The sequence below is a fragment of the Dysidea avara genome, chromosome 3 (assembly GCF_963678975.1).
Source record: "Dysidea avara chromosome 3, odDysAvar1.4, whole genome shotgun sequence".
NCBI classification, from domain to species: domain Eukaryota; kingdom Metazoa; phylum Porifera; class Demospongiae; order Dictyoceratida; family Dysideidae; genus Dysidea; species Dysidea avara.
In genome coordinates this window covers 37,918,067-38,062,245 of record NC_089274.1, presented here as the reverse complement: position 1 = coordinate 38,062,245, position 144,179 = coordinate 37,918,067, and the positions used below count along the sequence as shown (strand labels likewise).

At 37.8% G+C, this 144,179-nt stretch overlaps 7 protein-coding genes and 1 long non-coding RNA gene across 12 annotated transcripts in view; 6 read left to right on the top strand and 2 right to left on the bottom strand.

Moving 5' to 3' along the window:
- Positions 1-2,596: 2,596 nt before the first annotated feature.
- Positions 2,597-6,370, top strand: LOC136248496 (uncharacterized). The gene has a single exon (XM_066040272.1). The coding sequence runs from the start codon at positions 2,597-2,599 to the stop codon at positions 6,368-6,370; it is 3,774 nt and encodes a 1,257-aa protein (XP_065896344.1).
- A 12,179-nt stretch (positions 6,371-18,549) lies between these two features.
- LOC136248263 (uncharacterized) lies at positions 18,550-19,413 on the bottom strand. The gene has a single exon (XM_066040062.1). The coding sequence runs from the start codon at positions 19,411-19,413 to the stop codon at positions 18,571-18,573; it is 843 nt and encodes a 280-aa protein (XP_065896134.1). The 3' UTR covers positions 18,550-18,570.
- A 6,753-nt stretch (positions 19,414-26,166) lies between these two features.
- On the top strand, positions 26,167-43,559 carry LOC136248262 (uncharacterized). Of its 2 annotated transcripts, XM_066040061.1 has the most exons (3): positions 26,167-26,254; positions 42,502-43,130; positions 43,190-43,559. In XM_066040061.1, exons 2-3 carry the CDS (start codon positions 42,784-42,786, stop codon positions 43,257-43,259), a joined length of 417 nt encoding a protein of 138 aa, XP_065896133.1. In that variant the 5' UTR covers positions 26,167-26,254; positions 42,502-42,783; the 3' UTR covers positions 43,260-43,559. The 2 variants fall into 2 exon arrangements, with proteins under 2 accessions (XP_065896133.1, XP_065896132.1); XM_066040060.1 differs by lacking the exon at positions 26,167-26,254 and having other exon boundaries at positions 42,186-43,130.
- A 4,328-nt stretch (positions 43,560-47,887) lies between these two features.
- LOC136250890 (immunoglobulin superfamily DCC subclass member 3-like) lies at positions 47,888-60,887 on the top strand. Its single transcript, XM_066043226.1, has 11 exons — positions 47,888-48,045; positions 50,326-50,751; positions 51,166-51,486; positions 52,306-52,620; positions 53,341-53,625; positions 54,218-54,490; positions 54,639-54,754; positions 58,794-58,980; positions 59,813-60,151; positions 60,371-60,488; positions 60,582-60,887. Exons 1-11 carry the CDS (start codon positions 47,988-47,990, stop codon positions 60,718-60,720), a joined length of 2,577 nt encoding a protein of 858 aa, XP_065899298.1. The 5' UTR covers positions 47,888-47,987; the 3' UTR covers positions 60,721-60,887.
- A 755-nt stretch (positions 60,888-61,642) lies between these two features.
- On the top strand, positions 61,643-112,549 carry LOC136250885 (uncharacterized). 2 transcript variants are annotated; one of them, XM_066043215.1, is made up of 15 exons: positions 61,643-61,785; positions 69,220-69,334; positions 76,769-76,957; positions 79,459-79,851; positions 81,428-81,796; positions 94,919-95,107; positions 97,223-97,364; positions 97,953-98,017; positions 99,838-99,933; positions 100,026-100,103; positions 100,159-100,379; positions 106,223-106,332; positions 110,490-110,649; positions 112,122-112,258; positions 112,306-112,549. In XM_066043215.1, the coding sequence occupies exons 2-15, from the start codon at positions 69,265-69,267 to the stop codon at positions 112,403-112,405; spliced, it is 2,319 nt and encodes a 772-aa protein (XP_065899287.1). In that variant the 5' UTR covers positions 61,643-61,785; positions 69,220-69,264; the 3' UTR covers positions 112,406-112,549. The 2 variants fall into 2 exon arrangements, with proteins under 2 accessions (XP_065899287.1, XP_065899288.1); XM_066043216.1 differs by lacking the exon at positions 112,306-112,549 and having other exon boundaries at positions 112,122-112,262.
- Positions 112,550-136,097: 23,548 nt separating this feature from the next.
- Positions 136,098-144,179, top strand: part of LOC136250888 (tyrosine-protein kinase receptor UFO-like) — an 18,244-nt gene continuing 10,162 nt past the window's right edge. The window contains exons 1-2 of one of the 2 annotated variants that reach the window (XM_066043223.1): positions 136,098-136,173; positions 143,512-143,703. In XM_066043223.1, coding sequence (XP_065899295.1) covers positions 136,104-136,173; positions 143,512-143,703 — 262 coding nt within the window. In that variant the 5' untranslated portion in view covers positions 136,098-136,103. Of the gene's footprint in view, positions 136,174-143,511; positions 143,704-144,179 lie in introns of those variants that run through there. The other variant, XM_066043224.1, reaches the window with a different exon arrangement.
- LOC136250887 (uncharacterized) lies at positions 139,428-142,664 on the top strand. Its single transcript, XM_066043222.1, has 9 exons — positions 139,428-140,100; positions 140,162-140,420; positions 140,475-140,688; positions 140,752-141,292; positions 141,342-141,528; positions 141,582-141,812; positions 141,874-142,045; positions 142,097-142,245; positions 142,299-142,664. Exons 2-9 carry the CDS (start codon positions 140,228-140,230, stop codon positions 142,445-142,447), a joined length of 1,836 nt encoding a protein of 611 aa, XP_065899294.1. The 5' UTR covers positions 139,428-140,100; positions 140,162-140,227; the 3' UTR covers positions 142,448-142,664.
- LOC136250889 (uncharacterized) lies at positions 139,701-143,215 on the bottom strand. Of its 2 annotated transcripts, none has more exons than XR_010698806.1 (6): positions 142,732-143,215; positions 141,907-142,041; positions 141,101-141,779; positions 140,810-141,046; positions 140,456-140,694; positions 139,701-140,395 (listed from the first exon to the last, which is right to left on the bottom strand). It is a non-coding gene; the product is annotated as an uncharacterized lncRNA (long non-coding RNA). The 2 variants fall into 2 exon arrangements; XR_010698805.1 differs by having other exon boundaries at positions 141,907-142,024.

The following is a 144,179-nucleotide window of genomic DNA, read 5'->3' as shown; positions in this document are numbered from 1 at the left end:
TGTTATATGTTCCTCAATAATAGAACTTGTTTTATCTTCAGAAATACCTTCATTCGATTTGGAGGAGCATTCTTGTGTTTTACATTTCTTCTGGCGGTGTGCTCTGGCTACTCCCAGCTGTAAACTTCTTTTTGACTTAGGTGGCATCAATAACAATCATCAAATAAACAACAATCACCTGTAGAGCGAACTTAGACACGTTTCTATCATTCAACAATAATAGCGTGAGGTGTGCATTAAATAGAATAACGTGGCAACGGGTGGTTTTTTTTAAAACTACACCAATCGATAGCCCATCAAAAATTATGCAAAAAATGTATGGGTTGCTAAGGCAGTGTTATAGGAAAATTTGGAGTTATTTAGCTGGAAAGTTTTGGAAGTTTATGGTAAGGAGAACTGTAGCTGAACTCTCTACAGGGTGACTTGTTTCTAGCTGAACTTTCTACAGGTGATTTGTTTGCAGCTGAACTCTCTACATGGTGGTTTCTTTGTAGCTGAACTCTCTACAAAGTAACTTCTTCTAGCCGATCTTTCTACAAGGTGATTGAGTTTTTTGCAGCTGAACTCTTTACATGGTGGTTGCTTTGTAGCTGAACTCTCTAAAAGGCGACTTCTTCTAGCTGAACTCTCTACAGGATGATTTGTTTGCAGCTGAACTCTCTACGTGGTAGTTTCTTTGTAGCTGAACTCTCTACAATGTGACTTCTTCTAGCTGAACTCTCTACAGGTGATTTGTTTGCAGCTGAACTCTCTACATGTTGGTTTCTTTGTAGCTGAACTCTCTACAAGGTAACTTCTTCTAGCTGATCTTTCTACAGGGTGATTTGTTTGTAGCTGAATTCTCTACAGGGTGATTTATTTGCACCTTAACTCTCTACAAGGTGACTTCTTCTAGCTGAACTCTCAACAGAGTGATTGATTTTTGTTGCAGCTGAACTCTCTACATGGTGGTTTCTTTGTAACTGAACTCTCTACAGGGTGATTTGTTTGTAGCTGAACTCTCTACAGGGTGATCTGTTCATAGCTGAACTCCCTATAAGGTATCTTCTTCTAGCTAATCTTTCTACAGGGCGATTTGTTTGTAGCTGAGTTCTCTACAGGGTGATTTGTTTGCAGCTGAACTCTACATGGTAGTTTCTTTGTAGCTCTACAGTGTGACTTCTTCTAGCTGAACTCTCTACAAGGTGACTTGTTTCTAGCTGATCTCTCTACAGGGTGACTTGTTTCTAGCTGAACTCTCTACAGGTGATTTGTTTGCAGCTGAACTCTCTACATGGTTTATTTCTTTGTAACTGAACTCCCTGCAAGGTGACTTCTTCTAGCTGATCTCTCTACAGGGAGATTTGTTTGTAGCTTAACTGTCTACAGGTGATTTGTTTGCAGCTGAACTCTCTACATGATGGTTTCTTTGTAGCTGAACTCTCTACAAGGTAATTTCTTCTAGCTGATCTCTCTACAGGCCGATTTGTTTGTAGCTGAACTCTCTACATGATAGTTTCTTTGTAGCTGAACTCTCTACAAGGTGATTTCTTCTATAGCTGATCTTTCTACAGGGTGATTTGTTTGTAGTTGAACTCTCTACATGATAGTTTCTTTGTAGCTGAACTCTCTACAAGGTGATTTCTTCTATAGCTGATCTTTCTACAGGGTGATTTGTTTGTACCTGAACTATCTACATGATGGTTTCTTTGTAGCTGATCTCTCTACAGGACAATTTGTTTGTACCTGAACTCTCACATGATTGTTTCTTTGAAGCTGAACTCTCTACAAGGCGATTTCTTCTAGCTGATCTTTCTACAGGGTGATTTGTTTGTAGCAGAACTCTCTACAAGGAAACTTCTTCTAGCTGATCTCTCTACAGGGAGATTTGTTTGTAGCTGAACTCTACACATGATTTGTTTGCGGTTGAATTCTCTACATGATGGTTTCTTTGTAGCTGAACTATCTACAAGGTAACTTCTTCTAGCTGATCTCTTTACAGGGTGAATTGTTTGTAGCTGAACGATCTACAAGGTAACTTCTTCTAACTGATCTCTCTACAGGGTGATCTGTCTGTAGCTGAACTCTCTACAAGGAAACCTCTTTTAACTGAGCTCTGTACAGGGTGAATTGTTTGTAGCTGAACTATCTACAAGGTAACTTCTTCTAGTTGATCTCTCTACAGTATGATTTGTTTGTAGCTGAACTATTGTTATATTAGAATTAATATATGTCTGTACAATGCGCATGCGTGGAGAGTCCAAATAATAAGAGTTATTAAGTCGTTTGGTCGTCATCGTGCTCTGTCTAATCCGTCCTGTAACAGATTTGGGGGCTTGTCCGGGAGCGGAAAAGGAGAGATACTTGTTAATCGACTGTTCCTGTGGTCTTCGAGTGTTTGGTGCTGTATCTCTTCCTGCGGTTCGAAAACCGCTAAGCCTTAATCCTTGGTACCGGGTTAATGGTACCTGATAAGGTGACGATCATTTGTTAATAAGCGACCTTGTTGTTTCCTTGTTGTTTTCGTGGCAGGACTCGTCGAGGAAAGGTGCTGCATTTATTTGGTAGTGAGCACTAATTGGGACCAATTTTCTACAAACATTGTGATTGTACTGGGATGTCTCTGGACATTGAATCATTCGTTAAGGAGCCATCACTTACTGTGTTGTCGAAGTTGAAACGAGCAGAGCTGACGCAATTGGCGGGACACTACAAACTTACTGTTGCGAATGGCGCGAAGAAGGGTGAGATTCGGCAGATTATTGTAAAGTATTTACACGAAGAAGAACTTATTTCGGATGACGAGATAGAAGAGCCGTCCGCCATAGCAATTCGTCGGTTGGAATTAGAAGCGAGAGCTAAGGAAAGAGAAGCGGAGCTGAAAGTAAAAGAGTTACAACTGAGGGAGAAAGAGTTGGAAGTCCAATTGAGACTGAAGGAGCTAGAAGTGTCGAAATCGGCGGCAGTGTCACCCCCAACTAGTTCACGGGAAACAGGCAGCAGAGATATTTTTGATGTAAGCAGACATATGAAATTTGTCCCTAGCTTTTCTGAAACGGAGGTAGATAAGTTTTTTCTACATTTTGAGAAGGTGGCACAGAGTTTAAAGTGGCCGAAAGATTCATGGACGCTGCTCCTACAAAGTGGCCTCGTGGGAAAGGCCCGAGCTGTTTATTCAGCTTTGTCAATAGAGGAGAGCTCTGAATATGAAACTGTGAAGACAAGTATTTTGAAAGCCTACGAGCTGGTCCCGGAAGCCTATCGGCAACGATTTAGAGACTCTAAGAAAACAGATAAACAAACCTACGTAGAGTTTGGAAGGGAAAAAGAAATGTTGTTCGACCAATGGTGTCTATCTAAGAATGTTGATAAGAACTATGTTCAGTTACGCCAGGTGGTACTGGTTGAGGAATTCAAGAATTGCCTGCCTACAGAACTGAAAACTTATATAGATGAACAGAAAGGTGAAAACCTTCACCAAGCCGCGGTACTGGCTGATGATTATACCTTGACCCATAAGCCTGTGTTCAGACACCAGTCTCGAGACTTACCACCTCATGCTGGTAACAGAGGATACTCTAGTAACCCTCTGTCTGGTGGTGGTGGTTCTCAAGCTTCTGGCCGTGCGAGTGATCCTCCAGTGCAACGTAGTCAACGGTTCACAACGGGCCCAACCTGCTACTACTGTAAGAAAAAGGGTCATGTGATGTCGGAATGTAGAGCCTTGGAGAGGAAGAATCACAGAGTAGAATCTGATTCACTAATTATACCGAAGATGGTGGACGTAACTGATTCAGTTAATGAAACCAGGAATCAAGGAACATCAGAGTCTGTAGGAGGTACAGCAGATGAGGTATTGTTACCGTTTGTGTCGAGAGGGTTTGTGTGTTTGGAGGGAGGTACCAAGAAAGTTCCAATTAATGTGTTAAGGGACACTGGAGCCACACAGTCACTATTGTTGGACAGTGTGTTACCATTTTCTGACCAGACCTCAGCTGGAATTAGTGTGCTATTGCAAGGAGTAGAGATGGGAGTTATCAGTGTACCCTTACATGTGGTTAGCCTACAGTCTGACATAGTTTCAGGTGTTGTTGCTGTAGGTTTACGCCCCTCCCTACCTGTTAAAGGAGTGTCAATGATACTGGGCAATGATTTGGCGGGGGACAAGGTCACAGGTGAACCACGAGTGTCGGAGGTTCCTTGTTCAATTACAGAAGAAGAGCAATTCAGTTGCTTCTTTCCTTCATGTGCTGTAACCCGAGCAATGGCAAAAGCGGCTGAGAAGGCTGCGGATGAGAACAACAGACCAGAGGAATTTTCCAATGGCTGTAGAGAAGAGTCAGTGGTTATTAATTCTGGAACCCCTTCCTCACACGGTGTGCCAGAAATGAACAGTCAACCAGGTTGTAATCACCCACTAGGGTTGTCTCCCTCGAGGTTAGTTGCAGAGCAAGAGAGAGACTTTGAGATTATGAACATTAAGAAGGGGGCATTAAGTGAGAGAGAAGCGGAGAAAGTTCCAGTGTGTTATTTTTTGAATAGTGGTAATGTTGTGATGAAGAAGTGGCGACCGCCGAATGTTCCGGCATCTAACGAATGGAGTGTGGTTTACCAGGTTGTGGTCCCACCACCCTATAGGAAAGACATTTTAGTTTTGGCTCACGATACACCTTTAGCAGGTCACCTTGGTATTGCGAAAACGTATCGTAAAGTGTTAGATCACTTCTATTGGCCTGGGTTGCATGGTGACGTTAAGAAGTTTTGTAAAACATGTCATGTCTGTCAGCTCACAGGGAAACCCAATCAGCACCCACCAGTGTCTCCCCTTATTCCTATACCCGCTATGGAGGAACCCTTTAGTCGTATTATTGTGGATTGTGTGGGGCTGTTGCCCAAGACTCGTGCAGGAAATCAATACCTCCTTACCATTATGTGTGCTTCAACTCGGTTCCCGGAAGCCATTCCGTTGCGTAATATTAAAGCAGATAAGATTGTAAAGGCTTTAATAAAATTCTTTACGTTTGTAGGGCTTCCGAAAGTGGTGCAGTCAGACCAAGGGTCTAACTTTATGTCTGGGTTGTTCCAGAGTGTTATGGTCCAACTGGGTATTCACCAAGTCAAATCCACAGCATATCACCCACAAAGCCAGGGGGCACTGGAAAGGTTTCACCAAACCTTGAAGTCAATGATGAGAGCCTATTGTATGACACAGAAGCATGACTGGGATGAGGGTATCCCTTTGCTGTTGTTTGCAGCCAGAGAGTCAGCACAGGAATCCTTAGGGTTTTCCCCATTTGAATTAGTTTTTGGTCATTTCCTTAGAGGTCCGCTTAAACTGCTTAAGGAATCTTGGCTAAACAGTGACAATGATTCGTCACACAGTGTTATCACGCACATTACTGATGTGCGCGAGAGACTTAAGGTGGCTAATAAGTTAGCACAGAAAAACTTGAGATCCTCACAGAGTCGAATGAAACAGTGGTATGACAAAAAAGCCAGATCCCGCACCTTTCAACCAGGAGATCAAGTACTAGTCCTCCTACCTATACATCGTCAGCCATTACAGGCACGTTATTGTGGTCCGTACACCGTAGAACAGAAGGTGAACGATGTTGACTATTTGATTCAGACTCCTGGCTGGCGGAAGGAGAAGAGACTATGTCATGTGAACATGCTCAAGCCATACCATGGTAGAGAAGGTAACAACGATCCAGTGTCTGTTGTTTCGAATTGTGTTAGTGTTGGTAGGAAGGAGCTGAATGGTAGGACACTGGAGGATGAGGAGATAGGAAGGAGCCTAAGGTTGAAAAATTCGGATGTGCTGTTGAATTTAGAGCAGAAGCTGAGCCACCTGCCACTACAGGAAAAGGAGGTGTTAACGAAGCTGTTATGTGAGTTTACTGATTTGTTTCCTGATGTACCAGGGAAGACCACAGTTACAGTACATGATGTTGATGTGGGAGAAACATCCCCTATTAAGCAGCACCCTTACAGGGTTAACCCAGTGAAGTTAAAATTAATGAGGAATGAAATAGAGTATATGCTACGAAATGGAATTATTGAGCCTAGCCACCAAAGTCAGTGGAGCTCTCCTTGCGTTCTCGTGCCAAAGTCGGATGGCACATATAGATTTTGCACTGACTTTCGTAAGTTGAATGGAGTTTCTAAGACGGATTCCTACCCAATTCCCAGGGTGGATGACTGTATTGACAGAATTGGTCATGCTAAATATGTTAGCACATTTGATTTACTGAAGGGGTACTGGCAAGTGCCATTAACCAGGCGAGCTCAAGAGTTGTCAGCGTTTGCAACCCCGGACGGTTTATTCCAATACTGTGTCATGCCCTTTGGCATGAAAAATGCACCAGCCACCTTCCAGCGAATGGTGTAATTCATGGGCTGGAGGGCTGTGATGCTTATATAGATGACCTGGTGATATATAGTGACAGCTGGGAAGATCATATACAGTTATTGCAGAAGTTCTTTAGCAGGTTGCGGGGTGCTCACCTTACAGTCAATCTGTCCAAGAGTGAGTTCTGTAGAGCACGAGTTAAGTTTTTGGGGCACATCGTTGGCCAGGGAGAAGTTGCTCCGGTAGTATCGAAAGTAGAGGCCATTTTGAAATTCCCTACCCCAGTAGACAAGCGTGAAATAATGCGGTTCTTAGGAATGGCAGGATACTACCGCAAGTTCTGCTATAACTTCTCCACCATTGCTGAACCACTTACCACTTTACTGCAGAAACAGAAGAAGTTTGTATGGAGTACAGAATGTCAGCATGCTTTTGAGAAGATTAAATCTTTGTTGTTGTCTGCACCTGTGTTAAAGGCCCCTGATTTTAAGAAGCCTTTTAAACTTCAAGTTGACGCCAGTGACATTGGCATTGGTGCAGTTTTATTACAAGAAGGACGTTGTAGCATTGATCACCCAGTATGTTACTTTTCGTACAAGTTTAACAAACACCAAGTTAATTATTCGACCACAGAGAAAGAGACATTGGCTCTTTTATTAGCGTTACAACATTTCGATGTGTATTTGGGCACCACCATAGCTCCAGTTGAAGTTTATACTGACCACAATCCTCTTGTGTTCATTGAGAAAATGAAAAACAAGAACCAGAGACTACTCCGGTGGAGTCTTGCGTTTCAAGAATACAATTTAAAGATCCGCCATATAAAAGGGCGTGATAATGTAATCGCTGATGCTCTGTCAAGAGCCACTGTTTAGTTGAACTGGACTCCTGTGCATTCACTCCCATGTTGTATTTATTAGGTTTTATTGGTCATTTCACTTTTGTTCTTGTAAGTCACAGGCATCATCCTTTTTGTAGGGGGGGAGTGTTATATTAGAATTAATATATGTCTGTACAATGCGCATGCGTGGAGAGTCCAAATAATTAGAGTTATTAAGTCGTTTGGTCGTCATCGTGCTCTGTCTAATCCGTCCTGTAACACTATCTACAAGGTAACTTCTTCTAGCTGATCTCTCTACAGGGTGATTTGTTTGTAGCTGAATTCTGTATAGGTGATTTGTTTGCAGCTGAGCTCTTTACAGAATGGTTTCTTTGTAGCTGAACTCTCTACAAGGTAACTTCTTCTAGCTGATGTATCTACAGGGTCACTAGTTTGTAGCTGAATTCTCTACATGGTGGTTTCTTTGTAACTGAACTATCTACAAGGTGACATCTTCTAGCTGATCTTTCAACAGGGTGATTTGTTTGTAACTGAACTCTCTACAAGAAAACTTCTTCTAACTGATGTCTGAACAGGGTGAATTGTTTGTAGCTGAACTCTCTACAGGGTGATTTGTTTGTAGCTGATCTCTATACAGGTTACTTATTTCTAACTGATCTCTTGAATTCTGTTCAGGGTGACTGCTCTATTAGGATGACTGCTCTATTAGAGTATCTCGATCTCGCACTTGCTACACCAAGTTGGATTTCGTGTTATAACTCCGTGGCTTTAAGTCTGATTCTTCTACACCATTGAAGAGCCTTTCTAAGATGATAACTCCATCTGTACAGCGATTTTCAAAGCATTACCCCAAGTGGTTTATCTGGTAGGCGTGGCAAGCATAATAATAATAATAAAAATTAGCTAATCTCGATTGCGTAATTGTTACACACTGTTGATTTTTTCGCTGTATCTTCCTGGTTTTTAGCTCGATTTCTTTCAAACCACAAAAGGTTTGAGGTTCAATAGTTAACCTATTCACCCACCGATTTTCAGCTTCTTCCCATACGCGGTTTACCCTGTAGGCGTGACAACATATTGGTGTTATTTTTCGTGCATAATTGCTCATAACTCTTTGCCTGTTTATGGTATTCCAGCCAAAGTTGGTACATAGATGCGCCTTTATACCCCCCTTCTGTGTGCCAAATTTCAAGGCAATCGGATAACGCGTTCGCGTTTTATAGCAGTTTTTGTAAGTGTGCGAAAAGAGGAAGAAAAATAAGAAGAAAAAAAAAACCAAGAAACTAAGCCAATTTTTGAAGTCGCATATCTCAGGACTGCCTGAAGCGATTTCGCTCAAATTTGGAATGTGGAGTACTGAAGTTGGAGGGAATGTACACAGCAAAATTTGTCTTGTTTCATCAAGGCAGCACAGAGCTACGGAGGTGCGAAAATTGCCTTTTCTTTCTTCCTGTCAATATACTCACGGGGTTGCGCGCCGGCTTCTTGGGCCGCACGACACACTACCGTGTGTCTTGATTAGGACTGCATTGAATGGTAATAGTATATATGAGGAATATATAGAACAAGACACACAATGAACAGAATGATGAACTTTATATAGTCCAAACAGTTGAATTTCTGTATCAACTGACCACAACAGTGTAGTGTTTTTACTGGGAAGACTAGTTATTGTTGAATAAGAGAACAAGACACTGGATACAGTACGTATTATCTTAGTATAGGACAATAGGTATAATGTAGCAAGAACTGGTAGTGCTCTGTGTACAGTGAGCCTCTGTATTCTAGTACAGTATCAACTTGTAACTTATGATAAGCAATGTAGCAATAAAGATGAGGTATATAAAAGGGAAATATCAACTGTAGCCGCATCTTTGCATAGTCATCCATATCATTGTAAAAACACACTTCATTGCCTAAATCAAGGAAATAATCACATAATTTATGTGTAATTCATTGGATTGTAAATTGGAAAAACAAATAGCACCATTACTACTCACAATATTAGCATAGAAAATTATATTTAAATCAGCCAAAGTGAAGCTAGAGATAAAAAGAAAGATCACAAACACAAATCCTTACATCTTGCACACAACATACCAGTCCTATTAAACTGACATTGAGAGTCAGGATCAGAGAGGTCAAGGTGCGAGTAGTGAGGTAGACAGTAATCAAACGGACAATGTGTGGACACATCATAAGTGCGACTGTAAACTTTACTTGTTGTTCCTGTTATCCAGCTATTAGTTGAACATAGAATTGTTTGAGAATCTATGTTGCAACTGTCTGTGGAAGCTACAATTGGCTTTAAAATTGAATCATACTGACAGATTTTTAAATAACATTTCGTTTAGCGCAATCCCTATAAGGCATGGAGAACGTTTAACCTTACATATATGTTGCATAAATATAACTCCGGGAGAGTATTGCAGGTAAAACTTTAAAATCAATGTGTGATTCCATCAGTGATATATGTGACCGGATTTGCGAAAAGGTACCTTTTCCACACATTTGACATACCAGCAAACAAAATGTCATAACTGTTGACTCCTTGCACTGATTGACTTTCTTTTTGTATCACAATGTAGCCACATAATGTAGGCATACTCATGGAAAATTACAGATACGTGCTTGCAGTGATACAAAAGTTATAAAGTTTGAAATTTGAAAAAATGGGTCAAATTTTATGTGTGAAAAAGGTACCTTTTCACAAATCCGGTCACATATTATGTTACAGCTTCCTCCTTTCTTATGTAATATATTGTAATTAAAGTAGATACAAGTGTTAAAAATCAGCTACGTTTAATCAATTATACTGTGACTTTTACATGCTCTATTTCCTGAACTACGTATCAATTTTAACCAATGCTGAGGATGTAAAATATATAACAAGTTTAAGCTATATATTTGTCCAGGGTAAACTGGTCCCAGCTCGTCAGGTGAGCAATTGTTACAGTAATGTTGACTATCTTTACAGTAGCAAATACCTGAAGATTTAGTCCATTGAAATATCTATGAGTTGTTGACATATTGCACAATATAATTTATTTATTTCAAAAATATCTGATTCAATGAATACTGAATCACTTATCCAGTCATAATAAGAAAGTGGAAATCTTCTGTTAGACAAATGCATACCGCGGTTGTCTATTTATAAGACTGAGTAGTTGTAGTGTTGCATTTTAAGTGCTGGCTGATTACCTTGGTGTACAATGCTCATTTTCTTTGCGATGTACTGATTAAATAAACACAGTGTATCTGTTTCAATGTCAAGTTTCATAAACATAATTATGTTGTGTACTAAACGCCACTTCAAAGCTATTTTCACTAACAATAAGTGCAGTATCTCCATTATATTAATGTAATCAAGTGTGACAATGCAAGCTAATGTATGATTAAGTGAAAATTTTATTGTACTCATATAAGTTATAGAATTTTTCTTCACACATTTTATTACTGATATTTGACTTTATTTTTGTAAATATGACAGGTCCTTCTAATACTAATATTGTGCTCCTCCTAACCATATTGTATGTTTAGTTTCAGTGACTGCACAAAATGAGGGAGTTGCTGATTTGTATAACTAGTGGAGGGATGGTGAAACAACTTCTGTGTCCAGACGTGCTATGAATATCATAACTGAACTCAGGTTTGGAAAACTACAACTTATGAGATGATAAGATGAGTAAAATACAACTTTGATAAGAATTGCCTTTTAAAATTTGAAACAATGCTACACCACTGCTTTGAAATGTACTTTTTATGTACTCAAAGTGACATTTGTGAAAATGGATGACAGTATCAAGTCGATTTTAGGTAAAACAAAAATCATTAAAGACACATTATGTTGATAGTAATAATATCCTCTTTGCTTACTGCTCCATTTAGTTTTTTTATGTATGTAAATGTAATGAAATTTCTACCTTTGGAATTTATACAAGTAACTTCTATGGCTTTATTTCCATTCAGTTCAATGTTTAACAAATTGATTATGTTGATTGTGGAATGTTTATCCAAGCTAATTTGTGTGGTTAAATGTGAGATGTCTTATGTGATGATAATAGTACATTTTCATATAACTATCACTTCTAGTCCAGTTTTGCATTATGTAATAAATGGCTTGATGTAATGTTTAGCAAAATAACTTTCTTAAAAGAATTATCTAATTCAAAACAGCCAAGCTGTAAAAAAAGAGTGCGGCCCTGAGAAAGGCTATGGTGAAAAAAGATGTGAAATCCAAGGTGGCGGCCAAGAAATGGCTGTGATGGTAGGTTAATGGTAAAAATTTTAATAACGACAATTCGGGTGAATTTTGTGCCGGTCACCATAGCCTTTCTCAGGGCCACACTCTTTTTTTACAGCTTGGCTGTTTGGATTAGATTTCACTTCTTTTTGTATTTGTATACCTCAAAGCCGGCCTATGGCTGGCTTTAGGGCTTTTTAACCTGTCATTTTTTCTTTACTACAGGAAGAAGAAAAGATGAAGCAGGATGATTTCTTTGTAGCTGACCTCTCTGCAAGGTGATCCTTCTAGCTGATCTCTCTACCGGATGACTTGCTTGTAGCTGAACTCTTTACAGGGTGATTTGTTTGTAGCTGAACTCTCTACAAGGTAACTTCTTCTAGATGATCTTTCTACAGGGTGATTTGTTTGTCTCTACAGGGCAATTTGTTTGCAGCTGAACTCTCTACATGGTAGTTTCTTTGCAGCTGAACTCTCTACAATGTAACTTCTTCTAGCTGAACTCTCAACAGGGTAACTTGTTTCTAGCTGAACTCTCTACAGGGTGATTTGTTTGTAGCTGAACTCTCTACAAGGTAACTTCTTCTAGCTGATCTTTCTATAGGGTGATTTGTTTGTCTCTACAGGGCAATTTGTTTGTAGCTGAACTCTCTATATGGTAGTTTCTTTGTAGCTGAACTCTCTACAATGTAACTTCTTCTAGCTGAACTCTCTACAGGGTGACTTGTTTCTAGCCGATCTCTCTACAGTGTAACTTGTTTCTAGCTAAACTCTCTACAGGGTGATTTGTTTGTCTCTACAGGGCAATTTGTTTGCAGCTGAACTCTCTACATGGTAGTTTCTTTGTAGCTGAACTCTCTACAATGTGACTTCTTCTAGCTGAACTCTCTACAGGGTGACTTGTTTCTAGCTGATCTCTCTACAGTGTAACTTGTTTCTAGCTGAACTATCTACAGGTTGATTTGTTTGTAGCTGAATTCTCTACAAGGTAACTTCTTCTAGCTGATCTTTCTACAGGGTAATTTGTTTGTAGCTGAATTCTCTACAGGGCAATTTGTTTGCAGCTGAACTCTCTACATGGTAGTTTCTTTGTAGCTGAACTCTCTACAATGTACCTTCTTCTAGCTGAACTCTCTACAGGGTGACTTGTTTGTAGTTGAACCCTCTACAGGGTGATTTGTTTGTAGCTGAACTCTCTACAAGGTAACTTCTTCTAGCTGATCTTTCTACAGGGTGATTTGTTTGTCTGTACAGGGCAATTTGTTTGCAGCTGAACTCTCTACATGGTAGTTTCTTTGTAGCTGAACTCTCTACAATGTAACTTCTTCCAGCTGAACTCTCTACAGGGTAACTTGTTTGTAGCTGAACTCTCTACAGGGTCATTTGTTTGTAGCTGAACTCTCTACAAGGTAACTTCTTCTAGATGATCTTTCTACAGGGTGATTTGTTTGTAGCTGAATTCTCTACAGGGCAATTTGTTAGCAGCTAAACTCTCTACATGGTAGTTTCTTTGTAGCTGAGCTCTCTACAATGTAACTTCTTCTAGCTGAACTCTCTACAGGGTAATTTGTTTCTAGCTGAACTCTCTACGGGTGATTTGTTTGTAGCTGAACTCTCTACAAGGTAACTTCTTCTAGATGATCTTTCTACAGGGTGCTTTGTTTGTAGCTGAATTCTCTACAGGGCAATTTGTTTTCAGCTGAACTCTCTACATGGTAGTTTCTTTGTAGCTGAACTCTCTACAATGTAACTTCTTCTAGCTGAACTCTCTACAGGGTAACTTGTTTCTAGCTGAACTCTCTACAGGGTGATTTGTTTGTAGCTGATCATGAACTCTCTACAAGGTAACTTCTTCTAGATGATCTTTCTACAGGGTGATTTGTTTGTAGCTGAATTCTCTACCGGGCAATTTGTTTGTAGCTGAACTCTCTACAATGTAACTTCTTCTAGCTGAACTCTCTACAGGGTAACTTGTTTCTAGCTGAACTCTCTACGGGTGATTTGTTTGTAGCTGAACTCTCTACAAGGTAACTTCTTCTAGATGATCTTTCTACAGGGTGCTTTGTTTGTAGCTGAATTCTCTACAGGGCAATTTGTTTTCAGCTGAACTCTCTACATGGTAGTTTCTTTGTAGCTGAACTCTCTACAATGTAACTTCTTCTAGCTGAACTCTCTACAGTGTAACTTGTTTCTAGCTGAACTCTCTACAGGGTGATTTGTTTGTAGCTAATCATGAACTCTCTACAAGGTAACTTCTTCTAGATGATCTTTCTACAGGGTGATTTGTTTGTAGCTGAATTCTCTACAGGGCAGTTAGTTTGCAGCTGAACTCTCTACATGGTAGTTTCTTTGTAGCTGAACTCTCTACAATGTAACTTCTTCTAGCTGAACTCTCTACATTGTGACTTGTTTGTAGCTGAATCCTCTACAGGGTGATTTGTTTGTAGCTGAATTCTCTACAAGGTAACTTCTTCTAGCTGATCTTTCTACATGGTGATTTGTTTGTAGCTGAATTCTCTACAGGGCAATTTGTTTGCAGTTGAACTCTATACATGGTAGTTTCTTTGTAGCTGAACTCTCTACAATGTAACTTCTTCTAGCTGAACTCTCTACAGGGTGACTTGTTTCTAGCTGATCTCTCTACAGGGTGACTTGTTTCTAGCTGAACTCTCTACAGGGTGATTTATTTGCAGCTAAACTCTTTGCATGATTGTTTCTTTGTAACTGAACTCTCTACAATGTGACTTCTTCTAGCTGATCTCTCTACAGGATGACTTGTTTCTAACTGAACTCTCTATAGTGGATCTGTTCATAGCGGAACTTTCTACTGGGTGATTTGTTTGCAGCTAAACTCTTTGCATGATTGTTTCTTTGTAACTGAACTCTCTACAAGGTAACTTCTTCTAGCTGATCTCTCTACAGGGCAATTTGTTTGTAGCTGAATTCTCTACAGGGTGATTTATTTGAGCTGAACTCTCTACATGATGGCTTCTTTGTAGATGAACTCTCTATTAGGTACCTTCTTCTAGCTGATCTGACTACAGGGTGACTTGTTTGTAGCTGAATTCCCTACAGAATAATTTGCAATGTAATATAACTGAGTAAATTATACATGCAACTGAATGCTTTATTAGGATGACTGTTCTATTAGAGTATCTCGATGTCGCATTTGCTGCACGTAGTTGCCTTTCGAATCATAACTCAGTAATTTGTAATCCGATTCTTCTGTACTACTGCAAGAACTTTCTATGATGATTATTCCAGCTACATACAGATTTTCAGCTCGTTGCTCTAAGCGGTTTGTCTGGTAGACACGAAAACTAATAATTTTTTTATTCATAAAAATCGATCGCGTAATTTTGACACAGGTTGGGTTTTGTGTCATATCTCCATGGTCTTTATCTCGATTCCTTTTAAACCACATAAAGGCACTCCTACGATGGTTGCTCCATCTACATATCAATTTTCAACTGATTCCTCCAAGGGGTTTACCCTGTAGGCGTGACAGACCTTCGACCTTATTTTACGCAAATAATCGGTCATAACTCCGTGAATGTTCATCGGATTCTTACCAAAGTTGGTACGGAGATCCGTCTTAATGAGCCCTTTAAGTGTGCCAAATTTCAGCCCAATCCGAGCACGCATTCGTGTTTTATGGCGAACTTTGCGAAGTGTGCGAAATGAAGATGAAGAAGAAGAAGAAGAAGAAAACGAAGAAATTAAAACGAAATTTTGTTCGCTCGTATCTCGGAAATGTCTGGAGCGATTTTCTTCAAATTTGGTATGTAGACTCCCCTAACTGGGCGGCACGTCTCTAGCAAATTTGGTTCCAATCGGATAAGGGATCACAGAGCTACATAGGTGTGAAAATTGCGTTTTCTTTCTTCCTGTTAATATACTCACGGTGTGGCGCGCCGGCTTCTTGGGCCGCACGACACACTATCGTGTGTCTTGATACAGTGCAATGCCAGGGACTGACAAGAAACTAAACAATTTAATACCATAGCATCTGAAAATGTACAGTTTACAATGTTCAAAGCAATGTGCAAGTTAGAATGTCCACATTCTTAAGTGGTTAGAAACTTCATTTTTACAATGTCAGAATTGAAAGTACTTACATGAGCTCTATTACCTGCAATAAATTGTTGTTGACATACATTTCCAGTGGGCTGGTTCTTGTAGTGTTAAATAAATACTTCTTGGACTAGTAAGTCTTTATGGAGATGATGTTTTCCTGGAAGGAATATGAATTGAGTATGAGAAGTGAAATACAAGTTGGTGAGTAGTGTTGCAGAGTGTTGATGTGGTTACCAGTAGCCTTACAGTTTGTAGGATATGCCAAACAAGCTACCATGAGTAGCATCACGTATTACACCTGTCTGAAGTAAATAATATCCATTCTTTCATTTGGACAAAATTTTACAACAGTATTGACTGAAATGTTGTACAACAAAATCAAAGCCCTTAATTGCACCTAGCTATGTTAGTGCTAATGTCCTTCAACAAATGAATCATGTAGCATTGAAGATCAAGATCCCAGCCACTGTCATTCTAAAAGAGAATTAATAAAACACAAACAAACTATACTGCGTATAAGGATTGCATATTGAAATGAAACAAGAGAATGTATCTATTTGAATTATGAACAACATTTTACTGTACTTTGAACGTTGTTGTTCTTACTATAATCATAACAAGTTGATCAACCTTCACTTTCAAATTTAGATATCTTTTTATCACCATTCCATTATTATACCACAAACACCTGCTCTATTTTACCTTCAACAAAAATCAATTCACATTTTTAAGTACATGTAGATTTCCCTCAAAACAAAATATAAGTAGATAACCAACCTATTAGAATAATAATTATACAAATTTAATAAAAAGGCATTGCTACAAATAATAACTGTTAAACCCCTAGCAACCTGAATTTTAAATTACTATCAGGTTTCAACGTCTAAAGTTAACTTGTACAATTTTTAAAGCATTGCATATGTACATAGTTCACAAGATCTGATATTTTCAAATGATAGCTTTTATCTGCATTGTCTATGTAGGGGGGGGGGGGGGGGACACTGGGCAATCACATATTTATACATCAGCAAGATATTTCAATTTTGTGTTAGTTTGTAGGTGTGAATTTCACAAATAATCTCTCCAATTTTAGGATCATAAGACATGGCATTTTGAACCTGCAGTGCTGCTACACTGTATATATAACATAGTTTGAATTTGCATAAATTATTTATGAGATTTCCCTCTTCTAACATTGAAATGTAATGGAAAACTAAAAAGCATCAAAATGACTGGATTCAGTACAAGACTTCACATAATGCTGTCTATAATTTATATCTCTAAGGCAAGCACATGAAAATTATTGTCAACACTTAATTTGATAAGAGATTTTGGTCACTATAGTACAGAGATCTCATAGAACTTTCCAGTCAGTGGCACCACTTGAAGTTAAAAACAGCTTGAAAACTACACAGGCATCTAAAGTGGAAGCACTTAGGGAACAGTTTTTCTCAGTGTTCACCAGAGAAGATAAACAACATTTCTTCCAGCCAGCTCCACGCCCAACATAACATTTAACACCATTGACATTGATACTCTACTAGCTAAAGAACCTCAAATTTAGTAAGGCTGCTGGCCCAGATGATATTCACATGGACTCTCAAAACCTTTGCAGAACAAGTAACTCCAGTGTTACAAGTGATATTCACTCAATCACTTAATTCAGACACTTTACCATCTGACTGGCTTACCTCCAACATTATTTCAGTATTCAAGGAAGGGATCAAAAGTACTCCTTCCAATTATTGACCAATATCGCCAACTGTTGTCTGCTATAAAGTTATGGAGCACATCATATTTCATTCTATCATGGACCATTTAAACACCCACAATATCATTAATGTTAGTCAACATGGATTCAGACCAGGCTTTTTATGTAACACCCAAATATTTGAGTTGTCAAATGTGACATTAAGACTGATTTTCCAAAATGGGTCACAGATGTGTAATGGAATGATTACCATATTAGTACATGAGATTCATCACTCATGTACACATTACAGGAATGTGTAGGCTGATTGGTATATGATATATTCAAAGATGTGAGGTAGTAACCACATTACAATGCAGCATTTATAACACACTATACAGTATAATTACCTACAAGTAGGGACCCGCCGATTATGCTCATAATTTTACCTATTATGCTATGCTGCACTGCTCAAATATTTACCTATTATGCTTAAATTTATGCTCAATACTTACCTATTATGCTCAAATTATGCCCAATTATTTATGCCTCAGTTCTCATGCTCTGCTAATAATTTCCAGTTTATGGATAAATAACAAGTGGCTGAAGCACAAACTTACTTGTCAAAATGCATATCACAGAAAAGATCGATATACTCTAATAGAACAGTCAGCTATGTGATTGTTCTATTAGAGTTACTGACTGTTCTATTAGAGTATATCGATCTTTCCGTGATAGCTATTTTGATAAGCAAGAATTCATACTATTATACAAATATTCTACCCATTATGCTAGCATTATGCTCAATGCTTTCAGGCACCTATTATGCTCATAATTATGCCAGCATAATCGGCGGGTCCCTACCTACAAGGATAGGTAACATTGTAGATAAAACACCATATTTGGTAACTTTACATTAGTTATAGATAACCTTTTGTTCCATTAGAAAATGTATAATCAATCCACTACACACATATACTTTTTTTTACAAAAGAAAAAAAGAAGAACCAGCCCTAGTTGGCACTCCCATCCTCCACACTCTACTCTAGATGTTCTATAAAATATGTTTAACCTATCCCTACACCTACAGAACTATTTACCAGCACCCCTTTTGTGAATGGGCTATAAACTGACCCTATGGCACAGGGTGTCCAGTTAAATACTTGTCCCTGAACATACATAATATGAAAACTGAATTTGACAATACAAATGGTAGATGTGAAAATGAAGGAAACAGCAAACAAGCACCGCTATAAAACATGCATGAATATATGCTAATATGTGATATAACTATATGATGCATCTACATAAAATGTATCCAGAAACACAAATCAGCTGGGATATGTATGTACTCTGTTCAAGTTTGTTCTGTAGTGTTACGAGTGTTATTACACATAAAATTTCAGTTGATCAACCAGTACAGCTTCATCAGCATAATCTCTATCAGTACAGATCCTAACTTCAATGTCATCATCTTGAGCAATAGGAAACTCTCTAATGAACCATGGTAATCCAACGTTAGTACAGCAATTGTTGTTGGGATGAACACAGCCGGCACCATCCCATAGTGGGTCACTTGTGTAGATAGTGTCCTCATATGGTCCAGTGTTACCAGACTCACAATAATAGTGTCCACCTACAAATGAAGGAGGAGCTGGACCCGCAGAGACAGCAGCACATGGGCAATTGTTTCCATTTACATCATCACTGATTCCTACAGCATAAGTCCACACATGCCTACGAGGGTTACCAATAGTGATAGATACCCCATCTACATATGCAGTATTGATGCTTTTACCACTTATAAAACCATCTGGAGATCTCCTTTGATATCCTCTCAGTTTACCACGTATCTTACGATAACTTGTTCCATTTACAGGGAAAGTTGTAGAATAACAACCAGCTGCATCACTTGAGGATCGACACATACGAATATTATTCACTGTGATATCAGTCCATCTAGTGGGACACTTATCTCCTCTGCTAGCATCAAAATCAGCTACTTTCATCCAACCATTATCTTCCTTATCACAATGAGCAAGGAACAAGTGATCAGTTTTGATGAGATAGTAGCCATACTGGTCCTGAATGCTGGGGTTCTTTTCATATATGTCACTACAAGAAGCTCCAGGATGACCAATGTCTAATCCATATCTCATACAGGTATCATCTATAGCAGCTGTAGTCAGTGTAGCTAGTAGAACTATACTTGTTACAGCACAGAGGGTCATCATCATTCTTGATCTTGAGCGATAACTGTTATGACAATAAATCATCCTTTATATATGCTGCTCTGGGTATGGAGCCTTGACCATATTTGGTGAAGTAGGTACATTTAGTGGTAGTGCCCTGACAGCTGCAATGTTGAGCTTGAAGTGTTTTGCTCTATTGGGATGTGGGATATTAGTAAGACTAACTGACTAAGAGATCTAGAATATCAATGAATAATTACTAAACTGTTATTATAGCCATATTTGGTGTATAGGTGAAGCTATAAAGAACTGACAATTAATTGAGCATGACAACATTCACTTTCCATTACAATCCAAATTCATTGCATGAACTGATGTGCTCACCATTACCAATTATGTCCATCAAGAAGGAATATTATGCATACATTCCTCCTCCTTTGTATTGTAGCTTCGGCCTGTGTCTCATGTTACTGTTTAGGTACTATGTATTTAGTAACTATGCATGTGCTGATTGTTGAATTAACAATTACTTTGTTAACATGGTTCTGGTGATAGGTATTAAATGGTACTAACTAGACTTCCATATGTCATCAAATCACATTCTTTCAGTTGCAATTGTTAGATCAGCTGGCATAGGTAAAAATCTTCATTTAAACTGGGTTTGGAGAATAATATGTAGCTGTATAGTACCATAGCATATGTATGTACCATATGTACTGGAACTGTGCCTTGTCCAAACAGTTGATATTTTACTGTTGTCATATGTAGTCAAGGGAAGATATAGGGGGGAGGGGTGCTGAAGTACTATATTAAATTATGTGTTAGCTAGGAACATGCTGTGTGCTTCACACACTGTACAGTTGTATCAATTAGTGACCATTGTTATTTTTAGCCACCACTGTAAACAGTTTTTTTCCCCTTATTTTGGCCCCTTTTCTGTTACACCTTTTCAGCTATAAGTCACTAAGTCTAAGTCCTTGCAATTAGGTAGGTAATCCTAAGGCTGCAGCACATGTTGCTGTCAAACCTTCAGTGCTAGTCACTGTAAAGTGCTAATAACAATAACAATGTTTGTTGAAACACCTGTTAGCATACCTTTTCCTTTTACCTAGCTTGCAAAGGAACAGATTGTTAAAGTGGCTTGTCCCAGCAAAATGATAAAAAGAAATTCTACCATAATGTATCATTAAAATGTCCATTCCTGTATAGTGTATATAATGGTGATCCAGGCCCAAATCAGTCCACTCAGAACTACAAGGCCTGTCACCAAGGACTGTTCTTCTTTTCCAGGGCCTTAAAAATCTGCCTTGTCAATCTAAGACACATTCAATGATTTTCTTTATAAACCTCTGTATATATACATGCTACACTACATAGACACCTTAGAAAACAATAAGTTAGCAAGCTATGAAAATCTAATTCAATTGCAGGGCCAGAGCCCATGGTCTGGCATTGGCTGGGCCACTTTTCAGCTACTTGAATTTTGAAATACTCTAATAGAGCAGTCATTGCAGTAAACTCTAATAGAACAATCATTGTGACACTCTTAGACTAAGAGAGTATTCAGTAGAATATATTCACTGCAATAATTACACTGCTTGGCCTAAAACCATTATAGCTATGTTAATTGTCTCTCAAAAGTTCCAGTAAATTATATGCATAACACTAATTGATCATGCATCATGCATGTCTTGCATTAGTAATTTGCTTCCAAATTTCAAAGAACTAAACTTTCACTTTCAGAATTTATTGTGTATTGGTTAAATTGGCTAATAGTTACTAGCTGAATCAATTGGTACAGCATAGCACAACATTACCAGGATATATTCTTGATTATATAAAGAGAGATTCTGTATGTAATAAAAAAGCGACTAGATGCCGTTTCAGATCATCTATTTTCCAACCTATTTTCAAACCATTTCCTGGGGAGCATGCTTCCACACCACTTAGATTTGCATGCTTACAAATGCAGCATGCATGTGCTTCACACATGAAATATCACATCAGATCAATAAATAAAAGTGTGCAACTGTGCATGACCCCCATTGTATATTTCATGAAAGGCCCTACCACACAAAATCTCTGGGCTTTGGTCCTAAATTGACACAATCCCACTCTACAATGTAAGATACCAAAAAAGAGCATTATTTTCATACAAAGAGCATTACATGCAAATGTACGTACCTCTATGTGTATGTGTTTATACACTATCAAAAATATATTATACCGTTAGCTATGCAGAAATCTTTTATATATGGAAGTTTACAGACATTATTTTGACAATCAGTGTGTGCTAGCGTTATGGTATATACCGTTTGACATTGATAGCTTCATCGCTATATGGACTATCAGTATGGATTCTAACTTCAACATCATCATCATCTTGAGCAATAAGAAACTCTCTGATGAACCATGGTATCCAAAGTTAGTACAGCAATGATGAACACATCCAGCACCATCCCATAATAGATCATCAGTGTAGTAAACATTCTCATATCCTCCAGTGTTACCAGACTCATAATATTAGTGTTCACCTACAAATGAAGGAGGAGTTGGACCAGGGATAGCAGCACATGGGGAAACACTCTATTGCTCTAGATCATCACTTATTCCCACAGCATAAGTCCACACGTGCCTATGAGGGTTCCAAATAGTGATGGATACTCCATCAACATATGCAGCATTGATGACCAATGTTGAAACCATCAGTAGAATACTTTTGATAGCCTCTCAGTTTACCATGAATCTTACGATAACTTGTTCCATTTACAGAGAAAGTTTTAGAATAACAGCCAGCTGTATCACTTGAGGATCGACACATACGAATATTATTCACAATGATATCAGTCCATCCAGTGGGACACTTATCTCCTCTGATAGCATCAAAATCAGCAGCTTTCATCCAACCATTATCTTCTTTATCACAATGAGCAAGGAACATGCAATCAGATTTGATGAGGTAGTAGCCAGACTGGTCCTGAATGCTGAGGTTCTTTTCATATATGTCACTACAAGAAGCTCCAGGTTGATCAATATCTAATCCATATCTCATACAGGTATCATCTACAGCAGCTGTAGTCAGTGTAGCCAGTAGAAGGAACTATACTTGTTATAGCACAGACAATAGGTCACCAGCGCCCACACAAACTTCTAAATTGTGTACGAGAGTCCCAATATTTAAGTATTTCAAAACATATTTCTATATTATTTCAATAAATATTTCATGTATTTATATGTATTTATAATTGGATTTCTCAGATATTGTACGAGAGTCCCAAGACATTAGCTACCCCTCGAGCACAGAGGATCATCATCATTCTTGACCTTAAGTCAAGATAATAACTGTTATGACAATAATTTATCCTTTATTTATCCTGCTTTGTATAGAGCATGACCATATTTGGTGAGGTAGCACACTTAGTGGGTATAGATAGTGACCTGGCAGTCCAACATCTGCTGGTGACATCCAGATACCTGGTACGTATCACCACAATCCAAATTCACTGCTGTTTTGTACAGAATCATACAATATTATAATGTATTATCAGCAGCCATATATATGATTTGAACTTTATGTACACACTTATTGAGTTCCGTCACAGTCTTAGGCAGCTCATAAGTTTAATCTGGCATGACCAGCTATAACTAAACTTTCTGGCTGTCATGCAGGTTCCAGTTTACTGGTTGTACCAACTTACACATAGTTTCACATGAATTGTCAATTTCAAATTTCTCAGTAACAGTACCAAATACACAAAAGTATAATCTTCATTGTCGATCTTGAAAGCTTTACTTTGGCTCCTGGACTAAGTAGGTTTGCATTTCAGTTTAGTGACAGCTACTAGATATATCTCAGCATATGAGCAACTTTGGGCTCAGTGTGACCAGCTACATGAGCTACATTGTTACTGTAACAGTACGTTGTCTTGCTATTATATTATTATGGTACAAATTGCAGCTAAATATAGCTGTTTTCCGCTGAGTGAATATTTCTACATGTACCACCTTCATACCTCTGATCAAAGGAAAGCAAGTGTATGTATATCACATATTAAACTGACTCAAAATGTTAACGAGATATATACACTGGTACCAGTGTGTATATCTCATTAAGGCAGCGAGTATATCTTGTTAATTTGAGCCATTCACATTGCACACCTAATAGGAGTGCACACTATATCCAGAAATCATTAGATTTCTTTGATGTTATATTGTTATCTCTCTTCTCTTGTATACCCCTATAGGGAATCAAGCAAGCTGTGATTATGGGATTCAATTTTAATACATCAACTGTAGTTTGTTTCTTACTTTTGTAAATGTAGTAATTAAAGAAACATAATTAACACTAGTCTTTTAAAATTACAATATTAGCAAAAGTAAAATCAAACTACTGTTTGATGTATTAAAATTGAATCCCACAATCACAGTTTGTTGGGCAAAATTCAATCCCACAATCACAGCTTACTTGGTTCCCTATATAAAAGAAGGGTATAACAAGTAATGATTTTGCCAATTAGGTAAGTCTGCATGCTAAAGTAGAACATATTAGTTATACAACAGGTACTTGTGCTTTGCCTGTATACGAACTTGCCCTCGGGTGCATGCGTATATATCAGGCAAAGCACTTGTGCCTGTGGTATAACTATTACATAATATCTGCATATAAAATATAAGCTACCTTCCAAAATAAAGGTCTGGTTGAAAGGAGCATCTTGGATTTTAATTTCAGTCTTATCAATAAGTCAATTCTATCCAGATGTGATCTTTTATAGCTATTAGCCATGAGATTTACCTATCCATGAGTAATTTACACAGCAAAAATAGTGTTCCAATACTACATATTCTAACCCCGTCTTTATTCAGTATTGGAACAACTATTTTTAAAAACTCCTTATAACGAGACAAAATTAACCTCAAATCTATAAATGACTCTAATGTTATTCACTATTGGGGGCTATGGTCTGTTTTTGTTTGAGCCAAGGTAGAATATTTGGACTATTAGTTCCAACACCTAAACATAGACGGAACAAATGCAGTCAGTATTTATGTATGAATTATGCTGTGTTACACCTCAAGGGCAGTAAATTTGTGTGGCTAACAAGCCTTATCCAAAATCACATCACAGACACAAAAATGGCGTGGGTGACTTTCATAAAATTTGTATGGGCGACTAGGAGAAAAAAATTTGGATGATTATATTTCAGCCAAGAAAGAAGATATTGGGCTCTAGCAGCTAGCATGGTTTTACAGTAAGTTCCAGTAACCGAAATTTTAACAAAAATTCCACAACATTTTTATGTCTGTGATGTAATTTCAGATAAGGCTCATAAAAGTAATCATAACCTTTTTTTAAATGCCTCAGGGATTTAAATACAAAAGTTAATAATTTGCTGTGCAAAATGACCATAAGGCCACCAAAGGTCAAATCTATGATGGAAAATTGCCATGAGGAGTAGCTACTATATATTTTATGTGATGTTTCACGGTAGTTTGTTTGTTTTTATCTACTTTACTAGTTAGGCACTGGAGGGTGAACATTGGAGGCGAAGCCTCTTACCATAAGCCAAGGAACCTAACTTATGGTATCGAGTCACACAATCTCACTAATTTGGAGGTACATCACTATGAACCATTTTTCTACACAGTCACAAGCACAACAAAATGGTCCTATAAGTTTCAAAAAGTCAATAAGCCATAATCCATGCATGATCAGTCATTTATTGGTGGTCGTAGAATCTAGTTAATTTACTTTTGTAAATATATAGGACCTTTAATTGCACTTGTGGTTTATAAAAGCAAAAAAAAAAGCAGCTCACCCTATTGTGACACAAATTGTATAAAGAAAGATAAGAAAATTGGCAGACTTTTTAATGCACATTATTTAGCTAGCTACCTGCATGCATGTGGCTTTTTAGAAAAAAAAAAAGTACTATCATAGCTTGTGATTACATGTGGCACAAATAACAGTATAAATGCAGAGTTTCCATTGAGTGTATCAGTACTATGAAGCCCCACCCACAGAGACACCATTGAGTTAAAACACACCGGCAATTACAAATAGCATAGATTTTAATGCAAAGAACTACCTCATGCAGTTACTGATGTGACTACTCAGTGATATGTGCAAAATACAACCATGGCAAGGGAATTGCAAAAATAAATAACACACGACATACAAAAACTAACACATCATAAACACAACTAAACTATAGACTACATGTTCCATTTAGGACAATCACAACTTAGCCTCAGTGCCAGATATTTAGTTATGCATAGCTAATTAACATTTTCTACTATAATATAAGTTCAGTAGTCAGGGCCGCCTAGAGAAATTAAGGGGCCCGGGCCAAAGAATTAAAGTGGGGCCCCAGGGGCAAGGAGGCTTCCATTCTGAATCACAACTCTGACCCAAGCTGTAAGTTGAGACAAAAAAAAGGTTATTACATGCTGACAATGACAATAGCTACCCCTCACTAACCATATCTCTATAAGCTTGCTACACTGCTCCTCTGAAGAATACTGTGACTGCTCTATTAGAGTATCTAGATCTGACTGCTCTATTAGAGTATATTGATCTTTTAAACAGGTATTCAAGGGGCCCCTTTCAGGCTGGGGCCCGGGGAAAAATTCCCCAGTTGCCCCCCCCCCCCCCCCCCCCCCCCCCTTTCCTGTGGGCGGCCCTGTCAGTAGTTACCTTAAGCATCCATCTTAAGAGAATTGGTCCTTTTATGCACTCCCACAATCATAATTTTACATGTGATGTGTAATCACGTGCTGAGCATACACCACCTGCACCAGCTTCCGTTCGCGTGTGTAGTTCTGTAGTTGTTCTTCACATGATGGGACCGTCATCCTCGCCGTCATCTTTAGTCCAAAACGGGTAAGTTTGTATATATACACCTAGTAGCTGGTTACACTAGCAACGTAGTAATGTGATTGTTCTTCTGTACGTGTACTGCTTAGGCTTATATTATAGTGTCTACGATAGCCAGTTTAGTTAGAACGGTAGTACTCTCCGGCCTTGATCTCATAAAAAAAATTTAAAAAACAAAATTCGTCGTATAGTCAAGGCCGGAGGAGACGGTCCGGTTGGTCAGGCCTGAGCCGGACCAATAATCTGGAGTTGAACCAACTAGCTGACCAGCTCGAACTACATTACTCTCATGCAATCTTTGGACGATCACATCTACATGTAGCTACGTACATTTTACAGATGTTATTGAAAATGCATGACACGAGTAGTTACCTAGTTTCTCAGCCTAACTAAAGCACAGAACTACACGTATAGTACCTCCAATTACCTTACATAGCATTCGTATCGTTCGTACAGAAATGATTGTGGGTTCTACGTACAGTATCACGTGTGCTGACAGTTGGCATTTATCACGTGTAAGGCAGGTGCCTTCTTTGATTCTAAACCAGCACACTTATATCACAATTCAATCTTCATAAAATAATCATTAGCATTCCTTGGCTTGTCTCTCTTGGCTTCTTTTACTGGGCGAAGGGCTGGCAGTGACAAACCCGGCAGATGACTCATTCCGCGGCAAGAAGCAGTACACCCATACATTACATGGTGGCCATCTGGATGAGATGTTGAGTAGAAATCACTCCTCTTCAACTACCCACTCGTCCTGTCGAGGTACTGAGCAAACTCTCAGTCTCACCCACATCGCGCCATTTTCGAATACTGATTGGTCTCGTGACTGTCCACCAGTATATTTACGTGATGATCCGTTCACTTCATACAAACCAGTATAGTAGTATACTGTATTTTTGTAGCTGTGTAGCTTATTGTAGCTGTGTAGCTTATTGTAGCTGTGTGAATTCACTGTATAGTAATTATATCCTAGCTAAAGAGCCATGCTGCATGGGTTCCCTGTGAAATTTGGGGGAAAGTTGCAAGTTGCTAGCTAGTTTTACTTTAAAATTTAGCATCAATTTTAAATTTTAAGGCATTTTCAAGCCTTTAAATTGCAAAAATTCTGCAGCTCCTGGGGGTTGCACCCCGAGACCCCCCTTGAACTTCTAATTGTTAGCTATAGCTAAATGAACCATACAGCAAGTTTCATGCTGTGTCCCCTGTATGTCAGGTCTACAATTATACATAGTATAGAAAGTCTGAAGAACAACAGATAAGCTTGAGCATATTTATATAGCTAGCTAGCAGTGAAATATCACTAAAATTGCATATCTGAGTGTCTAATTTTCAAAAATTTCCTGTGGGGGCATGCCCCCAGACCCCCCTAGAATGGTCATGCTTCGCACTTCGCAGAGTGTGCTTCGCACACTGTGCAACAGTTCCTCTTTCATTGGCATGTATATAGTAGCAATTTCAACATTATAGTCAATGGCCTGTCCAACTCAATTTTCCCTCTTCCGGCCCTGATAGTGTAGTTATAACGAGAGTTATAAGCAATTTTATTCTTTAAAACTTTCTCAGTTTTAAATTTCATTGAAAAAGTCTCAAAAAATGGCATACTAGTATAACCGTAGTCATAGATAATGCACTTGTCAATTTCATACCCCACCCCCGGGCGTCCCCACACCCCAAGTAGTGATTTTACATTGGCTCTTGTCCCCACCCCTGGGGCAATTGACAGTTGTCCAATTCACTGACCGATTGCATTTAAATTGCACTTGCTATAATTTTACTAGTTACAGGTGTATACCTGGTTAATTACTAGTTGCATGTATGAAATATGCGCTTAGTCATCCTTGAGGTGTTGTCAAATCCCCTGCTAGGGGGTGGGGACATAGTGGGGATTTGACTGCCGATTTTTACACCACGATTTGTCAAATCCCCTGTATCCCCCCGGGGGTGGGGCATGAATTTGACAAGTGCATAATAGCCATATAGCTTATTTATAATTCAGCTTTGCAAACGAGGGGTCCTTCACTTGTAGTTGATGGAAATTTAACTTGAAATTTTTGATGGTTCATTGGTATATAAGCTGAGCCAGTGAATCACAGGTAAACTAGCTTGGTACATAATTATACTCTGGTGAATCCTTTCTAAAGCGAATTAGTTCAGTTTGTGTGCTAGCAGGTTTGTTACAGCCTCAATTACAGCACAGCACATTTCAATACCACATGCCAGTGACAACCCACCGAGCACACCGAGTATAATTAGTGGAGATATCAAAACTGTATGAGGCATTTCTACTGGCAAATCATTTAACTCAAGTTATCTAACCAACAAATGGCACATGCCTAGACTGCATGTTGCTGGGGATCAAGTTACCACTGGGTCTGGGATTTTTTTCTGCGTTCTTCAACGTTTCAGTTACATGTTTATGACTCCCTGTATTCACAGGCTTTAGCCTTCTCACAGATCCCTAATGGGATAGCATTCACAGAACAAAACCACTTTGTTCACTGCTTTGACAGGTCTGGAGTTGTAACTGACTCGAAAGGTCAGAAATGTATAGGAAAAAAATTCGTAAGGTGGAAATTAGCGTACACTGAGTTTAAATTTCAAAATTTCATTGATGAGAGAGATTTAGAGTGAAGGACCCCTCGTTTGCAAAAACATTTTCAACTCTGTACATGAACCACAGTGCAACCTTTCTTTTCTATATCGATCACCCCATATTAAAGAAGACTACTAGTTTATATTTAACATCTTACAGATGGCAAAACAACATGCACATGATCTGAGTGCAAACACTCTGTACTAGTCATCTTCATCCCAAAATACCTCCACCTTCAGCACCCCACATACCAAATTTGAGCAAGATTGAATTTAAGCCTTCAAAATTCAGCTTGATTTTCTTTCTTTTTTCTGTTGTTCTTCGTTTAGGGGACTCGGGGTATTCTTTTTGCACACTTTACAAAAACCATTATAAAATGCAAATGCGTAGCTTGATTTTCTTGAGCTATGGTACATTTTAACAATGTATTGTGGCACAATTACGTATCAGGTTTGGTACATGCAAATCTGATAATATTCATAGAGCTATGGACGATTATTTTCATTAAAAAAGCCAACTTGTTGTCACGCCTACAGGGTAAACTGCTTACAGGAATAACTTAAAAACTGGTGTGCATACGTATAGCTTTAACCATCATAGCTCAAACCTTTTGTGGTTTAAAGAAATCACATTGACAGCTATAGAATTACAAGGCAAAAACCAAACAATTGTAAATTGTGGGGTCGAAATACTCTAACAGAACAGTCACCGTAGGGTAAAAAGGTGCATGAAAAATGTCAAAAAGTAAACTACTAGCATTTGAACTAGGGATCTCCATACTGAACACCCAAATCCTTAACCAATGAGCTGCTGCTATCACTACTGTTCACCTCACTTAATTTCTACTTTATAAAATTCTAGCTAAAATCTACTCAATAGTAAAGTTCATAAATATGGTCATACCATTTAAGTAGGGATCCTGGTGAAAATTTCACGTGCTGTCCAAAATTCCACCTTTAAAATCATCCTAAAGACATTTTACGTGACAAAAATCACCTTTATGGAATAGTACTAGTCATATAAAACAGCATTAATATAACAAAACACTTACAGGTGGCCGGATATAGAGTTTTTAAAAGTCACCAAAACTCGAATTTTAGTCTCACTGCCTGCCTCACTGACCACAGTCACAAGGCTAGAGGCTAAATGAAACAGCGCACAGCCACCATTTTACGCCACAATAACAAACTCACCAGTGGGATGTGCCTTTTGGGGTTCTGACGAGTGTAGGCCCTCTGCATCTTGTTTTTTTCTTTTATCTTTAATCAGGCTGCTTGTCTTCTTCATTCAACGAAACCATACGGAGGCATTAATTTTCCGTATCAACACTTTCTTTCAGCAACATATTTAGATGCCACAGAATTATTTCAGAGCTGGATTTCAGTCCTGGCGCTACCATAAGAGATATACTAGCTAGATATCTGCAAGTTGGCGATTGGGATCCTGTTCGCGATAGGTTCACAACCACGCCCATCAATTAAAGATCTACATGGACTAATAGCGAAAGAGTACGGAGACCACGCCTCTTAACAATCTAGCTATTTTCTTATTACAGTAAACAAGATTACCTCACTCCTTATTGGTCTAGCTAGCTGCTCACCCCTTGGCTGACTCGAGATATACTCTAATACAACAGTCACTCTAATACAACAGTCATGTATGATAGAACAGTTACAATACAAAACATTATTGCTCTAAAGGAGACAGATGCCCCTCAGCAACAGCAAGGTCAACAGCTGGAGGCACACAGGGTCTAGAATGCAATCCCCTGATACACATTATTGAAGAGCGCAGCAAGGAGAACCCCAAACTACAGTGAAGCCTGCCCATAACCACAGAATATAGGGAACTCCACTTCTCACTGAGCAAATGAAAATTACAAGTGGACTAACACAAGTTACATTGTAGCTAGCTGTACCACAACAAAAAACTAAACAAACTAGTATTTTTAAAAACTGTTAATTTTAAAATGAAGTAGGGATCTATGCCACAAAAAGTAGTGAAACAAGAAATGAATGATGGTGTTACAGCAAAGCTCAGTGGGAAAGTCCCTACTTTGGCATATTAGTTCAATGCCAAAGTAGGGACTTTCCCACTGAGCTATGCTGTAACACCATCATTCATCTGTTGTTTCACTACTTTTTGCTGCATAGATCCCTACTTCATTTTTAAATTAACTGTTTTTTAAAATACTAGTTTCATAGATCTACCAATGGAAAATCTAGAACATTCTATGTGTGTTCTATTAGAAATCCTCAAAAAAAATGTGCACTCTATTAGAGCATTATCAAATAAACTCTGTAATACAATACTATTGCAACTTCTATAGTATTCCATTGAATCAAAGCCGATATTATAGCCATTTTGGTACAGATTGGCAGGTACTATTAAGACTTACTCGCGCCAATTGTCGTCATCATAATCATCATAATATGTTCTGTGTGAATAAACTGGTGACAACAGGCTGGAAATCATACCTTAGCATAAAAGTGCAGGATTTTCTCTGTTAAAAATTGAGCAACTACAACTTATCACATTTTGCATGGAAAATTGAGATACTTTTATAGAGCAGTCACTGCAAAATCCTAATAGACAAATAGTACATCATATTTTACTTTGATATTTAAAATAAATACAGGCACTGGAATACAACTTTATATGATCAAGCAAGCACAAAATTATATCAGTATAAATTGGCTTTGCATGGTATCAGATTGGTAAGTATTTTTCTGTATTGGTGTAGCACTAGTTTGTCTTGTGTCTGTAGAAGATAAGAAGAACAATGATTTGTGTAAATTAACAATCATGTACACTTCCTAATTTGGAAGGAATTTGATTTGTTATAAAGCACTATTGCAAATAAATACAGGCACTATAATATAACTTTATATAGCCATGAACAAGTAAGCACAAAATCATATCAGTATAATTGACTTTGGTATTGAATTGGTAGGTATTTGTCTGTATTGCTTTGTCTTATATCATCTTCACTACTGTAGATAAGAAGAACAATGATTTGTGTAAAAGAAACCTCAAAACCAGTTTATGGTTGGCTTTGGGGTATATATTTTAACTAGACAGATGCTTTTAGCATTGATGGGTTGAGCCTGAGCTATAGGAACTGGCCCGTAAACTACATGAATGAGCTTCATCACATTATGACATCTATTATTTATAAGTGCATAGCTGGGGTTAGTATACGTATCTACAAGATAAGTGCATACAGGTACAGAATAGTTAGGTTTTTAAAATTGGCCGTTTCACAAATTCTAGCTATCACTGGTTAAACTTACTACTCAGTAAAGTGATTTATATCATAGTTACTGTCTAAGTTCTTTTCTTCTTCTGAGTGTTTGCATTCGCTCATTTTGCTGGCATCTTCCTCTTTGAATTTGCTAGAATCCTCTTCTTCGAGCTGGGATAACATAAAAACATGTAAGGAGCCACTTCTCAGCACAAAGAAAGTAATCTGCATCCATCGTTTTAAAGGATTCGGTGGCATCCTCTTCTTTAGGACAGGATAACACAAATAAGATAACTAAACAAGAAAAACTCAGCAAATATTTATTTCTTGTAATGTAGAGAACTTGACAAACGAGTATAAGCATACATACTGTATGTGTGTGTTGTGTGAGCATGTTGTTTATTAGATTATTAAAATTCTGTAATGTTGTACTTCAGTCAATTCGCTATGGCATGCCTATAAGTATTTGCTCGGTATGATGAATGTTAGCTACCTGCTTTGTTTCTGCAAATCAGCCAACCACGCAACACCTCACAGTCATGTGCACAATGAATCAAGACACACGGTAGTGTGTCGTGCGGCCCAAGAAGCCGGCGCGTAACAACCGTGAGTATATTGACAGGAAGAAAGAAAACGCAATTTTCGCACCTCCGTAGCTCTGTGCTGCCTTGATGAAACAAGATGATTTTTGCTGTGGACACTCCCTCCACCTTCAGCACTCCGCATTCCAAATTTGAGCAAAATCGCTTCAAGCGTTCCCGAGATATGCGACTTCAAAAATTGGCTTAGTTTCTTCGGGGTTTTTTTCTTCTTATTTTTCTTCCTCTTTTCGCACACTTACAAAAACTACTATAAAACGCGAACGCCATATCCGATCGCCTTGAAATTTGGCACACAGAAGGGGGGTATAAAGGCGCATCTCTGTACCAACTTTGGTTAGAATACGATAAACAGGCAAAGAGTTATGAGCGATTATTCACGAAAAATAATACCAATATGTTGTCACGCCTACAGGGTAAACCACGTATGGGAAGAAGCTGAAAATCGGTAGGTGAATAGGTTAACTATTGAACCTCAAACCTTTTGTGGTTTGAAAGAAATCGAGCTAAAAACCAGGAAGATACAACGAAAAAACCAACAGTGTGTAACAATTACGCAATCGAGATTAGCTAATAAAAAACGACTGCTTGCCACGCCTACCAGGTAAACCGCTTGGGATAATGCTTTGAAAATCGCTGTACAGATGGAGTTATCATCTTAGAAAGGCTTTTCAATGGTGTAGAAGAATCAGACTTAAAGCCACGGAGTTATAACACGAAATCCAACTTGGTGTAGCAAGTGCAAGATCGAGATACTCCAATAGAGCAGTCATCCTAATAGAGCAGTCATAATAATAGAGCAGTCACCCGAAGAGAATTCAAGAGATCAGTTAGAAACAAGTAACCTGTATAGAGATCAGCTACAAACAAGTCACCCTGTAGAGAGATCAACCACAAACAATTCACCCTGTAGAGAGATCAGCTAGAAGAAGTTACCTTGTAGGGAATTCATGCAACTATAGAAAGAGATAATTCAGCTAGAAGAAATCACCTTGTAGAGTTCAGCTACAAAGAAACCACAATGTAGAGAGTTCAGCTACAAACAAATCGCCCTGTAGAGAGATCAGCTAGAAGAAGTTACCTTGTAGAGAGTTCAGCTACAAAGAAACCATCATGTAGAGAGTTCAGCTGCAAACAAATCACCTGTAGAGAGTTCAGCTACAAACAAATCTCCCTGTAGAGAAATCAGCTAGGAGAAGTTTCCTTGTAGAGAGTTCAGTTACAAAGAAACCACCATGTAGAGAATTCATTTACAAACTAGTGACCCTGTAGAGGCATCAGCTAGAAGAAGTTACCTTGTAAAGAGTTCAGCTACATAGAAATCATTCCGTAAAGAGCTCAGCTGCAAACAAATCACCTGTACAGAATTCAGCTACAAACAAATCACCCTGTAGAAAGATCAGCTAGAAGAAGTCACCTTGTAGAGAGTTCAGCTACAAAGAAACCACCATGTAGGTTCAGCTAGAAGAAGTTACCTTGTGGAGAGTTCAGCTACAAAGAAACCATCATAAAGAGAGTTCAGCTGCAAACAAATCTCCCTGTAGAGAGTTCAGTTAAAAGAAGTTACCTTATAGAGAGTTCAGCTACAAATTTAAAGAAACCATCATGTGTAGAGTTTAGCTAGAAGAAGTTACCTTGTAGAGAGTTCAGCTACAAACAAATCACCCTGTAGAGAGATCAGCTAGAAGAAGTTACCTTGTAGAGAGTTCAGCTACAAATTTAAAGAAACCATCATGTGGAGAGTTCAGCTGCAAACAAATCACCTGTAGAGAGTTCAGCTACAAAGAAACCACCATGTAGGGAGTTCAGCTAGAAGAAGTTACCTTGTAGAGAGTTCAGCTACAAAGAAACTACCATGTAGAGAGTTCAGCTGCAAACAAATCACCCTGTAGAAAGGTCAGCTAGAAGAAATCACCTTGTAGAGAGTTCAGCTACAAAGAAACCACCATGTAGGGAGTTCAGCTAGAAGAAGTTACCTTGTAGAGAGTTCAGCTACAAATAAACCATCATGAAGAGAGTTCAGCTACAAACAAATCTCCCTGTAGAGAGTTCAGTTAGAAGAAGTTACCTTGTAGAGAGTTCAGCTACAAAGAAACCATTCTGTAAAGAGCTCAGCTGCAAACAAATCACTTGTACAGACTTCAGCTACAAACAAATCACCCTGTAGAGAGATCAGCTAGAAGAAATTACCTTGTAGAGAGTTCAGCTACAGTAAAAAGAAACCACCATGTAGAGAGTTCAGCTGCAAAGAAATCACCCTGTAGAAAATTCTGCCACAAACAAATTGCCCTGTAGAAAGATCAGTTAGAAGAAGTTACCTTGTAGAGAGTTCAGCTACAAAGAAACCATTCTGTAAAGAGATCAGCTGCAAACAAATCACCTGTACAGAATTCAGCTACAAACAAATCACCTTGTAGAGAGATCAGCTAGAAGAAGTTACCTTGTAGAGAGTTCAGCTACAAATTTAAAGAAACCATCATGTGGAGAGTTCAGCTGCAAACAAATCTTCCTGTAGAGAATTCAGTTAGAAGAAGTTACCTTGTAGAGAGTTCAGCTACAAAGAAACCATCATGAAGAAAGTTCAGCTGCAAACAAATCACCCTGTAGAGAGATCAGCTAGAAGAAGTCACCTTGTAGAGAGTTCAGCTACAAAGGAACCACCATATAGAGAGTTCAGCTGCAAACAAATTACCCTGTAGAAAAATCAGCTACAAACAAATCACCCTGTAGAAAGATCAGCTAGAAGAAGTCACCTTGCAGAGAGTTCAGCTACAAAGAAACCACCATGTAGGGAGTTCAGCTGCAAACAAATCTCCCTGTAGAGAGTTCGGTTAGAAGAAGTTACCTTGTAGAGAGTTCAGCTACAAACAAATCACCCTGTAGAGAGATCAGCTACAAACAAATCACCCTGTAGAAAGATCAGCTAGAAGAAGTCACCTTGTAGAGAGTTCAGCTACAAAGAAACCACCATGTAGGGAGTTCAGCTGCAAACAAGTCTCCCTGTAGAGAGTTCAGTTAGAAGAAGTTACCTTGTAGAGAGTTCAGCTACAAAGAAACCATTCTGTAAAGAGCTCAGCTGCAAACAAATCACCTGTATAGAATTCAGCTACAAACAAATCACCCTGTAGAGAGATCAGCTAGAAGAAATTACCTTGTAGAGAGTTCTGCTACAAAGAAACCACCATATAGAGAGTTCAGCTGCAAACAAATCACCCTGTAGAAAAATCAGCTACAAACAAATCACCCTGTAGAAAGATCAGCTAGAAGAAGTCACCTTGTAGAGAGTTCAGCTACAAAGAAACCACCATGTAGGGAGTTCAGCTGCAAACAAGTCTCCCTGTAGAGAGTTCAGTTAGAAGAAGTTACCTTGTAGAGAGTTCAGCTACAAAGAAACCATTCTGTAAAGAGCTCAGCTGCAAACAAATCACCTGTATAGAATTCAGCTACAAACAAATCACCCTGTAGAGAGATCAGCTAGAAGAAATTACCTTGTAGAGAGTTCAGCTACAGTAAAAAGAAACCACCATGTAGAGAGTTCAGCTGCAAACAAATCTCCCTGTAGAGAATTCAGTTAGAAGAAGTTACCTTGTAGAGAGTTCAGCTACAAAGAAACCATCATGAAGAGAGTTCAGCTGCAAACAAGTCACCCTGTAGAGAGATCAGCTACAAACAAATCACCCCGTAGAAAGATCAGCTAGAAAAGGTCACCTTGTAGAGAGTTCGGCTACAAAGAAACCACCATGTAGGGAGTTCGGCTAGAAGAAGTTACCTTGTAGAGAGTTCAGCTACAAAGAAACCATCATGAAGAGAGTTCAGCTGCAAACAAATCTCCCTGTAGAGAGTTCAGTTGGAAGAAGTTACCTTGTAGAGAGTTCAGCTACAAAGAAACCATTCTGTAAAGAGCTCAGCTGCAAACAAATCACCTGTATAGAATTCAGCTACAAACAAATCACCCTGTAGAGAGATCAGCTAGAAGAAATTACCTTGTAGAGAGTTCAGCTACAGTAAAAAGAAACCACCATGTAGAGAGTTCAGCTGCAAAGAAATCACCCTGTAGAACATTCTGCCACAAACAAATTGCCCTGTAGAAAGATCAGTTAGAAGAAGTTATCTTGTAGAGAGTTCAGCTACAAAGAAACCACCATGTAGAGAGTTCAGCTAGAAGAAATTACCTTGTAGAGAGTTCAGCTACAAAGAAACCATCATCTAGATAGTTCAGCTGCAAACAAATCACCTGTAGAGAGTTCAGCTACAAACAAATCTCCCTGTAGAGAGATCAGTTAGAAGAAGTTACCTTGTAGAGAATTCAGCTACAAAGAAACCATTCTGTAAAGAGCTCAGCAGCAAAAAAATCACCCGTACAGAATCCAGCTACAAATAAATCATCCTGTAGAGAGAACAGCTAGAAGAAGTTACCTTGATAGTTCAGCTACAAACAAATCACCCTGTAGAGAGATCAGCTAGAAGAAGTTACCTTGAAGAGTGTTCAGTTACACAGAAACCACCATGGACAGTTCTGTAATAAATATATGTATTATATATATAATTTGTACATTTACAGATAAAATCAGAAATATTTAAGGTACATCTGCTTCATCTTTAAAAAGATAGATTTAAAAAGTCCCAAAGCAGGCCATAGGCCGGCTTTGGGGTATACAAATACAAAAAGAAGTGAAATCTAATCCAAAACAGCCAAGCTGTAAAAAAAGTGTGCGGCCCTCAAAAAGGCTATGGTGAAAAAAGATGTGAAATCCAAGGTGGCGGCCAAGAAATGGCTGTGATGGTAGGTTAATGGTAAAAATTTTAATAACAACAATTCAGGTGAATTTTGTACCAATTGACCAAGCGGCACCAAAATTCACCTGAATTGTTGTTATTAAAATTTTTACCATTAACTTACCATCACAGCCATTTCTTGGCCGCCACTTTGGATTTCACATCTTTTTTCACCATAGCCTTTTTGAGGGCCGCACACTTTTTATTGTATTGTATTGTATTGTTTTACAGCTTGGCTGTTTTGGATTAGATACTCATTTACAGTCACAACAATTTAATGATCAAGCAAGTGATTGTGACTGACTGGCTGTAGGTGTGTGTCCTATTCCTAAACAATAAATAGCAAACAGTTTCTCATGAATGAGGAAAAGATAGACTATTCATCAATATATTTTCCCCAATATACAGTAATTTAAAGTTAAAGCTCATCTTAGCTATATGTATGGAAAATGAAGTGTCTCTGTGCTTCACCTCATTGTAATATAACATCTTGACTGCGTATTATAGGCCTTGTGCGTGCCAAGGCGTGGACTTGCAAAAACCGGGAAAAGGTTGCTACGGCTTCAAGTTTCACGATAGTTTATGAGAAAAGTGAGAGCAAAAGTATCGAGCGTTCTATTACAAAAACCTTCCCTAGGCGGAATAACTCGCCATGCGGCAAATACTTCTACCCAGTAACTTACTTTATACCAATGATACTCTATCTTTTAGCACGATACCTTTGTATTAGCATTAAAAAAAATTCGTAGCGATACCTTTGTATTAGCATTAAAAAAAATTCGTAGGCATAGAATGTTGCCCTCGAAAAATGGTGGATGTGTTATTTTGATGATGTAATAAAGTGCCACACCTTGGCGTGCACATGGTCTATTAGTAGAGCAGCATAGTTGTGCAATTTTTAATACAATTATGAAACTTTCCATATAAGTTGTACTCCTTGTGCCATAATTTTTTGGATATAGAACCATAGCATATTTGACCTTTGGTGGCCTTTACAGCCATTTTAGCATTGAAAATTGTCTTTATCTCCCTGAGGCATCATTTTGCATAGTTTCAAATTAAAGGTGCTGCTAAAACAAACTACTTGGCTTTTACTTGAAGTCAATAGGTGATTGCCTAAAAAATGATCATAACTTTGTAGTGGAATGAGATACGAACTTCAAACAAAAGTCGATATAGTTCTTAGATCAACACCTTTAATTTGATACTATGTTGTAAAATAATGCCTCAGGGAGATAAAGACAAAAAAGTTTAATTTTCAGTGAAAACATGGCTCTAAAGGTCACCAAAGATCAAATCTGTGATGGCTCTATATAAAAAAGCATATGTCACAAGGAGCACAGTTTGTGTGGAAAGTTTCATAATTGTATCGCAAAGTACATGAAATGCCCATTTTTTTGTGCTATGCCACTCTACTATATACTAAATTTTCCATGCAGTACTTTTGTCAATGCTTTTACATATACTGTACATAGAATCAAACAGTATGGTCATACTGTTTAGTAGGATTGCCCCCTAAAATGATGCACACCTCTAAAAAAAACCGCATCTAAAGAACATGGAAATATCATACACAGCAAAAATCACCTATACGCAATAGTCTTACTATCAACTACAGCATTAACACTTACAGACATCCGGATATTTGTTGAATTTTAAAGTAGCGTCCAGATATTTTTAAAAGTTACCAAAATTTTGCCTGCCTGCCTGCATGCCTGCCTGACCACAGTTGCAAGGCTAGAGGCTATATGAAACGGCACATGGCCACCATTTTTCACCATAGCAACAAACTCACTGGTAGGGTGTGCCTTTTGTAGTTCCAACGAATGTCTGCCTTCTGCGGTTTGCCATTCCTTTTATCTTCAATTAAATAGTTGTCTTCTTTATGGAATCCATACCAAGGTATTAATTTTCCATATCGACACTTGAGAGTATTTAGATACCATGAAATTATTTGAGGCGCTCAATGACTGTAGTATATCTGGTAGCAGGTAAGCTGCACTTTTAAAACAATTGCCACACCCCTTAAACAATACCACAACAATCCATAGGAAAACAAGGTGTTGTGTGATAGCTGAGTGGTGAGATCAAGATACTTTAATACAACCACACATGCTAGTTCATAGCTAGCTCTAGCCAATAAGTTAACTAGTACAATAAAAAAATATTATAAAGTAGTGTTCCAGTGATAAAAAGTAGTGAAACAAGAGATGATGGAAGCTTTGAGAGAAAATCCCTAGCTACTTGGCATTATAGCAAAGTGGTCCAACTTTGGCTCCTACAATGCTGAGTAGGGATTATCCCACATTGCTACAATGCCAAGTAGCTAGAGATTTTCCCTCATAGCTATCATCATTTCTTGTTTCACTACTCTTTCCTTCTGGAACCCTACTTCATTTTTAAATTAATAATTTTCTATTGCACTAGTACTATGTAATTATGCCCATGTATTTCCAGGATGATGGGTACAATCTCGGTACTAATATATTTGACATTACTCATCAGCCAACATGTTGATGGTAACGTGATCACCATCAACACAACTGGTGGTAGTGATAAAATGTTGTATAGAAGGAGACTGTCCATGTTCTTCACTGTACACTGCTTTACATAGTATAACTAGTAATACTGTAATCAACATCATATCAGAATCTGTTACACTACACAGGTAAGTCACAATGGGATCAGGTCATCTCACAAACATCACAATGACTGGTAATGATGCTACTGTTATGTGTGGCAATAGTGGTGGTGTGTACTGTGACTGGTGTCATAATGTGATCATTAAAAGAATCACATAGGACAAGTGTGGTCATCGTAATCTACTACGTTATCGACCTGCAGGAGTAGAATTTCACCATGCTGCTAATTTTTCTATAGTCAATTGCACATTTCAAAATTCTTAAGTCATAGCTATTGCCATATCCGATGCATATGATAACATGATTGTTAAATCTTATAAATTTTCATCTAACAGAAAAGAAGATGATTCATAAGTTAATAATATTGGCGGATTGTACATCAGTAGTCGATGGAAGTACATGGTAAATCTAATGATTGATGACTGTGTATTTGACAATAATGGACATTTTGGATATAATGCTAGCGTTGGTATGGGATATGGTTTGAGAATAAACTCTGGTTTATTTAATCCTTTAGATTGGAATATTACAATTTCACGCACTAAATTCTCTCACAACTCTCAGGCGGGTAATATCAATGCTTATACAAATCACAATATAACGTTACTGTTAACTGAAGTTTTTGTGTGCAATAACACAAACAGGTTTGGAGCAAGTGGGTTTGACGTAAACTTGACTTCAATTTCAACTCATGGAAAGGTGGAATTTTCCATCGTATCTTCTGTTTTTAGTCACAACATGGGAGCTGCTTTAGGTGTATCTATATCTTCAAATATAAAAGACTCAATACTTATGATCAGTAAATCAAATTTTACTACAAATTTCAGACATGACAATCCCATTGTGTATATAAGCTATGGAGTATGTGATACAAACAAGTACATCAGTTTTAAACAATGTCTCTATTACAGACAACACTGTTGTAAGAAAAGTTGGAATTAGATATCGCTTACTCTCTGGAATAATATCAATACAATCAAATTGTACTGTTAATAATAATGTAACTATGACAGCGGTCAGGGTGATGTCAAATGTATATCATTATGAAAAAGGCGGTGCAGTTTATATTGGTAGTTTACCACCTAGCTACATAACATTTGATAAATGTAATTTTTCAAATAACACTTCTGTTCGTGGTGCAGCCCTTTATATTGATGAACAGTATTCTTCATACTCAGATTATTTTTATTACAATCACACTTATGTTGTTTTAATAAAAAATAGTGTGTTTTATTCCAATAAAGCTGATGACAGCATTGTCTTTGTTGATGGCCACCCAGCTAAAGTTGATATTGTGACATCAAACTTTACCAACAATATTGGAGTATGTTGTATGCTCTTGTCAACATCTACTATTAACTTGGCAGGAAACATTTCATTTAAAAACTACAGTGCTGATAGTGGAGCAGCATTTTACCTTAATGAGTTAAGCACTATTGCGATTGATGATGGGGCAGTGGTTGAGTTCACTGATAATTCTGCTTTGTCACATGGTGGAGCAATATTTGTTGAATTAAGTTTTGGCTGTAATCTAAATCACACAGTGTTTAAGTTTCTGTCTGATAATGCAAATGTATCATTTATTGACACTGCAGATGGATCATATGGGGATAATACTGTTTATTTTAGTGTTTCCACTTACTGCAACATAAATTTAAATTATAGTGAGAGTAATTTCATTATGTATGTGCCATATCAATTCAACTACTCGCAGTTCATCAATGGCACACTTATCCATATTCCTACCAACTACAATTACACTGAATATAGTGTCAATCATTTTCCTGTAGTCACTTCACCACACCAATTGAAGCTTTATGGAAATCATGTCAAGTTTGTAAATAATGTATATTTTATAGGTAGAAAAGTTCTTAATAAAGCAGTCGTTTTTGATGGTATCATTTTAGATTATTTTGGTAAGCCTACAGACGCAACTGAATTTCATTTAAAATGCTTAGACTGTTTTTATGTTTACACACTGCTGATGGATTGTAGTGGTGGTTGTTGTATTTGGCTTAATGTACTTAAACTTTCAATTACAATCGGGATACTTGTATGGGATAATCTACTATTACAGTATGCTGAGCATACTGTTAAACAACAATCCTTACATTTCCACTTGGGGTATTCTAGTCATAAATATTTTGCCAGGTTTTGCTCAATCAACTCCCAATTTTCTTGGACATCTTTGTCTAGTAAAAGAATTAAGTGGCATTGATCAATTCTTCATCCATTACTCTCATGCTGTTGCCTTTTCACTTTTGTTATTATCCTTTGTTGTCATAGCAAAATATTCCCGAAGGGTGGCTGAATTTATTGGTCGCTGTATTATTTGTGTTTTTTGTTTTCTCCTATTGTTGGCTTACACATCATTGGCATCTACTTCACTCCAGCTGTTAAGACCACTGAAATTTACTGATGTTAATGAGGTGTATACATACTCTTCCCTTAATGTTGAGTACTTCCATGGGAGGCATCTGATATATGGCACTGTTGCACTGTTTTGTGAACTGATAGTAGGAATTGGACTACCATTGGTTTTACTGCTGGAGCCATTTTTGAAAAAGAAGATTAACTTTATCAAATTCAAACCAATACTAGATCAGTTTCAAGGATGCTACAAGGACAAGTATCGCTGGTTTGCTGGGTATTATTTGATATGTCGTCAAGTGATCATGTTAACTGTATTCATATGGAATAACAACTACTACAACATGTTATTTTACTTGCAGACAACTTGTATCATCATTGCTACAATCCACTTGTTGCTTCAACCTTACAAAAACAGACTTCTAAACATATTTGATGGAATTATCCTACAAATAATGATAGTTGTGGTCAATATCAGTACGTTTGGTTTCCTACAGTCTGCTACAACTGAAGTGGCACTATTACTGGCTGTTCTTCCACTAACTATGTTGTGTATTGCTGGTATTGTGAAAAAAGCTATGTACTCTAGGAGGCATACTTATGTTGCCATTACTGGGCAAAGTGATGATGACAATGATGGTGATGATGTGAGGTAAGTCACTTCCTAGTAAAGTGTAAATTTGTGCCACTTAACAAACTGTGTCACTATAGGGATGATATTGATCCATACAATCAGATCCAGGAGCCTCTTCTTGATATTTCTGCCAAGATCAACAACTGAGCGTACTCTAATGGGACATACAATTAACTAAACAGTAGCTAGTTCTATTTGATATAAATTGCATCACATATATGTAGAAAAGCTTTAGCATCTTTTTTAGTAAGGACAGTTAGCTATGTTTTGGTGTGCTCTTATAGCAACCGATTCACTTTTATTAATGCGTGTTCACCGTTTTTTAGTCTTTATAATTGTAGTGGGAAATATGTAAGATTTTATAGGTGGTGTTAATGTTTTCATTGATATAAGGTATACTGTATGTAGTGTGATGAGTATGTGCGTGTTTATGGTTAATTATATACAGTCATGCATACCAAATATGGTTACAGCTTAGTTACTATTCATTAATGTTCTTTTAGTTTTACCAATATCTACATAAGGTAAAAACACTTCAAAGTTAACAGATGTTGAACTGTCAGGCCATTATCTACCACTACGTACCTCACCAAATATGGTCACAGCTCCATAGTATAGTAGCATATATTTATAAAGAGGATCTATTACATGCAGATATCACTCAAGATCAAGAATGATGATGTTCTTCTGTTCTATAACAACTGCATATATAGTTCTACTGGCTACACTGACTACATATGCTGTAGATGATACCTGTATGAGATATGGATTAGATATTGATCAACCTGGAGCTTCTTGTAGTGACATATATGAAAAGAACCCCAGCATTCAGGACTAGTCTGGCTACTATCTCATCAAAACTGATCACTTGTTCCTTGCTCACTGTGATAAAGAAGATAATGGTTGGATAAAAGTAGCTGATTTTGATGCTAGCAGAGGAGATAAGTGTCCTACTAGATGGACTGATATCACAGTGAATAATATATATTCGTATGTGTCGATCCTCAAGTGATACAGCTGGTTGTTATTCTACAACCTTCTCTGTAAATGGAACAAGTTATCGTAAGATACGTGGTAAACTGAGAGATATCAAAGGAGATCTCCAGACTGTTTTGTAAGCGGTAAAAGCATCAATACTGCATATGTAGATGGGGTATCTATAACTATTGGTAACCCTCATAGGCATATGTGGACTTATGCTGTAGGAACCAGTGAAATATATGGGAAGGTCTGCCCATGTGCTGGTGTCCCTGGTTCAATTCCTCCTTCATTTGTAGGTGAACACTATTATTGTGAGTCTGGTAACACTGGACCATACAAGGACACTATCCATACTCATTATGGGATGGTGCCGGCTCTGTACAACAATTGTACTAACGTTGGTTCATCAGAGAGTTTCCTATTACTCAAAATGACAACATTGAAGCTAGGATCTGTACTAGTGAAGATTACAACAATGAAGCTGTCCTTGTTGATCAACTGAGACTTTATGTACAGTAATACACACTGATGACTCTTCACCAAATGATGCAACCAGTGTAATATATATGGCAGATTTGAGTGTGTCTGTGCATGCACACTACCACTTTTGCATGTCTATATGACAAGAATTTTCATGCATTTAAATTATATTGCTGTATATTTAAGACATCTTATAATTTATATAAATTGCAAAAGGTTTGAACCATTCTAAGGTTTTGACAGGCATGCCTGTGAATTACATATGTACTATTTTCATGATAGAAATACAAATTTTGTTTGGACAAAAGATAAGCTATTTTATCATTTATAAATTTACCACTATATACGGTGGAGTATTATTACATATACATGTTCTACAAACTAGCTTCATAAGAAATTTGGTGCTTTTATCAAACAGTGAATGATTTTATCATAGGATCTTATAGGGGCTGCACTATGTCCATAGCATAACAGGTCAAACAGTGAAGAGCAGCATCATGAATGGCTCCAGGAATTTTGATAACTGGTTTCCAACCTTGCCAACCCTTTTTGTGATAAGAAAGGAAGGCATATTTGTACTTTAGTGTAAGAAGTACATACTGTGGAGCATGATGCCATGCAATCTAGAGAGGTGGAGAAAAAGTTTTAGAAAGATTGCTAGATCTTCTGAAGTTGAATTCGAGTGTGATTTCAGCAGTTTATCAGGTACTCTATCAAATTAATGGACTTTTGCTTGACTGTTGTATTAGTATGACTTCTCTATTAGAGTAAACTAATGCTTCGGAAGCCCCTCTGGAGCTATCCCTGCAGCGCAGATCAGCGTGTCTTCACTGACTATATTATGGGGGAAACAGTATAGACAGTGTGGATTTCCCTTGGGGGATTTTGGAATATGGGGGTAACAAAATATAATTATGTGGAAGACTGGAAGTCTATGATAGCTGGCTACACTATGACAGCTGGCTACACTATGATAGCTGGCTACACTATGATAGCTGGCTATACTATGACAGCTAGCTACACTATGATAGCTGGCTACACTGACAGCTAGCTACACATGTTAAGTTCACAACTATATAAAATATTTGAAATAGTTTCCAGCTTCTACTAGCTGTAGTTAATCATTTAGCTAAGGCTGCTAAGGCTATGCCTGTTGATTTAGATTTTTGTGATTAGGTGACTGTCCTACGGTTAGCGCTTGATGAGTGTTGTAATAACAGCAATGATGTAATTATCTAAGAAAACCATGTGTAACTCATGCATGTACACAGTCATTGTATTGGTAGAGTGGCTATCATGATAAAAGCACTAGCTTACCGTACATGCCCACAATTGGATCTACTGTGTGGATCTGATATGTGGTCGCATGTTTTGTCTGAGGATTAATATTCACATACTGTTTGTTTGTTTGTTGTTTTGTACACTTTTATCATAATCATGATGGTTATCTCTCTTTGAGACGATAACTGTATGGAGGCTATTTTAACACATCATGTGGGTATATCAAGTTTATGATATATCGTGATATACTGCATGCTTACAAAATAAAATGCCATTAATGATACTGTCTTACAAATGCAGCAAATCACATTTAATATGAAGCTATATGCAGTACCGCTTATAGCTTAGAAGTTGTTTATGGGATGGATATAATAATAGCTACATATAAGCAAAAAAAACTTGTACATAATAATATGAAACGAACCTAACATGATTTTTGTAATGAGCATAGATAATATCAATTATCATGATAAATGCTTCCATAGGTGTATATTTTGGTACATTTTTTCAATATTGCCCAACCCTATTAGAGCACTGTGTAACGTGTGTATGCTGACTAACCAATATATATGAGTCATTGTATTGGCTTCAATTGCATGATACCACATGGGACTAGCAAAATAAAAGATTGTACTTCGGATATGGTACTAGCAAGATGGTATTTACTCTTGGTACTAGTATTAGGGTATTTTTCATGGATGTAGAGCAAGGAAATTAGGATTTCTGAGATTAAATCTGAGAGTAGTTATTTTCGCTGGCTGTGCATGATAATGAATTGGCTTAGCCAGAATTGCAATTTTGAGAGTTACCTTGCCGAGTGTGCTAGCTATCACTATTTAGAAAACATAAGAAACTGAGTATAAACTTAGGTTCTGTGATATTGAATAGCCATCAGTAGGAATTTTTGAAAGTTAGACCATCTGCAATGATACTGAATCTGAGAGCATTTTGAAGTCAGTGTTTGTAATTTTAAACCTGAAAAACTATATGGAGTCTATTCAACACACTGACCATCTCTGAGAGGGCGTTTTTAATAGTTTTGTGTAGCTACTCGTATAATGGCAGGTACAGAGGTAGCTATACTCTACACTGCCGGACTGTAGCTACTGAGGTCTGACACAATTTTAGGAGGAGAGGGGTGAGATTTTAAGGGGAGAAGATCCCACCACACCCTTAACAGCTAGCCTAAACACACGGAAAGGATCTCCCGAGGTTTTTTTTTCAGCTTTTTTTTAAACACATGCAGGCCAAAGATAATAATATAAATCTATAATGAATGTTACAATGTTGTCACTGAACCCCATGCACCTTCAGCCTCTTTCTGGTGAGACCCTTCAATACAAAACAGCTAATCATGATGATAACGCAAGGCTTAATTGACATTGCAGCTAATGGTTTTTGGGGAGGATGATTTGAGAGGTCATACTTTGATGTCAGAATTTTTAACTCTAGTGCACCCTCAAATCAACCCCTACACTCTGCATAGTACCGACGTCATGACAATGAAAAAGACGTGAATACCAAAAACGGGTTCATGAAGTAGAGAAAAATGCCTCATTTACTTCCTTAATTTTTACTACTACTGGTGGAATGGGTGATGCTGCTACTCAGTTTTATAAGAGATTGGCCAACCTTTTGAGTGCAAAGCACAGTCTTTCCTATGGAATAGTGATGGGATGGCTGAGATGTAAATTGAGCTTCTCTTTGTTGAGGTCTGCAATTATGTGCATTCGCGGTGCCAGGTCCAGTTTGCGCTGTCCCATTGCTGAGGCACCGATTGCTGTGCAGGTCGCTGAGGCCCATATTTAAGATAATTTGTTTTTGTTTATTATGTACTGTTTTATCTTATGTCATTAATTTGTAAATAATAATAATAATAATAATAAACGTTCAAACAGTGGGTAGAGAGGCAAACTCTGCCCAATCCTGTGATGAAGGAATTGCTTCCATTACAGAAGCTTCTCTAGCAAACTGAGCGGCTTGATCTCCGGATATACTGAAACACACCCTGTAATATTTCCGTACACGTACTTATCTTATCATCCCTGCTCCACGTGATCAAGGATATATGCTAATCAGCACTTTAGAGACGGTAGAGCCGAGGGTAGAGCATCTGAGTATTTCTCGTCGTTGATGGTGCCTGGTGAGATGACCAGAACGTCCCTTTACTCAGTGTTCATTCTTTTTCTTGGTAAGTCAGTCTAGTTCTATGTGTTGTGTAGAATTTCGCAATTGAAGTGAAAAGTGTTGCCGCCGATGTTACTAAGGTGTGTCATCAGCATCCTTGTCGGGTACCCTTCTTGTCTACCATCTTTTTGCAGTGTACAGGATGAAGTTAGAAACTTTGGGGGGCGTACTTTAGAACGTAGCGTTCGGGTTTGAAACTTGATTAACAGATGCATGTGGTTTTAAAATTTTACTTTGTGTTGGTAAGACGGTAGTGCTATGCATACTTTTCTCCAGGACTTCATAACATCTGTACAACTTCTAAGTACCATGTTTGATTGTACAATCACTTGTCAATGCATCATGGTGTGCAACCGGGTGTCACAAAAGTACTTACTGTAGGGAGATCTGCGACCACGTCAAAGTCTTGACCAGCCACCAAAATTTCTGTGACCAAGAGCCCTTTTCTATCTTTGACGGGTGACTTAGTGATGATATTTCAGTACTTTTCTATTGTGGGTCGGAAATTTTACACTTTACCGTTGACTTTGTACGAATTTGGTGGCCTTGACCTCTGACTTACACATTGACCGCGGTTGCAGATCTACCTACAGTGAGTGCCTGCATGTCACCCCCATGTAGTAACCATGTGTGTACTGAATATGAAACTTCTAGGGTCATGACCTTCATATTCATACTCACTTGTGAGTTGAAACTGCATAATTTGTCAAAACACAAGGGAGCCACATATTTGTTATTTTCCTTATACCTGCCAGTATAGCATGTACTTGTCTTACTGTATGCAGCTGTGTAACAGATAGACTTGTAAAGTAGTGTTGATTGGTAGACAATGGAATAGTGCACTTATTTGCCCAGATCTGTTGTCATTCAATGCCTACTATTAGGTTAGTTTTATGAAGTTTCCAATTTTATCAGAAAGTGTAGTGTAGTTGCTCATTCATTTTATCTGGTGCTGGTACCACATGCTATACATTTGTTCTATATGTATATGCCAGGAATTTTGCTGACATTGCTAGTCAACCATCTCCCACCATTTAACCTGTTGGACTTTTTCTATGATTTTTATGGTGATACCCTTGATATAAGATCACTACAGAGTTCAACTATTAGATGATATCACAATTCATTGTGGAAACTAAAACCACTTGTGGTTTTAATACACAAATTTTGCTGATGTTTGTTGTTCCACCATAAATCTGAGTACTGTATTTCCTCGTATAAAAGCCGGGCTTTTAATTCCTTCCCAGCATTTTTTACCTGGCCTGTAAATGAACAGGGCCTTTATTTGAGACCGGGAATTTGCTTTTGATTTGTCCGCCTGATTCCCGACTTCAGGTGGTGGATTACTGTAGTGGTAAGTATAGAAAACAGTAATACAATGTGTTGACTATATAAACAAGTGTGGAAATAGTTGTATCATGTATATCTGCATGCATGTGGACTCACCTGGACTACACATGTGATTACTCGTATCTTCATCTGGCTCCAAACTCTAGTATGAAGAAGCTGCAGCAACAGAGGAAACAATTACCAGTAGACTCAAGCAATCGGGCTTCTATTTGAGACCAGGCGTTTATTTTCCAAAGGTGCTGGAAATCCCCAGCTTATAATAGAGACAGGCGTTTAATCGAATGCGATTTTTATACGAGGAAATACGGTAGTTGAAATCTGTACCACTAGTTGCCAGCTCAATATATTCACACAGTAGTCGTTCATCCCGCATGTCAGTTGTGTGACTTCTGTGCAGCCCGATGTACTAAATTGTGGTGCTAACTAGGATGTAAAACATTTTAAATATCATTTCAAGTGGTCAAGCTTGGCAAGTGTGTCTTAAGCTCTTAGTAGTGCTGTAGTCAAACCCTCCAATGTGCTAATACCACACAAGTGATGAATGTGAACTAATAAGGTAGGTTGAGTCATGCATACATTAGAAGCCATCGTGATCTAACTGCTAACACTTCAACTACAAGATATTTGCACAATAAAATTTACTGCATTTAAGAGAGCATTTATATGAAAGATGAGCATTGAGGGTGAGTATGTTCAGTGTGCATTTTTCTCTTTACAGCATACATGTACATAGTATGCCGTATGACATCCAGCTCTGCTGAAGGAGTTTATTGTAGTATAACTGTATGGAATCCTTTACGGATGTATTTTTGGAGAATTCATATTTTTTGTAGGTCCTCCATACTGTCCCACTAAATGAATTTTGGACCTTTGCTCTGTTATTCCTTGCATTGTATGCTTACACTGTATTTTATTGTCCTCTTCCTTCACAAAGGTTTAAGATGCTTAGCTGTTGAGTTTCAGACCAACTGTCCACAAGATTACTTGCAGTATGGTGAACAAACTTGCTTCAAATTCTTCTTTGATACTCAGGACTCATTTGATGGCAGCTCAAGATATTGTCAAGATCAAGAGACTGGTCAACTGATCACCATATCCAATGCAGCTCAGCTCAACCTAATATCAACCTATGTGAAACTGTATACTGTGCTGCCCTACTGGGTTGGATTAAGATATTACAATAGCTCAGTGTTGACTGATATTGATGGTACCATTGTGGATGCTGGTTTGTTCAATTTGGAATATCAGGCTGATCAGGGTGATTGTGTAAGTGTGATCCACTCCAGTGATGGAGATGTGAAAATTTCTCAGATGGATTGTAGTCAAGTGAACAATTTTGTCTGTCTGAAGAAATGGCCAGGTACAGTGGGTGTTGCACAGTGTAACCTGTGTAGACATGTTGGTAGGAGGCCACTTTTAGAGCAGAGGGTTCACGTAGAGTAATAAACATGTTGTATAGTGCACACTCTCACATATGACACACTACTTATAACATGCTATAGTAGTACACACACTACACCACACGTAAGTGCAATATGCTACACACTATGTGCTAGTCACACTACATGCACACAAACTATACCATACACACACGGTATGCACACTACACAACACACACATCCACTGACAAGGAAACTTGCAAACTTCATGAGCAGATGTAGTATATAGAAGGTTTTGGTCATGATACATAATATTGTACAAAATTAACCGCTGGATAGTACATATGTTGTGTGGTCTGTTTCTCTGATGTTACATTGATCTCTTTCTTACACAGCTCCACCTAATAGCGTTGACATCACTGGTACACCAACTGGTTATAACTTTATTGGAGTTTCAGTTGCTTATGGTTTTGATGAAGAGGATGTTCAGTTGACATGTCAGTTCACCATCCCTGATGATGACTGGTCTGCACGAGTGATGATTCAATGGAGGTTCAACGGTGTGGATATTAATGGAGCATCAGAAGAGCTGTCCAGTGGAATAGCCACTCATACTGTCACTGATTTCCAGATAACTAATGAAGGAATGTATAGTTGTGTGGTTAGTACTGACTACTGGAGTGTTACTAGTACCAACTTGTTTGTGAAGATGGCAGGTGTGTACATGTCTGTCTGTCTGTGTGTGTCTGTGAGCTCAGTCTCACGTACTGTGTCATGTAGCAGTGTATGACCTGTTTTCCTTGTTCACTGTTTCCTTTTGTGGTCACTTCCTGTTTTGTATGTTGGTTAAAATTGATGTGCTGTGCAAGAGTTGTTTGTCTAAACCACCACTAATTAAATCAAGAGTTTTAAATTATTTTCTTATGGTTTAAGGGAAAGTATATACTAGTTTATACTGTACTACAGGAAATCCTATTGTCCTTTTGTAACATTTAATACAAGTTAATAGAACAGGAGCATAGGGCAGACATGCACAAATGGCCCATCTGGAATGTGCTAATGAAACATTGTACCACCTCTCTGCATGTCATGGGATAGCAGTTTCACATAACAATGAGCTGTAGCACTTGCCATTCAGCAACTGGTATTGGTACCTAGTGTTCAGTGTTGAGTGTTCAGCAGATTATCCTGCGATTGCCCACCCACCCCACCCACCCATTTTAAACTCCAATGTTCTGTGTTTAACAGCTAACCTGGCATCCTAGGATGGAGGCCAGGGGCGCAGTAATACTACTTGAAGAATAACCATAATGCTGATGGGCATAGCCATCTCTCAAGTGCAGCCAATCAAAATGCAGAGATCAGAGAGACACCCTAACCATTTTACTTGAGGGATTTTGCATGTCCCAATGAAGTCCTGGGCTTGCCCAATCTTTTTCTCTAAATTAGCCTATAAGCTAAAGTGTTAGTGCTCACTGGCTTGCCTGAGATGTTAACTGTACAGTATTGGCAGTGTCCTTTCATTACTTTCACAGGTTCTCCAGGCATAGAGAGATATCCCCAGAATGTTACTGTATACATGGGCCAGCAAGGATTCTTTGAGTGTAAACCCACCATTGAAAGCTTCCCTGTTCCTGATGTGATCTGGTACAAGAATGAGACCAGACTGGATGTTGATGGACAGCAGTCCAAGTACTTTGTCTCTCCTGATACTAAGACACTTCTACTATCACAAGTGGATGACTCAGATGTTGGGGCCTATCATTGTGTGTTGCAGAACCCTGTTGGACAGCTGAAGAGTAATACACAATATCTGACTGTCATACCAGCAACAAATGATAGTGAAATAGGTAGGCAGTTTGTTGATACAGTGGAACACCACTTAACAGCCACCTGTTTCATATGACCACCCTGTTATAGTGGCCATGTCAAAATTTCATTAACCAGCACCTCATTAATGAAATACCATATAACGGGTTATTTTTGAAGGGGTTTAGTTTTCGAATTATTCGAAGAGCAGTGGTTCTACACCCTTTAAAAATGCTATTTATGCACAATCGATTTAAACTTTTATGTAGCTATAAGCCTGGAAGTTACTCAGTGTTCACTACTACATGTGAACTCTACAATAGTGTGTAACTGTTAAACTACAATTGCAACGGTATATCATAGCTTTGCATTGTTATTTCAAGCCAACTGCTAGAAAGCAACTGTACCCTAAAGTTACTCGAGGTTTCTCTCCGCATGTGGACATGTGCAACGATTTTTGCTCCTGTCATTTCAGTCTCGCCTGAAAACAATATTCCCCTAGCATAGTAGTCCATATTTCATTGTAGACATGATGTCCCCTGTATTTTTGCACGTGGTGGCCATCTCAAACAATCTGCTTAGGTAAACATGCACTACCAAAGTTATTTTTGTTGGCACTATGCACAACATTTGAACATTTGAAAATAATACCTATGAAATTAATTTTACCAGCTTTCCCATTCAAAATTAACCCATTATACGGTAATTAGTGTTACCTATAATATCGATTTATCTACAAGTTCTCTTCATTTTTTATTTAGCTCCTGAGATAAAGCTTCACCCTCAGTCCGTTACAGTGCTTGTTGGAAGAAATGCTACTTTTGACTGTGTTGGTTCAGACAGCTACAACCACTCCAGTATTACATACAAATGGTTGGCTTATGACAGTGATGCTAGTGTAATAGATACCAGTTATAGTGTGTTGTCCAGACCTGGTGTCTTCAGTTATCAGGTCTATAGTGATATACAACTAGATGATATCAGCTTTGTCCAGTGTGTGTTTGAGGAGACTGTAAATTCAGCCAATGCTACAATCACTGTAAACGGTGTGTGTCTGTACCTGTAATGGTGTGTACTCATCACACAACACACGCACGCACACAAATACACACGCACATACACACACACAACGCACACACATGCACGCGCACACACACACACATACATACACACACACACATACACACGCACACACACACACCTACATGGTAAATAGTACTTGTGCACAAGCAAAGCGTTAGTAGGTCTTCACATAATCATAGCAGCCAACTTAATTTAAACATTAAGACTAGTAAACCTGTGCACTAGGAAGGATTCTACAAGTCATGCAGAGCAATGCTTTTGGGAACAATATCCCCACAGGATGGCTGTATTGTGTCTGTCACAGATAAAGTATGCACATCCAAAGATGCATCCATCTTGACCTGCCCATGAATGTGTATGTAGTTGACATTTACTTACAATTAATTACTTTATTACGTGTAACTTCTGGCCACTGGTACAGTATACCAGTGGACCATCAGTGTGCGGCACTATAAAGGTTTTAATAGATACTTTTAATTTAACACCTAGTATTGACAATGCATACAATATATGTAACATATCATTTACCACTTATCAACTATCATCATATTTCAGAGCAAGCTTACATCACTGATATTAATGATGAAGATACACTGCAGTATGGATCTGATGTTGAACTGACCTGTACATTTAAAGGCAGACCAGCACCAGTAGCAGAATGGTTCTTTAATGGCCAGCTAGTTAACCAGGAGAACTACAGAACTGTTGGATACTCATCAGTGCTGACTGTTAAGGATTTCCAACCCAACAATGTTGGTGTATATCAGTGCCGTGTGTCAAACTGTCCCTGCCATTCACACACACGGTCTATAAACTTGTATGGGACAGGTAAGATCAATGTATGTCTGGTACTTTTTACTTGATTTCTTAAATCAGCATTTGAGTACTGCACTGTGTCTATAGTGTATGTTCTATTAGAGTAGTTTGTGTCGGTCAAGACAGCTCAGATTTATTTCATGTTCACACACACACACAGATGGTAAACCTGGTGCTGTGTTCATGTCACTACTGGCACTGAGCAAATCAGAAGTGTCAGTTGGTTGGTGGTCACTCTCACAGCCTAACTCTGACCCCCAGCTCATCCAGTACCAGGTATGTATGTGATTGATACTGTGCGTATTTGCAGGTGTTGTGTACATGTTATTTGTGCCAAGTTGTAGTGTACTAGTGTTGCGCTTGAGCCTAGACTAATCTCACCCAGACCCTCCCATATTAGGCAATCACTGGTTCTGGTTTTGGTGTTCAATTTAGCTTAGAAATGTTACCATGCTCATAGTAAGGAAAGACTATTATGTGTCCAAAGTATGAAGGCTTGATTTCTTTTTATTCTGAAGAAACTCAGACTTTGTTATCCTAGTCTTAGATTATGCATAATATGCTTTGATCTTTGGAGGAGAATGAGGTCTTTAAGAGACCTGTTAGTAGGTCCTTAAAGTTGGTTAGATACTTGCTAGCAGAAAGACCTCTAGCATTGCGGATCTCACTTTTGATCATGAATTTGCTATGTTCGTCCAAGCATATTACTGGCTAACAACCTGCAGCAGGTGACCAGTCGCCCAAGCCCATATGCGTTTAACGTCTGCATTCCTCTTATAAGTGAATTTGATCGTGATGATAAGTATTTTTATAACAGATGGATAAATCTAGAAATATCACAGAAAATTCTGTTTAGAGTGCATAAGTACAGTATTTTTACGCCTTCTATTAAACTATTGGTGAAGTTTACAAAGACCTAGATGGGTAAGGTTCCTTGTAAAATTGTTACTTTGTGTTAGACCAGTTCATTTAATGTGAAAGTATTTTAATTACTGTGGTATTTTCTATTGCGCAATACTGGATGCTGTGGTTAGCCATGAAAATGTACAGAAACCATTGGGAAACGGACAACCACGGGAACTAAATTCTTTGTTACACAGAAAGTAAAGAAGATATCCATGTTTTGAAGACAGCATGGAAAACTACATTAATTTCTACACCTGATGGTGGTTATCTGCTGCTCCTGGGTGTAGTGATTGGCAAGTTATGAGCCGCTGAAGTTGAAAGCACCTGGCTGAAGTTGAAAGCGCCTGGCTGAAGTTGAAAGCGCCTGGCTGAAGTTGAAAGCGCCTGGCAAAAAAGTTGTCTAGTAACGAAGCATGCAAGCAGGTGCTTGTTTCTATGTTTGTATGGAATAACAACACTAAAACAAGCGTTAGGATCACCTTAGGATCACCCAGATAGTGTTTGCTGACTCACTAAACATGGTGTTTGCTTGTCAGCCTGTTAAGTCGATAGTAGCCTTTATCTTTGAAAACTCTACTACAAAGCTTTGCCAATCAGTTCTGAATGGGTTTCAAGTACAAACTCACTATTACCAACCATGGAAAGCGTTGTTCAGCAAAATCTTAAACTTTGCGGCTCTATAACTCGCTAATCCTTTACCCTATTCACAGCAGACAACCACGAAGCGAAAGAGAAATTAATGTAGTTTCGTTGTATGTACAGAGAATTGGAACATACCGTATACTTTACCAGTAACGGAGATTTACCCATCGATTATCATAGTTTTCCCAATGGCTTCAATACATTTTTATGGGCATCCACAGCATCCAGTTGTTACATCATACGCAATCTATATATATAAAGCTGTCTGTCTGTCTGACGGTCACGCTGCTTACTCACCAGACTTGGCGCGAATCGACATAGTCTGTGTTGATAATGAAGCGCTCATCATCCGCCTACTCTAAGATTGTTATCACGAGTTCACGCGTGCTTCCGTTCGGTCTCTACAGCGCGTAGAAGGCCAAGGTGTAGAGCAACATTCCTTTGAAAACCACAGCACATACTGTTCAAGTGGTAGAACGCCTGACTAGCGTGTAAGAGGTCGTGGGTTCAAATCCACGTGTTGACAGATTTTTTTCTTTCTACTCAGTACCTTTTTGTGAACACCTTTTTAAAACACGACTTTTAGCTCATCATATCTTGGCATGCAAAGCACGTATCGAGGCGGGACTTTAGCGAAATTAAACGCCCATCATCTGGCAACTCGAGTGTTGTTGTAGCAAATCAATACGTGCTTTTGTTCGCTCTTTATAGGGCGATGAAGGCACTGGTGTAGGGAAGGATCACTGAAAAGTTGAGCTACATTCCTGTCAAAACCACTGATAAACAACTGTGGCGATTTGTGCACCTCCCTTAACCCCAAGTTATTATAACCAGCCAGGGTTCAATCCCCGCCTAGGTCATAACTTTTTTTTTCACTTTTGGGACCTTTTTGATGCACCTTTTTGCTCTATCTGTTCCATGCAAGTCTTCATCTACAAACTCTTATGATCAGTTTTTCAGAATTACCTCACATAATAGGGACTCTTATAGCACTTTTGGGACAATTGCCAACATATTTGTCCATCTGTGTGTTGGTCCATTGTGTTGTATTAGAGTAGGTAAAAGCTTCTTTCACTAGTATCCAGATATCTACATCTTTGTTTTAAGCACATAGGTGTGCACTGACATGAAAAACTGTTTGTTCAGACTTACCTCAATACTGCTGTAGTAATAGGCAGCTTGCATGATTGAACAAATACTACTGTGCATCTGAAAAATGATAATACTGGAACCATGCAGATCCATAGTTTACACCGAGGAACTGCATCTGACCTGGCACAACTGTTTCACTATCCTGCTTACATGCTTTCACTCTAAAGATTCATACATTACCTTATTGGTCAATTACACTGCAGGTGTTTCAAAACTGGTTTTTTTTTATGGCAAGAGGTATATGTGTCACTGCAACATCAGAACTGAAAGTGCATAGGACAAGTTCTGAACTTTTGCTTGCCATGCAGTAACTATAACTGCAAATTGTGTTGACTTTAAATTATGCTCAAGTTCATTTCTCTTTGTGACAGTCGGTAAGGTAAACATTAAAATGTAGAAACTGAAACTGTACCATGTGTACACAACCTGTATGTAATGTAGGGTATACTGTATACAATTGCCTTAGCTCGCATGCAGTTTAACTAATTAGCTAGCCTTGCATACATGCTTCACTATAAATTATTATGTACTGCATAAGGATCATGTACTTTAAAGCACTATCGACATACATGCTACACAGCAAATATAGGACACTAATATTTATGCTTGGTTCCCAATATATTAATTATTGTTGCATTAGTTCTCATGTAAAGCAGCAAAGGTTTCGTTTGTTCTATACAACACGTTGAAGTCACTGGTAGGGAAGATGCACTGAATAATTAAACTACATTCCTATCAAAACCACAAACAATAAACTTTAGTGTTTTGCATCATTAATGACATAAGAAAACCTCATGCTCTTTAAAAAATGTGACATCACCATGTACCCTACATAGCTACATTAGCAGTGCTGGTGTTTAATGCTTAGTCCCTCTTCGTGGCATTAAAATGTTTAATGTGGAGATGGTCCTGCACATAGGGCAGGTACCAATGCTTGTTAACACTAATTGCATTTTTAAGGTCCTTAAATGAACTGGTCTTATACCTGGCCTTTACTGTTGTGACATCATAAACCAGTGACAACTGTTTGTTATTGTTATCTTCTATATACCTGTTCTTCACACTGCTGTGATGCCTTACGTACTCAACAACTCATGACTTTTCTTGTTGACACTTAGTGGCTACTGTAATTTTCTTATTTTCATTGTACAATAGTTTTTGTATGCACTAAAAATTATTACACAAAATTTTATAAGATTGAACTACTCTAGTAGAGCAGTCATTCATGTAAATCATACAGAAATATTTTTTACGCAAAAATTTTTTGCATGAAAATAAAGCTAATTACATTATGTATTTCACTATAGCACTGCTCTCAGTTCCACTTCAGCTTTACTAAATAATAAGCGGCATTAAGGTGCGAGTTTCAATTTCTCATTCAGTCTTCCGCACTTAGTGTAATTTTAAATATTATGATGATTTTAAAATGCAACAATGACTCCATCACACCTATATGCCTATATAAAATGATCCCATTATCTTATTAGTCAGTTGGGCACCATGCTCTCGGTTCTTCATGGTCAGAAACCTCACTTTGCTTGGTTTCTAAAACCATGAAGAACCTTGGTCTGGGTTCCTAACCTGTACATAATGTTCATACTTACATTTGTGGCAGGTGATGTGGAGTAATCTTAATGACAAGTCATCTACTGATCAGTTCAGACAGTTCCCTCCCACTGCTAACAACTACACCATAACTGGTCTAGCTCCTGACTATCATCTCAGTGTGACTATGGTGGCTGTCACCCCTAATGGAGAAGGAATTGTATCTCCTCCCATTTTGATATATCCTCTGGGGAATGGTGAGAGATCAGTGTATTTTACATGTCTGTGTTTTTGTATGTGTAGTGTGTTTTTGTGACGTGCAAGTTAGTGCATGTGTTAATAATAATAAAAAATGTGTTTGCGTGTGTGCACTCGCGCATGCACACACACACATGTATAGCATTATGTAGTAAGTGCTGTGTAATAAGGTCACTGTCTCTGTATAGAGATTTTGTTTGCTCAAATAGCATTATAATGAAGCTAAACCTGTTAGTGCATTTTCCTATTAGAGAAGGTCATTCAGCCCTTATTCAGTTATGTTGTACTTAAAAGAACAGAAGTAACTACCAAACAGTATGTTTGTTATTCTAATGAACAATGCCTTGTTATGTTTCATAACAAAAATTTATCAATACTTAAGAATCACACATTTCCCCTCCCATGATCCCAGTGGTTGGCTTCTGTGTAGCAATAGTGGTCATTTTGTTTGTGTGGGTACAGTTCCAGTGTCAGTACTCCCCCAGTAGTATATCTAAGTGGTATATTTGTACCCTAGAAAGATGTTGCAATATCTTACAAGAGTCACAAACTGTATATCTATGTTGGGCAGGACTACTTACTTTTCCATAAATGTTGTATGCTTACAATGTGTAGAGAGTTCTAGACTGAAATCTTTACTCATTACTATACTGAGCTGAAGTACATGTTTATGATAAACATCCAGTATCCTGGCCTGATATCACAAATAATTATTGTGTCAGTATTTTCAGTGCAGACATGTTTGTTTAAATAATCTGTTCTTTTAGTCGTGCAAACAATGTATTGTCTACTTGCATATTATTTTGATGTGTGGTTGTATTTCTCCTCTAGCCCCAGACCATCCTCCAAGATCTGTCCATGTTTTACGCTTTCTTGACCAGGCCACACATGTGATGGAAATATCATGGGAGGCAGTCATACCAGATCACAACAAGGGTGAAGGGGACATGATTGCCTATCATGTACAGTATCGTAACTTTGGAATGGAGACTGGTATGACAAATGAACAAGTTTCAAGCGATGTCACCAGTGTGACCATATATGGAGTGTCTCCTGATGTATATTATGAAGTGAGAGTTCGCTGTGTTGTAATGACCCAGATCTTACCACCTGAATTTGAATCATGTCCATGGTCTGAATGGGTCGAATCAGATGGAACTCCAACAGGAGGTGTGCTCTATGTGTATGGTGTGTTTGTTATTGAATGATAGGAAACTTTGCAAATGAATATAGTTTGTTGGACCAGGTATTATCTCTCTCCTTTTATCATTGATTTACTATTTTTCACCACATTGTACAAACAACATAATATTATGTAGTTGACAGTTGATGTTATTTTGGAACTGCCAGTGTCAGTACAAACTGTTGAGTGTTATATTTTATTTTTAGCACCAATTAAAGGCTCTGATAGTAATACAAGTTTAAAGGTAGGCATCCCAGTGGCCATCATTGCTGTGGTGTTAGTTGTACTACTTACTGGTTGCTTGGTATACAAACTACGGAAATGGTAAGTCAAACCTTAAGTAACTGTGATGTATATTATATTGTATATTTCTGTGTCGTGTAAACTATATGACTGTGTCTCTCTGTTATTCAATAGGGTGGGGTCTCGTCACAGTAGTGTTACCAGTGTGGCTTATTCATCGATGAAGAATGAAAACGCTGAAGATGAGGACATGCCTGTTGAAGCTGCTTTGGATGAACACCTTGAAATGTCTGTTAGAAAAGATTTAGCGTAGCACAGCTAAACTCTTCACAGTTGTACATAGTATACTGTTTAGTGTTATTGATATCAGTTTAGGATATGTGATCCTACGTAACTATAGCACATGTTGATAATGGAAGTGCATGGAATTTTAACATGTAATATACGAAAACTGTGTAGAGGGTAAGCTCACCAAAACCATGTTATAGAGCTGTGTCCAGCATCCACGATGTAAAAAATACATGGTCTTTTAGACTCTTATAACTGTACTGTGAACAAAAACTGATTTGGTGCTAAAAACATCTTGCTCTTTATATTACATTCAAGATATTGCTGTGCTGTTCCCCTGTTAATATTAGTGTGTAGACTGACATTCAATGACCAAGGAAGTTGTGGTAATAAAATTCATTTTCCTGGGGATTTTGTTAGCTAAGTCGACATAACCCTTTTCTGTTACACCTTTTCAGCTATGAGTCACTAAGTCTAAGTCCTTGAAATTAGGTTAGGTAATCCTAAGGCTGCAGCACATGTTGCTGCAGACCTTCGGTGCTGGTCACTGTAAAGCATTAATACAATACAATACAATACAAACCTTGGCAGATGTAGGGATTTTACATACCATTTATACAAAGAATGATTTAAATAGTTTTGTGTGTCTCTTCCTGACCTGCTTCACTCTATATCCCACCACCTGGTGAAAAGATTATAAGTTAAACGGAAAATGTTTACTTTGGATAATCTTCAGTTGCAGAGATACAAACACAACCTCCAGCTTATATGCAATTGTTGGCTGCCCGCTGGGCGGGTTTGAACTGAATTCTTATAAAATTTTGTTTTCTTATGACTGGCTACGATGAATTAGTTGGCCATATGGTAGGTAGAGATGATGCAATAATGTACGTCTATAATGTGTATTCTAACTGAACAATGAACTGATCGTGGGAAGCCTTAGTTTTGTGTACTGACACGTGATTAATTATAATAAAAAGTTTCCCAGCAAATGAATTTCCTGATTGAAGTTCAGTGTCATAGTTGTATTATATCGTAAGTGTGAAATCTATTGGACTGATCACCTCGCTAATCACTGACTGTTCGTAAGGTGAGGATCGTGAATGTTGTCGCTAGTGGTCAGTTAATTTTTATTTTATATTACCGCATGTTGCTAGCTATAATGTAGTTGTCTTTACTGAATAGCTTTGTTGTCGATGTTACACTTGTTAAGCCGATCGCTCGTGTATTATGCATCATACGATAAATTACTCGACAAGATGTTCTGTGTGGGGATACTGCATGTACGATCGAAAAATATAGTAGCTAATTATTTTAATTAAGTTACTGGCTTTCCCCTTGTGGTTGATGACGGAAGTATTGGCAGTGCCTTCAGCAAAGCTGTCTCACCTGTAACCAGACACCTCGCCTATGCAATATGATACTTTGATTGAACACGTCATGTATCTGTGTTGCTATCCTTGTTATGATCATTGGCAGTGTGAAACAATCATCCATTGACAGTGGCGTAGCCAGACTTTTGCCATACCCTGACACTGGGCGGGCAAGCCATTCAACTTCGTGCAACACACATACACATGCCCATCTTCATATGGACATCAACAGACTTTTAACTGTGTTATGCATCACTACCTATGTATATACTCTACCTACACTAACTGTATGCAAGATAATAACCTTACTAATTCACTATTGGCAGAGTCTCATGAAAACCCAATGAAAGCAATTTTGAAAACCCTCTGAAAATGTTGAAAACCCTCTGAAAAGTCAAAATTTCATTGGGTGGCCAAGAATTTTCATTACATTTTCACATACTGAACCTATGAAAATTCAGTGAAACTTTACCAATGAATACTCCATGAAATTATTATTTTATAGAATTTTCATTGGCTATTTTCATTGGATATTCATTGATTTGTCCAATGAAAATACTATGAAAATAAAAATTCATTGGGGCCACCAATGAAATTTTGAGGTTTCTTTGAAAATTTCATTGGATTTTCAAGGTCAAATTGTCCAATAGTGATTGCAACCACTAGGTAGCTATTCTCTTATTACATACATACAACAGTGTCTTAATACCAGACTAGCAGGGAATTTGAATGAAAGCACGGAGCGCTTATAGGCTGTATCGCGTGATGACTTTAATCTGGAGATGATCAGTCTACAAACAGGAAAAAAAGAGGTAAATGCTGACTATAAACAAGTACTCCATACCGTCTGAACTATCAGACTAAGCTCCAGTATCCATATACACAGCTTGAACTGGTTCCCACATTTCATAACTTCGCATCAATTAAACTTTTCATCATGAAGGTTTTCAACACACAGTCCACACTTCACCACAAACACAAAGACACACTGTCCCTATCTGTATAGAAAAATTTCTGTCTTTAGTCCTTTGTCATGATGCTGACCAGTGTTTTAATCTTGTGATCTCATTTCTATTTATTGCTTTTATTAGCCATTAATATAATACCACAATTGAATAGTAAAACCCCAGGGGAAACCCGGTTACTGCTGGCCAGCCAGAAAGAAAGCATTGGTGAAGTGGACACACCGTAAGTTGTGTTAGCTATTCTTGTTAAGTGATTGTTCATCAGTGATTCAGCCTACTTCCTTAATTACTCTGGGTAGCTGATGGTAGGGCAAAGTGACTTGATGCCGCCCGGGTCTGGCTACCACTGTCCATTGAATGTAAAACAAGCTGGGCCAAATCATATAAATTAGTTCTATAGCTGGCATGTGACTATAGTATATGGTTCACTCTAGGTTGTTTTGTATTGGATGGCTGCAGTGTTTTCATACAATTGCTAACAAGTCAGTACAACAGCAGCTACATGTTTGACTAGCAAAATTAGATTATTGTCATGGTGGATACCCTACGCAGAACTTAGTATAATAACTATGTTTGTTGATTTGTCTGTTATAGTTTAGTTGCTTATTTTTTCTGTGAAACATCATGTTGGGTCATTGTTATCTGTTATTCCAAATACATATTATATAGTTCCAATATATCGTGTGTTCATAACAGAATGTTCAATAAATATGTTGATCTTCTTCCTTGTATCTATATATGACTATGCGGTTTTAAAAACATCCTGATCTGCCTTAGAAATAAGTATATCATGGACACTGATGAAAATGTTAAAAGTGGCCTCACATGGCTATAATTTATGATATATCTATTACTTAATTTAGCTGCGCAGTTGAGTGTATCATAACTATTGATGGTGGTAATTTTAGTTGTTTAGCTATTGTTGCTGAGTTGAAATTTAAGACAGCAAATGCCACACTATATTTCAAACAGAAAGCACAATTTCACTTCCCAATTTTATCTTAAAATTAAACTGAGATATACTCTAATAGAGCAGACAGCTAACTTCTCTAATATAGCAAACAAGCTTTAGCATTATTCACTATCCCACTAGGAACCTGCAAAGAAGCAGCTACTGAAAGCCTGCCACGTAGCAGGGAGTTAGAAACGTGATACTGAGTATAGAAAAAAAATTCCCAGACCAGGTAGTGACTTGATCCACAGACAGCTTGTTTCAATAGTACATGGGTCTTCATTGTTTACAGCTACTCAAGTGCACATGCTTCAGTCATGAAAATTGTAGAATGTATATATACTTGGTTTTCTATGTAGAGGTTTTATGTTTATGCGGGGCAGATTTTCTAAAATGTCAAATTTTGAGAGTATGCTTCCAGATCCTCTAGTTTTTGGCATGTTTTGTGAGCTAGTAGTTCTAATACAACCAGTATAGTGTTGTTACATTTCAGAAACTTCCTTTTAAATATGGTAAATCAACCACTGAGTACTGTGTTATTTGAAAATGTTCAACTGCTGTTAGGTATTTTAATTTGAGGCATATGGTGTTTAGCAAAATAAGTATAACAATGGACTGCTATATGCTAATTAACTTATAGCTAACTGCTATTTTCTGAACAGATAGTTACTTATTGAATCCTTTTTGAGTGCATCGTGAGGCTAACATATCTGCAGGAATATCATCACCTATAGGTTATAGTTCATATGTATGAAGCATTCTCAAAATAGTGATAGTATAAATGTGTATGTTGCCACTGCTCATGTGCATTACCAATACCAGCACCTAACATTAATCCCTTAATGCTATTGTGCTAAGGTAGCAGCCACTGAATTTTCTGCAACCATAAAGAGTGACAAACATTATGATCCTACCAATAGGGAAGCTTTATCATATTTTTAGGGACTGCCTTAGTGACCATAGACAGGTTTAACAGTAGTGGAGGAGGATAAGCTTTGCTCAGAATGAGACCTGGTTCAAATTATGTGACCTGATTTTGGAAAAGTTGCCTTTTTGGCATATAACCAAGTTTTAAAATAACACCAGCATGAGATGTGGCTGCATTATCTGACTAACAGTTTTTGCATTAATATATTGTGCTTTCAAGAGACAGACTTCTGTAGGTGTGCCAAGTCCCATACATTACTGGTGCCAAGTCTCATACAGCCTCAATATAGGTGTGCCAAGTCCCATACAGCCTCAATTTCCATTCATGACAGTTTGGCAGCATTGGTTAGGCACAGCAAAGCTAGCCCAATAATGTCTTCACACTGATCCCAAACCTTCCAAAAGTTTCTGTGAAATTTTAAAAAAAAATCTATGTAATAGAATTTTATGCTGCTTGACTGATTGGCTGACTAACTGATGCCTCTAGCCAAGCATAACTCGGATAAGGCTACAGGCTTGATTTCTTCACTATTCTACATCACTTTATCCCAGAATGTGCCTTTTTGCCAACCGCAGTACGTACAATACACACATCATGGGCTTGCCTTTGTCCTCCTTTGTGTTCCAGTTCTTTTTGCTGACAACTCAAGGTGTCGATTCATGATAGCATGATGCGACTTCCCTGTGGCTGTGTTGGCTATTATGCTTATCACCCGTATTTTCTGTAGCGACTGGATTGATTGCAGAGACTGTTTTTCATTTGTATTGCTGTGTAATGGGTGGAGATCGACAAACTATAATGGCCACCTTCCTTTCTGTTATGTAATTCATTGTTGGGGTGCACGTTCTGATGCAAAATTACATACGTTTATGACATTCCCGGCACCATTCTTTCTTTTTATGTGGTTCATTTGTCATATTTGTTATAAAAAAGTAAACAAACAAGTACAAGGAAATATAATTAGGAATTTTAAGTTGGATTAGGGATCAAAGAAAAACAGTTGTGAAACAAGAGAATAGCTGAAATGTGGTGAAACAAGGAAGGTTGCCTATACCTGCAGCTATGTTAGCCCTAATTCAGTCATGGTTATAGACTGAAGTGTAAGGATTTCACTAGTATATCTGCAGCTATAGCTATAGGCAACCTTCCTTGTTTCATTACTTTATAGTGTTTCTCTACTTTTTTCCTTAATCCCTAATCCAACTTAAAATTTCTAACTTTTTCTTCTATTTGTTAAGTGTACTTCCTGGAGATAGTCTAACTAGACGGTTGATGTCAGATTGCTCTGACACACCTCCACAGAGCTAGAGGTTAAACAATGCATCATTCAGCCACCATGTTATGCCACAGTACTTAATTCACATCTGGCATGTGCCTTTTGGAATTCCGATGAGTCTTTGCGCTCTTAATTCAAGGAAACCATTCCGAAGCATTAATTTTCCTTGTCATCACTTTCCTTAGAGGAGCATATTTAGATTCACAAAACTATTTGAAGCACTTACACTTCTGTAAGAGAGAGTATATATACCTGTAGCTGGACTTATAAAGTGTTCGCATAGCAACCCCACCCTTAAATGATCATGATCAGAACATGATGACCATGCCCCTTAATAATCTAGCTGTAATCAACTGCAGTTTTTGCTGTAGAAAAAACTTGATATTGTAACCTCTCCCCTTAACCTATTGCTTAGCTCACTCAAGTTAAGCAGCAAGATCAAGATACTCTAATAAAGTAGTCACACCCTACATATAACTATGATATAACAAAACAGTTAATAAACTAGACAGCAATAAAAAATAGTGAAACAAAATATGTGAATGATGGTAGCTATTACAACATAACTATGCAGGAAATTCCCTATAATGGTATGTTGTCACCATCTGTTCGATGCCAAAGCAACATTATTGTTACAATAGCTACCATCATTTTACTAGAACTCTACTTCATTTTTGAATTAATAATAATTTGCACTGGAATTCTACGTCAGTATTTCAAAATTAATTGTTAATTTTGTGAAATCTGAGGCATTATAAAATTAAAATAATACAGCAATCCTGTGTATGATTATAGTCAGCCCTCCATATCACATCAACTACTTCTTCCTCCATCCTGACTGATCACTACTTCACTTGTGGTATTGCATATAAAAATCACATGCATAAAATTTTAAGAAGGTGAAAACTGTATACTTGGCCATGACTACTTAGCTATACCTTGTATGTGTGTTAGAGATGCAACAATACATCGATATATCGCGTATCGTATTAGGACAATATCGCTGCATCGATATGTATCACATATCGTAATATATCAACATATTATGGCTTGTTAACATGTCTGACAATTAAATTATTGTACATTGTAGTTAAACTGAATAGTATGTAATGCTTCTCAAAGAAAAATTAGCTCACTTACTTCTTTTAAAAAACAGAAAAATAAAAGCAACATAGACCATTGCTTAGACTCCACTTTGTATCGCGCTATATATTGTTGTATCGTGATATACCAGAGGCAATATATCGATACATCTACACACTGTATTGTTGCAACTCTAATCTGTATGCATGTGTGCATATGTTGGTACATTATAGTATTCAAAACGTTAATATGTGGTTTGGGATATTTAATTCCTTTCAACTGACATTCTTAAAAAATAGATTTACCAGGCTCCACATGTACAAGGTGACTAAAACATGGTATGGACTTACTTGAAGAAACTTATCTAAATCATCTATTTACCACAATTAGCTGCTTGAAAACATATCAATTGTTAGAATTACAGTCAATAAACTGCTAAACACTGTCTCGAACCTCAATGTTAAGCTTTGCACTTAAAACTGGTCTTTAATTACTTTCTTAATTACAAGTGCACTATTTTGATTGCAACTACAAACAAACCAAGACACCTTGTAAGACACAAGCTTCCAAAGCTTGTTGTGAAGAGACACTGTTGCTTGGGTTTGTATTCAGGTTTATTGCTGCAATTAATTTCAGGGCTGCTTCTCCATGTAACAGATGATGGGATGACTGGTGATGGGTAGGCTTCTAGGTCATACCACATTGTAGTTCATCAGCTGGCTGCTACCATAGTTATGTTATAAGGACAATTTTAACTTTGTGTACAGCACTAGTAGTGATAGTTTTGTTTGCATCTTCACTTATCACTTGCATTGATTAAAGACAAGTATATAGCGCAGGGTTTGACATTGGCTCGAGTACAACTTATAGTCAAGTTCAAAGACTTGTGAGACTGTGTTGCGCCTAGAATTGTAAACTATACTGGTAAATCCATGTTCAAGGCTAGTATGAGCCAGCCCATTTGCAAGTTTGTTTTCCAGTTTATTCCATGTTTTAGTCTTGTCCAGTGCACAAGCAAAACTTACATGATAGATATATCTGTTTTTCACACAACCATATACCTGTCCCATAATTTCTGATAAGCTTTTTAAACCAGGCACGCACCTGGTTTACTGAAATTGTTTTCATAAAAGTGCGTGTGTGTGTACCTATCTATCTACCTATCTATGTTTGTCCGTACGCACCCACGTGAGCAAAATCATTTAATAACGGTAAAAGCAGCTTTTACGTAAGAAGTAAAAGTGAAATGAAGTCTGTATTAAACTTGAACTTTGCTCTGAGGTGGTTTCTTTTCGGCAGACTGAAATACGGGTGTGGTGACTTTTCTCAGACTACTTCCCCTTGAGGTTTTCAGGCATTTAGCAACTGAAAAACAACGGTGCAGGCCTCGTACACTACCAGGAATAGCCTATCCTTCTAGTTGAAAGGGAGCGTATCCCTTACGTATGCGAACGAAAATGAAGAGCAGCTTTGAGGCTTTGTCGAGAGAATTTGTAGGAAAAAACACGTTAGTCACACTATAAAACAGTTTAGAAAATAGTTCTGTGCGTAATATGATGGTAAAAGCGGTTTGTTTAACAAACGCTTCCTTAGCAGTGCATAGCAACATAATTGAACGAATTACGAATATTTCATGAATTAAGAAATACGAGAATTAGCTAATAATATTATTGCACAACCCAAAACTACCCTATTGTAAAGTAGTAATACATAGTTGGTTAATTCATAGTAGCATACAGTTAATTCCATATGAGTTAGCTAGCTAGCTGCATGGCGCCTGGTTTTTAGAAGTAGCACAACATCAACTTGTTTTAGATCTGACTTCATTATAGTCTTCAAAATTAGATTTGCCCATTCTCCAAAATTTTACATATAATGTTAAGATATTTAAGTATATCAGTAGTTTACTTGATGTGTTAAAATTATGTTCTTGTTACTTGTCCATAGGTCCTTTGATACAGTGACTTACTCAGTGAGTATAATTCAGTGATCATGGAGAACATTGTTAGATCAGCTACTTGTTTGTTATTATCACTACTATTGTGTAATGTGTTACTTACAGGTAATTTATTGTGTTTGTAGTTATTATAGTGAAACTTGTGGTTCTATTACTAGTTAGCTATAGACTGTATTGCATGAAGTCAACAATACTACCTATGATCACACTTTAATTGTGCTACTAACATTGCATGATTGATATTGTTTGTTGTCTATAGTACTTTATGTGTATGCGTTTTCTGTTTGCTTAAACAGCATGCACATTATTTACTTCTGTACATTTCATTATCACTGTTTAATTCATAACTCTATGTTAATAGTGTTTGTGTGGTGCAGTTTATGAAAAGTTACTTTAAAATTTGGTCTTTTAACACAAATAACCATCCATTATATAGTTATACAATAGGCACAAGTGCTCTGCCTGATATAAACGCACGGGCCTGAGGGCCGTCAGGCCCGAAGGCAAGTGCGTTTATATCAGGCAGAGCATGAGTGCACGTTGTATAACTGTTATGTACTACTCACCTAATAGGTGGGGAGAGTCTCACAAGGTAGATGTAACACTTATAAAGGCCAGGTTTCTAACATCGATTGTGGGTAACCAAGCCGAACGTTGCGATGACGTCCCCTCTACAGTACTGCAGCCACCTGAGATATTGAAAGCTAGTACGCTAGGGGTTATATCACTAACCTGCATTCGCTCTTCGACTCTCATCGTGTAGTGCCCAGTATGCCAGCGTGATCACTCAATCGCCATAAAGACTAAACGTCAGACTAATCACCATAGTGATTCTCTCGAACGAAAAAAAGCAGCTAAATAGATGGCTTAAGTAAACAAAACCTATCTACTAAACGATACTAGTCTAATTCTTACTATTCACACTGGCTAAACTCGAATCTGCTGGCATGACAAAACTAGTTACCACAATCGAAACATAAAGGTGAGTATTATTTAGAATACGATAGTTTTATTGAGTCATTGTAGAAGTAGACTACAGTTTAATCTGGGCTAAGATGGCACCAGACTAGTAAGGTGTATAAGTACGTTTATATATATGTAGACTAGAGCTGTGGCCACCACGTTGGCTTTTTCGATCGCCATTGGCTGCTTGGTAAAGATTATACCAAGAGTTAATAATAAGAGAGGAGAATGTCTAACGCCGTATAGTCCTTTAACAGATGATTGCGCAGAAGCGCAGAAGTTAAATGGCTTCTTTTCCGCGTAATGTACAGACTGGCTAGTATATTTTCGCATTTAACCATGCCAGACACAAGGGTGTGCGTTCAACTCGATGTTCACGTTCACCACGAAGAGCATTGCTCTGTTGCGTAAAGAAGTGTGGTTGTTAACCTCGAAGATAACTCTGGGGGAGAGCGTCTGAGAAACCAATACACTGAAACACTGAACCAAAGGTGGAGTATCGCTTTGAATTTTCACTGCGTCGCCATGTTACCTTACCTTTGAGCATTCTTCAATTGAAGGAGCACTGTTCCCTGTACATACAGCTCAGTCTTTAGTTCAGTCTTCCAATATTCTCGAGGATTCACCACGGTGCGGCTAAACTAATTGCAGTAAGGAAACAAACAAATACTAGAAGCCTATAAGTTACACGGAAAAGAAGCCGTTTAACTTCTGCGCAATCATCTATTACAGGCCTATACAGCGTTAGATACTCTCCTCTCTTATTATTAACTCTTGATTATATGTATTGATGACATTATGGCCCACAATCGACCTTTACATGTCAGGGTATAAAAGAATTTGAGTAATCTGTGAAGTGTCTTTCCACCTATTAGGTGAGGTGTCGTAGTGGTCTTCGCCACCGGCACTTGTGCTGCTGCACAAAACCGCAGCCAGTGCAATATCTGTATATTGCACTGTGGTCAGTGCATTATAACGTATAATGCACTCGCCACAACCAGTGCGTTATAAGTTATAATGCACTCGCTATAAGTTATAATGCACTCGCTGCGGTCTGCAGCAGTATAATATACAAATTATGGCACTGGCGGTGCCTTTGAACTGCCCACGCAGAGTGGTACATAACTCTGTTAGTGTTTATACCAGATTTAGTATGTGTATGTGCTTACTTTGTTCTTACTGTATGCCAATATTCAAGGCAATCAAAAGTACCATATTTACCTGGTTAAGTACTGTGGCTACTATTAGCCGATAAGAAAAATATGGGTAGAAACAAACCTTGGCTTTGGGGCTATAATATTATAGAGTACAAAAAAATGAAATCAAAAACAGCCAAGGGGTAAAAAGTTGTGAAATAAAAGATGGAAACCAAGAAATCACTGCAATGATTTAATACTAAAAACTTTCTTTTACCCAGTCTTTTGAAAGCCACACTCATTTTCACAGCTTGGCTGTATTTGTGGGGATGTATCCATACCAAAGCAGCTAACCTTTAAGAACCAGCATTTGCCATACCATTGTTAATTTCATTGACATTAACATCATTCAGATTTTTCTTGATTTCCATCTTTAAGTTTTCAACTTTTTAAACCCTCTAGACTGCACTTTAGTCTGTCTGTCTGTAAATGCTATCCCACTTTAGCTTTGCCATTTTGGCATGGCTATAACCAGTATTTGGAAACTTTAGAGTCAGTCTTTATAGCTTGTTTTTATTTACCTGTCTTTAAATTTATTTTTATTTACATGCATAGCATATATAGCCATCAATAACAGTTTCTTTTAAACTCAGCAAGTAGAAGGATTATTTTTTGCATTCTAATGCAACAGTGATAAAAGCCTTTATTCATTGCTATAGAACTGTTAAAACCATAAATTACATCTATCAGGACACACGCCAGTGTGTCATGCGGCCAAGTACAGCTTTACAGGAACCAAGAAAGTGCTGCTTTTACGCATTTGTAGCTCAATAATGCCTGAACAGAAATTAACTAGTTTTACTGCAGAAACTCCCTCAGGGTAGGCACCTCCTATTCCAAATTTGAGGTGAATCTGTCCAGCCATCACTTAGATATGCATCTTCAAAATTCTTCATCTTCTGCTTCTTTTTCTTCTTTTTGCTCCACTCACTATAACTCGTGCATGCTTTAGTCGATTATTGACTTGAAATTTGGAGGGCAGTAGGAGCATAATGCAGCACATTTACAGCCCAATTTTTGTAGAGACCTCCACCTTTGATTTTACAATTTTTTCACCCAGGTTTTTAAGGCCACATCTTTTTTCACAGCTTGGCTGTTTTTGTGCGGATAAGGTATACTGTATAATATATATTTGCAAGGTAGAAACTAAAAGAAGTAGACAGCATGGTGGTGCGACCTGGATGTTAGGTTTGTGACTATTCTATTAGAGTATCTCAGCCACGCTTTGATGCAAGGTATTTGGAGATACGTCTCATATTCCAGACCCAAGTGGTAAAACCTTACCTAGCACCCCACAGATTGTAGTCCATTCAGATGGTGTAGCCCAGCTATTATCTTACATCAAAGTGAGCAAAGCATCTGGACCTGATAGCCTTCAAGCACGTTTCCTACAAGAGGTTGCGTATAAGATTGCACACCAATCCTTACTGTTATCTTTCAAGCGTCATTAGACAAAAGTGTTTTACCATGCATTTGGAAAACAGCAGCAATAATGATTTTGCCAAGTGTCTTAATGAGAAGGGTCAATGTGATGTCCTCTTGTTAGACTTCAACAAGGTACCTCATACACGTCTTTTCCAAAAACTTCACTACCTATGGGATTCATGGAGCACTACTACTTTGGCTTAAATCTTTCCTAACTGATAGATCACAATGTGATACTAGATAACCAAAAGAGCCATCCAACCCCAGTATCATCGGGAGTTCCTCAAGGCACGGTGCTAGCCCCACTGCTCTTTCTATTGTATATAAATGATTTACCTTCTCGAGTATGCTTTAAAGTAAAGTTGTATGCCGATGATGTATTACTCTACTCCTACATAAAGTCTGAAACTGATTGTCATGCATTACAAGAAGACCTAGATGCTTTTCTGCAATGGGCACACATTTGGCAGATGGAGTTTAACCCTAACAAATGTGAATTTTTAAGAATTATCAATAAGAAGAACCCACTTGTTTGTTAACTTTTTTTGCAAATACAGTGGACCCTCACAAATCCGACCTCCCCTGGGACCAAAGGCTGTTCAGATTACTGAAATGTTCGGATTTGTGAATCATCAATTAACACTGTGTTTTAAGTTTTTATTGACTAAATAAGTATATAAGAGGTCTTCACATACATCAAGTTTTACAGTACAGTGTATACGTTTTTGGAGTTAAGTTGAATGAAAGTAAGTGTCAAGAGTAAGTTGCTTAGCATTACTGAAAGTGATGGGGTAGTGCACTCATCTTGACATTCATACCAAGTGAAACACTTGGTATGAATAACACTTAGTCTAGTCACTTCTTCACTTTAGCTTATCTTCATTCTTTTTAATGTCACTTACAGTTGATTTGCCAATGCCATATTCTTTAGCAATGTAGCTTAAACTTGCTCCTCCAGTAATCTTTTTCAATATAGTAAACTTTTGCTCAATTGACAAGGTCACACGTTTTTGCTTTTCTTCAGCCACATCCTCAACTTTTTAACCTCGCTAAAAACGCGTTTAATGCTGGGCTTTAATTAGATTTTTTTTTTTTTTTTTGCTAGCTACATGACCCATTCGGATTATCCGAGGATCCGGATTAGAGAGGGTCAGATTTGCGAGGGTCCACTGTAATTATTATGACTGGTGAACCCACGCATAGTGCATCTGAAATAGCACCACACGCCCCAATTATCATCTGAAAAGTGAAGTATCCTTTACGCTTCATTGTCAGCTATGTTCAACCCGTAACGCAGCGTTTTGAATCAAGAACTATTCGAAAAGCACCTCTGCAATCCACGCATACCGAAAGAAAGAAATGGTGCCGCATGCCCCAGTTATATCAATTATCGTTTGAAAAGTGAAGTATCCATTATGTTTCATTGCCGGTTATGTTCAACCCGTTACACAGCAGTACGAATCAAGAACTGTTTGAAAAGCACCTCTGCTATCAAAATAGCCAGCCACTATGACAAATACGGATGTTTTCCATTACGAATTCGAAGGGAAGCCATCACGTGCTATTGCCAAATCAACACTTTTCGCTGTCAGCAAAGATGAATGGGACACAAAGGAGGACACTGGTAAGTCCATGAAGAATGCATTGTACGTACTGTGGTATGCCAAAAGGCACCTGTCAGGCTGAAGCGATGTCGAGTAGTGAAAATTTCAAGCCCATAGCCTTAGCCGTTATTGAGTTACGCTTGTCTGAAGGCAGTCAGTTACTCAGTAGAAAATTCCATTAAATAAATAATTTTAAAAATTCCATAGTAACTTGTTGAAAGCATTTCAAGTCGATCTGAAAGCTTGTTTGGGCTTAAGTTTCACCTAACCAATACAGCCTCATTGTCATCAGGGGAAATTGAGGCTGGTTTTTGGGTGATATTATTTCATGGACCACACCTACTCCTTTGTGGTCCCTACTATACAGTGGTCCCTACTATACAGTACTATCATACTGCATGATACTTATCGTACTGTATGATTACTGCATTGAAGCTGTACCTATTGTTCAAGTTGCTCACACGGGCATAACAATTTCAAGTAACCTTTCATGGGATGAGCATGTCCAGAGGATTACCAACAAGGCCAAACAAGTAAACAACTTCTTGTATTGTAACTTACGCAAATGTCCTGCTCACATTTAATGTAATTGTTACAAGATTATGGTTCATCCAATCATTGAATATGCTGCATCTGTTTGGGACCCCCACAACTTAATGAATATAAACAAGCTAGAATCAATCCAGAGAACTGCTGCTAGATTTTACTTTAATGTGTTTTCAAGATATTCAAGTGTTACTAACATGTTGTCTACCATTGTTTACAGGAATTGTTACAGGAAAGAAGTACCCAAGCTAAATTAAGTACTTTTTACAAAATAATTAACGGATATATGATTGTGCCCACAGATGATCTTACCCCCAAACTTTCAAGCTTAAGGAGTGGCTACTATCACCAACCAATGACTCTAATTGATGCGTATAAATTTTCCTTTTTCCTATCAACCATCAAAAAATTATGGAATCAACTCCCTGCTGATGTACAACTCTGTATCTATTTCTCTGAAAAACTGAAAAGGTTTAAAAACTATTATCATACAGTACAATAGTACTATATAGTAGGGACAGTGAAGGTGTGGGCATGGCCCATGATATAATATAACCCAAAAACCTGCCTCGATTTTTCCTCACAACAACATGACAGTATTGATCAAGCCCAAAGTGTCTTCAGATTGACCCAAAACGTTTCTGTCAAGTTGCTACAGAATTTTTTTTTTAATTATTCAATGGAATTTTCTAATGCTTGCCTGCCTGACGCCTTCAGTCAAGCGTAGCGGAAAACTGGCTACAACTACAGTCCTAATTCTTTCACAGAAATGTTTCTAATTCAATGAAGAAAAAACCTCTGGTATATTGATAAACATACAATGCTTGCGCTATTGTCTTACCTTTTATCCTTTTTTACCATGGCCATCAGTCAAAGTTCTACCATTGATAGTGTTAATAGACTAAAGTAGAGCTTCCATCTGCAGGTGTATCAAACTATTCGAATACATGTGGTTAGTTTAGTGTTGCACCAAACTATTTGAACACACATGGCTTGATGGTTTTTGAAGTTGGTAGTTGGTATTGATCAGTGAGAGCAACTCGTGGCAAACTAGCCACGTGTAAGTCAATAAATATAGTTTAGTAACAATGTTAAGACCGAGTCGGGTCATCCAGGTCCCCTTTACAGATATCTGAGATTGGATCACGTGTTAAATTAATTATTGTAATGATGTAGATCTGTATTAACATGTCATAGCATAGCCCTGCTTCTTTTGTGAGCCACGCCCACTAATGTAAATTACTGTCTGTAGGTATATGATAGCCACACTCATTTAATAGTCTGTAGGTATGCATGAATCCACGTCTGTTATTGTCTGCAGGCTTATGTAGAGCCACGCCCACTAATCAGTTGTTATTGTATGAGTAACAATCTAGTATATAGTGCTGTGATTAACTCTATATAATATTGTGACTGGTTTGTGAAAAGCAGGCTATATGTGGTCATGAGCTTGCAAAAAAAGTTCACAAACAAGTATAAGAAAAATTAGGAATTTTAGTAGGGACACGTACTGTATAGCGCTGCAATAAAAAGTACTGAAACAGAGTAGTACGTAATGTCCAAATACTGTAAAACAATAAGAAGTGGATATCCCTACTGTGCTACACAGTAGGGATATTCACTTTTTATTATTTTACAGTATTTGGACATTACGTACTACTCCAATCCAGTACTTTTTATTGTAGCACTATACACTGTCCCTACTCTAGTGTAAAATTTCTAATTCTTATACTTGTAGTTGTAATGTAATCTATCTTGTACATACATATACTGTTGATTATGTTGTTTTGTACGTACATGTGCAGTTGCTTGTCCATCACTTACTGATCCTAATAATGGAACAATCACATGTTCACTGGGAGATGATAGAATTCCTTCCTATGAAGACACTTGTAATTTCACATGTAACACTGGTTATGAGCTAACTGGTAGTGACACTAGGACCTGTCAGAGTGATGGGAGCTGGAGTGGTAATGAGACCATTTGTAGAAGAGGTAAAATGTGTGTATGTATCTGTATAGGTTGTATAGTACACTTGACATAAAAATACATATGTACATTAGTGTTGCACCGATATGGGATTTTGTCGATATTCCGATAACCGATATTGGATACTATTTTCAAGCTGATAAAGGTAGCCGATCCGATATAGCACAGCATGTCCATCTTGTAGCAATTTTTACTAGAACTTTGACTATGAAGGGTCAATTTAACTTGTTTATAGCAGCAGTATTGCTATAACGACAGCTGACAGTACAATGAAGCAGTAATAACAACGTTTTAATGCAGGAATAAGCGACTCGATGCATTTGTAAACATGACGAGCATGTATTTCTAAATACATACATGATATCTGTATCTGCTGCTTTTTTTATGATGGTGCCGATCCGATACCGATATACAAAAAACACAGCCGATACATGGTTTTTCCGATAACCGATCCGATTATCGGTGCAACACTAATGTACATATGTATACTACTGACTGTGTTGTAATGATTTTGAGTATCAATTTGTAATCCAGGTTATATGTATGTATCTTCAAGAATTAATTGTAGTACAATGGAACTAGTAGCTAGCAATATAGATGGTAACCTTTTTAAACCCAACCAAGTTTTTTCCCCAAACAGGTAATTTTATCTAATAATTTCAGCATTGAAAAACTGGGTTGGGTCATCTGCATGGAATGTCCGGGTTACCCAGCTGAGGTTACATTTTACCAGGTCTCATCTACTTTACAAGTACACAAAAAAAATTGGAATTTTCAACTAGAGTAGGGACCATAGCACACCGATAAAAAGCACTGAAACAGGTTGGAGTAGTGCACGATATTAAATCACAGTAAAACAATAAGAAGTGTTATATCCCTACTGTGCTCAAGATACCATAATAAAAATGCACAGTAGGGATGTATCCGTTACGCTTTGTTGTCGGCTATGTTCAACCCATTACACAGCAGTACAGTACAAATCAACAACTGTTCAAAAAGCACCTCTGCAATCAAAATAGCCACTACGAAAATTACGGATGATTTCCGTTACGAAGGGAAGCCATCATGTGCTACCGCCAAATTAACACCATTCGCTGTCAGCAAAGATGAATGGGACACAAAGGAGGACACTGGTAAATCCATGAAGAATGCATTGTACATACTGCAGTATCCCAAAAGGCACCTCTCGGGCCAAAGCAATGTCGAATAGTGAAAAAATCAAGCCCATAGCCTTAGTCATTATCGAGTTACGCTTGTCTGAAGGCAACAGTCAGTCAGTCAGTCAGGCAGCAGTAGAAAATTCCGTTAAATAAATTTTTAAAAAATTCTGTACGCTTATTGCAGCACTATACAAAATTCTGTGCTTTTTATTGCAGCGCTATACACTGTCCCTACTCTAATTGAAATTCCTAATTTTTTCTTATACTTGTTATTAATTACATTATTGTCATTGTATCTGTAAATAAGAAGAACAGTGATTTATGTAAATGCCTCAAAGCCAGTTTATGGTTGGCTTTGAGGAATTTAAAATGCAAAAAAAAGTAAAATCCATGCAAAACAGTCAAGCTGTATAAAAAGGGTGTGGCCTTGGTGAAAAAGTTAAGATGGCAGCCATGAATGGCTGCAATAATGATAATGATGATAAAAATTAAATAATGGCTTTGTGCATTATTAAAAGTAACATCATTGCAACCATTTCATGGCTACCACCTTTGATTTTATGAAGTGGCTATATTTACGGGCCCGTAATGTAGGATTTTTTTTGCTATATTTACGGCATTCCTAAGTGCACATGTGCAAGCATCTCGTGACTTAGTCGGTCACGGTGCAAATATTTATTTAGCCGGTCGTTTGTTGCATAACTCGAGTATCAAACACACTAGTTGTATGGAGGTAAGTTTTTGGGTGAGTTCGAGGCGAGCTAGGGTTGGAGCGAGCAAACTTCATACAGACAGTGAAACTCATCATTGTGTTTAACAGGCAAACGTCAGGTTAACGTTAGGGTTAGGGTCGGGTTCAGCTTTGGTTTTTTCTTCACTGGTATGGGTTAGACTATATAGTATTTTATATTTGTAACATTTAAATAGTACAAAAACAAGAGGAGTAGCCAGCAAGCACCAGTGGTACAGTAGTAGAGCGTGGGTACTCCAAACCTGAATGTGTGGGTTCGAGCCTTGGTCACGTCACACTTTTTTTCTTCGTTTCTTATACCTTTTGGTGTCATGATTTTTTCTTGAGTTTTTTTTTTTAAATAGCAAATGTAACAAACTAAGCCACGAGATGCTTGTACATGCGCACTTAGGAATGCCGTAAATATAGCAAAAAAATCCTACGTTACGGGCCCGTAAATATAGCCACTTCGTTGATTTTATAACTTTTTAAACTCAGGCTTTTGAAGGCCGCACCCATTTTATACAGCTTGGCTGTTTTTGCATGTATATACACTATACATTTAACACCTGTATTGTTTGCATGTGTATGGTTATATATATAACATGTATTTCAGTTCAATGTCCTATTGGAGACCATGTGCAGATTAGTTCAGACATCTCTGGTGTTTGTAGCAACAATTTTGGTTTGTATGGAGAACTCTGTTCATTTGCCTGTGATCATGGCTACCAATTGGTTACAGATTTATTTTTCTTTGGAGAGTGTTTAGCTGATGGAAGCTGGACCTCAACTCCAACCTGTGTAATACTGAATTGTTCCACATCACCACCTGTATCTAACTCACAACTACAGTTACCATGTGACACACTGTACCAGTCAACATGTACAGCAACTTGTGATGAAGGATACACAAGGGATAACATCACCAGTGTTACTTATTTGTGTAACGTTACCTTTGTGAGAAATAGGGTAGATTGGATAGCATTAGATGGAGCATCATGTCAGAGAGGTATATACATTATTGATCTTGTTTTATTGTTACCAATCCTAAAACAAGCTGTGAGAAAGGGTGCGGCTTTCCCATAATAGGCTAGTATGAAAAATATGTGATATCAAATGTGACGGTCATGAAATGGCTGCAAAGATGTTATGTCAATTAATTTGCAGCTATTTGCTAGCCACCACCTTTGATTTCACATCTTTTTTACTAAGGCCTATTTTTGGAAGGCCACATCCTTTTCACAGCTTGGCTGTTTTGGATTGGATATCATTTCTTTTCTATATTTGTAAAGCTATTCTGGCTTTTGTCTTTTTTCCTACAGGTAAATAGAGGAACTAGATTTTAAGAGACATTTGTACTCATTTGAAATTATTTTCCTTCATGTTGAACATTGCATGTACATATGACTGCTCTATAAAGAGATGAACACCTGGTACATGCACATATGGTTAGTTTTAGCTCAGATTTCCATTGCATTACTCATTACTGAAGGTTTATACCATGACAGTTACCTGACACATGCAAGACTAGTTTGCATAAGTGGTTTAGCCAGTAGGCGTAACAACAAAATTGCAGCAAGGCTGACTGTTTTATCAGAGTATCTCAATTTCATGACTCTTATGTGTGTTTGGTATATAGTCTGTCTGTTTGTTTTAAAATAATTTTTGTAGTGTTCTAATAGAGCGTACATTTCTAATACTACACACATGGAATGCTCTAGAATTTCCATGAATAGATCAATGAAATAATTTTCCTGTGTAGTAAATTAGAACTTCCATTTATAAGGTAGAAATTAAAGGAAGTAAGGAACTGACAGCAGTGGCAGAGTGTTAAGGAGTTTAGTTGTAGATGTATGGAGGTCCCTGGTTTGAATCCTGGACAAGATTTTTTTGACATTTTCCATGTGCATCTTTTTAATGTTTTTAAAGTATCTTGATTGCACTTGTTTCACATGTTTAATTTTTGCTTTATATCTCATTAGCTAATACTCTCAGTACTTTCTAACCACAATAGGTTTGTACTACAATAGTTACTTCATGTACAAACTGATTTTCAAGTTATTCTGTCAAGCGGATTACCCTGTAGGCACGACAACAAATTGCTTTTGCATTTTCAAAAATCATGTGTAGCTCCCTTTTTCCTAATCTGATCTGTACAAAAATAGTACTGCAATTGTGCTGCATGATGCTTATACTGCCCTCAAAATTGAGGTAAATCAACTCTAAAGCATGCATGAGTTCTTGCTTGCGATTTTTCTAAAAAGTAAATAAAAGAATATGTACGTAACAAGATTAAGAAAAATACAAAGACAATTAGACATATTTAGAAGTTGTATATTTCATTGATGGCTAGGCTGATTCGACTCAAATTTATAATAGTAGCTATAGGTGCCCTACGTTTCCACAGTAAAACTGGGTAAAGAATTATCAAGCTACGTATGCATGAAAGCAGTGTTTTTTTGGTTCCTGTAAAATACATACTTGTTTGTTGCATACCTACTTGGTCACACTACACACTATCATGTGTTCTGATAATCATGTGTTCTGATAATCATGTGTCCTGATAATCATGTGTCCATATACAGTGGAGTGTCCTGCTCCTGTTAATGGGAGACTAGAGTGTCCAGGATCTAGAGGATTTTATCAGGATAACTGTACCTTCTCTTGTAATCCTGGATATGAGTTACAAGGAGTTAGTAGTGGAACTTGTTTAGCTGATCAAAGTTGGAGTGAAGGAGATCCAATATGTGTAGCATTAAATTGTTCCACATCTCCACCTGTTGATAACTCACAATTACAATTACCATGTGACACCCAGTACCAGTCAACATGTACCGTGTTATGTGATCAGGGATACACTAGGGATGTTACCAACATCACATACTTGTGTAATATTACTATGGACCCTGACATGGTAAAGTGGGAAATAATAGGACAAGCTTCTTGTGAGAGAGGTACATATGAAAATAGTTGATCATTTATATGGTCAACTTTTATTTTTTACGTATCTGTATGCTGGATATTGGAATGTAGTATGTTAGTACATACTTGATCCTTAGATTTTAACTTTGTAATATTTGTACATATAACTCAGCAGTTATGTGCCTAAACTTTTTCAGATGGTAAATACATCATCATTACATTGTGCATAGTAGTGTAGTAACATGCAGTGGTAGCAGTGGTATCATGGGTATTAGTGGTGTTACGGGTATCAACTAGTATCATGGGTAACACTGGTATGAGTATTACTGGTTTCATGGGTATCACTAGTTAGTATCACAGGTATCACCAGAGATATTGGTGTTCATACCATTGTAGTATGTACTATGTAATAAGCTTGAATAACAAAATAATAACACATTTTCATTAGAGCTGTGGAACTGGACAGAATATCATAACTGGTTACTGAGTAGATCAAAACTGTTGGTCATTCGGTTAACTGAATCGAATGACATTTATCCTGCAATTTTCATGCTGTGCCTAGCATGTAAGCTATGTACCCTTAAAATTTGTAACGCGGTTTGTCAGATTGTCACTAAAGTAATAGGCACCAAGTGATTATGCCTATAGCAGAATCCTGTGATATCAATGTTGTAGCACAAGAAAAGTACCCAAAACATACATTATTGAGTGAATATCTTAGATATCGGTGATTTGGTTGTGCAAGAAAATAACCGATAACTGGAATACATGGCCAGGTAACCTGTTTACCCAGTAAGGTTTCACAGTAATACATTTTCATGTGTAACATATCACTCCACTGTTTTGTACAGAATATTGTATATAGTTGTTACTTGCTTATTCTAGATGTGTCTCTACAAAATTGATATTTCTATTACACTTCAGAATGGTGATTACACCCAGCTACAGAAAACAAGTTTAATTTGTCAGTTATACAATCACTAAATCAGTATTGTAGCAATGTCATAACTACTAGTATATTAAAAATTATAAATTTAAAAAATGAAGTAGGGATCATGCGATAAAAAGTAGTGAAACAAGAGAAGAACAATGGTAGCTATTACAGTGGGAAATCCCTACTTTGGCATGGTATAGCAATTATTTTGTGTTCAATGCCAAAGTAGGGATTTAATGCCAAAGTAGGGATTTCCCACTGAGCTATGCTGTAATAGCTACCATTGTTCTTCTCTTGTTTCTCTACTTTTTATTGCATGATCCCTACTTCATTTTTTAAATGTATCATTTTTAATATACTAGTTTGTTTAGTTTTTTTGTTAAAGCATACAGCTAGCTATAAACATGCGACTGTTTTATTAGGGTGACTGCTGTATTAGAGTATCTCGAGTTATGTGTGCTTGCCCAAAAAAGGGGTGTGGTCATCGTGGTTTTGACCGATTTTTAGACTACAGCATCTCGAATCAGCCTACCAACTTGAAGGTGTGTGGTCACAAATGCAGCTAGCGTAAAAGAGGTGTGGTCATCATGGTCTTGATTGATAGATTGATAAATAAAGAATGGACGTGATCTTGTGACCTATCGTGGAGTACTGGTACCTCCGTACAGTAGCATAGTCTAAGCGCCTTAAATAATTTTGTGGCGTCTATTATGCTGCTTAAAGAAAGTGTTGATATGGGAAATTAACGCCTCGATATGGTTTCGTTGGATGAAGAAGACAAGCAGCCTGATTGAAGATAAAAGAAAAGACAAGGTGCACAGGGCGTACATTCGTCAGAACCCCAAAAGGCACATCCCACTAGTGAGGTTATTGTTGTGGCATAAAATGGTGACCGTGCGCCGCTTCGTTTGGGCTCTAGGCTTGCGAATGTGGTCAGTGAGTGAGTAAGACGAAATTTCGAGTTTTAACGGTTTTTAAAAAATTCTATATCCGGCTGCCAGTAAGCGTTTTCTTGTTTTTAATGCTTCATTTGATGTTAGATGGACTAATATTATTCCGTAAAGGTGATTTTCATCGCATAAGAAGTTTCTAAGCTGGTTTTTAAAGGCGGTATTTTTGGTGGCGCATATCAATTTTGATGCAGACCCTACTTAAACAGTACTACCGTACTGTTTGATACTAGTGCAAAAAAAATTATTATTTAAAAATGAAGTAGAGTTCCAACAATAAAAAGTAGTGGAACAAGAGATGAGCTATGAGGTAAGGAAATCCCTACTTTGGCATGTTATCTTTTAAATGCTGCTACAATTCCAAGTAGTCATAGCTACCATCATCTCTTGTTTCACTACTTTATATCACTGAACCCTACTTTATTTTTAAATTAATTGCACTAGTTAACTTTTTTTTTTGCTGGAGCATAGCTACAAAATACACAGTTGCTGTGACTGCTGTATTAGAGTATCTCGATTTCGCTGCTCAGCTATGCAGTGGATTAAGCTGGGGACATGGTTGTTTTCAGATCGTTGAGGGGCATGGCCTCAGTAAGAGATGTTGTGGCAATCATTTAAGGGGCATGGCCCATTGCAATCATTTTGTATTAGCTGCTACCCAATACTACCAGGATACTACAGTCCGCTTAGCATCTCAAATGGTTTTGTTGCATCTAAATATGCTCCTTCAAGGAAAGAGCTTGTATGGAAAATTATTGCTTTCATATGGTTTCCTGGCATGAAGAAGAAGACCATTTAATTGAAGATTAACAAACCACAGAAGGTAGACATTTGTTGGAACCACAAAAGTTACATCAAAATGGTGGCTGTGTGCTGCTTCATTTGGCCTCTAGCCTTGCTACTGTGGCCAGGCAGTGAGGCAGGCAGACCAAGTACGGATTTTGAAAATTTTTGTATCTGGATTCCTGTAAGTGTTCTTACTGTTCTGTAAAGGTGATTTTCATGGCTTATGATTTTCTATGTTGGGTTTTAGATGCAGCATGTTTAGCGGTGTACATCACTTTAGGGGGAACTCTTCTAAACTGTACTACCGTACCGTTCGATGCAAATTTGTATACTAGTGTTGTAAGTGGGTTGATTATTCTGGTCATTTGGGTTGCATTTTGTCCCGGGTCAGGTGGATTTCATCTGATTTATTGAATAACAACCTGGTCTGACCCAAATGAGATCATGTGTGATCATAAATAAACAAGCTCAATTGTATTGATGGTTCAAGATGGTTAAGAAACTTACATGCCATCATTTGGGATGTGCTTTGCTCTCTGTAAGGATACGTGAAGCCACTCCCACTTTTCAGGACTGTATGCTACTTTCTGTGGGTATGCATGGCATCACACCCACTTATCAGGATTGAGTATTGCTGTTTGTAGGTAAGTAGTCTAGCATCAAGCAAGCCCACTTATGGGAATTGTGAACTGCTATAGCCTTATGTACAGCCATGATAATGTGCTACTCATTTCTTTCAAACAGTCCTGCAGGCTAACTAGTGCAACTTGAGAGACTTTTAAATCTGGCTTTTGATGCACACCTCTGTTCAAGTCAGATCTGGGTCTCATCCAGATTACTATTCAGGTCAGTTGGTCAACTGGGTCAGCTGTACTGGCCAACTTACCATGGCATGGGCCTATATCATACAAGTATAAAGAAAAATTAGGATTTTAAGTTCGATTAGGGATCATAGAAAAAAAGTAGGGAAACAAGGGAGACTGCAAATATACATACTAGTGAACATTCAATCCCTAATTTAGTCATGGTAGGTATAGACTGAATTAGGGATTGAATGTTCACTAGTATATCTGTAGGTGTAGGCAATCTCCCTTGTTTCCCTACTTTTTTCTATGATCCCTAATTGAACTTAAAATTCCTAATTTTTCCTTATACTTGTTTGTTTGCTTTTTGTAACATTATTATGACTGGTGACCTTGCACATACCGCATCAAAGAAAAGGATGGCACTAGAGTTAATGCTTTCATCTGAACACATGCCCCAGCTATCAATTACTGACTTGAAAGTGATTTTGTCATTACGCTTCGCTTTTAGCTATGTTCAGCCTGTTACACAGTGCTACAAATGAAGAACAGTAGGAGAAGCGCCTCTGCAATCAATCCAGTCACCATGATAAATAGGACGATTCGTGTACCCCAACTATCAATTACTGACTTGAAACTAAAGTGGCCATTACGCTTCGCTTTCACCTATATTCAGCCTGTTACACAGCATTGCAAATGAAGAACAGTATCACAAGCGCCTCTGAAAGCAATCCAGTCACCATGGAAAATATGGAAGATTCCCATTTACAAACGTAGGGAAGCCATGCATTGCGTTGCCACGAACTGACACCTTGGGCAGTCAGCGGAAAGAAATGGGACACAAAGGAGGACAAAGGTAAGTCCATGATGCATGCATTGTACATACGTACTGCGGTATGCCAAAAGGTACATCTCAGGACGAAGCAACGTCAACAGTGGAAAAATCAAGCCCATAACTTTAGCCGTTGTCAAGTTACACTTGCCTGAAGGCATCAGGCAGGCAGTTATCAGTAGAAAATTCCATTGAATAATTTTTGTAACAATCTATTGGAAACATTTAGGGTTGTACTGAAGGCACTTTTGGGTTTAGCTATACTTAACCAATATCGCCAAGGTGCCAAGATGGTATTGTGAAGCTGGACTTTGGGTGATTTTTTTGGCCAGAAAAACCCTGTGATCCCTAATATACAGTATTACCATACTGTATAATAGCAGGAAAGTTTGGGGTGTTTCACCAAACTAAAATCTGCCTAACCCTTCATCCAGTATAAATTTGTATTTTGCTAACAGCAAATTCACCTAACTTTTTTTCTCATCAGCATCCTATCACGACAAATTGACCAAACTTTCCTCCCACCAAATTTTCCTGCTACGTATATGATATATTAAGGCTCTCAAAATGTGACCTGCTGAATGAAAACCCGACTATGCGCACAAAATGTCCGCATGTAGCTAGAGCTCTAACCAACTACAGTATCTAACTGTACTGTATGCAAATTAAGATTATCCCAGTATTTCTCCCACCATCTTAGATAGTAGCTAACACAAACTCTATCATAGAGGTGGGAATAGGAGTGGTGAGTGGGCAAGCAATAGCATGTAAAAATAGATAAAGAAGCCAGAGGCAGAGGCCGAAGATCATTAATTTAACATACATGCCCACAGGTATGTTTAAAATACAATACTACATGATTGCAACGGGACATTGGAAACAGTGGAAATTGAAAACTGAAACTGAAAAACTGAAACTGAAAAATTGAAACTGAAAAAAATTGGTCAAAACTTAATATTAACAGGTACCTCTTAACAAAGACCACCTCTATAATAAGACCACCTCTAAAAATAAGACCACATCATTATAGTAGTTATGTCAAGTCGGTCCAACAAATATGGCTAAGGTGTAATGTAATAAAGTATCAATCAATCACTTAAAAGTTAAAATGACAGCTGCAGGGTTGTACAAAAGGATATATTATCTTACTGTGCCAAGACCTAAAGTCCATGGTCATGTAACAATTGAAAATGGAACAATTGCATGCATAATTTACTCCACTGATACTGGATTTGATAATGAACTCCTCATAAATTGTGCATGATTTAGGAGTTGCATAGTTACAAAATCAATATTAATGATCTTGGACTTTGTGCCTTGATAATAGTTAGGCACTCGTAATAAGCATCTTCGGAGATTTAAAAACCGGAGGTGACATCACTAATTACCGAGGCACAGGTAATTATTGACATCACTTCAGGTTTTTAAATCCTCGAAGATGTCTATCACGAGTGTCTAACTATTACCAAGACACAAAGCCGAAGATCATTAATTTAACTATGCAACTCTTAAATCATGCACAATTCATGAGAAATCCATTATCAAATCCAGTATCAGCAGAGTAAATTATGCATGTAATTACCCCATTTTCATTGTGACATGACCATGGACTTTAGGTCTTGGTACGGTGAGATAGTATATCCTTTTGTACAACCCTGCAGCTGTCATTTTAACTTTCAAGTATCAAGACACACGGTAGTGTGTCGTGCGGCCCAAGAAGCCGGCGCGCCACACCGTGAGTATATTGACAGGAAGAACGAAAACGTCATTTTCACACCTTTGTATCTCGGTGTTCACTTATCTGATTGGAACTAAATTTGCTACACAGTTGCCCGCCAGCCAAGGGAGTCTACATTCCAAATTTGAAGGAAATCGCTCCAGCCATTTCCGAGATACGAGCTGCCAAAGTTTCGTTTTTTTTTTCTTCGTTTTTTTTTTCTTCTTCTTCGTCTTCTTCTTCGTCTTTTCGCACACTTGCAAAAATTGCTGTAACTCGCAAACGCGTACTCCGATCGCCTTGAAATTTGGCACACAGAAAGGGAGTCCAAAGGCGAATCCTAGCATCAAATTTGGTACAAATCCGATGAATGGTTCAGGAGTTATGACCGATTATTCGCGTAAAACAAGATCGATTTGTTGTCACGCCTACAGGGTAAACCGCTTCATGGATGGAGTTGAAAATTGCTATGTAGATGGAGTAACCATCGTAGGAGTGCCTTTTGGTGGTTTGAAAGGAATCGAGATAAAGACCACGGAGATATGACACAAACCCCAACCTGTGTCACAATTACGCGATCGTTTTTTTATAAATATAAAAGTATTAGTTTTCACGCCTACTAGGCAAACCGCTTAGAGCAATGAGCTGAAAATCGGTGTATAACTGGAATAATCTTCATTGAAAGTCCTTGCAGTAGTACAGAAGAATCGGATTACAAACCACTGAGTTATGATTCGAAAGCCAACTCCGTGTAGCAAATGCGAGATCGAGATACTCTAATAGAACAGTCACCCTAATAAAGCATTCGGCTAATTTATTTATTCCATTATAGAATTTTATTACATCACAAGTTATTCTGTAGGGAGTTCAGCTGCAAACAGTTAATCTTATAGACAGTTCAGCAAGAAGACAGTCACGATGTGGAGAGTTAAGCAAATATATCACTATAGAGATTCAGAACATTACAAGTCACACTGAAGAAAGTTCAGCTATAAACAAGTCATGCACTGTGTAGAGAATTCAGCTACAATTAAGTCACTCTCTAGAGAATTCAGTTACACAGAATTCAGCTACACACAAGTCACTGTGGAGAGAGTACAGCTACAAACAAATTACCCTTTAGAGTGATCAGCTACAAACAAAACACTTTGCAGGGTGTTCAGCTGCAACAAATCAACCTTTAGAGCGATCAGCAATGAACAAATCAACACAAATCTACCTGTAGAGAGATAAGCTAGAAACAAATCACCCTGTAGAGAGTTCAGCTACAAAAAATCACCCTGTAGAGACATCAGCTAGAAACTAGACACAATGTAAGGAGTTCAGCTACAAGCAATCACCCTGTAGAGAGTTCAGCTAAATCAAATCAACCTGCAGAGAGATCAGCTACAGACAAATCACCTTATAGAGAGTTTAGCTACAAACAGATTACATGTAGAGAGATCGGCTACAAACAAATCAACCTGCAGAGAGATCAGCTACAGACAAATCACCTTATAGAGAGTTTAGCTACAAACAGATTACATGTAGAGAGATCGGTTACAAACAAATCAACATGCAGAGAGATCAGCTACACACAAATCAACTTGTAGAGAGATCAGCTAAAACAAATCAACCTGCAGAGAGATCAGCTACAAACAAATCACCTTATAGATAGTTCAGTAACAAACAAATTACCTTGTAGAGAGATCGGCTACAAACAAATCAACCTGCAGAGTGATCAGCTACACACAATTCAACTTGTAGAGAGATCAGCTACAAACAAATCACCCTGTAGAGAGATCAGCTAGAAACTACACACAATTTAAGGAGTTCAGCTACAAGCAAATCACCCTGTAGAGAGTTCAGCTACAAACAAACCAACCTGTAGAGCGATCAGCTAGAAACAAATTACCCTGAAGAGAGGTCAGCTACAAAAAATCACCCTGTAGAGATATCAGCTAGAAACAAATCACCCTGAAGACAGGTCAGCTACAAAAAATCACCTTGTAGAGAAATCAACTACAAACAAAACACTTTGCAGAGAGTTCAGCTACAAACAAATCAACCTTTAGAGCGATCAGCAACAAACAAATCAACCTGTAGAGAGATAAGCTAGAAACAAATCACTCTGTAGAGAGTTCAGCTAAAACAAATCCATCTGCAGAGAGATCAGCTATGTACAAATCACCTTATAGATAGTTCAGCTAGAAACAAATTACCTTGTAGAGAGATCGGCTACAAACAAATCACCCTGCAGAGAGAACAGCTACAAACTAGACACAAAGTATGGAGTTCAGCTACAAGCAAATTACCCTGTAGAGATTTCATCTACAAACAAATCAACCTGTAGAGCAATCAGCTAGAAACAAATCACCCTGAAGAGAGGTCAGCTACAAAAAATTACCCTGTAGAGAGATCAGCTAGAAACAAATCACCCTGAAGAGAGGTCAGCTACAAAAAAATCACCCTGTAGAGAGATCGGCTACAAACAAATCAACCTGCAGAGAGATCAGCTACACACAAATCAACTTGTAGAGAGTTCAGCTACAAACAAATTACCTTGTAGAGAGATCGGCTACAAACAAATCACCCTGCAGAGAGATCAGCTACACACAATCAACTTGTATAGAGATTAGCTACAAACAAATCACCCTGTAGAGAGATCAGCTACAAACTAGACACAAAGTAAGGAGTTCAGCTACAAGCAAGTTACACTGTAGAGAGTTCATCTACAAGCAAATCAACCTACAGAGCAATCAGCTAGAAACAAATCACCCTGAAGAGAGGTCAGCTACAAAAACTCACCCTGTAGAGAGATCAGCTAGAAACAAATCACCCTGAAGAGAGGTCAGCTACAAAAAAAATCACCCTGTAGAGAGATCAGCTAGAAACAAATCACCCTGAAGAGAGGTCAGCTACAAACAAAATGCTTTGCAGAGAATTCAGCTACAAACAAATCAGCTTGTAGAGAGATCAGTTACACACAAATCAACCTGTCGAGAGATAAGCTAGAAACAAATCACCCTGTAGAGCGTTCAGCTACAAGCAAAACACCCTGTAGAGAGTTCAGCAACAAAGAAACCACCATGTAGAGAGTTCAACTGAAAACAAATCACCTTATAGAGAGTTCAGCTACAAACAAAATCACCCTGTAGAGAGATCAGCTAGAAACTAGACACAATGTAAGGAGTTCAGCTACAAGCAAAACACCCTTTAGTGAGTTCAGCTACAAACAAATCAACCTGCAGTGAGATCACCTACAAAAAGCACCTTGTACAGAGTTCAGCTACAAACAAATTACCCTGTAGAGAGATCGGCTACAAACAAATCAACCTGTAGAAAGATCAGCTACACACAAATCAACTTGTAGAGAGATCAGCTACAAACAAATCACCCTGTAGAGAGATCAGCTAGAAACTAGACACAATGTAAGGAGTTCAGCTACAAGTAAATCACCCTGTAGAGAGTTCAGCTAAAACAAATCAACCTGCAGAGAGATCAGCTACAAATAAATCACTTTATAGACAGTTCAGCTACAAACAAATTACCTTGTAGAGAGATCGGCTGCAAATTAATCAACCTGCAAAGAGATCAGCTACACACAAATCAACTTGTAGAGAGATCAGCTACAAACAAATCACCCTGTAGAGAGATCAGCTAGAAACTAGATACAATGCAAGGAGTTCAGCTACAAGCAAAATCACCCTTTAGTGAGTTCAGCTACAAACAAATCAACCTGCAGTGAGATCACCCACAAAAACGCACTTGTACAGAGTTCAGTTACAAACAAATTACCCTGTAGAGAGATCAGATAGAAGAATTCACCTTGTAGAGAGTTCAGCAACTAGGGATCCGCCGATTATGCTCATAATTTTACCTATTATGCTATGCTGCACTGCTCAAAAATTTACCTATTATGCTTAAATTTATGCTCAATACTTACCCATTATGCTCAAATTATGCCCAATTATTTATGCCTCAGTTCTCATGCTCTGCTAATAATTTCCAATCTATGGATAAATAATAAGTGGCTGAAGCACAAACTTACTTGTGAAAATGCATATCACAGAAAAGATCGATATACTCTAATAGAACAGTCAGCTATGTGATTGTTCTATTAGAGTTACTGACTGTTCTATTAGAGTATATCGATCTTTCTGTGATAGCTATTTTGGTAAGCAAGAATTCATACTATTACACAAATATTCTACCTATTATGCTAGCATTATGCTCAATGCTTTCAGACACCTATTATGCTCATAATTATGCCAGCATAATCGGCGGGTCCCTATCAGCAACAAAGAAACCACCATGTAGAGAGTTCAGCTGCAAACAAATCACCCAGTAGAAAGATCAGCTAGAAGAAGTTACCTTGTAGAGAGATCAGTTACAAAGAAACCATCATATAGAGAGTTCAGCTACAAAGAAATTACCCGGTAGAGAGTTCAGCTAGAAGAAGTCACCTTGTAAAGAGTTAAACTACAAAGAAACCATCATGTACAGAGTTCAGCTACAAAGAAACCACCTGTACAGAATTCAACTACAAACAAATCACCCTGTATAGAGAAGAAGTTACCTTGTAGATAGTTCAGCTACAACAATTCACCCTGTAGAAAGATCAGCTAGAAGAAGTCACCTTGTAGAGTGTTCAGTTACAAAGAAACCATCATGTAGAGAGTTCAGCTGCAAACAAATCACTCTGTAGAGAATTCAGCTACAATGAAACCGCCATGTAGAGAGTTCAGCCTCATACAAACCACCTTGTAGAGAATTCAACTACAACAAATCACCCTGTAGAGAAGAAGTTACCTTGTAGAGAGTTCAGCTACAAAGAAACCATCATGTAGGGAGTTCAGCTACAAAGAAACCACCATGTAGAGAGTTTAGCTGCAAACAAATCACCTGTAGAGAGTTCAGCTAGAAACAAATCACCCCGTAGAGAGATCAGCTGGACAAAGTCACCTTGTAGAGAGTTCAGCTACAAAGAAACCATCATGTAGACAGTTCAGCTGCAAACAAATCACCCTGCAGAGAGTTCAGCTACAAAAAAATCACCCTGTAGAGAGTTCAGCTAGACGAAGTCACCTTATAGAGAGTTCAGCTACAAAGAAACCATCATGTAGAGAGTTCGGCTACAAAGACACCACCATGTAGAGAGTTTAGCTGCAAACAATTCACCTGTAGAGAGTTCAGCTAGAAACAAAATACCCTGTAGAGAGACCAGCTAGAAGAGGTTACCTTGAAGAGAGTTCAGCTACAAAGAAACCATCCTGTATATAGTTCAGCTAAATTTCAAGTCACCCAGTAGAGAGATCAGCTGCAAAAAAATATCCTGTGGGGCATAATGGGCATGTAATAAATATATGTATATAATTTGTATAATTACTAATAAAATCAAAAATAATTGAAGTACAAAATTCTTCTTTAAGTTCTTTTCTTCTTCCTGTAGTAAAGAAAAAAACACATGGGTTAAAAAGCCCCAAAGCCAGCCATAGGCCGGCTTTGCAGTATACAAATACAAAAAGAAGTGATATCTAATCAAAAACAGCTAAGCTGTAAAAAAAGGTGCGGCCCCCAAAAAGGCCATGGTGAAAAAAGATGTGAAATCCAAGGTGGCGGCCAAGAAATGGCTGTGATGGTAGGTTAATGGTTACATTTTAATAACAACAATTCAGGTGAATTTGGTGCCAAGTCCAAGCGGCACAAAATTCACCTGAATTGTCGTTATTAAAATGTAACCATTAACCTACCATCACAGCCATTTCTTGGCCGCCACCTTGGATTTCACATCTTTTTTCACCATGGCCTTTTTGGGGGCCGCACCTTTTTTTACAGCTTGGCTGTTTTTGATTAGATATATATATACTGTCTGATTGTTATTACATTATGAGTATACCTTAGCCATATTTGTTGGACCTACTTGATATAACTACTATAATGAGGTAGTCTTATTAGAGGCGGTCTTGTTATACAGGTGGTCTTATTATAGAGGTGGTCTTTGTTAAGAGGTACCTGTTAATATGAAGTTTTGACCAATTTCAGTTTTTCAGTTTCAGTTTTCAATTTCCACTGTTTCCAATGTCCCGATTGCAACAGTTTGAGACTGTTAATAGGAATATTAGGGATCAAAAGTAATGAAACAGGAAGGTTGCCTACATCTGCAGATATACTAGTGGACATTTAATCTCTACTTCAGTCTATGTAGCCATTTCTGAATCAGGGATTAATTGTCCACTAGTATATCTGCAGGTATAAGCATCTTTCTTTGTTCTATTACTTTTTTACTTCTACAACTGGATCCCTATAATCAAACTTGAAATTTCTAAATTTGTTTGTTTACCTTTGTTGTAACATAATTATGACTGATGAACCTCTGCATACTGCATTAAAGGAAAGAATAGCATAATAAAAGTAGTTTCAAGTCTAAACATCCCCCAAACTAATTAATTACTGAAAAGTTAGGCAGCCAATGCTTTGTTTTTAACTCTTCTCAGTGAAACCTTCCTGGGTAAACCGGTTACTCTTCTCAGTGAAACCTTACTGGGTAAACCGGTTATTCTTCTCAGTGAAACCTTACTGGGTAAACCGGTTACTCTTCTCAGTGAAACCTTACTGGGTAAACCGGTTAAACCGGTTAACCAGCCAGTTATTTCAGTTATCAGTTATTTTATGCCTAACTGAATAACTGATCTTCACTCAAAAGTGTACGTTTTGGGAACTTTTGTCGTGCTTTAACATTGATATCATACTTGTAGTAGGATTCTGCTATAGGTATAATTACTTGATACCTAATACTTTGGCTGGAGCGATGTCTAATATTAATTAAATAAATCAAAGCTGTAGCTTTAGCTGTTTAGGAAATCAGTCAGTAGAAAACTTCCACTGAATAAAACGAAATAAATTTTCATAGCAACCTGGGAGCATTTGGATCACACTGAAGGCACTTATTATACCTAACCAATGCTGCCCGTATGCCATGAAGGTATTGTGAGGCTATATAGTTTCTGTTCAATAGTTTTGGTGAACCTCCATGATCCCTAACACACACTACTACCATACTGCTTGATTATACTACTACCGTTTAGAGATATTGTCTACTTACAAACACACACACACATATATGTGCACAGCCATGTTGTGTTTTTCTTAGTTGATTGTCTAATGCTTGATGATCCTGGCAATGGAACAGTCAATTGTTCACTGGGAGATGATGGAATTCCTTCCTATGAAGACACTTGTAATTATACATGTGATTCTGGATTTGAATTATTTGGGAGTGATCAAAGGATGTGTTTATTTGATGGCACTTGGAGTAGTGGTGATGTAGTATGTGATATAGGTATGATGAATGTAATCTTTATATCCCCAAAAGTACCCAAGCTGTAAAAAAGGGTGCGGCCTTCAATAGCCTGGGTGAAAATAGCTGTGAAATCAAAAGTGGTGTCCAAAAATGGCTGCAGTTTGTTAATGCTAATAACTGTTGCCAACATCATTACAGCCACCACCTTTGATTTCACAACTTTTTTTCACCCTTGAGAGCCATACCTTTTCACAGCTTGGCTGCTTTTGTGTGGATTTCATTTCTTTTGTGCTCTAGCTACATGGCCCCAAAGCCAGCCATAGGCTGGTTGTTTCTACTCACATTTCTTTTATCTACAGACACAATGATGCTTATTGAATACAAAAGTTGTAATATTGTAATGCTCTAATACAGAACACATTTTTTCTAATAGAACACACATAGAATTTCCATCGGTGGATCTACGAAATTCATTAACTAGAGTTTAGCTAGAAATTTTGTTTTGAAGAGAACAGCTGTGATAGCAGCAGCTCAATGGTTAAGGATTTGGGTATTCAGTATGGAGGTCCCTGGTTAAAATCTTTCCCCTGACATTTTTCATGCACTTTTTACTCCATGGTGACTGTTCTATTAGAGTATCTCTTTGTAGCTATTACTCAGTTCTTTATTTTTCTAACCATCAAAAGGCACTGCTACGATGGCTAACTTATGTACACACCAAATTTCAAGTGCCCTGCAACCATGACATAAGTTTGCTCTTTTTTATATGAATAAACATTCGTAGCACTGGATATTTATCATATTCCTTGCAAAGTGAGTATGTAAGTTCAGCTTTGTATGCTCTTTATCTGTACCAAGTTTCAAGGTAATCAAATTAAGCATTTGTGTTTAAGTGTTTTATAACGATTTTTACAAATTGTGCAAAAAGAATAATCCAGGCCCTCATAGACCCTAAGAAGAGAATTTTAAAAATCGAACGTTTCAGGAATGAAAATTGTGTTTTTTTTCTTCCTGTCAATGTACACACAGTGTTACGCACCAACTTTCTTGGCCATACAACATACTGCCATGTGTCTTGATTATACTGAGTGTAATAATGAATGCATAACCTCTGGTGTGTTATAAATTAAACAAGTATAAGAAAAAATTGGGAGTTTTAAGTTCGATTAGGGATCATAGAAATAAAAAGTAGGGAAACAAAGGAGCCTGCAGATATACTAGTGGACACTTTAATTCCTAATTCAGTCTATATATACCCATAGGAAGTAAATGTCCACTAGTATATCTGCAGGTTTAGGTGACCTCCCTTGTTTCCCTACCTTTTTCTATGATCTGTATAATCAAATTTAAAATTCTTAATTTTTCTTTGTACTTGTTTGTTGTTACTTTTTTTGTAACATTATTATGACTGGTGAACCCACGCTTACTGCATCAAAACAAAAGATGGTGCCAGAGTTAATGCTTTCATCTGACTCAAGGTATCAATTACTGACTCGAAAGTGAAGTGGTCATAACACTTCACTTTCAGCTATGTTCAGCTCATTATACAGCACTACAAATGAAGAACAGCAGGAAAAGCGCCTCTGCAATCAATCCAGTCACCATGAAAAATACAAACTATTCACAAGCCCCAACTACTCAAAATTAAAGGGCACATTACGCTTTGCTTTCACCTATTTCAGCCAGTTACACAGCATTACAAATGAAGAACAGTACAAGAAGTGTCAATCCAGTCACTATGGAAAATATGGGTGATAAGCATAATAACCAACATATCACACTTTTGATGTGAATCAATACCTTCTGTTGTCAGCAAAAAGAACTGGAACACAAAGGAGGACAAAGGCAAGTCCATGATGCGTGTATTGTACGTACTTGGTCTGAGGACATTTTTGGGCTTGGCTGTGCCCAACTAATGCCACTAAGCTGTCATGAAGGGAAATTGAGGCTGATTTTAGGGTGGTATTTCAGGCTGGAAAAGCCCAGTTCTTCATGATCCCTAATATACAGTACTACCGTACTGTATGTTTGTAGGTATCTATAGTTCTTTTTTTAAAATGAAGTTGCTTATTAACTTGATGTTTATTTCACAACCTTTCTTTGAATTACAGCATATAAACCATTGTCAATTTATCATGTATTGTTTCATCTTAGCCACTTCTGAATCTGATTCAAGTAGTTCTATGACTACTACTACTATTATTATCATAGCAGCGGCAGCATCAGTGATAGTACTACTTGTCATCATATTGGTAGCAGCGTGTATGTTATATAAGAGACATCAGAATAGAGCAAAGTACGTTGCTACATACTCATCATTGATAGTCTAACATGTGTTTGTTTGTGCTTTTGTATGAATATGTATAGAAATTTAGTGACCTGTACGTGTGTGGTTACAAAGTAACAGAATTATTGGTAAAAAATTTAATGTTAATTATAATGTTATTAGATTGTACCAAAGCCAATAAATTGTTAAGTCAGTAAAAATGTACCTCAAGTACTTATTTAACTTCAGACGGACATGTCATTGGTTACATTACTAGGTGACACACTTGTGCATAAGCCTCACACAAGCCTGGTGAATTCATAGAAGAATTTAATAAACATGTGCTAAGAAAAAGTATAAGTTACTTAATTTTCACAATGAAAATACTATCCCAGACCTTGAAAATTTTCCTGGTGGATGTACCCAGACCCTCCTCAGGGTGGCATGTCTTAAGTGTGCAACTGCATAACTTTTAAAAACTTTCATTATCGAGTTGGCCACTGTCACTCTTTGGCCTGCTCCACTGCCCCTTATATACATCGTGTTTGTACAGTATATCATTGTTCTACTATATGGTGAAAATCTGCTTTTATTATTAACATAATCTATACTTTCCAGTTTCAAGGTGATGACAAGAGTTTCCAACATACTTAGTACTGTAGATGAGAATGAGCCCATGCTATGTAAGTTGTTCTCCCTATGTAGTGTGACACACTTTCATGTCTAATAAGATCAGTATACCATTGATAAGTAATAATGGGCACGAGTGACTTGCCTGATATACGCACAAGCATGAGTGCCACAGGCATGAGTGTGAGCATGCATAATATCAGGCAAATCATAAGTGCCCATGTTGCAATCCACTTGGGTGACTCACCTGCAGGTATGGGAAACTTCAGGTATACTTTATGAGTGTATTCATACTAGGCCATGTGAATTTCAATCGTGAATAACTTACGTTAGAATAACGACAAGGTGTTACTGAGGCCAAACGTAAGTGTATTGATACCACCATGTGGAAAGCTTTGATTGTGGGTGCACAGTTAAGCTCAGAAAGCCAAAATATGAGCTCATTATGATGTTTTAAGTGCACCAAAGTACTTCATTTACTAAACTAAAGTCATGAATATATATATATGTTCATCATGTTAATGGCTAGATCCATTTAGTGCCATGCCCTGCGCTGTGCATGACATCATGCCAGGTGTCTATTATCAATCAAAACAGTAACATAAATTAACCAGTGACTTCATTCAATAAACTATAAGTCCACACCTTAATTAACTCTGGTTTGATTTTACCTTATTCACAAAACTAAAACCCACAATTGATCCTGTATAGTGTCACTATATTAAAGCAGAGGAGATGAGAAATTGTATCAAAGAAATCTGATGATTTTTTGGGAATGCCTGGAATGTATTAACAAGAAATAAAGGCAGTATATTAATTTTTATATACTACCTCCGCTTTTCTTTAAAGCATTCCTGAGCACTGATAGCAGTGCTATATGGCACTTATACACCTTCTCTTCAATTTGAAGTAAGGTGTGAAAGTGATTTATTGATAATTAATAGCGGTTTGACATTTGTACAGTATAGCAAACATTTGACTGAGCCATCTATTTGAGCAGTCACATTCAGGGGTATATTTAGGAGGATTTCCTGGGGTTCTGGAAACCCCCTTTGAAATTTCAACTTGTGGGCTGCAGAACCAAAACACCAGCCACCTATCTTAGCTTGGCAACACAAATATACGCAATGAATTGAAAACTAGGCAGGACAGTATAATAGGAAAACTAGCATTGATTTCTCAAAAGTGGATGAAATCATGAAGGGTACCATTCACTGAATTATCTTTAAGATTGAGATACTCTAATAGAACAGTCAGATGTACTCTAATAAAGCAGTCAGATGTACTCTAATAAAGCAGTCAAAACTACTCTAATAGAATATTCATAACGGAATACTTTTTATATTGTAAATGTAAGACTATTAAAGAATGATTTAGCAGCTAAACTTGACAAAAAATAAACTATTCATTGAGAATTTGGATATGCTCTTAGATCACTACAATATCTGGCAAGCCATATCCATATGCAATGATATTAAGGACTTAAAAGGAAGCATGTAATATTTTAAATAGTTTAGAAAATGTGAATTTAAAGCATTTTAATGCTCAAAATCTTGCTGCGCCCCCAGACCCTTGCATATATACATATAATTCACTACCACTGAAATCTGGAAACCATATTGAAGGCATCCTGGATACACCCCTGACGTGGCACTGTGGCATTCAGTTAATGATATTTCTAAGGCTTCAATGTGTACAGTTTGTTAAACTTCAACAATTGTCGAATTGTCATGCTTACAGTGAAGAACTCCATTATATCACCCTAGTAGTAAACCACAATGAAATAACTTTAACTTAATTTATTATCTGTTTATACCAACCATGTTACAGTACACTATATACTTTGCAGTTTTCCGTCTTACTTGTTTTATAGTTGCAGAAAACCTTGTAATCCAAAAATTCAAAAAGCGTTTGGGTACTCATGAAATAGAATCTAAAGATTTGCAAATCCAGGAGCCAATAGCTGAAGGTACATATGTATAGTATGAAATGTATGCATGTGTATGTATGCTAATGTGCTACAAGTGTACGTATGTATAATTTATTTATATGTGTTTCTAGGAGCATTTGGCATTGTCTATAAAGGTCTCTACAGAAAAAATGATGAAACTATCATTGTTGCTATTAAAACATTAAAAAGTCTGAGGTTTCCATTTATGGTCACATACATGTGATTAAGTTTTCTTATACGTAGCTTGCTCTTCGGTCTTGAAAATTGAAGAATTTATTGAGGAGATTGCAGTTACTAAGACATTTAGTCACCCTAATGTTCTAAGCCTCATTGGTGCATGCTTGGAAGCATCGTCGAGTGATAAGATGCCTCTAATGGTAGTACCATACATGCTTTATGGTGATGTGAAGTCATTTTTGTCATCAAAGAGAGGAAACAAAATTGACTTGACAGAGCTTCCTCAGGTATGTGTGTGTGTGCGTGCATGTGTGTGCGTGCGTGTGTGTGCGTGCGTGTGTGTGTGTATAGTGTGTGTGTGTAGTAGTGAAGTGTGTATGTATAGTGTGTGTGTGAATAGTGTGTGTGTGTATGTATATATATATATCTAATCCAAAACAGCCAAGCTGTAAAAAAAGTGTGCGGCCCTCAGAAAGGCTATGGTGAAAAAAGATGTGAAATCCAAGGTGGCGGCCAAGAAATGGCTGTGATGGTAGGTTAATGGTAAAAATTTTAATAATGACAATTCAGGTAAATTTTGTGAAGCGGCACAAAAATTCACCTGAATTGTCGTTATTAAAATTTTTACCATTAACCTACCATCACAGCCATTTCTTGGCCGTCACCTTGGATTTCACATCTTTTTTCACCATAGCCTTTCTGAGGGCCGCACACTTTTTTTACAGCTTGGCTGTTTTGGATTAGATTTCATTTCTTTTTGTATTTGTATACCCCAAAGCCGGCCTATGGCCAGCTTTGGGACTTTTTTAACCTATGTTTTTTTTCTTTACTACAGGAAGACGAAAAGATGAAGTAGATGTACTTTAAATATTTTATCAGTAAATGTACAAATTATATATATAATACATATGTGATCGGATTTGCGAAAAGGGGTCTTCCACACACATCCAATTTGCCAACTTTGACAATTGATAACTTCAGATTGGAAAGAGCTATTGCCTTGAAATTTGGACAGTGGTGATTTCTTTGCAGCTGAACTCTCTACATGATAGTTTCTTTGTAGCTGAACTCTCTACAAGGTAATTTCTTCTAGCTGATCTCTCTACAGGGAGATTTTTTGTAGCTGAACTATCTACAAGGTAACTTCTTCTAGCTGATCTCTCTACAGGGTGATTTGTTTGTAGCTGAATTCTTTACAGGTGATTTGTTTGCAGCTGAGCTCTTTACAGAATGGTTTCTTTGTAGCTGAACTCTCTACAAAGTAACTTCTTCTAAATGATCTTTCTACAGGGTGATTTGTTTGTAGCTGAACTATCTACAAAGTAACTTCTTCTAGCTGATCTCTCTACAGGGAGATTTGTTTGTAGCTGAACTCTCTACAGGTGATTTGTATGTAGCTGAATTCTGTACAGGTGATTTGTTTGTAGCTGAATTCTGTACAGGTGGTTTCTTTGTAGCTGAACTCTCTAAAAGGTAACTTCTTCTAACTGATCTCTCTACAGGGCAATTTGTTTCTGGCAGAATTTTCTACAGGGTGATTTCTTTGCAGCTGAACTCTCTACATGATGGTTTCTTTGTAGCTGAACACTCTGTAAGGTAATTTCTTCTAACTGATCTCTCTACAGGGTGATTTGTTTGTAGCTGAACTATCTACAAGGTAACTTCTTCTAGCTGATCTCTCTACAGGACGATTTGTTCATAGCTGAATTCTGTACAGGTGATTTGTTTGCAGCTGAGCTCTTTACAGAATGGTTTCTTTGTAGCTGAACTCTCTACAAGGTAACTTCTTCTAACTGATCTTTCTACGGGGCAATTTATTTCTGGCAGAATTTTCTACAGGGTGATTTCTTTGCAGCTGAACTCTCTACATGGTGTTTTCTTTGTAGCTGAACTCTCTACAAGGTAACTTCTACTAGCTGATCTCTCTACAGGGTGACTTGTTCGTAGCTGAACGATCTACAAGGTAACTTCTTCTAGCTGATCTTTCTACAGGGTGATTTGTGTAGCTGAACTCTCTACAGGTGATTTGTTTGAAGCTGAACTCTCTAAATGATGGTTTCTTTGTAGCTGAACTCTCTACAAGTTAACTTCTTCTAGCTGATCTCTCTACATGGTGATTTGTTTGTAGCTGAACTATCTACAAGGTAACTTCTTCTAACTGATCTTTCTACAGGGCAATTTGTTCGTGGCAGAATTTTATACAGGGTGATTTCTTTGCAGCTGAACTCTCTACATGGTGGTTTCTTTGTTGCTGAACTCTCTACAAGGTAACTTCTTCTAGCTGATCTCTCTACAGGGAGATTTTTTGTAGCTGAACTCTCTACAGGTGATTTGTTTGAAGCTGAACTCTCTAAATGATGGTTTCTTTGTAGCTGAACTCTCTACAAGTTAACTTCTTCTAGCTGATCTCTCTACATGGTGATTTGTTTGTAGCTGAATTCTGTATAGGTGATTTGTTTGTAGCTGAGCTCTTTAAATAATGGTTTCTTTGTAGCTGAACTCTCTCAAGGTAACTTCTTCTAGCTGATGTCTTTACAGGGTCACTAGTTTGTAGCTGAATTCTCTACATGGTGGTTTCTTTGTAACTGAACTCTCTACAAGGTAACTTTTTCTAGCTCATCTTTCTACAGGGTGATTTATTTGTAGCTGAATTCTGTACAGGTGGTTTGTTTGCAGCTGAGCTCTTTAAAGAATGGTTTCTTTGTAGCTGAACTCTCTACAAGGTAACTTCTTCTAGCTGATGTCTCTACAATGTCACTAGTTTGTAGTTGAGCTCTCTACATGGTGGTTTTTTTGTAACTGAACTCTCTACAAGGTGACCTCTTCTAGCTGATCTTTCTACAGGGTGATTTGTTTGAAGCTGAACTCTCTACAAGGTAACTTCTTCTAGCTGATCTCTCTACAGGTAGATTTGTTTGTATCTACATGATGGTTTCTTTGTAGTTGAACTCTCTCAAGGTAACTTCTTCTAGCTGATGTCTTTACAGGATCACTAGTTTGTAGCTGAATTCTCTACATGGTGGTTTCTTTGTAACTGAACTCTCTACAAGGTAACTTTTTCTAGCTCATCTTTCTACAGGGTGATTTATTTGTAGCTGAATTCTGTACAGGTGGTTTGTTTGCAGCTGAGCTCTTTAAAGAATGGTTTCTTTGTAGCTGAACTCTCTACAAGGTAACTTCTTCTAGCTGATGTCTCTACAATGTCACTAGTTTGTAGTTGAGCTCTCTACATGGTGGTTTTTTTGTAACTGAACTCTCTACAAGGTGACCTCTTCTAGCTGATCTTTCTACAGGGTGATTTGTTTGAAGCTGAACTCTCTACAAGGTAACTTCTTCTAGCTGATCTCTCTACAGGTAGATTTGTTTGTATCTACATGATGGTTTCTTTGTAGTTGAACTCTCTCAAGGTAACTTCTTCTAGCTGATGTCTTTACAGGGTCACTAGTTTGTAGCTGAATTCTCTACATGGTGGTTTCTTTGTAACTGAACTCTCTACAAGGTAACTTTTTCTAGCTCATCTTTCTACAGGGTGATTTATTTGTAGCTGAATTCTGTACAGGTGGTTTGTTTGCAGCTGAGCTCTTTAAAGAATGGTTTCTTTGTAGCTGAACTCTCTACAAGGTAACTTCTTCTAGCTGATGTCTCTACAAGGTCACTAGTTTGTAGCTGAGCTCTCTACATGGTGATTTTTTTGTAACTGAACTCTCTACAAGGTGACCTCTTCTAGCTGATCTTTCTACAGGGTGATTTGTTTGAAGCTGAACTCTCTACAAGGTAACTTCTTCTAGCTGATCTCTCTACAGGGAGATTTGTTTGTAGCTGAACTCTCTATAAGGTGATTTGTTTGTAGTTGATCTCTCTGCAGGTTGATTTGTTTTAGCTGAACTCTCTACAGGCTGATTTGTTTGTAGCCGATCTCTCTACAGGGTAATTTGTTTGTAGCTGAACTCTCTACAAGTTGATTTGTGTGTAGCTGATCTCTCTGCAGGTTGATTTGTTTGTAGTCGATCTCTCTACAGGGCAATTTGTTTGTAGCTGATCTCTCTACAGGGTGATTTTTTTGTAGCTGACCTCTCTTCAGGGTGATTTGTTTCTAGCTGATTGCTCTACAGGTTGATTTGTTTGTAGATGAACTCTTTACAGGGTAATTTGCTTGTAGCTGAACTCCTTACTTTGTGTCTAGTTTGTAGCTGATCTCCCTACAGGGTGATTTGTTTGTAGCTGAACTCCTTACATTGTGTGTAGTTTCTAGCTGATCTCTCTACATGGTGATTTGTTTGTAGCTGATCTCTCTACAAGTTGATTTGTGTGTATATAGATGATCTCTCTGCAGGTTGATTGGTTTGTAGCCGATCTCTCTACAGGTAATCTGTTTGTAGCTGAACTCTCTATAAGGTGATTTGTTTGTAGCTGATCTCTCTGCAGGTTGATTTGTTTTAGCTGAACTCTCTACAGGGTGATTGCTTGTAGCTGAACTCCTTACATTGTGTCTAGTTTCTAGCTGATGTCTCTACAGGGTGATTTTTTGTAGCTGAATTCTCTTCAGGGTGTTTTGTTTCTAGCTGATCTCTCTACAGGTAGATTTGTGTTGATTTGTTCATTGCTGATCGCTCTAAAGGTAATTGATTTGTTGCAGTTGAACACCCTGCAAAGTGTTTTGTTTGTAGCTGATCACTCTAAAGGGTAATTTGTTTGTAGCTGAACTCTCTCCACAGCGACTTGTGTGTAGCAGAATTCTGTGTAACTGAATTCTCTAGAGAGTGACTTAATTGTAGCTGAATTCTCTACACAGTGCATGACTTGTTTATAGCTGAACTTTCTTCAGTGTGACTTGTAATGTTCTGAATCTCTATAGTGGTATATTTGTTTAACTCTCCACATGGTGACTGTCTTCTTGCTGAACTGTCTATAAGATTAACTGTTTGCAGCTGAACTCCCTACAGAATAACTTGTGATGTAATAAAATTCTATAATGGAGTAAATAAATTAGCCGAATGCTCTATTAGGGTGACTGTTCTATTAGAGTATCTCGATCTCGCATTTGCTACACGGAGTTCGCTTTCGGATCATAACTCAGTGGTTTGTAATCCGATTCTTCTGTACTACTGCAAGGACTTTCTATGAAGATTATTCCAGCTATACACCGATTTTCAGCTCATTGCTCTAAGCGGTTTGCCTAGTAGGCTTGAAAACTAATACTTTTTTATTCATAAAAATCGATCGCGTAATTGTGACACAGGTTGGGTTTTGTGTCATATCTCCGTGGTCTTTATCTCGATTCCTTTCAAACCACCAAAAGGCACTCCTACGATGGTTACTCCATCTACATAGCAATTTTCAACTCATTCCATGAAGCGGTTTACCCTGTAGGCGTGACAACAAATCGATCTTGTTTGACGCGAATAATCGGTCATAACTCCTGAACCATTCATCGGATTTGTACCAAAGTTGATGCTAGGATTCGCCTTTGGACTCCCTTTCTGTGTGCCAAATTTCAAGGCGATCGGAGTACGTGTTTGCTTGTTATAGCAATTTTTTGCAAGTGTGCGAAAAGACGAAGAAGAAGAAAAAAAAAAAAACGAAGAAAAAAAAAAACGAAACTTTGGCAGCTCGTATCTCGGAAATGGCTGGAGCGATTTCCTTCAAATTTGGAATGTAGACTCCCTTGGCTGGCGGGCAACTGTGTAGCAAATTTGGTTCCAATCAGATAAGTGATCACCGAGATACAAAGGTGTGAAAATGACGTTTTTGTTCTTCCTGTCAATATACTCACGGTGTGGCGCGCCGGCTTCTTGGGCCGCACGACACACTACCGTGTGTCTTGATATATATAGTGTGTGTGTGTGTGTGTGTGTGTGTGTGTGTGTGTGTGTGTGTGTGTGTGTGTGTGTGTGTGTGTGTGTGGTGTGTAACACACATATTTCATGTAATAAAACAAGGAGGTTGTTTAGCCATAACATTTATTAACAAAGTGGCTAAGTCTGTAGCTATGGTGTATATGTAAATTGTAACTACATAATATTATAAATCTTTATCATAGTGATCTCTTTCATGCACTGCTACTGATTTTGTGCAGGCTCCTAATACCACTGACTTGTGTATTAAGTTAGTTTTTTTTGTTTACATATAGGATCTTCATTATAACATTTTAGTACAAATATGTTTGGACATTGCAAAAGGGATGGCATATCTTTCATCTATGAGGTTTATACATAGAGACTTATCAGCAAGAAATTGCATGTGAGCTAATTTGTAATGTTGCATCATGACAAGTTATGTATGATTTTTATTGTATGATTTTTATTGCAAAATAAACACCTGTAGGGACCTACACTTCCAAAACATTTGTACTTGTGATTCTTGCGAGTAATTTAATTGTATATTTCCACATTCACCAATAAAATGCTGTATTTATGTTAGCTACCATCAAGTTATATCCTGTTATGAGGGTGATATTATATGTAGTCATCACTCACGTCTAAGGCAAGGAAGATATAGCCTAACTGGGATATATCCCAAAGCCTTATCAACTGTAATTTTAGTGATGTGGTCTAAATAATTCATTCAGCAAGGCAAAAATGTGCATAAACACACAATGACCACTCCAAGTTACTAAGTGCGTATACTAAGCAAATTTGCCTATCTTGGATAGTCTGTCAGCTGATCTTATTGTGTACCTAGGAGGCTAGTTACTGCGTTTCCTTGTATAAAAGCCCAAGCTCAGTTTTATTTTCTGGTTTTAACCAAGACCAGGTATTTATTTGTATAGGTCCAGTGTTTAATCAAATTCAAATTGTGGTAAAATGCAGACATTGTAACAGCAAGCATGGAGAACCTTTATGCAGTGTTGGTGAAGGCCTGGTCTTAGAGTTCTGCAATACAATGTATTTTGTGTATCACATATCACCATCGATAAACTGTTCAATATGATACTGTATCATGAAGTGGTAATAGCTATAGCTATGACCGGTACTAGGTTGCATAACCAATCATTTCAGCTAATGGTCATATTGATATCTGATTTATCTGTACCTTAAAGAGCCGATACTGATTCTACATTCACTGTATACAAATTGTATATCTGTATACTTAGGGAATGTAGATAAATACATTACAGGTGTATTATACTGATGTGACAATTAGCTAGTGTGTTCTGATATGATTTTTATATGGAGAAAACAGAAGTGCTGTTACAAAGCTCATCTCTACCAGGTTACCTATGCAGTTCTTTATAGTTAAAGTGTAACAGCTACTGTTTTCAGACTGCCTTGGTTACAATAATAGTAATACTTATACACACATATTTGTATGGCTTCTTGTAATGCTGCACTTTATAACACAGGTAATAGATATCTAATCCAAAACAGCCAAGCTGTAAAAAAAGTGTGCGGCCCTCAGAAAGGCTATGGTGAAAAAAGATGTGAAATCCAAGGTGGCGGCCAAGAAATGGCTGTGATGGTAGGTTAATGGTAAAAATTTTAATAATGACAATTTAGGTAAATTTTGTGAAGCGGCACAAAAATTCACCTGAATTGTCGTTATTAAAATTTTTACCATTAACCTACCATCACAGCCATTTCTTGGCCGCCACCTTGGATTTCACATCTTTTTTTACCATAGTCTTTCTGAGGGCCGCACACTTTTTTTACAGCTTGGCTGTTTTGGATTAGATTTCACTTCTTTTTGTATTTGTATACCCTTTTTTCTTTACTACAGGAAGAAGAAAAGATGAAGCAGGGTGATTTCTTTGTAGCTGACCTCTCTGCAAGGTGATCCTTCTAGCTGATCTCTCTACCGGATGACTTGTTTGTAGCTGAACTCTCTACAGGGTGATTTGTTTGTAGCTGAACTCTCTACAAGGCAACTTCTTCTAGCTGATCTTTCTACAGGGTGATTTGTTTGTAGCTGAATTCTCTACTGGGCAATTTGTTTGCAGCTGAACTCTGTACATGGTAGTTTCTTTGTAGATGAACTCTCTACAATGTAACTTCTTCTAGCTGAACTCTCTACAGGGTGACTTGTTTCTAGCTGATCTCTCTACAGGGTGACTTGTTTCTAGCTGAACTCTCTACAGGGTGATTTGTTTGTAGCTGAACTCTCTACAAGGTAACTTCTTCTAGCTGATCTTTCTACAAGGTGATTTATCTGTAGCTGAATTCTCTACAGGGCGATTTGTTTGCAGCTGAACTCTCTACGTGGTAGTTTCTTTGTAGCTGAACTCTCTACAATGTAACTTCTTCTAGCTGAATTCTCTACAGGGTGACTTGTTTGTAGCTGAACCCTCTACAGAGTGATTTGTTTGTAGCTGAACTCTCTACAAAGTAACTTCTTCTAGCTGATCTTTCTACAGGGTGATTTGTTTGTAGCTGAATTTTCTACAGGGCAATTTGTTTGCAGCTGAACTCTGTACATGGTAGTTTCTTTGTAGCTGAACTCTCTACAATGTAACTTCTTCTAGCTGAACTCTCTACGGGTGACTTGTTTCTAGCTGATCTCTCTACAGGGTGACTTGTTTCTAGCTGGACTCTCTACAGGGTGATTTGTTTGTAGCTGAACTCTCTACAAGGTAACTTCTTCTAGCTGATCTTTCTACAGGGTGATTTGTTTGTAGCTGAATTCTCTACAGGGCGATTTGTTTGCAGCTGAACTCTCTTACATGGTGGTTTCTTTGTAGCTGAACTCTCTACAATGTAACTTCTACCTGAACTCTCTACAGGATGACTTGTTTCTAGCTGATCTCTCTACAGGGTGATCTGTTCGTAGCTGAACTCTGTACAGAGTGGTTTGTTTGCAGCTGAATTCTCTTACATGGTGGTTTCTTTGTAGCTGAACTCTCTACAAAGTGACTTCTTCTAGCTGATCTCTCTACAGGATGACTTGTTTCTAACTGAACTCTCTATAGTGTGATCTGTTCATAGCAGAACTTTCTACTGGGTGATTTGTTTGCAGCTAAACTCTTTGCATGATTGTTTCTTTGTAACTGAACTCTCTACAAGGTAACTTCTTCTAGCTGATCTCTCTACAGGACAATTTGTTTGTAGCTGAATTCTCTACAAGGTGATTTATTTGAGCTGAACTCTCTACGTGATGACTTCTTTGTAGCTGAACTCTCTATTAGGTACCTTCTTCTAGCTGATCTGACTACAGGGTGACTTGTTTGTAGCTGAATTCCCTACAGAATAACTTGCAATGTAATATAACTGAGTAAATTATACATGCAGCTGAATGCTTCATTAGGGTGACTGTTCTATTAGAGTATCTCGATCTCGCATTTGCTGCACGTAGTTGCCTTTCGAATCATAACTCAGTGATTTGTAATCCGATTCTTCTGTACTATTGCAAGAACTTTCTATGATGATTATTGCAGCTACATACTGATTTTCAGCTCGTTGTTCTAAGCGGTTTGCCTGGTAGACACGAAAACTAATAGTTTTTTTATTCATAAAAATTGATCGCGTAATTTTGACACAGGTTGGGTTTTTTGTCATATCTCCATGGTCTTTATCTCGATTCCTTTCAAACCATAAAAAGGAACTCCTACGATGGCTGTTCCATCTACATATCAATTTTCAACTGATTCCTCCAAGGGGTTTACCCTGTAGGCGTGACAGACCTTCGACCTTATTTTACGCAAATAATTGGTCATAACTCCGTGAATGTTCATCGGATTCCTACCAAAGTTGGTACGGAGATCCGCCTTAATGCGCCCTTTAAGTATGCCAAATTTCAGCCCAATCCGAACACACATTCGTGTTTTATGGCGAATTTTGTGAAGTGTGCGAAATGAAGAAGCTGAAGAAGAAAAAAACGAAGAAATTAAACGAAATTTTGTTCGCTCGTATCTCGGAAATGGCTGGAGCGATTTTCTTCAAATTTGGTATATAGACTCCCCTAACTGGGCGGCACGTCTCTAGCAAATTTGGTTCCAATCGGATAAGGGATCACAGAGCTACATAGGTGTGAAAATTGCATTTTCTTTCTTCCTGTTAATATACTCACGGTGTGGCTCACCGGCTTCTTGGGCTGCACGACACACTATCGTGTGTCTTGATGTAGGCTTGTAGTATCTTTAAGAAAGAAATCACTATTACAGTAATAGAGAAAACACTGACTATTCTTTTTGATATATCAATATTTTCTAAGTACAGTTTTGTACTGTGATACTTATTTGCTGTATTGATATATTATGTATTGCAGATCTATAATTGAGCCAAAGAGTTTGTTTTCCGTATGTACTGGAAGCCCCACTCCCCTTCTGGCTTATAATCAAGACAAGCATTAATTTGAATAAGAAGAAATATGTCCATATGCATGCACTAATTGATAACTTGTATGCTAGTTATCATCCAGCAAGGCCCCATTATACACTGGGATATAATTGTTGTGTGTATTCACAGGTTAGATGAGAATATGGTAGCTAAAGTTGGTGACTTTGGTTTCTCCCGTGACGTGTACATATCAGATTACTACAGATTAGATCATTCTGCTCTGCTACCAGTGAAGTGGCTTGCTCCTGAGGCACTTTTTGATAAGAAGTTCCTTACAGAAAGTGATGTGGTAAGTGGTAATAAATTTATAATGCATATCCTCAAGAGAATTAGCTATGTAACTGTGTATTCTACATAGCATATGTGTTTACTTGGTTATTCACTACTGTACTATCTGCAAGAATACCTAATGGTTGCATGTGGCTGACAGGCTGCAAAAGCCAGGTGGTAATTCAGGTACCCTCAAAGTATGCATGGTTTCCATGTCCCAACTCAACCCATAGTAGTTAGGATTAACACATCAATAACATGGGTCAACCCTTTACTTAGGCTTGTTTCCAGTTAACTAACGTATTTTACTTATTGTTTTAAATGGTGCAGCATTCCACTAGTTTGTCTTTGTACATGTAGCACAGAAAATGTACATACGAGTAATTAGCCTCACACAGGTAAGTCCACAGGGTATACCTTAGTACAACTGGAATGGGCAGATAAACATGCTAGATATACCAAAAAGTACATTCTCTAAACCTTTCCAGTTATAAGCATATTTAGTGGTTGCATGCATGTATACCATGTTCTTAAATTTATAGCATAAATGCTGCCTTTGAAAAATTTCATAACTATTAATTTTTGAATTCATATACGGTACAACTTAAGGGTGACTTGAATGCATACATGAAAACAACAGGTCTTAGGTGTATATGCCACCCATCATACAGTACAGTATAGTAGGGACCACAAAGGAGTAGGCGTGGCCCATGAAATAACATCACCCAAAAACCAGCCTCAATTTCCCCTGATGACGATGAGGCAGGTAAAACTAAGCCAAAACAAGCTTTTAGATCGATCCGAAATGCTTTCAGCAAGTTGCTACAGAATTTCAAAAATATTTATTTAATGAATTTTTTTAATGACTGACTGACTGATGCCTTCAGACAAGCGTAACTCGATAACAGCTAAGGCTATGGGCCCTCATGGACTTACCAGTGTCCTCCTTTGTGTCAAAGTGTTGATTTGGTGGTAGCACATGATGGCTTCCCTTCGTAATGTAAATCGTCTGTATTTTTCATATTCTTCACTTTTCAGACAATGATTGATATATTTGGGGGCGTGCAGTGCCATTTCAGATGCAGTATGCATGGGTTCACCAGTCATAATAATTACGTACAAAAAAAATTAACAAACAAGTACACAAAAAATGAAATTTTCAACTAGAATAGGGACCATAACACATCGATAAAAAGTACTGAAACAAGCTGGAGTAGTGCACGGTATTAAATCACAGTAAAACAAGAAGTGTTATATCCCTACTATGCATTTCCATTATGGCATCTTGAGCACAGTAGGGATATAACACTTCTTATTGTTTTACTGTGATTTAATATCGTGCACTACTCCAACTTGTTTCAGTACTTTTTATGGTCTCTACTCTGGTTGAAAATTCCATTTTTTTGTGTACTTGTATAAATATACAGCAATTGCTATTCAGTTGTAGCTAGTCTGATGAAACAGTGATGGTATGGCCTTATTCACTTACAGTGGTCATTTGGAGTAACATGTTGGGAAGTATTCACTCTTGGACTACAACCATATCCTACAGTGGATCCACATGAAATGGCCGACTATCTGAAGACTGGTAAAATGCTGGAGAAGCCATCACTTAGTTCAGATGAAATGTAAGATGCTAGTACATAATATAGTTAGTGTCTTTATTCTCCCTCAGGTATGAGATAATGAGATCTTGTTGGACGTTTGCACCTGAAGAAAGACTGGCATTTTCTGTACTTGTAGAAAGAATTAAGCAGCAGTTGACTCGGTCTTAAATGTACTAGCTAGCTAGCAATTGTGTGTTCAATTTTGAATGCATACTGTGCACATCCATTATGTTGAATGTATACAGGAATTTCCCGTAGCTGGCCTAATACTTTTATAGTTGCAAAAATTAACACTGCAATCGCCAAGCTAAATGTTGTTTTCCCAAGGGACATTTTTTTGCAAACATGATAACTTTTATGAAATTTGCAGATGACATGACTAAAACAAACATAAATGATAGTCTAGAACTGCAAAAGGATATAGATATACCCTTGAGTGTTGACTTTGACTGTTCAGTCTCTCTTATTCATGACCTTCAAACCCCACTTGACATTATTCTATAGGTAACAATGTTATATCCAATCATAGAAATCTGGATATCATTATTTTATCAGGTTTAGATTGGGGACATTGTCCTAGGGCTACCTGATCTTGCAGCAGGCAGGCAGGCAGACGAAATGTAGGTGAATTTTGAAATTTTTAAAACTCACCGTACATTGAAACATTCAACTTTTTGCTTCGTTTACCCAAGGTACAACATCATTATAACAGTACTAATGCATTCCAGGTGTTTTTTTCGGGCAAAACTTATTGCAAGGTTGTTTTTGAAGGCGTGAAAATCCACAAAATCATATAATTTCTTACCAACCACTACTATACAGTACTATCGTACTGTATGATAATACATCTTGGTCCAAATCAATGTTTGCCGGGTGGATATGGGCATGATTTCACATGCAGGGGCTGATCTAGAAATTTTCAGAGGGATTTCAGGTTCTCTGGAATTGCAACTTCAGCCTAGTGTAAGTCGAAGACCAAACAAAAAAAGGTCACCTGCTTTTGAATGCTGTGAGGGTGATTTCAAAGGCACAAGTATGAAGTTTTGCCAATAGAAAGAGCCATAAAATAATACAGTATGTATAACTCTTTGTAATTATTACCACCCAGATGGATTGTAGGGGTGTGTACTATTTCAGAGGGGAAAACTGCCTCTGACAAGCATGGAAGACTTAATTGAAATCTGGTTGATCCTAGAGTTTTGGCATTCATGGCTATGGCAGTCAGACTCATCCTTGTATTTGCGTAACAGAAAAATCAGCTCTATACTGAATACTGTACACCTGGAATCAGTCCACTGCACCAGCTGTTAATAACAGCATACATGCACTTTAATAATGTTTGCAGAATATATAGCCTCCTTGCAGTGTCTGCCGAAATATTTGCTCCTCACACACTGCACAAAATTCATCAACTTTTAATCCAGCTGGCTCTTTCCTGTCACCAGTGTCTTCCTGCTTGCTATATTTGTAGTATAGCTACATCATTATACTGATTTATGACTTGAAAAGCCGGCCCAGACTGTTCTAAAGTCAAAATAAGCAAAACAACTCACATACTAGTAAGAACAAGTGCCATTCTTGGTATATCCATGGATGAACATCACTGAGACAGCTGATCACACAATTAGTACTTCATTACTAATGACAACCAACAAGAACGATCATCCTTTGATTGTTTTTATCTTATATTTAATCACCCACTGGACTCAGAGGTGCCACTTATAACTTAGAAGGGCAATTTCAGCAATGGTAAATTGCAAACTTCCATTTGAGAAAGTGTTCCGTTCCGTGGTTTAGTCCATCGTTCCGTTCCGTTCTGTGGAATAGACCTCACCAATATCTGTTAATAATGAGAATTATGACATAGCCTTTAAAGTGTTAAAAGAGAGGTTTGGAAGACCTTAAAAGATTATAGAATTATTGTATTCAAAATCACAAGCTTTACCAAAGTCTAGTAACAAGTTCATGGATATTAAGCACACGTGTGAATTGATAAAGAAGATTCTACAATAACTGGAAGCACAGAATGAGCCAGTCAATTCTCAAAGAATGTTTATACAGCAAAATTTCCAGTTGATTTTCTTCTTAAATTAGAGCAATCCAAAGAGCCAACAGTTTCATGGACAATGGAAAACTTGTGTAAGGTTATTGTTAAGTCAATATACAAGAAAATGTTTCACGCCTTGTTACAAGTACAAATGTACATGAGAAAGGTCAGTATGAACATGGTCATGTTAACAAGATGAAAGGGTATATCATGCTCATAACAAACATGAACAGTTTCCAAAATCCTCTGCAGAGGTACTCAGTAGTGTCAGGAAAAATATGAATATAAGTAACAATGGTTACCCGGGTAACACAAGAAGTGTTCAAGTATTGTGTCCCTATATATTCTGTCAGAGTAATCACTATAATGATGAATGTGATAAATACTCTACAGTAACAGAACAAAAGAAGATATAATTAACCAAGTGATTTATATGTTTGAAGACAGGTCATATGTTGAAACAATGTCCCAGCCTACACAAAAAAGCTTGTTGCTATTGTGGCAAAAGGAATAGCCATAATCGGTGTTTATGTCCAGAGAAGTTTTCAACTCAGCCTACAGAGTCATTTGTTGTCAACTTGTTCATTAGTATTGACCTGTCTTCTGCTGAGAGTTCCACTCAACAACAGCAGTTAGACACTAGTACTACTACTGGTCTCACTCAATCACTGTTGGCATCAGAAGAGAAAGTGATGCTACAAACTGCAATTGTTTTAATTCATAGTTTTAGATGGAAAACTCATTAAGGCAAAAATTTTATTAGATAGCACCAACCAAAGAACATTTATGACTTATCATTTGGCACAAAAGTTAAAAGGTTGTCTTTATTACAGAGAGAGCACTTATCTGTATCCACATTTGGAGCTCAGAAGGAAACAAACATAGATACTCATATTATCACTTTTAATGCGCAAGTAAAAGATGGATCTTATATGATCTTGTCAGCTAATGTGTTGAAGCATATTACAGGAATAATACAAAAGATTGATTTCATCAAGTGAATTAGCTGACTCCATCCCTGAATCTGTTACCACTGATCTACTTATTGGATCGGATTTCTTTTGGGACATTGTTGGGGGCAATAAAGTGATATTACCATCAAGAATGTTTATACTTCCATCCAAATTTGGATATATCAAGACAGGAAGGTGTCCAGATATCAAGAAGTCAATAGTTGAAGGTAATTATATAAATTGTGTACCTTGTTTGTGAATACTGAAGTTAGTCAAGTGGTTCCAGAGTTGTGTTTACAGTGTTCAGCAAATACCCCAGCCAGTGTGAGTCCAGATTTGTGGTGTCTTGATAATATTAGAATCAGTGATTTACCATTTGTGGATAGTGACGATGAAGCTATTCAGAGATTTAATGAGACTGTTAAGTTTGATGATGGACGTTATTAAGTCACCTGGCCATGGAAAGATGATAGTTTTCACTTATCCAATAATTAAGCTTTTGCCATGGCAAGGATGAAAATGTTAGTCAATCGTTTACATACTGATAAAGATCTTCTTCATAAGTATGATGAGATAATTCAACAGCAGGTGAAGAATAGTATAATTGAGGAAGTTGATGTAACAAACCCAGAATGTATCATTTGCCACATCATCCTATTCTTACTCCAGACAAGGAAACTACAAAAATACGCATTCTTTACGATGCCTCAGCCAAGGATAAAAGCACTGCAAGTAGTTTGAATGCCGGAATGTCTGCTTTGTGGACCAATAATTTTGTCTGACCTCTAAGGGACTAGTAGAAGTGAGACGAGTTTTATTACAGTGTGTGGTTTGCAAAAGACATAATGGACCCTCTTTTTGTTTACCAATTATGCCACCTTGGCCTCGTGAATGAGTTACAAGATTGCAGTGTGTGCGTGTGTGTGTGTGTGTGTGTGTGTGTGTGTGTGTGTGTGTGTGTGTGTGTGTGTGTGTGTGTGTGTGTGTGTGTGTGTGTGTGTGTGTGTGTGTGTGTGTGTGTGAGAGAGAGAGAGAGAGAGAGAGAGAGAGAGAGAGAGAGTAAGAAAGCTAGCTATTGTATGTGAGTGTTTGGTTAAATGGAGGGAATTCCACTGGGCCTCTCAGTGTTAAGGAAGGTGCAAAAATGTGGATTTGTCTCTTCACATGTTTAGCCATTCGCACAGTTCATTTGGAGTTGGTGAAAGGATTATCAACTCAAGTATTGTTAGAAAATTTATTTCAAGAAGAGGTCACCCCAGGCTGATAATTGGTGATAATGCACCCCAGTTTGATTAGTTAAATTAACAATGGACCGGCAATGGTTTAGAGTATTTAGGAGTGATGAATTGTCGAGTTTTTTCTCCTGTGGGGGGGTATTCAGTGGAGTTTTGCAACAGCCTTTACACCCTGTTTTTATGAGAGTTTAATTAGTCTGGTTAAACAATGTTTGAGAAAGAATATAAGGCATAAATTGCTTTATTGGAATAAGTTGTTGACACTTTTGGTTGGCAGAAGTTGAAGCCATTATTAATACTTAACCATTAACCTATGTTGGTGAAGACTTTGAATCAGGATTTGTGTTAACACCCATACTAACTGGTAATTGTGATGTAATTCCTTTTATACAGATGAGATTATTGATGGTGAGGATAGAGATTATTGCCCTAGAATGGATTTAGCAAAGGAATTAAGTGAACATTGACAAAAAAAATGAAAAGCAGCTAGACCGTTTTTGGGAATTGTGGAAGCATGATTACTTACTGAATTTGAGGGAGACCTTACTTTTATTCCATAGGAATAAATCAACCCAGTTAACACATCAACCAAGGATAGAAGAAGTGGTTATAGTACAGGATAATCATACACCATGCAGGGTGTGGGGACTACCCCAAATTAAAGAGTTTATTAGAAAAGATGGTTTAATCCTGTCAGTAAAAATTCAATTACCAAATAAGAACATCTCACAAGCTATCAATCACTTATATCCTTTTGGAAAATAACCACAGACGTTAATCACCAAGATATCCAGAGATCATTTATTGTACATAAAGACCAGAAAAGCTGCCATTCTTGTTGCCTGTGATAAGATCTCAAAACTGATGATAAAATCAGCAACATGTTACTTCCCCCTGGAGTATCATGGATAATAACGTTTTACATAATGTATAATTATTAGTAGAGCAGCATAGCTAGTAAAAATGAGCAAAATGTGCACTTTGTGCAGAAAGTATTAAACTTTGCACATAGTATACCTACCTGTTACCATGAAGTCAATGGCGGATCCAAGATGGGGCGCGGCATTTGGGGCAAATGCCCCCCCCCCCCCCCACCTTGTGGAGGAGCCATATTTCTGAATAAAATGCTAAACTTTGTCACGCCAAGATCAGCTTATATAACTCACGAAAATATGTACATTTTATTAGCGTTTATTACAAATTCACCTGAAATGAAAGCGAACCAAAGTCAAACTAGCTATGAAATTGTCACCATGCACCTTCGTGCGTACTAAGCGCCTCTAAAATAATTATCGTGTTGCTGTTGTTTATTATTATTATTAGCGCTTTACAGTGACCAGCACTGATTAAGACATTCAGAGGTTTTTAAGACTTCACAACCATCTGCAAAGGCCAAAATGGTAAAAATCAACAGTGAGATACTATGATACTACTAAGGCCCCTATTTGGTGATTATTAGTTTCTCATCCACCGCCCGCATTCTTCTTAAGCTACCGCATGGTAAGCCATTATGTACTCTGCGCATGCTCAGAAGAACACGTGATACTAAACTGTTATAATTTTTGTTGATGAACGCTACAATGCGCTATATATCACCAGGAGAACTGCTGTTTTCCTTAGCAAATTGCTGCAGTGCTAGTTGCAATCGTGCTCTATCGACTTCATCAAAGCAGGCTTTCAGTTGACTGTCGAAAAACAGTTGGCGATCACGAAAAGTAGAATCAGCTGGTGAAGGAAATGTTTGTAGTAAGAAAAAAAGACGATTTGGACAAGGTCTGTACATCAGTGTGTTAATATTATAAAATAATGGCATAATGGTAATACCCTCCCGCCCGCATCATAATAATTAGAAAGGCTGGATGAGAAACTAATAATCACCGAATAGGGGCCTAAGTGGTGTCATAGATAATTGTTGGTGTATTATTTATTGCTTCAAAAATGCAGCAACTATAGCTAAGGCCACTCCAAATAAATTCTCTGTTTCCCGTCCGCCGCCCGCATCTGGTTACTACCAGCTCTAAATATTCCATTATTCCGTATTCTTCCATTATTTTCCGGTTATTCTTGCATACTGATAGGCTCACTTGAAACAGTGTCAGCTCACGTGTCAACAGTACTATCAAGTCAGCACAAACTTCGCGTTTGTGTTACTTTTGCAACTTACAAAGGAAGGAACAAGCTTAAGCATGCTTTTATGCAGCCTTTTTGGCTGTGCCAGACAAATAATGGCTTGAAAAGCTAGCCAATCTTATAATGAAATAATGGAAATGGACCGCCCGCCCGCATGCTGAGTCCAGGACGGGAAACAGAGAATTTATTTGGAGTGGCCTAACAAGAGAATCTGCAGCTGACTCTCCCCAACCACCTACAACTTGGCCTGTTTGTACCCCTCCCCTTGCCAGGTCCTGGATCCACCCCTGTGAAGTGTATTTTGAGATATGGAACCATCACAGATTTGACCTTTGGTGTACTCTACAGTTCATTTTATGCTCAAAAATATCCGTGACCTTTGTCGTTGCATCTTTGAAAGCGTTGCAAGACAACTGCAAGGTCAGTAGCAGCATAACGCAATTCTGCTGCTTAAAAAATCGCTGCCATAAACAAAGTAACCAGCCAAACAGAACGCAATCAGTCTCTGCTGGGCCACGGCACTCAGTGGAGTGCAGCTGAGCAATTCCCATAGCAATGCAAACCCCAGCCACAAGTTTTTAGCATTTTCTCAAAAATCAAGTTTAGACTGTTCTTTCTCCTAGCACCCTACACTTTACCACTCACAATTTATACCACTGATAGCCTATTTCATTGGTGCACCAAGCATGTTAGAATCCGTTCTTCTCTCGAGGAGAAATATACAAACTTTGTCCGGAAACGCCCGCCCCTGCGGTAATATAACCGTGGGAAGCCTTAGAACCGTCATGTGATTAATGCTAACCAAGCAAAATTCGGAATATCCTCATGGTTGAAGTTCACAGTGCTACAGTTGAGTCTAGCTACATGATCGTAAGTGTGAAATCTGCCAGACTGATTACCTCGCTGATCACTGCATGTCACTCTGACTGTTCGTAAGGTGAGGACCGTGTGAATGTTTATCTCATTTAGCTAGCTATCGTGTGTTGCTAGTTACTCTATTAACAGTTTACAGACAGCAACATGTACTTTATTTAATACGTATACCTTTGCTGTAAGTCGATCTCTCTTGTATGCATTATATCTCGACAAAATGTTTTTTTTTGTGTAGCTACGTCCGAAAAAATTCATAGTATTTATTGCGACATTTATTGCTACTGAGTTAGTTGGCATTCCCCTTGTGGTTGATGACGGAAGTATTGCCACATTGCCAAGTTTGGATGGACATAAGGTTATGAATAAAAAAGGAAAAGGAATGTATTTTAAACATATGGGAATGCAAATTTAAGGCAACATGGTGCAGCAGTGAAAAGACTGCTGCTGTTAAGTAGTATCAAAAGTTGTCAGCCATCTATTAATATTCAGGAAAATATTGGTGGTGTCACCTGGCAATTTCAGTATTTATAATATTCCATTTCTCATTTTTAATACAAATGTACTATCATACAGTACGGTAGTACTGTATATTAGGGATCATGGAGATTTGGGCTTTCCTAGCTTAAAAAATCACCCAAAAACCAGCTTCACAACTCCATCCTGGCACCTTGGCAGTATTGGTTAGGTATAACCAAGATTGGTTAGGTATAACCAAGCCCAAAATGCCTTCAGTACAATCCTAAAGGCTTCCAATAAATTGTTACAAAATTTAAAAAAAAAATTATTCAATGGAATTTTCTACTGACTAACTGCCTGCCTGCCTGCCTGCCTGCCTGCCTGCCTGCCTGCCTGCCTGCCTGCCTGCCTGCCTGCCTGCCTGCCTGCCTGCCTGCCTGCCTGCCTGCCTGCCTGCCTGCCTGCCTGCCTGCCTGCCTGCCTGCCTGCCTGCCTGCCTGCCTGCCTGCCTGCCTGCCTGCCTGCCTGCCTGCCTGCCTGCCTGCCTGCCTGCCTGCCTTCAGGCAAGTGTAGCTTGATAACGGCTAAGGCTATGGGCTTGATTTTTTCACTGTCCCAAGTTGCTTTGTCCCGAAACGTGCCTTTTGGCACACTGCAGTACGTACAATGCACGCATCATGGACTTACCTTTGTCCTCCTTCGTGTCCCATTTCTTTTTGCTAACAGCCCAAGGTGTCGATTCGCGGTAGTGCGATGCATGGCTTCCCTATAGTACATTTGTAAACAGGAATCGACTGGACTGATTGCAGAGATGATTCTAACACTGTTCTTTGTTTGTAATGCTGTGTAATGGGCTGAACATAGCTGTAACAGGCTGAACATAGCTGTAACAGGCTGAACATAGCTTAAAGCGAAGCATAATGGCCGCTGCACTTTCAAAGCAGTTTGTGATAACTGGGGTGCACGTTCAGACGAAAACATTAATTCTGGTGCCATCCTTTCTTTTGATGGGGTATGCGTGGGTTCACCAGTCATAACAATGTTACAAAATAAGTAAACAAACAAGTTTAAGGAAATATCAAAATCTTTAAGTTCGACTGGATTAGGGATTAAATGTTCGCTACAATATCTGGAGGTGTAGGCATCCTCCCTTGTTTCCCTAATTTTTTTTCTATGATCCCTAATCGAACTTAAAATTTCTAATTTTTCTTTAAACTTGTATTATATAAATACTGAAATTTCCAGATAGCAACACCAATATTTTCCTGATTTTCTGATGCTGGCTATATTATATATTAATAGATGGCTGATAACTTTTGATGCTATTTAACAGCAGCAGTCTTTTCACTGCTGCACCATGTTACCTTAAATTTACGTTTGCAATACTCTATTTTCCTTTTTTTTATCATAACGTCTTGTCCCTTCTTCTACAGACAAAAGTTGGCAATGAGTGCCTTCAGCAAAATTGTCTCACCAACCAGACATCTAATGAGACACTGTTTGGGGGGGTGAGAGACAAGAAGTTTTAGGATAAAACAGTGTTTGTTCACTAAGAGGAGAAGAATGGAATAGTATATATGGCCAAAGGAGACGGTCCGGTTGGTCAGGCAGCCAGACCACCAATAACCTGGAGTTGGACCAACTAGCTGACCAACTAGCTGACCAGCTCGAACTATATTACTTCCATGGAATCGCGTGCTATTTATGGACAATCATATCTACCCATACATTTTACAGGTGTTGTTGAAAATGCATGGCATGAGTTGTCAGTCATGTATAGTTTCTTAGTCAAACTAAAGCACAAAGCTACATGTACAGTACTTACAATTATTAATTACTAGGCAGGCAGCACAGCTGATTTGGCTAGGATGTACAATCACACAATATTACGGTACATAACTATGTTACAATTACGATACTATATTACGTACACAGATTACAGATACTAATTATAAACAATTAGTATATTACATAATTGGTTAGAAAAATTATTTACAATGCTTGCTTCGATGGCAGGAATAGGTAAAGTCGTGCTGTGTCCCCTGTATTTTAGGTATACCTTTATAGTATAGAAAGTCTGAAGAACAACAAGGTATAGGCTAGGTGATTTATTCTCAGGAAACATCATACATATCAGTAACAATTTCACATCTATAATGACCTGACCAGCTTCCTCCGGCTCTGCATTGCATAACTTTGGTTGGTATAGCTGGGTGAATTACATTCTAAGACTCTAGGTGGGAATTTTTTTTAAATTAGACTTCCTATGTTTGAATTTGAGAGCATTTTTGATAGCAATTTAACAAAGTGTATGCTTTTCAAAGCATGTATTAATCTACTGTAGAAAATTAGTTAGCCTATCTGGGATAAAACCTGTTTGATGATTAAGTTTATCAAACAGTACAATAGTATTATTTAAGTAAGGATTGCCTCTAAAATGATGTGTGCTGCCTAAAATACCGCCTTTAAAAATCATCCTAGAGACATCTTACGCAATGGAAATCACCTTTACAGAATATTAATATTACATCAAATACAGCATCATACAGTATGATAGTAACTGTATAGAAGGGACCACAAAGGAGTAGGCGTGGCCCACGAAATAATATCGCCCAAAAACCAGCCTCAATTTTTCCTGATGATGATGAGGCAGTATTGGTTAGGTAAAACTAAGCCCAAACAAGCTTTCAGATTGACCCAAAATGCTTTCAACAAGTTGCTACGGAATTTAAAAAAAAAAAAATTATTCGACAGATTTTCTACTGACTGAGTAAGTAGCTGACTGATGCCCTCAGACAAGCGTAACTCAATAATAGCTAAGGTTATGGGCTTGATTTTTTCACTGCTCAACGTCACTTCAGCCCGACAGGTGCCTTTTGACATGCCGCAGTATGTATAATGCATTCTTCATGGACTTATATCAGTGTCCTCCTTTGTGTCTCATTCATCTTTGCTGACAGCGAAAGGTGTCGATTTGGCAGTAGCACTTGAGGGCTTCCCTTCATAACAGAAATCATCCATATTTTTCATAGTGGCAATTATGATTGCAGAGGTGCTCTTCAAACAGTTCTTGATTCGTACTGCTGTGTAATGGGTTGAACATAGCTGACAGCGAAGCGTAATGGATACTTCACTTTTCAGACGATAATTAATATAATTGGGGTGCATGGCACTATTTCTTTTGGTATGCGTGGATTGTAGAGGTGCTTTTCGAACAGTTCTTGATTTGAAATGCTGTGTAACCGGTTGAACATAGCTGACAACGAAGCATAATAGATACTTCACTTTTCAGACAATAATTGTTATAGCTGGGGCGCGTGGTGCCATTTCAGATGTGGCATGCGTGGGTTCACCAGTCATAATAAAATTATTTACAAAAAGTTAACAAACAAGTATTTCAAAAAATTTGGAATTTTCAACTAGAGTAGGGACCATAGCACATCGATAAAAAGTACTGAAACAAGTTGGAGTAGTCCATGATATTAAATCACCATAAAACAATAAGAGCTGTTATATCCCTACTGTGCATTTCCGTTATGATATCTTGAGCACAGTAGGGATATGACACTTCTTATTGTTTTACGGTGATTTAATATCATGGACTACTCCAACTTGTTTCAGTACCTTTTATTGATGTGCTATGGTCCCTAATCTAGTTGAAAATTCCAATTTTTTTTGAAATACTTGTTAAAAATAAGAAAACACTTACAGGTGCCGGGATGCAGAATTTTAAAAAATGCTGAAATTTAAAATTTTGTCATGTCATACTAACACTTTCCTTAAGCAGCAAATTTAGATGCCACAAAATTATAAAGTGCTTATGTTACTGCAGAAGGTACTGGACACCTGGTAGATACCTGTATCTTCATGATAGGTTCAATACCACACCCATTAACGATCTTGGTTAATTAATAACAATCGAGCATGGATACCACACCTCTTAACAATCTATTTACTCAAACGCAATGATCACACCCCTTTATTGGTTTAGCTGTATTTATAATAATAGCACAGTGAAAATAAGGAATAGTGAACACACCTCTTGGTTGGCACTAGATACTCTAATACAGCAGTTAAATCCTAATAGAACATCCACATGTGTATATTACAAAAACACTAAACAAACTAGAAATTATTAATTAAACAACGAAGTAGGGATCCAAGTGTGATAATAAATAGAGAAACAAGAGATGAATGATGGTATTACAGTAGGAAAATCTCTACTTTGGCATTGAACAAAATAGTTATTATAACATGCATATGTCAATGTAGGGACTTTCTCACAGAGCTATGCTGTAATACCATCATTCATCTCTTGTTTTACTACTTTTATTGTTTGGATCCCTTCTTGATTTTAAATTTAATTTTAAAATACACTACTAAATCAAAATAAGGCAATAAGATAACATTTTATAACTCACAAATTATCGAGTTGATGATAAATCAGAATTGTGATTGTCCTATTAAAGTAGTGACTACTCTATTAAAGTATCTTGATCTTTTACACAAAAACCAATTTCTTCAAAGTGTACAGTTTATAGTTATCTATAAAGCACATTTATAACTATTGTCTCCTATTTGCCCATTAGCTTTCTGTACAGTGTAAATGATTCCCAGCTTGTTTTTGGTGTCAATATAGTCATGTAAATCCAAGGGGGGCAAGAGAGAGGCTGGGGGGCAATTGTCCCCCCCTCAGATTTGTCTATGCTTTGAGCGACCACATCATATCTGGTATGTGCTGCTCCCTGTTGTGATTGTTGCAGCAGTGTGAAGCAATCATCCGTTGAATGTAAAACAAGCTGCATGGACTGAATCATAGCAATTATACCAAAACAGCCAAGCTGTGAAAAAGGGTGCAGCCCTTCAAAAAGGCCTGGATGAAAAAGTTGTGAAATGAAAGGTGGAGGCCTAATGCCAATGATCACACCGTCATCACTAAAAATAAATGGAATTCACATTATTGTAGCCATTGCTTGGCCGTCACCTTTATTGTATGACCACACCCATTTTCACAGTTTGACTGTTTTGGTATAGTCACGGTATAGCAGGTTATTTTCCCAAGGTGCAAAATTCCCAAATTTCCCAAATGGGTTCATGACTCGGGAAAATTTATTCTGCAATCTGCATTCAGTGAAACCGATTGTGGGATTATGATAATTGGAATTTTGGTGCAAGTGCAGTGATGGTGGGATTAAAGACAATCATGTCTATATCACTTTTAGAGTATTTCTCTAAGAAGTGGTCTGATGCTTATTTGTTGGATTGCAAGGGCCCATTAAGCAGCAAAATAGTTCCCTCTACTATTGCAGCTGCTAACACTGGAGTGATACGTGTCATGAATGGCCATGGCCCTAACAAGCTCAAGTCTACCGGCAAAAAAGGGGACGTTACAGCAAGTATACTCCTGAATTCAAGGAAAAAGTAGCAAGATATTCTATTGAAAGTGGTAATTGTCAAGCTGCTCAAAAATTCAGCAGTACAGATAAAGTTATTGACGAGAGCTATGTGCGAGGGTGGGTTACAACATACAAGAGGGAGATGGAAAGGAAATGAAAAGCTGGCAAGGAAGATTCTACTGTATCTTTGCTACCTTTGGCAAAACGTGGTCGACCATTACTTCTGGGGGATACACTTGACAGTGAGGTGAAGTCTTACATTAGAAGTGTCTGTGAAGGAGGTGGCCTAATTACAATGGAAATAACAATGGCAGCTGCAATAGCAATTGTTAGAAAGTACAATCTAGGATTGCTAACTGACAAGTCAACAGGCGAGGAAGGTCCTATAACAATAACATCAAATTGGGTAAAATCATTATTGTATCATATGAAATTTGTGAAAAAAGGGGTAGTACCACTACGAAATATCTGGTTGGTGATATTGAGTCTATCAAATGCTAATTCATGGCTGATATCATCATGATAAAAAGCCTGATAGAAATCCCAGATGATTTATTTTAAACTGGGACCACACTGGAATAAACATTTTTCCTGGATCTGCATGGACCATGGATCAAAAGGGTCAACAACATGTCGAGCTTTTGGTCTTGGATGACAAGCGGCAGATTACTGCTGTAGTCTGTGGATCACATACTGGAAATTTGCTACCATTCCAGCTGATATATCAGGGAAAAACTGCTGCCTGTTTACCCAAAATCACATTGCTGTAGGACTGGCATATCACTTGCACTCTGACAACCTTTGGTCCAACGAGCAGAAAACACTTGAGTATATATAATTTATATATAATTGGTTTTGCTTCCATATGTAAACAAGACAAGGAAAGAATTGGGTCTGTCTGAAAGTTTTCCCACAATGGTTCTGTTTAATGCATTTTAGGGTCAAACTACAGATTCTACATACCAATTATTAGAGCAGAACAACATTTCTGTTGTAAATATTCCACAAATAAATTGCAGCCAATGGACCTCAGCGTAAACAACAGCCTTAAGTAGTTCCTGAAGAACCGGTTTGGAGATTTGATAGTACTCACAGACGGTATTTAAAAGATTTGGAAGAACCCCAGCAAGTACCTGTTGACCTACACCTTTCAGTTATGAAACCCTTGAATACTATGTGGCTTGAAGAAGCACATGAATAATCCTAGTATCATTAAAAATGGTTTCAAAGCTTCTGGAATCACCCACACATTAGAGAAACTGTCTCTTTGATGATTCACTTTTATATGCAGCTGTGTGTTGAAATTTTGCTTAACAATATAATCCATTCACACAATAATTATTGAGAACATTTCTTATTACATGTTTATTATCATGTGTAAGAATTGTACAGCAGTAATCCATCCATTTCAATCATCTTATTATAAGTCATTATGTAAGTTGTCTACAGAGCTATAGTTTTACAGTCAGTTGTAGGTACTGTCACTTCTTTGAGCACTGAGTAGGAAAAGTTGTCATTTTACCCTTTTCAAAGCAGTTTATTAGGTGAGCTCTCATTTGATATTGATGAAATTTTACTTCTGTAGGGTCACATTTCTTTGCCAGCTGCACAGCATTGGCAATCGCAAATAGGCGCAATTATCACTTTCACAATGTTTCTGTACTTCGCTCATCTTTACTCTGATCGAATCATCTTTAAACAACATTTAATGGATTTTAGGGTGTTGTCATCAACAGAATCATACAGTGAATCACATATCCTCTTTCCGAGAGCAAGGAGCTGGCCACCATCCAATGATTACCTCGGCAATGGATAATCTGTACTTCATTTTGTGGAAGCTGTTGAGAATTTTGGAATAGAGTACACTGTAACTCCTCGAGAAAACTGGGATTTGATCATGGCCTGTTCGTGATTTATGTGTCGATCATTTAACCTGCTACCATCATCAATCTCTTCCCTATCAAACTTGGAAAGACAGGATTTGCCTAATTTTACCCATTGCACTTTACGTGACTTCTTATGCCTTATCTCCAAATCAAGATCATATTCTTTCTTCGCACTAGTTTTCCCACCATAAAATTTGTATGCTGAAACAACTTTTGATTTAGACGGAGCTCCATGAATGTAAGATGTTACGCTATCTCTGTCTACTGGGCATACAGATTCCCCTGAGGATTCAGGTGATCTTGTACTAAATCTAGTAGTGATATTGTGGTACTTGCATGGGGAAGGTATACTTTCCAAGTTTATAGGGCTTTGAGGTAGGTCTGTGTAACACATACACACCTTTTGATTGAGGTGGTATCATCTAAAACAGTATCACCAGATTTGTTGCTGCTGTAGGTTTGTGGGTTTTTATTTTAAGTTCACCGACTATAGCATTGCCATCAGATCTTTTTTTGTAGGTTTCTGGGTCTCCAATCTTGATTGGAGTAGTCTGTGGATCGTTAATAAATAATAGATCACTAGATTTGTTGCTGCCATAAGTTTCTGAGTCTTGACCTTGACCTTGATAGCATCGTCATTGACGACACCTTTTGTTATTTCTGCAATCTCTTCCTTGGAGTATCCATCTACAATTTCGATCCTAGTAATTAATTGTGTAGTGTTCAATAAAGCGATTAGGCTTCTGATCTTTTCAACATCAACCTCTTCTCCATGAAAAACAAGGCACTTCCATGCCACCTTGTGGTAAATCATGGGAATATCTCCTATGCCCTGTATTCTTACATGTAATAGAGCACCCACTTTCTCCAAGAAAAGTGTAGCACATTGTAGAGATACATTGAGGAACGTGGCCTACAACGATGGACCCTTTGTGCATAGCAACTGCAAACAGATCATGAATATTATGCTGTTCTCGTTTACAAAGAAACACCTTGCCTATAACTGGCATCCATACATTCCTGTACACATGTTGACCTTGAACAGAAGATTCTATAGTGACATAAACTCATTCCGTGTTAACAGGTGAAAAAGTAGTTGCTTGTTGTGATCATGAATTTTTAAATCAGGAAAATTTCTTCTGAAGCTAAAGGTTCACCAATCAGGAAAATTTGCACCTTGGGAAAATAACCTGTTATACAGTATCACTTCTTCTTGTAATTACAAGCCTCTTTGAGGCTTCTTTTTAACTTGCTTCTTTTTTTTCTTTACTTCAGGAATCGTCGAACAAAAAAATACTAGCTACTGTTTTTGTGAATCTATGTGTTCATTGTAAATTTGAAACTGAACATCATGTAGCTATTAGGGTGACTTAATTGTTACACAGCTGAACCCTGTACAGAGTGTTATGTGTAGCTGAACTATCTACAGAGTGACTTTTTACATGACTGCAACACTCTACAGGGTGAATTGTTTGTAGCTGGACTGCTGGACTCTCTACATGGTGACTCAATTGTAGCTGATCTCTCTCTACAAGGTGACTTGTAACATAGCTGAAATCTACAGGGTAACTTGTTTGTAACTGTATGGAATTTCTAGGATGATGTGGCTGAACTCTCTAGAGGGTGACTTGAATTGTTTGTAGCTGAACTCTTTAGAGGGTACATGTTTGTGGCTGAAGTCTCTACATGATGACTTGATTGTAATTGATCTCTCTATGGGGTGACTTGTAACATAGCTGAATTCACTCTACAGAGTGATTTTTTTGTAGCTGAACTCTCTATAGAGAATCGTGTTTGTTAGCTGAACCCTCATCTCTACAGGATGACTTCTTATCTCTCTATAGGGTGACTTGTCCATAGCTGAAATTTTCACAGGTTGACTTGTTTATGACTGAACTCTCTACATAGTGACTCAATGGCGGATCCAGGATGGGGCAAATGCCCTCACCTTGGAGGAGCCATATCTGATTAAAATACTAAACTTTATGTCAGACCAAGACTTCATGAAAATATGCAAATTTTACTAGCATTTATTACAAATTCACCTGAAACCAAAGTGAACCAAAGTCAAACTAGCTGTGAAATTGTCACACAGCACCTTCGTGCATAATAAGCGCCTCTAAAATAATTATCATGTTGCTGTTGTTTAAGAGGTTCATAGCCTTTTACAGACTTCAAAACCATCCAAAATGGCAAAAATCAACAGCAAAACACTACTAGGAGGTGATTATTTGCTGCTTCAGAAATGCAGCAACTAGCTAACAATATTACTGTGAGAGCCATTAATGATTGGAATAACCTATCTCATCACCTAATTAACGCACCCTCGTTGAATGACTTTTAAAATGTATTTGGCTGTAGCTGGTCTACTTTTTTGTATGATTACTAATTAGTTAATTCTTGTTGTATAATCTGTACAGTTCTTATGTTGTAATTATTAATATATAGGCAATAATTTTGTAAAGATCAGGCTTTACAGGCTCCTTGAGCCTCCTTACCTGTACACCTAATACTAATAATACTAATACAATAGGATCTGGTTCTCCCCAACCACCTACAACTTAGCTTGTTTGTGTCTCTCTCCTTGCCAGCTCTTGGATTCACCTCTGTGATATGATTGTAGCTGATCTGTCTATGGGGTGAATTTTAACATAGTTGAACTCTCTACATGGTGATTTTATTGTAGCTGAATGCTCTAATAGAGTGACTTATCATGTAGCTGAAGGTTCTAATAGGGTGACTACACTATTAGAATATCTCAATCGCAACTCTTGTTACACCTAGTTGGCTTTTGTAGTAGTTTTAGCTTGTAAACCACTGTAAAAGGCCTTTTTAAACTTATTAATATACCTATATACTTATTTTCAGCTCATCTCATGCCTAATACTTCTTTATTAACAAAACTTGATCACGCATTTGTTACATGTAGTTGGCATTTTTGTTATAACTCCATGATTGTTAGTGCGATTTCTTACAAGCCATAAAAGGTTTGCACTATGATGGTTACTCCATGTACAGACCAATTTTCAAAGTATTCTTTCAAGTGGTTTACTCTGTGGCTGTGGCAAAAAAAATTGCTTTTGAATGTTTCAAAATTGTACATAGCTCCCTTGTTCTTTATCTGATGTGTATGAACTTGGACTGTAGATGCACTGCATTATGAACGCATTATGCTCTTACTGTCATCTGAATCTGAATTAAACCAACTAAAGCATGCACAAGTTATAGTGGTTTTCTAAGTGGTGCAAAAAGAAGAAAACACAAAGAAACTAAGACGAACTTTGAAGGCACCTATCTCAGTGGTGGCTGGGCAGATGTGAAACAGGAGGTGCCCTACTCCAAAGGAGTTTCTACAGCAAAAATAGTCAATTTCAGTTCAGGCACCATCAAGCTACAGATACGTGAAAGTATCATATTCTTGGTTCTTGTAAAATACACACTTGTCTGTCACACACCTGCACTGGCTGCACGGCACACTATTGTATGTCTTGATGCTAGCACGTGACTATAGAAATACTATGATTCACTTAGGTTGTTTTGCATTGGATGATTGCAGTGTTTTCGTACAATGGTAGTAACAAATACTGAGCAGCAGTAGCTACATGATTGACTGGCAAAATTAGATTATTGTTGAGGTGGATACGCTTAGCTAACATATAACACCTTATGTTTGTTGATTTGTTGACATAGTTTAGCTACTTAGGCTACTATTTAATAGATCTTTCATCATGTTTTCTGTGAAACATCATGCAGGATCATGGAGGTTTGGGTTTTTTGGCCAAAAATATCACCCTAAAAACAGCTCACAATGCCATCTGGCACCTTGGCAGTATTGGTCAGGTATAAAAGCCCAAAGTGCCTCTTCAGTACGACCCTAAATGCTTCCAATAGATTGTTATAATTTTTTTTAAAATTTGATTCAATGGAATTTTCTACTAACTGCCTGCATGCCTGCCTGATGCGTTCAGGCAAGTATAACACGATAACAGCTGAGGCCACGGGTTTGATTTTTTTTCACTGTTTGACGTTGCTTTGTCCCAAGACGTGCCTTTTGGCATACCACAGTACGTACAATGTATGCATCATGGACTTACCTTTGTCCTCCTTTGTGTCCATTTCTTTTTTGCTGACAGTCCAAGGTGTCAATTCGTAATATCCTATGTTTGTAAACAGGAATCATTCTTATTTTCTGTGCTGACTGCATTGATTGCAGAGGCATTTCTTCTACTGTTCTTCCTTTGTAACGCGAAATGGGCTAAGCATAGCTGACAGCAAAGCGCAATGGCCACTTCACTTTTGAGTCAGTAATGAATAGCTGGGGTGCGTGTTTAGACAAAAACATTAACACTGGCACCATGGTGATACGTTTGGGTTCAGAGTCACCATGCAGTCATAATAATACTGCAAAAAAGTTAACAAAAAAGTATAAGGAAAAGTTAAATTTTGATTTCAATTAGGGATCATAGAAAAAAAGTAGGGAAACAAGGGAGGTTGCCTACACCTGCAGATATACTAGTGGATATTTTTAATCTCTAATTCAGTCATGGGTATAGACTGAAGTGGAGATTAATTGTCCACTAGTATACCTGCAGGTGTTGGCGGCCTCCCTTGTTTCCCGACTATTTTTTCTATGAAGTCCTAATTTTTCTTTATATCCATTACAGTCCTATTAGTGTGCAGTCAATACAGATTATTTAACCCTCGAAGCCACATAAAACTTTACAGAATGCATACATCATGTCTGCATAAGCCACTATAGTGGCTGTTGATATTCATTGATCGATAATATTTATACGGAAGATCACACGGACTTGCGATTTAGATTTTTCAAATGAAAGTAGATAATGGATGTAGCTGTGTTTGTGATGTAGCACGGTAAAGGTTGTTGTGTAATCCAATACGTGACAGGTCTGTGGAGCAATGAATACTGTATCTGAAAAACTCAGAATACCAGAGAGCAGCCTTACAAAAGCAGTGTTATTTGTTGATGATTTGTGGTGCCACAAAACTAAACCTCAGACTTTGAGGTGTCAACACCAGCCTACTTGTGCTTGTCAGCTATGAAATGCTAAAAACATGTTTACCAATGCTATCTTTGACTTGACAGTGTTGTGGAATGTGTAGGAACCTGGGTGGCAGAGCGCCACCCAGACTGTGACTGGATAACTGATCGTGATATAAAGGTATGTGGTATTTATACAAACAGGGTATGGTATAGACACAAAGCCTAATGGCACAGGATGCCGTTGCATGTTACTATCACATGGTATGGTGTAATGTCAATAGTCTGGTGTTAGCAGGTATCCTACACCACACCCCAGGCATCAGTGTGCGTCTATACCGCTAGATGTATAGTAACTTTAACCAAGCAAGAGTGACCCAGTTTCCCTTTGTGTCCGGACCACCAGAACAGTGCGTCATACCTCTGGCGTACCTTTAGAGACTAGCCTATGTGCCTACTGACGAGCTGCATGAAATACAGCAGAATAACTCCTGATCATGTATTGAGGCAGGGGAAGAGGATGGTGGAGACAGCATCAACCTCCACGAATGACAGCCAAATGTGTCAAGGCAATCGCGATGAAGGAATGACACCACGTACTCGTCTGATCATCCCCATTGAGCTGATAGATGAAGCCTTGGAGCCACTTGCCCCCGGGGAGAAGGGGGAGGTGTAGGATACCTGCTAACACCAGACTATTGACATTACATCATACCATGTGATAGTAACATATATGCAACCGCATCCTGTGCCACTAGGTTTTGTGTCTATACCATACCCTGTTTGTATAAATACCACATACCTTTATATCATGATCAGTCATCTAGGCTAAACCAGTCACAGTCTGGGTGGCGCTCTGCCACCCAGGTTCCTACAGGATGCACAAAGCATCATAGTTTTAATAGCACATCCCTGGTGCCTCTACCAAATCTTGAACGTCTATGGTACACAGAAATAAAGGTATTTAGAGAACAGTGAGACTGTGTGGCTGGCCAGACTGCCACCAGAGCATGCTCTGTAAAGAATAATCATGTGATGACAGCTGGTGTTTGTCATGAATTAACCAGAGTTTTGACAAGGTAATGATGTTAGTTTATTGCAATCCTTTGTAGCACTTTGCTTTGTTCTTTGATGACCACAAACATGATATCCCATTAGCCTTGTAAGGCTTCACACAATTACTTCTGTTGTCCTTGTGCACCATAAACATCAAATACCACTGTCTTCAAGGTCACTACACTTCATGTTGTTTTTACCAGCGGTGTCTCACATGTAACTGTAACACATGAACAAAATAGTACTGGTATAGAAGAGAATGACTCAGATGAATATATGCTTCTAGGAAGTATAGAATTACATGGAGAGTTCCAGTGGTTTGGTGCTGGACACTGGGATAGAAACTACATTTTTAGCCTTCTCTGATATCAAGCCCACTGAACTCTCTATAGCCCTACAAAATCACCACTCACAATTGTTGGGTAGTTTACAGGATGCTTTAATACCACATTGCTTCCTGCTAGTTATGTGAAACATTTAAAGAGCAATAGGTTTTCCTGAAATTGCTGCTTTGGATCTTATTGCAAGAGTTTAACACATCACTTCTTTCAAAGAATCAGTCATTAAGTTGTATCCCAAAGTCTTTCAAGGTCTAGGCACACTGGGAAAAGAATACAAGATACCTTTTAAAGCCAGATTCCAAAGCTAATATTTGGCAATTTGCTAAAACTTTCAGTTGACGATAATATTATTTTAATTTGGCAAAATGCTCTCACTGATAAATTGGTGCTACACTTACACATGAGGTTATACATGTTGTAAGTTGACAGAAGGATGAAGCGTGCATGCTGTACAATCCTTCTTGTGCTGAAATGGCTGTGCCTTTTCCTAAAATTAATAATACTAAATGTCTGCCTTAGTCATGATCAGTCACTGTATACACCTGGCATGCATCAGTAGGCTGGCTACCCACCTGGTCACGACAGTTGAAACTGGCCCAGTCAGGTCATCTGGGTGTAACCCATGCACTTATAAAATATCCTGGTTTGACCCAGATTGGATCACATGTGTAATGCATCTATTAACTTAGTCCTGCTGCAGTCTTTTGTGAGCCACACCCACTTTTAAGGATCATGTCTTTCAGTGGTGTAGCCACACCAGGGCTCACCAGGGCTAGAATCACAGCCAAAGCCCTGGTAATTTGAGCTTAACCTGTCAGTTTAAAGTACTGTTAGCCCTGGTAATGACAGCCAAAACCCTGGTAGCCCTGGTGCTCATGAAAAGGCTATGGGCTTGATTTCTTTGTCACTTCGTCCCGAGATGTGTCTCTTTGCCAACCACAGTGAACTTTCCTTTGTCCTCCTTTGTGTTCCAGTTCTCTTTTCTGACAATGCTAGGCATCGGTTCACGATAGCGTGATGCGGCTTCCATGTGACTGTGTTGGCTATCTCCCATACTTCCTGTAGCAACTGGATTGATTGTAGAGATGCTTCTCGTACTGTTCTTTGTTTGTAATGCTGTGTAATGGGTGGAGCATTGCTGAAAACAAAGTGTAATGGCCACCTCCTTTTCCGCTACGTAATTGATTGTTGGACATGCATTCTGACACAAAATTACTTTCTTAGTATGTCTGACGCCATTCCTTCCTTTAATGTAGTATGTGCTGGTTCATTTGTCATAATGTTATAAAAAGGTTAACCGAAGAAAAAATTAGGAATTTTAAGTTGGATTAGGGATCAAAGAAAAAAGTAGTGAACAAGGGAATAATTAGCTAAAAAGTGGTGAAACAAAGAAGGTTGCCTATACCTGCAGATATGCTAATGGACATTTAATACCTATCTTTGATCTCTATTTGTTATTGACCTATCAATAGGTAAGCCTTATTATATTTTCACCCTTAGTGACCATATAGACATTTTAAAAGGTAGTGGAGGAGGGTAAGTTCTCCTCAGAATGAGACCTGGTTAAAAATATTTCTACGAGTAGAGTGGAAAGCTGCTAAAAAGATTCCAATTGAGCATTCAAAGAACTTTGTTAAAAACACTACTTGTACCTTCTGTACCAACCTTCCCCATGTCTGAATTTTAGTAAGCTGTTATACTAAACATTGTAACACTATAAACTATCAACTTGGTGTATTTACTGCAAATAGACAGTTGATGTCAAATTGCTTCCATTACTTCTAATGTCTATATAAATTAATTTTGGTGAAATCTGAGGAATAAAATAATCACCCTGTGCATGATTCTAGCCAGCTAGCCCTCCTTCACATCAACAACTTCTTCCTCCACCACTGTTGATCACTACTGGTAACTTGGTACATTATAATTATACATATTAAATCCCCTTCATTTCCAACATCTGATGCTATTCAAAAAATATGTTTTCCAGACTCTATAGTGTACAACCATAACTTACATCAGCAAGTCAATATTTTGGGGGCACAAGCATGCTACACCTGTCTGCTAAGTACTGATATTCAAAAAAGAATCAAAATCTATTATAAAAATTATATACAGTACCGCTCAAATGTAACATCACCTCAGTGATTTAAAAACTTGCTAAGACACCCGTTTTGCAAGTATTCATCCCAAACGAAATGGGATGAATATTCGTGAGCAAAATGGGTGTCATGCCCTTAATTAGCAAATTTTTAATCACTCACACTCTCACGTGATGACGTTGCATTTGAGCAGTACCCACCATAGTCTTCGAAATTTGACTTTGCCCATTTTGCAAACGTTATGTGAATTTTTTACATATATAATTTTATACACTATTTGCTTAAAATGTTTAAGTACATCAGTAGTTTTACTTTATATGTTAAATTAGTTATATTCTTTGTTGCTTGTCCATAGGTCCTTTGATACACTGACTTACAACTGACCAATCATGGAGAACATTGTTAGATCAGCTACTTGTTTGTTATTATCACTACTATTGTGTAATGTGTTACTTGCAGGTAATTTGCAATATGTATTTGTGTTTAATCTCCTTATATAGTGAAAAATGTGGTTCTGTGACAGTTAGCTATAGACTGTATTGTAGTCAACAACACTACCTATATATAACTGCATGTGTTTCATAAGCTAGTGTCATTACATGGTTGATATTGTTTGTTATCTATAATACATTTTGTTACACTGTGTATGACTTTTTCTGTTTGCTTACAGCACATTGTTTACTTCTGTACATTTTCATTATCACTGTTTAATTCAAAACTCAGTGGTGCTCAATATGTTATTAATTATGTAGTAGTTTAGTGTAGCTAGAGGTAAGGGTCACTCTCTGGACAATAGTAGTGTTTGTATGGTACAGTTTATACAAAATTTAATTTAAAGATTGGTCTTTTAACACAAATAATCATCCATAACTCTACTAGTATTTATCAAGTATGTGTTTACATTAATAGCATTTTTTGTAAAGTGTGCAAAAAGAAGATGAAGCTATATATAGTGCCCAAAATTAAAGAAAAATTAAGCCAAACTTGACAGCACGTATTTCATGAATAAATAAGATGAAATTTGCTTAAATATGGTACGCAGGGTGCTGAAGGTAAAATGCACATGTGTAGTGCAACATGAAAATTGTAACTTTTTCCTGTTTGTATGCTTATGGTGTGGCATGCCGGCTAGGATAGTATGTTATGACGTGTGCGTACACGCATGTGTGTGTGTGTGCATGAACATAGTACACACTAATGCTCACGATACTTTTGACTGGAAGTGAATGTAAAGTTTTACAGATTTGTGTAGTATATACCTACCTGTTGCCAGGTAGGTATATATATACTTACCTGTGGTTAGGCCTAATATACAGCTGAGCTCCTTTAAAGTTTCATGGTATGAAGACACACGGTAGTGTGTCGTGCAGCCAAGAAAGCCAGTGACCACACTGTGATTATATTGACAAGAAAGAAAACAGCATTTACATATGTGCATATCTCCATGGCCCCTTCTCCAAAGCACATTATTTTTGCATTATAGCTGTCTGCCAAGTAGGATAGACCACACAGCAAATTTGATTAGATTCGCACCAGCTATTTGTGAGATATGGGCATTCAAAGTTTTGATTTGATTTCTTGATTTTTTCTTCTCAAGCTGTAGGGGTGGTACGGGGGCTTTGATTTATTTTTGCACACTTTGCAAAAGCAAATGTGTAACTCGATTGCCTCAATCTTTGGGACAAATGAAGAGCACATAAAGGTGAATTTACGTACCAAGTGTTCTACGAATCTGATGAATATCCAAAGAATTATGAGTGTTTATTCACATAAAAAATATCAAACTTTTGTCATGGTTACAGGGTAAACTGAGTATGGGAATAACTTGAAAATTTAGGCTGATCATTGTAGCAGTGCCTTTTGATGGCAATAGAGTTACAAAGTTATCTATTAAAACGAACAAGACAAGGATATATAAGTTTCTATGGTCACATTTTTTATCAAACTTTAGACATGACAACCCTTGTACATTTCATTTTTTATGCCCATGTAGTAGATGTTCCAACACACCCCGCCCCCTTTAATGTAACTCTTTAAGTATAAGTAATGTAATACGGTAAGTATAAATTTTTGATTTTTAATGGCCGGTAGCCTTGAGCTAGTGGACCATCAGTACTGTACCCTAAAGATTTTATTAATATTACATCCCTTATTCTATACTTGTATGCAGTACTGTAAAGTTATAAACAATCAATCAAGTTATAAAATGAAAACCAAACAAGTGTAAAATTGCAGGATTGAGATACTCTAATAGACCAATCATTGCAAGGTTAAAAAAGTGCACAAAAATGTCAAATAAAAGCTTACCACAGTTCAAACCAGGGACCTCCATACCTAACACCCACATCCTTAACCACTGAACCGCTGCTATCTTGGCTGATCACCAAATGTGCATTCTATTAGAGTAGTATGATATTATAATAATGAAGAAAAGCATGCAATAGATCTACCAGTGGACAACAACATAATAATAACAATAATTTTGGTGTAGGGGTGTATATAAGTGCAATACACTGAAGTGTCATACAGTACCGTAGTACTGTATATTAGGGATCATGAAGGTTTGGGCTTTTCTGGCCAAAATTATCACCCTAAAACCAGCCTCACAATACCTTCATGGTGTCTTGGCAGTATTGGTTAGGTACAACCAAGCCCAAACGTGACCTGAAACACTTCCAAAAAGTTGCTACGGAATTTAATTTTTTTTATTTAGTAGAATTTTCTACTGACTGACTACCTGATTGACTGCTTGCTTGACAGACTGCCTGACTGATGCCTTCAGACAGGTGTAAGTCGATATTGGCTAAGGCTACAGGCTTGATTTTTTCACTGTTCAACATCACTTCAGCTGGACAGGTGCCTTTTGCATATGTACAATGCATACTTCATGGAGTTACCTGTGTCCTCCTTTGTGTCCCATGTATCTTTGCTGACAATTCAAGGTGTCCACTTGTGGTAGCGTTGTGTGATGGATTTCCTAAGATTTGTCCAAGTTTTCCATTGTGGCTGGATTAATTGCAGAGGTCCTTCTCCTAGTATTCTTCATTTGTAATGCTGAATTTGGTGCTGAATCCTAGGAGGAGGCAACACAAATTCACCTGAATTGTCATTATTAAAATTTCACCATTAACCTACCATCACAGCCATTTCTTGGCCGCCCCCTTGGATTTCATATCTTTTTTCACCATGGCCTTTTTAAGGGCCGCACCTTTTTTTACAGCTTGACTGTTTCTGATTATATAAGATATATATATATATCTATGCCAAAGCAGCTAACCTTTATGAGCCAGCATTTTAAAAATTACCATACCATTGTTAAATCCACTGACATTAACATCATTCTAGATTTTTCTGGCTGCCACTTTTAATTTTCCAACTTTTAAAACCCTGGCTAGGCTGCACTTTAAGTCATAGCTTTGCTATTTTGGCATGAATTTCATCAGTATATCTGCATATCTTTATTATTATTATTGTAACATGTCTATTAATAACAGCTTCTTATAGTTTTTTTTAAATTTTTGATATTCTAATAGAAGAGTTATTGTTGCATTCTAATACAGCAGTCATAAAACCTTTCATGTAGAAGGTTCAGAACCATTAAAGCCATAAATTTCACCTATAAGGTATATTTATGATATATTTGAAACTAAAAGAAGTAGACAGCATGGTGGTATAGTAATGATGACCCTGGATGTCAGGTTTAAAGGTCAACTGCAGTGAAAACTTTTCTTACTATTACACTGTAGTATATTGTTGATAAAAACATGTGATACTATTAGTTTTTAAGTTTCTGACATGGTTTGGCTAATAATCACAGTCCTAGTTTAGCTAAGTCACTTGTGGCTACACTTGTGGTTTCATTTCGGAAGCCGCATCATACACTGTCATCATCAGATCCGGTGTACACCCGTACAAACTGAACACACGAGAGTGCGTGAGTAGCTACAAGTATAAGTACACAACTACAGCTGACAGTATTTCGCTTGTAGAGGTGGTTTGCAGCTGTTTAATTAATTGTTCAACGAAGAAATATGCCCACCCGTTGTATAGTAGCTGGTTGTAATGCTGCTAGCGGATTCGAGAGTGGGAAAGGCTGCAGTTTTCATGCGTTTCCAAAAGATGAAGGGTTACGAAGAAAGTGGACCAGTGCAGTGAAGAAGCAAAGGAGTGACTGGGAAGGCCCAACTTCGACTTCAGTATTATGCTCTAAGCACTTTGAAGCCAGCTGCTTTGATACTGAAGGTAGTCGTTACAGAGATCAAATGGGATTGCCAGCAGCCAAATGCTATTCCCACTATATTTCCAAGGTCAATTGATAGGTTTGAGCCACCTGGAAGTACAAGCAAGACACCAAGACCAGCTTTTGAAAAGCGTCAACAGAAGTCTGTAAGCTATAACAACTTGATGTAATAAAACTTAAATAACATTTACATTATTATAATAATAGATAATAGCAGATGTCCTCTCTACAAGTGCTCCAACGGATGAAGATGTGCCCTCTACAATTTCTGCTATGGATGAAGATTCCCTCTCCATTAGTGCCGTCACAGATGAAGTTCTTTCGTCAGAACCATCACTCCTTTTACCTGAAGAAATGGATATACCTGTCCCCTTAACTACAGGCGGGGGAGCACATGTTCAAGCACATCCCGAGATGAAGTCTGTTGAAACACAAGCGTCTCTAAAAATAAAAACAAAGAACAAAGGTACGAGCATGTGTGTGTCCCGAGTGTGACCTTACCATTGTGCCATTTAAACAGGAACATTAGCCCACCCAAAACAGAAATCAGTAGAAATACAATGTAATCTGATTGATGCTCCGCCTTTACAATTTATTTCACATGAGCTATCACCAGTACAACACACAGGAATCGAACCAGATCTCCAGTCCACTACAATGTGTCCAGATGATTCTTTTACTGATGTTGACCTGGACACTTCATTCTGCCTTAGCCAAGAGGATTATACCACAGAGTAAGCCTGTATAATGACATGATTTCAACATGTTATTACATGTTGTACTTATTAACACTCTAGAGATGACACTGAAATGTCTCCACAGAATGAAATCAAATACTTAGTATTTCATTCTCACCTGTTAAGCCTATTCACCCAATGTAGATCATGCCATTTATCATGCATTGGTAGGATTTCAGACAAGCCCCAGGGAACTTATATTGCTGTTACTCAGGAGTGTTCCCACTGTGGCTACCAGTGGACTTGGAGAAGCCAGCCATTTATCCGTGACACACCTGCTGGAAATTTGTTGTTGTCAGCATCCATCTTATTTAGTGGTGCCACTCCTGCCAAAGTGCTTCATCTTCTTGATCACCTAAAAATGGCATGCATTAAAGACAGAACTTTTTTTGACCATCAAAAATTTTACCTTCTGCCTTCAATAAAAGCAATATGGAAGGAGAGTCAAACTGTACTGCTACAGCAGTGTATAGCACGAGGTAGCCCTCTTTCCATAGGTGGAGATGGAAGATGTGATAGTCCTGGTCACAGTGCGAAGTTTGGTTCATATGGAATAGTTGATATGGACTCCAAAAAAATTATCTATCTTGAACTTGTCCAGGTAACCACATTGCTACAAGATATGCTGATACTGACTGACTACTTTACAGTGTAATCAGGTCACATCAAGCAACAACATGGAAAAGGAGGGACTGTTAAAAGCTCTCAATTTTCTAGCCAGTAAGTCTTTAGAAGTTGGGACTCTGGTAACGGATAGGCACAAGCAAGTCAGTAAGTTTGTTAGGCAGCAACATCCACATATTGACCATCGCTATGATATTTGGCATGTTTCCAAAGGTATGTATATATTATTTTTAATAATCCACCATTGAAATATCTTGGATTTGTAGGTATTAAAAAAAAGCTTGGCAAGTTATCAAAACAAGCAGACTGTGACCTCGTCAGGGAGTGGACAAAAAGCATTACCAATCATCTTTATTGGTGTGCAGCAAATGGAATTGATGGTGATGACATCTTGAAGCGGTGGAAGTCATTGATGAATCACATCTGTGATGAACATGATGAATGCTACCACACAACACTGTCACCTGAAGATAGACGAAAAAAGTGGTTTACACCAGGTAACATTATCAATACCTTTATACTCTTTTGAAATTCTATAGTTTATTATACAACACACAGGCAGCAAAGCATATGAAAAATTATATGACATACTCTGCAGTAAGACGTTGTTGCCAGACATCAAGAAACTATCATCACAGCATCAAACAAGCAGCTTGGAGGCTTATCACAGCGTGGTGAACCATTTTGCTCCCAAGTTGCTGTCTTTCTCCTATCATGGATTGCACTCTAGGTTGTTAGTATTACATAGCTGATATCAGTATTACATAATTATTGTAATTAGGTTGTTACTAGCTATATTACACTTCAATGAGAACTTTGGAAGACCACAAGCAAGGACAAGGGAAGGCAAGGAGCGTTTAGCAATAGCATATACAAAGGCTAAAGCCGGTGAATGCACTCCTAAACCTATCCCAGTTCCCAAGACATACAGTAAGTGAAAAAGAATAATTTTGTTTCATGTATCATGTGAACTTTCAATATAGTCTATGTAGAGAAGCTGATGCACAAAACAGTGGAGTACTGTACTGCTGGTGAAAAACATGAGCACTCTGAATCACCCCCACCATTGGCTAGTGCATATGAGCATCCCGACAAGGACACTATTCCATCGTTCTCTCGATACAAAAGATAATAATTTATCATCAACATACTGCATACACATTAATCTTTTTTTGCACTGGAACATGCATATGTCATTCACTGAGGTGTAAAATAGCAATTATGGGATACTTTCTCACAATAGGAGCTAGACAGTACAGCTGTAGATTAATTCCAAACATTTATTTATAACACCGAAGTATACACAAAGAATTTTGTTAGACATTATAATATTAGTTAAGGTTGCCGCTGCTAGGTCAGGCCCAGCTGTGGCGAACAATGTTGTAACTACACCATTGCAGACATTCAATATGTTACCTTAATCATTGCTGCCACCTCCTTCTTTTTGACAAAACTCGCTTCTTCGCCGGCATACGCCCTTGTGCATCCTTCGTGATGATTTTCCAGGCACCGTAGCGTACTATATCACTGAACAGGAACAAAACACGTTCTTTCACATGCGTCAGAAACGGAACAAACATGTTACAGGTTCTCATGCTTCTGAACACAGTTAAAACACACCAGCTGCAATATTTCACTACAAAACAAGACCAGAGCAAGATCATTCACTCATTCGCCATTGGTAATTAGCGTAGTCAGCAGTTCACCGGATCTGACTGTGACGTTGCAATCGACATCAAAGACCTGTGGCTGAATTCTAGGAAGTGACGTTTCAACATCTTTGCGGATTTATATCTCGTCAACACAACAACATATCATTATAAAAATTGTTGTTTTGTGCACTGTATGAGTAAATAAACATACACAGACATTAAAAAGGGTAGGTAAAATTTCCACTGCAGTTAACCGTGTTGTGTTGTCCACTGCAGTTAACCGTTATTGTGTTGTCAGCTGTATTGAGTTTGTTTTCAATGTTTTCATACACCTTTTATGTAGCCTGTTTATTCCTGTGACTATTCTATTAGGGTATTTCAATCACATTTTGTTACAGATGTTTGGTCTTTGGCTTACAACTCCATAGCTATTACTAGTTTTAGACAATAAAAAGTTTAAGCTATGATGGTTGTAACATAATCTACCTTGTAAATACATATATTCTGTGGATTAGCTCTTACATCAAGATATTGTGTTGTGCAGTTGCTTGTCCATCACTTACTAATCCTAATAATGGAACAATCACATCATGTTCACTGGGAGATGATGGAGTTCCTTCCCATGAAGACACTTGTAATTTCACATGTAACACTGGTTATGAGCTAACTGGTAGTGACACTAGGACCTGTCAGAGCAATGGAAGCTGGAGTGGGACTGAAACTATGTGTAGCAAAGGTAAAATGTGTGTAATGTATCCATAAGTCTTAACATTGGTACAATACACTTGCTTAAAAATATGTACATATATAGGTACTTACACAAGTGTTACTACTGACTGTGTTGTAATATATACTTGCAAGGTTTATAATCCAGTATTGAGGGGGTTTTTTATTAATGGAACTACATAGTGACAGGATTTTGGAAAAACGATCCAAATCATTCATTAAAAGTTTTGAGATAAATGGTTTTAAAGAAGTCAAGCCTTAAGAGTATAGTAAACAATGAAATTTACACAAGAGATCAAGTAGTTGAGTAATGATGCATGAGGATCAAAACCAATAGTATGGTAGTGTAGTTATTGGTGGTGTTGGTTTGATTATTCCCTGATGCAATGACTATAAATTTGATACATCTGAGGTTCCATATCTTTTGTAGCTCCAAGTGTACTTCAAGATCTTTTTTGCTCTTTTTTAACAATGTTGACATCTGCT

What these genes read in the sequence shown, in the direction of transcription:
- LOC136248262 (XM_066040060.1), top strand. Translation starts at nt 42,187, where the DNA reads ATGCTGAGCATACTGTTAAACAACAATCCTTACATTTCCACTTGGGGT. An exon ending in AATGATGGTGATGATGTGAG is followed by an intron (nt 43,131 to 43,189) that starts GTAAGTCACTTC and finishes GTGTCACTATAG; the next exon opens with GGATGATATTGATCCATACA.
- LOC136248263 (XM_066040062.1), bottom strand. Translation starts at nt 19,413, where the DNA reads ATGACCCTCTGTGCTGTAACAAGTATAGTTCTACTAGCTACACTGACT.
- LOC136250887 (XM_066043222.1), top strand. Translation starts at nt 140,228, where the DNA reads ATGGATGAAGATTCCCTCTCCATTAGTGCCGTCACAGATGAAGTTCTT. An exon ending in TATCATGGATTGCACTCTAG is followed by an intron (nt 142,046 to 142,096) that starts GTTGTTAGTATT and finishes TATTGTAATTAG; the next exon opens with GTTGTTACTAGCTATATTAC. An exon ending in CCCAGTTCCCAAGACATACA is followed by an intron (nt 142,246 to 142,298) that starts GTAAGTGAAAAA and finishes CTTTCAATATAG; the next exon opens with TCTATGTAGAGAAGCTGATG.
- LOC136248496 (XM_066040272.1), top strand. Translation starts at nt 2,597, where the DNA reads ATGTCTCTGGACATTGAATCATTCGTTAAGGAGCCATCACTTACTGTG.
- LOC136250890 (XM_066043226.1), top strand. Translation starts at nt 47,988, where the DNA reads ATGGTGCCTGGTGAGATGACCAGAACGTCCCTTTACTCAGTGTTCATT. An exon ending in CCCAGCTCATCCAGTACCAG is followed by an intron (nt 54,755 to 58,793) that starts GTATGTATGTGA and finishes CATTTGTGGCAG; the next exon opens with GTGATGTGGAGTAATCTTAA. An exon ending in AGATGGAACTCCAACAGGAG is followed by an intron (nt 60,152 to 60,370) that starts GTGTGCTCTATG and finishes TTTTATTTTTAG; the next exon opens with CACCAATTAAAGGCTCTGAT.
- LOC136250885 (XM_066043215.1), top strand. Translation starts at nt 69,265, where the DNA reads ATGGAGAACATTGTTAGATCAGCTACTTGTTTGTTATTATCACTACTA. An exon ending in TGGAGCATCATGTCAGAGAG is followed by an intron (nt 79,852 to 81,427) that starts GTATATACATTA and finishes GTCCATATACAG; the next exon opens with TGGAGTGTCCTGCTCCTGTT. An exon ending in TCCTTACAGAAAGTGATGTG is followed by an intron (nt 110,650 to 112,121) that starts GTAAGTGGTAAT and finishes ATTCACTTACAG; the next exon opens with TGGTCATTTGGAGTAACATG.